At 36.8% G+C, this 144179-nt stretch overlaps 3 protein-coding genes across 6 annotated transcripts in view; 1 reads left to right on the plus strand and 2 right to left on the minus strand.

Moving 5' to 3' along the window:
- Positions 1-6809: 6809 nt before the first annotated feature.
- On the plus strand, positions 6810-98616 carry cpne5a (copine Va). 3 transcript variants are annotated; one of them, XM_067393778.1, is made up of 21 exons: positions 6810-6919; positions 22313-22353; positions 26097-26143; positions 32568-32671; positions 33741-33784; positions 35093-35109; positions 35574-35650; positions 53938-54001; positions 59972-60075; positions 60374-60478; positions 70228-70269; positions 70536-70611; positions 73831-73884; positions 75191-75252; positions 87025-87071; positions 88499-88680; positions 89600-89727; positions 90746-90848; positions 96727-96784; positions 97358-97431; positions 98022-98616. In XM_067393778.1, the coding sequence occupies exons 1-21, from the start codon at positions 6810-6812 to the stop codon at positions 98208-98210; spliced, it is 1728 nt and encodes a 575-aa protein (XP_067249879.1). In that variant the 3' UTR covers positions 98211-98616. The 3 variants fall into 3 exon arrangements, with proteins under 3 accessions (XP_067249879.1, XP_067249881.1, XP_067249880.1); XM_067393780.1 differs by lacking the exon at positions 35093-35109 and adding an exon at positions 35408-35422 and having other exon boundaries at positions 33741-33780; XM_067393779.1 differs by lacking the exon at positions 35093-35109 and having other exon boundaries at positions 33741-33780.
- A 24820-nt stretch (positions 98617-123436) lies between these two features.
- On the minus strand, positions 123437-132529 carry dclre1b (DNA cross-link repair 1B). Of its 2 annotated transcripts, XM_067393782.1 has the most exons (5): positions 132325-132529; positions 131839-132074; positions 130688-130853; positions 128343-128525; positions 123437-124975 (listed from the first exon to the last, which is right to left on the minus strand). In XM_067393782.1, exons 2-5 carry the CDS (start codon positions 132028-132030, stop codon positions 123786-123788), a joined length of 1731 nt encoding a protein of 576 aa, XP_067249883.1. In that variant the 5' UTR covers positions 132031-132074; positions 132325-132529; the 3' UTR covers positions 123437-123785. The 2 variants fall into 2 exon arrangements, with proteins under 2 accessions (XP_067249883.1, XP_067249882.1); XM_067393781.1 differs by having other exon boundaries at positions 131839-132529.
- Positions 132530-139892: 7363 nt separating this feature from the next.
- The window catches only part of adora1b (adenosine A1 receptor b), a 7685-nt gene continuing 3398 nt past the window's right edge, over positions 139893-144179 (minus strand). The window contains exon 2 of the mRNA XM_067393783.1: positions 139893-141933. Coding sequence (XP_067249884.1) covers positions 141249-141933 — 685 coding nt within the window. The 3' untranslated portion in view covers positions 139893-141248. The remainder of the gene's footprint in view (positions 141934-144179) is intronic.

A 144179-nucleotide genomic window follows, 5' to 3' on the forward strand; every position in this document is an offset into this window, starting at 1 on the left:
TCACCTAACATTTCACTTTAGTGTTAATAAAAATGTGATTATTTTTTTAAATGTGACACATCTGTTCATATTGTAAATATTTTTGCATCTTTGATGTTTTCTTTATCAATAGTGTATTAAATTGTAGTTTATGGTGCTGTGGTTTCTTTGTCTTTCCTTGGTGTTTCCCAGGACCTTTTTCAATATTCTCTCTATCTCTCCAGGTATCTCCCTCCAATTAAACATATATGAAAAACATAGCTCTAGTACTATGTCATTGTCATACGCATACATCTCTTTATTTTGCACCAAACACTTAATGAGCTCTCAGTGCTCTTTGAGCCGGCTGGTATAATTAACGTCTCCTCTTTCGCGCATGCACATGGTTGGTCTCTGATTAGCGAGTTCATGAATATGTATATGTACTCTGAGAGAAGAGGTTGAAATTGGGTCACAATGGCATGATATTCTGTTCCGGTGCTACAAGTGAAGCATAGCTGTACTCTCTGACACCTTAAACCGTCTTAATACCTTAAACCTTTCTGACCACAGAACACTGTGTTCTTTAGAAGGCTTGTCGAAACTCCAGAATCCTTCAGACTTAAAAATGGCTACTGGAATCTTAATATCTCTGGACACAAGCTTTTTCCATATTTATGGTATACACCCTCTTGACTGACACATTTCTCCTCATTGGTTACTGCAATAACTGGATGTATCCCATCAACCTCAACTGTGTTAATGTATGTTACTTAGGACTGCATGACTATGTTATTAATACATTAGTAATTGTAATGTTATGATGATATAATCTTTATTTTTAAATTATTTATTAGCTTATTTATTTGTTTGTTTCTGTTCCTTACACATTTATGCACACATATTTTGATTTAAGTGTTTATTTATTTGTATGTTTATTCACTCACTTAAGTTTAGCACACACTACTTGATTTGCACTCTTGTGAAAACTCTCATTACAATCACTGAAGATGTGTACTCTGTGCAATATATCTCTTCATTACATTGAAGAGTTTGGTTCCAAAACGCTATAAATCCATTTTGATTAATTTGAGTAAAAATGTGTTTTCTTTACCAAGAAAGCGGCAAGATGAAAACCAATATTTTCTGTTTCAAACTTTCACATAGCATCTTTTGGTTATGAAAACATTTTTCAAATCTAGATTTTGATTTTCAAAGGTTTATTATAAAAATTGATTATTTTCCCCCCAAAATGCTATAAATCCATGACACTTTTTTTTTTTCCTTCAAAATGCTATTAATCCATCAATATAAAAAAAATGCTTTTAAAATCTGTCCATGATTCAGTTTTGGGGACCGTGACAGAAGTTTGATGCTGTCGTAGAACAAGCAACAGCTGGCATTTTTCTTAAAGGTGCTAAAGAGGATCTTTTCGTTGACAGGGAAACCAAAGACTGTTACTGAGTTTTTGAAATGAGCGCATGCATACGAACAACCCCCCCTCCTTTGAAGGAACGCCTCCCAAAACTCGTAAACACTCGTATTGGAACACGAGTGTTTAACACCGGCATTCGCTGTGTGGTGTTAGTGGATTCATTATGTCAGATTCACCGCAGGTAACTCATAATCTGCAGTTGTTACTCCTGTCTCCTGACAAAAACATTGCATGCGGCGCCTGTGGAGTGTGGAATGTTACTGGAGCGCGCAGCCGCGCTCGTCTCTCACAAGGAATGTCACGGCAGTGTTTGACAAGCTAGAGGGCTTGATGATCGCGTAAACGATTAGCTGATGTTTTTAAGGCCCTACCTCGTGCACAGATGATGTATATTAATATTATTCCTTTCAGTGCACCTAATAAATAGTCTTTTATCAGTTAGTAAAGACAGTTTCAAGTAATATTGCAAAAATGTCTAAAACAAAACATCCTCTTTAGCACCTTTAATCTCCTCAAGTAAATGATTACATTTCGATGACTTACGTTTCTTCCCTACCGCAGAACCCACCACAGGTTCATCAATGCCGTCAAATATTGATTTTTCTGTTTTTGTTGATCACAAAGTACAAAGCAGATAAGGAAAACTAGGATGCCGGGTGTATTCAGAGCGCCGCCATTACTGTTTACAGTGGGTGGAATGGTGCGCTGTGATTGGTTGAGCGGATATATCGCGTTCTGCAGAGAAAGAAGACTGGCGTTTGTCGAGTTTTGGAAAGAAAGGGAGAAAACATGACAAATAACACAACGGATATCGCATTTTGAGCAAAATTAATAAATGACTTTTCAATACCGACCAGATGCATACAATACTGATTTTGGCGGAAACTCTTTTTTTTTTTTTTTATGGCGTTTTCTCGCGAATTGGAACCAAACTCTTCATATTTTTCTTGTTTGTTATAACGAGTGCTGAACTAAGTCAGTGAACGCAAACTAAACATGTTTTGAGTGGTAATGAGTGGAATTTCAAGAAACTGATTACAGAACAAGTGTTACTCGGCTTCTTACCTTAATGTTTGCTTTGGTTTTTCAAGTACAAAGGGCAATCCTCTCTGAGCGCAAATATTATTTTGACAGCCCTTTCTCTTTCATTTTCACTATCAAAGGTCATTTTCAAAGGTTTTCTTATAGAGAACTGTTCAAGAGATATTGCTCTTGCAAATATTAGCAACAACTTCAGGTAGGGAGGTGCAAGGTAAAGTTCAAGATCCTCTTTTCTGTGTATGATGTGTTTTTGTTTATCTCACAGATTGAGGGGCCATTTACACTGTTTTCAACTAAAATCTGAAAACTTTTTATGTGTTTTGGCCGTTCATTTTTTTTTTTTTTGTGGTGGCCTGAAAACACAAGCTTTTCAAAACGTGTTTTAAAGTGCAAGTTTTTGAAAACTATACCGTTATCATCTCCATGTAAACAACAAAAAAACAAATTTGTGAAAACGGTGACGTAATTTGCATGCGTATTATGTGTTCAGTCTAATAGGTGCATCGTTTTTCTTTACAAAGTGACATCGCCAACTACTGGCCTGGCATGCATAACACAATGTAGTTTTCGCAGATCATGTAAATAACGATCATTTTGATAACGTTGTCATCTGTATGCGTAAAAAGCAAAGGAAAAACTTTTCAGTTTTTAGTATCATTGTTGTTGTGTAAACATTCTCTTAATTTGAAGAAATAATTCACCTAAAAAAATTACAGTTGTACTCATTTACACATTTTATGTTTTGCATTTAAATGCCAGAAGGCACAGAAGGTGAACATTTCCACCACCTGGACGAATGAGTACTGCTTAAATATTGGCTTGTTTCTCCTAAACTGGTCAGCGCACTTGGAAAATGATCATCAAGCAACATGTAAGTTTTGCTGACATGCTTGGGTACTTTATGTGCTAAAGCACAATTTTCTGTCACTGTATTGAATTCAACCAATTTATTAAATTATTTCTGTTTGTGTCCCACAGAAGAGTCTCGTATACAGGTTTGAAATGACATGAGGGGTGAGTAAATGATGACAGAATTGTCATTTTAGGGTGAACTCTGTAAGTGAGCTTCAGATTTATTTTGTCTGGAAGTGAACATAACTGTGGAAAAATGACTTTACATAATGTAAAAGTTGACAGCCCTGCTGTCACAAAACAAATAATCTGACCCCAAACCTACTTGTTACTATGGCATGTGTCACCATCTCTGTCATCTGTGATAGAACTAGCTCTCTCTCTTTTATATTGAACTATTTTAGATTCCTACACAGGGTGACAGCCGGACAATAAATGATCTTTACAAAGCTATAACTTTGCCATCTAAAAGCTTTCATAGACCGTTCTTTACCTTAAGTTTCAAACATAAGTTACATTGCAGTTTGAAGGTTTCTAGGTCAAAAACAAGTTCTCAAACAAGTTGTCTGCCATTGTGTTGTTGCTGAAACACTGAATGTATTACGTCTTCATATGTGTATCTCTCTCAAATAGGAAAATGACATTTGTCAAAAGCTTTAGAGAAGATATAACTTTTAAACAGACTCCTACCTAAGGAAGGGCCAAAGGAAGTTCCATTTAACTACCAACAAATAACCTGTTGTGTATCCATTAAGCCAGCAGTGACAAATTGCACCTCACTGAACTGAATCAACATGTGTCCAAACCCAGAAGAATTCCAGAGAGGGAATCATCTGTGCAGGGGAGATAGACTGCATTCTTACAGCTGCTTTCATCAGCTTGTGGCAAAATAACAGACAGATGAACTGCTAAAAACAAAACTCTTTAGAAGTTCGGAATATAGTTGAAATCAGTTGAAATCACAATTTTTACTTCGGTCAGTTTAATTAAAATGTCATAACTGGACCTTTGGTTGAAAATGACAGAATCTTTGGTGATGTATGCTGGACTTCTTGCCAAATGCCATTTTTTAGTGATTTCCCCAACATCTTAAAATACACTTGGATGTATTTGATTGAAACTACTCGAAAGAAAGATGTCACTATACTTCCAATGCATAACATAAATGTAGCCTTGTCACTGTAACACTGTATAATTAATAACTAAAAACACCCGCCTTACGCTGAATTTCATGACCCAAGGTTGAAGATAAAGAATATGTGGCCAGGATTTCTTAAGGAAGTGATGGATGAAATATGTATCGGGTTGCATAGATGGTCTGTGAGCAGATATGGCAGGGATGACCTGCTATGGTCGTGATTGGATAGTCTGCTATCTAGACCGATACTACAAGAGTTTTCAGCTTGAGAAAGCACCGAATCTCTGACACACTCTCCCATCACTTTGTGTCCAGATGGGCTGGCCTGGATAAATGTTGTCACGTTCATTGAAGCCACTTGACTTACAGTTTCCACCATGCATGAAGCCATGGAATTACGTAGCGATGGCTGGTTCAGCTGTAGCGCCTTGTTTTCCATTTGGTTTCTGATTTATTTTGGTGAGTGATTTTTGAAGACGGAAATTTAATGGAGGCTGTGAAAAAAAAGAGGCATCTGTGTCTGATCCACCAGTGTGTGTGACTAAAAGGCAGGGCTGGATGTCAATCTGTGAAGTCCTCTGTGGAATTGGATTCAAACCAAGGGGAAAGACTCTGAATGAAGTGTCTCTCCATTTTCAGGAGGAACAATAACAGAAGCATTTGATAGGAAATACACATTCTGAGCAGCAGAGTAATTCAAGAGTTTGAGAGGGTTCTCGTTCTGTCTTATATTCACTCCGTTCTCTCTTTATAGTGTTTCTATTTTCACTTTCACACACATTCCATCAAAGCCTCGATGAACAAAACCAGTGCAGCATCATTGTGTCAGTCAGCCCCCGCTGAAGCCTGCACTCTGTGACAGTGCAGACTTTATAGTGTTCCAGCATGCTGTCCTGTCAGAATGCAGGCCACATGCTGTCATCTACAACCCTCCACTAGTAACACCCATAATTACCCACTGGGTGGCTTGGAGGAAGTAAGGGGTGTGGGGAAAAGCCCTGAAATGGGTCACCGCCATTGGGCCAGGTGACCCAGCAGGTGTAATTAAATCTGACAAGTGATTATCAATGACTCCAAGCACCTATGGTGTGAAATATGTCTTTACAAGCCATTTTGTTATGTTGTTGTAGCAGTTCATTTATTTATTTATTTTTGCAGTGGGGAAAGACATTGTGGAGCTGTCCAATGATGTGGTGCTGAAATGCAGTTGCAGAATGAAGAACTCTAGGTGGGCAGTCTCAAGCTGTGCTTTTTATCAGCTCGAACTCAGATTCCTGTCTCTCACTAGACTTAAATGGGTTTTTATGTGATAATTATCCTAGTTCTTTGGACATATTTGCTGATTACAAACCACTTATTTTCAGAATCAATAATAAGTTTGAAATGTTGAAAAAAGTAGAGATGCCATAGGAAAATAAAAAAACAACTTTGTTAAATTTTCAGTAATTATTACTTGCAACATTCAGTATTTTATTGTAGTTATTGTGGGATTATATGAAGGATTGCAATATAGAATTTTGTCTGTGTATTTCACAGTATAGGCCTATGTCAAGTCAATAAACATATTTGCCATTATATTTATTTGGCCTATTAGTGTTAAAAATTAAAATTAACTCTAAAGAAATGTGATCATTCATGCGGGCAATATTGGCAAGCATCATATCTCTATACATTGTATTACAAGGTAATGTTTAGGCTACTTTACTGTTAAAGTATACATAGCTCCTTCTCTGAGTTATAAGGTAATTTACAATATTTTATAGTAAAATTACATCTTATTAGAAGGAATATGACCTATACATTTCACCGTGGCCTATTAAGGTTTCTTACAGTTAACCATCTAACGGGTTTTTAATGTAGCATGTTTGCATTAATTTCCCCTCGTTGCTTTTTTACAGAATGGTTTGAGGGTTGTATTTCAGAAGTTAACCGCCGTGAGAAATAGCTCAGACAGTAATGAGCCGTAGCTGTGGATCAATACAGTGATGCTGCGCCGAGCGAGCCACAATATGTGAAAGAATGCGCGAGGGGTGGAGTTCTACTCCTTTACTTTCCACTCCACACAGTAGGGACGAGAGATCTCGCCACTGTCAGAAGAGGCGCGCACTTGCACTCTTCTTTGAGTTTTTCATTTAGCGAACCAAACCCGTTGTCTGGTCGTTTTTTTTCTTGTAACACTGCTGATATATTATTATAAAGCGCATCACAGGACATCCGCGCTCTCCAGCGCGCGACCAGCACAGACGCTGATTTTCTGTCACCCTGCCTGCTGCGGTCCTGCGCGCTCCCGCGCCTCGCTGGTGCTGTGAGATTTTAGGAAGCACCGCAGCACCACTAACTGATAAACTGTTTGAAGTAGAGAGCGTTCCGTTGTCCCGCGCGCCCATGGAAGGGGACGTTATGGATAAACTAGAGGACATGGCCTCAGTGAGCGAGTTCGACCCTATCACGGGGAATATTCCCGCCACCAAAGTGGAGATCACCGTCTCGTGCAGGTATGAGATAGAATCAATTCACATTCGCACACTCAAGTTGAAATCACTTTAATTGCTTGGTCTTTGTGGTTCACATCGACCTTTCAGGTGTTTGACTAGATAAAAGTTATCCAAAGGTTTTTTTTTTATAGGTTTAACAAAGAATCCCTTTTTGTATATATATAAAAACAAGTTAAGTTTGAATTAGTGGTCTTGACGGGTTGGTTCTTTAGAGAAAAAGTTCTTGATTTTTCTTTATATTGGTTCTGTTAACTGAGAAAAACGAAGCTTTTAATGTTCTTTGAAGCACCAGCCTATGTAGATGGTTTTATAAAGAAGCATAGCAATGTTCTCCTTTGGCATCAGGCTGTTCAACCCTGTTTTTTTTTTTGTTTTTTTTAAGCCGCCATGAATTATGTATATGAAAAATAGTTTTGATAGCAGCTCACATGCAACAATAATGACACGAGACTTTCTGGCTTTACAATATTGACGTGAGTGTAAATATCTAGGCTAATATCTCCATTGAGTTGCGTGTATATACTTGCCTAAAGCACTCAACGTTGCTGCTCAATTGTCTCCATACAGAGATGCCATAAGTTGTCAGATGCTCTGAATATCAAGTCCCCACGGGTACCCCTATAGCCTAGATAATCTTCGCTTTCCATCTATAATAAGTGTCACATGTTTGTGCATTTAGTGGAGAACTGCTTGTTAAAGGCTTGTTAAATCTTCAGTTATTCTTTGTTGGATTTGGAAATGTGTAAAGTCGTCAAATCATAGCCCTGTAATTTTGAAGCAAACAGGGAATATTCATGAGAAGGAGCATAAAAACCCCACCCAGTGTCCTCATGTCAGTGGATACAGCATTCACTATAGTGTGAAACAGAGAGGGTTTGTATGTTGCATGTAACGTAATTTCTTTTGGTGAACGTTTTTCTTTTCTTTTCTGATGCTTATAACATCATCTTTACTTTTAGAGCAGACTAGGTTGGTCTTGATAAGAATGCATCACTGCTACTGGAAAAACAGGTTCTGAGATGTGGTGAAAATGAATTTCAGCCTGGACCACAGCCGGCTCTTTGCTCAGAGTGATAGGTGGGCTATTGGTTTGGGTTTTCAATCATCTTGAGGAGTAATGGATACGGCTGGTGTACTCAACATCTGCTATGCCTTTAATAGTCGCTTATAGTCAATTATACACGCTCCAGTCCAATTTAGACAAAATGATTTTACTGAATTTCCCAACTTGACAGTCAAACCATCTATTTAATGAGTGCAATTTCCTGTGCAAGTAGCTAATAACCATAAGCTCGCCAACTTCTCAGCTGCAAGTTAATATTGCCTGCTGTCTGCAATGAGAAAGAAAGAATACTGATTATGGGTGTAATTTGGTCTGATTGTTAGCTGAATAAATTTCTCTGTTAAAGACCAAGACTTCATCACATTAGCTAAATGTGATCTCAACTGTTTTCAATGAACCAGATATAAATAGGTTTTTAGATTGAAATTTATTTTCAACTTCTACATCCACTAAAAGCTAAATGATTATATCAAAATACAAGAAATACATACTGTACTGTAAATTACACAAAAATTCTGACTTTAGTGATTAATTGCATTTTAATTTGAACTTGACATGTATTTGACAAGGGTCTTAAGTGTCACGTGCATGCATGTAAGAGCATATTGAATTTTTCTACCTGTCTCTTCATACTTTCTCTATTCTACTAAAAAAAGGGAAAAAGAAAATCATAAAGGAATACTAATGCATGCATTATCAATTATAAGGGGATTTCTATCACATGTCGAATCCTTATGGGTTAAAATAAGATTCTAATGAATAAGAAATACTGAAGATTAAACTTAAAATAGGAATTTCATTTTGTACAGTATGATCTCAATTGGTTCTAAGAGAATTTTTAGAGGATCCTCGTTTGATCTGATTAGGATTGGTTCCCATTTCTAATTATGAAATACTACTAACATTCCTTTATAGGATTTTTTTTTTTTTTTTTACACTTGCTTCTACAACTGAAATAATTCAAACATAAAAAAAACTCATTAGTGTTATCAAATATGTGATCAAGTTATTGATTTTTACATTATTGTTATTATTTTAATTGAATTAGGTTTTTTGCCGCCTCCTCGCTCCTGAGATTGAATCAATGAATAAATAAATCTATTGGCTCTAACCCATTTTGGCCCTCTGTGTCAGTGCAGAACATTCTCTCCAGGTCTGTGATGAGACTCTGCAAGGCGGCGGTGGAAATCATCACCTGCGTTTGTTCTCTGTAATTGATTTAGTTTGGGCTGATTATCAGGGGATTGTGGCAGACATGGAATTGAATCGCTTCACTTCCCCCTCCAGATCCCTCATAACCTGCTGATGTTATTGGAGTGCAGAAAGTTTGGCCTGACAAACCAGAGACTCTGTGATAACCCTTATCACAAACAAAAGCTGTCCTGTGGCTGTGAGATATGCAATTGATCCAGTTGTCTGGCACTAATTGGGTTTTGGGTTCTGATTGGCTTGTGTTGTGTCAAGTTGCAAGAAAAGTTTTTGGATATACTTATTGGGTCTTGAGCATTAGAACTACTACAAATATGAAATATTCAAGAATCAAAGAACGCAGTTTCCACAAAATATTAAGCAGCACAACTGTTTTCAACATTGATAATAATAAGAAATATTAATTATTAGTATTCAGCATATTAGAATGATTTCTGAAGGATCATGTGACACTGAAGATTGGTGTAATGTCTGCTGAAAATTTAATATTTAGGTGATACTTTGCTAGAACTAGTCTAGATTTAAGTACACTGCATTGTTGTTTAATTTTCTTTCAAATGAATGAACCAAAATTCACTCTGGACTGGCACTAAGCTGCATTAGCTTGTCTTTTCAGTTAACAAGAGAAACTCACATAACAATACTGCAAAGACAAAACACAGTAACTACAGCAACACTGGATCCAAGTAAATGCTTTTCAGATATTTTGGATTGAATTTTGTTTGATTTTAAGTCAATTTCACACTCCATTTTCTATTAATCTTATCACAGTTGTTCATCACCAAACACAACTGTCAGGACAGATCATAGTCAAACTCTAAGAGAGCCAAACTTTATTCCTAACTCAAATTTGATAAAATGTTCATTTTACTTTTTTACGTTTTTATGGGGGAATGGATTTCACAACCCCCTGAAACTAGAGGGGTAGTGATGAATATGACCACATACATTTGGGAAAACAACATTGTAACTTATAGCCTCAGTGTAATGTTTGTGTCTTGTTTTTCTTTACCCTTTCTCTCTACACAGCAAAATCTCCAGAGTTAAATCAACTCTGCTCAGAGTACATATGGTCCCTCTCTAAATAGTGTTAAAATAACACTAAAGGAGAGTTAAAGTTAATGAGATAATTAAGCAATTAAGTGATGATTGTGCATTAGTGATGAACGCCTGCTATTAACAAGCAGAATCACTGAAGAAAAGAGAAACACAAGAACTACAACTGACTTCAGTCACAGCCTTATTAATTGCTTAATTATCTCATTAACTTTAACTCTGCTTCAGTGTTATTTTAACACTATATAGAGAGGGATCATATGTACTCTGAGCAGAGTTGATTTAACTCTGGGGATTTTACTGTGTAGTCTTAGCTTTGTGGAATGCTGATCAGCTTTGTGCAATGCTGATAATGATTTAAATAACAAACATGCAATTTAACTAATAAGAAAAAATATTGTTGTAGAGTGCAAAAAATGCCTTGGGTGCTCCTGAAGTGGTGGAAAATGCAAACAATTATAAGTGGATCACTTTAACAGACTGCAAGATAACTTCATGTTCTCTATTGTTTGGGTGCCTGATGAAGGCCAATTCATGTTGGTGGTTTTTAATAAGTAAATAAAGGCTTTTTTAATATTAAAATCTATGCAAGTGCCTGGACTTGGAACTGTGTCTCTTTCATGAGGAAGGACGCACTTATAATTGTTTGCATTATGTAGTTTAGCTAACTAGAACTTTCTGGATACCTCTGCATTATGCTACTAAAGTTACAGGAAATGGCTCTTTAAAAGCACAGAAGTTTCTTTGCCATTTATCTAAACATTGAATTCTGAATTTAATTCTTGCTGCTGGGAAATGAATGTCCTTGCCAAAAACCATGTGTCCCTGTTGTTACTATCCTCCATGAGTAGCTTTCTGTATTGAAAAAGTGGAAGAATAAAGTTGCAGTTGTTGGCAAGCTTCAGTTTCACTGCAGATCCACGTCCTCCTCTTAGTTGACCTTGCAGGTGAGGAACCAGATCATGGTATACATCTACATTCACAAAGCACCGCTCTGCTGCTAGACTCTCCAGGCTCTACACTGCTGAGAAGGGCTCTGTCTGGTGGGTATTTGCAAACCTGGAGATGATTTACGGATGGAGTTCAGCTCCCTTCTCACCATGTGACTTGATTCCAAATGGAGCCGTGGTGTATTGTAAGCTGTTATTGTTCTTTTGCTATCCGTTCAGCTTCAGTGCCTTTTATTGCTGGATTTCCTCATCTGATTATACATGCTAAAATAGCAGAATACCTTTAGTCCCAGAGCTGTGAATATTAGAGCAGACATTCACGTCGTCCTGTGTATCCTGCTTCCAACATGTCTTCCTTCATAGATTTAAATACTCTGTTACCAAAATGAAAAACAGTCAGGTTTGATTTTGCAGATGCTACTTGGACCTGAAGTAACTCTTAAGTGACACTGAGAGAAAGAGAAATGTAGAAAGATAGATGAATGGATGACAAATATATCATAATATAAGGATTCTACATGACGGCACATCTGTCACATTGCTCAGAGTCCGAGCCTTTCACTGTGGAAATGTAAACGGGTCAAACAAGGATGCATCGTCACACCCGCCCTATTTGCCATCTTCATTGCTGCCATACTCCACCTCATTGGTGAAAAGCTACCACAGGGTATTCCAATTGTGTACAGAACTGATGGTTGACCCATCAATCTTAACAGGTTCAAGGCCAAGAACAAAGTCAACTACACCACCATCACAGAGCCTTAGTACGTGGATGATAACATCATCGCAGCACACTCCGCAGAAGACCTCCAGGGCACCTTGAATGCCTTTGCCAATGCGTACAGAGCCCTGGGCCTAACTTTAAACATCAAGAAGACCCAGGTCCTATATCAAAGCTGACATTGACTCTGAGGTCAACCATCGCCTGAGTTGTGCCAGTGGAGCCTACGCTAGACTCAGGAAAAGAGTCTTTGAAGTCAGAGACCTAACAACCCAAACAAAACTCCTGGTCTACAGAGCTATTGTCCTCCTCACCCTTTTGTATGGAGCCTGAGTCATGGACCACCTGCAACAGGCACCTGAGAGCCCTGGAACAATCCACCAAAGATCCTCATGAAAGATCCTGAGGATCTGCTGGGAGGACAGATGCACCAACATCAGTGTTTTGGAGGAAGCCAACATGACCAGCATCACCACTATAATAATGCAGTACCAACTTTGATGGACAGGCCATGCCATCCGTTTTTCCAATACATGTCTCCCTAAACAGCGAATTGCGAATTGGCCTCTACAGCCATCTGAAGATCCACAAGTAGATGACCCAATGGAGAGGACAGTCATACTCACCCCGAGTGACAGCCGATGATGATGTTGGGATGGATGGATAGATAGTGAGGCTTGTGATAAAGAGGCAGAATCAATGACAAATGATGTGTGAGGCTGAGAGATTCACAGTCATTATGTATTCACACTGTAATCTACTGCAGAAGTGATTGTGTGTGTCCTAGTTTATGTGTTGTTTTCATCCAATCTCTATTCTTTTTGCCCTGTTTTTTTAGTGATTTTTGTCTGTAGGATTGATTGGCATAATTGATATCTAGTGGAACCAGCCGATATTACAGTGAGGCAGTAATTTTGAACCTTTAAGAATAAACAAGCCCTGCGACATGACCAATATGTGATTAAAATAAAATCATAGGTTGGTAGATAACAGTTTTTAGGAGGAGGGACTGAGTGTCTGACCTCTGCATGTCACAGAGGGAAGTGCTTAATATGGTGAATAGTCTAACAGATGGTTGAGAGAGAAAAAAACAGCTGCTGAACGGATGGATGGGCTGGATGAGAGCTTGGCCAGTTGTTAATTGAGCTGGCTGATTTAGTATGCGTAGAAATGTGTTAGTAGGAGAGCGAGTGTGGGTATGCCTGCATTTTGACAGAGTATGGTGTCAAATCAAAGGGCTCAAAACGGCTGTCTCACAAACTCAGAATTCTCTTGTGAGGTGTTTGTGATCATCGTGTGATGTGACAAAGATACTAGGAATGACAAAAGGCTTGTCTACACTTGCTATTCAACTCTGATCTTGGTTACACTTTATTTTGATGGTCTACTTTAGACATTCTACTAACTACAAGTAACTTTGTAGCTACAGGTCAACTAAGTCTCATGAAAGTATTAGTAGTAGATTAGTAGTATTAGGTTAGGGTTAGGTGTTAGGGTTTGGGTTAGTAGACTAAGTTGACTTGCAGTTGGGGGACTATCAAAATAAAGTGTTAGCAGATATTAAGCAGACAGTCTACTAATACTCTGAGAGTTAGTTGACATGCAAAGTTACTTATATAATGTCTAAAGTGGACTATCAAAATAAAGTGTTACTCTGATTTTTATTGGGCTTATTCAGTTGAGTGCTGCTGCCCCCTTATTGAAATGAAAACACATTGATTGGCATCACAGTTTTGTACTCCAAAACAAAAACTGACCCAGTGAGATGTACTAAATATCAGCATTGATATTTTCACATTGCTTCTATTAGTTTTTTTTTTTTTTTTTTTTTTTACACCGGATTGTGGGAGTCAACATTTGCTGACCCTATTTGCTTTCTTGTTTTCTTTAATTAAGATATAATTGCTTGCTCCAAAACTACTTGATTTAAATGACTTTTCATTTTTGCTGACATCTACATGATGGCACTGACAGGTGGACCACCACTGCAAACATTATCTAGCAAACAGAGCTGGCATAGAGGTGAGATTTTGGCTTTGGGCATCACTTATTTTAATTCTCCTTTTTTGACCTGCTTTAATGGGTTTACTCTGATTCATTTTAAACAGTTTTTCAGTGTTATCTAATATCAACAATTTCTCTGGTAATTGTAATCTGCATTCCTCTACCCCTTTGTGAAAAAAAAAAATCAAATCAAATATCAAAATTGGAATACATAACACAATTAATTCTATATTAGGCAATAATTACTCTCATATGGTGCAACACAAGTGTTTAGGGAGGCACACTATATTGGGACCATATTGTTAATCAACTGGTATTAATTAAATTAATAATTAAAGTTTTTATTTATTGATTGACTGAAATCAGGCAATATTGGGTATTTACAGGCTTATGTTGACATTTTTATGTTGATGCCTTTAACTGATTTTAAGGAAATGTGTTAAAGATTTAGCTGACTGTTCATAATTTTCTCATCAATAGTTCATCTTCCATTGAGTACTTATCCATAATTCAATATAATTTTGTGATGCCTAAATTGACTTAAAATCTCAACATGAACATAAACATTTTAGTGTTTAAGTTTATAGACAAACTTTTGTAGAATTTTAATATTGGCCAGTTATTGGAAAACAATTAGGCTATAGAATTGGGCAAAATTTTAATATTAGTTTCATTTTTGTTTATATACTCTATATATACTGTTCAAAAGTTTGTGATTAAGATTTTGAAAGAAGTTTCTTACCAAGGCTGCATTTATTGCATTCATTTACACAAATACAGTACAAATGGCAATATTGTGAAATGTTATTAACTTTTAAAAATTTTAAATGATTTTTCTATTTTATATATTTATATTTTTTTATATAAACTTATTGAATCCAGATGTCTGAACGGTAGTGCATAAATATGCATAAATATCTACAAATATCTACCATAATTTGCAGGTTTGTTAATCAGTGTTGCAGTCTGTTAAACTGAGTAGTATAGTCCTTACAAGTGGTGTAGACTGATGCCTAATGTTTTACCACTCCAATTACTTAATCACACAGTTACCATCACCAGCAATTTTTAATTACTTTTTTAAAGCATTTTTCCTTTTTATTGTGCAATATGACACTTCATTAATATCTGTTCTGCTGAACTCAAGTTTTATTGTTATTGTACTGTCCTCTGTAATCAAATAAACAACATGTTTATCCTATAAAGAGGTAATTCAACTTAAATGAGCACCATAGATCAGGATGTGCTGTGTTACAGTGATTAAGTGTTGCATTTACAAGCTATTGAGCAAGAGACATGCAAAACGAGATCATTGGCCCTGCTGACTTCTGACTTCACCAGAGGTTTTTGTGTAGATTTATGCCTGGTTTATAAACAGCGCTTGCCAGGATTTAATTATGCCGTTTCATTCTTGTTGTTGATGAGCTGGAAAAATGCTGACACTCCTGTTCTTCTGTAATTACTTCTTGAGGAGAAGACAGCGGGATTGTATATCATATTACATTTAATAAAACACTATAACAGGAATTCCTAGGTCTTAGAAGTGGCACAGGACCTGTGAGAGACATTCTAATAATGTACTGGTTGATTGCCAGTGCCCTGTGCTGTTAAGTGGCAGTTAGACGGAGCCCTAGGTCATTAAATTATGCCCTGCTGTAGCCATCTTTTGTTTTGACTCATGGGAAATGTTTCTCCTAGTGTTGTTTGCACTCAGTCCTGCTCTGGGCTTTGTTCAGAGTTCATCAAATAGCCATGATGATAAGCACTCTCCATTGACCTGAGAGTCTGTCATGGTGGTAATACCCCTGCCAGGATGGCCAGACTACAAGAGTTTTCATTCCAGATGACATGATGAGCGACATGATCCTTTCCTCTCCTGCACCTCCAGGTCTGTGGCTTTTGGCTGAGATGCACTCTGAAATTTCTCTTTGCTCCCCTTAACCAGATAGCAACTTGAATTACTTTTTTTCTGCTTCTTTGAACCAATGAGGATTCATTGGCTGAGGAGTTTAGAATCTATTTTGATCCCCTCTGGCTGAAATAGCTTCTCCCGCATGAGGGTGCCAATTACAGTGCCACTGGGTTCTGGGAGAGCGGGGTGAGATGGAGATTGGATCACAAGTCCAATAGTGTCAGACCACTTCTTTGGCAAAGAGAAAGAACTGATCTGTGTGCTGTAACACATCTCACTTTGAAAGGTGATATTAGCACCACAGATCAGTTCTTTCAGTGCTTTCAGTCAAAACATCAACACAGAACACTACACTACAATTACAAGTCTCTTCAGCCAGATCTAAACATATGTTCTGAGTTCAGAAACTTGGCAGAAACATTTAATGCAAATGAGCTGCTGCTCCCTGCCTGCTTTTTAAAAGAGGGCGGAGCTTTAACAGCTTGCGCTTCGGTTGCTCAACAACAACAAACCTGGAGAATCTCACGCAGCCAAAATGAGGATTGCCAGAGTCGGACACTGATGGAGAGACTCAGGAAAAACTTTTAGAATGCATCTGGACATTTCTGAATGTTTAGTGCAGTGTTTCTCAAACTGGGGTATGTGAGGTGACAAAAGGGGGTACACGAACAAAATGCGGAGTAGTTACTTTAACGTTACCATACCTTAAAATAATATTAAAACCGAGCATGTATTTCTAACTGGCAAAATGCCGTAAATCCATTACATTTAATGAAATTATCTCATGTTTTGCAGTCTAAAATGACTGTATCCACACAAGCAGCATGCATATGATAGATTCTGTGCCGAATCTGCTGCCTTAAATCGTGCTAAATTACTGCCGTTCTTGACAATGCACTTTTGTAAAAGTGGGGATTTAGTGCTTGCATGAAGAACAAAAATAGACACAGATAGAGGATATATATCAATTTAAGACTCAAACTTTCTTCGATATAAAAACATACCTTGTGTGAGTTCTTGTATTTAATGTTGATAACGAGGAAGAATGCAATTGTACCCAAATATCCACATGACTGCAAACGTGACATTATTATACAACATGTCAAAAAACAAAACGTACATTTTAAACACAGTGCTGTCAGTATTTACTCTATTTTGCAACGAAAAAAATATTTCTAAAGAAAACCAGAGCAGAACTAAAACACACGAATGCGGCTTTGAACGAATCGTGAGAGTCAATGATTCCATGATTCATTCGCAGCCACTTGCTTTGTTACTGAATGAATGACTCACTCATAAAAACAGTGACTTGCTGCCACCTACTGGCAGTTTTAGTTTAATATTTAAAAGTATCACTTCATTTTACCATCATTGCATATTTCTCTGTTAAACATTTTTTATTTAAAACATTATTTATTTTATAAAGTTATTCATAAACATAAAAATATACAATGGAAAATCAATTTAGGGGGCAAATATTGTCCCTTAATGGAAAAGGTGTAACTGCAGTCGAAGTGGAAGAGAGGGGGTACACAGAAGGATGGGAATCCCTTCAGGGGGTACTCCATGCTAAAAAGTTTGAGAACCACTGGTTTAGTGGATAAATTTATATAGCTGATGTGGAGTTGTTAACAAAATATCGCTTGGACAGAAACACTCCTTTTTTAGCAATCGAGCTCGCCAGGGTCAACTTGCAGTCTATCAAAGCTAAGGCCATTTCCAGCAGCTAGTGTACTTTTCCAATTGCTTTCAATGGGAGTGCTGTGTTTTTTAAGAGCCAGGAGCATAACAAGGCACTTTCGTGTCGTTTTCATGCTGAGCGCTAGCCGTTTTTTACCAGTTGCCTTGTTGAAGAATGTTCAACTTTAAGTAAAACGCTGCGCTCATGACTGTCACTTTTTAGCCAGCCGTCCGATCAGAGTGGATGAGGGGCGGGACAAATGCAAAACTGACCCACTGTCACAACATTCTTGCTGTTTTCAGCTGGCTAAAAACGCTTTGGCAGCCTAACCAGACTCTAAACAGTGTTCTGTGCTTGTCTGTGCAGCCAACGACAGAACAGTTAGCATGCTTTGCTCGAACTTTTGCCATGGCTTTAGGACTGGTACACCGTTTTTGCAAGGTAAAAAAAATAAATATATATATGGCGCTATGGGTGGAAACGTGCAGATTAAGGGGTGGTAATATTATAATAAGATCCCCTTCTCAAGGGGAACGAAATCTGAGTGACTTGTTTTTTCACATGCTTGCACAGAAAGTCTTGCCAAAACAAAGTTACTGAGTTGTCCTTTTTTCACCTTTTCTGGGTTGGTAGATGCTCCGGGGACCCGATTATAGCACTTAAACATGGAAAAGATCAGATTTTCATGATATGTCCCCTTTAAGACATGATTTTAGTCTCTTTAGTAGCTTCACTGACGTTTATATGTGAAAAAAATAACATGACAAGCAAAGCATTAATGACTGATTTATGTGTAAATGTATGATTAATGTCTTGTCTTTTATGGCTAAATGTAAACCTTTCTCACAAACCTCAGATATATAAACTACTGTTTTAGGATTCCTCTTAGGACGCAGTCTTGCCTCAAAGCCCAAAGGAGTTAATTTGAACTTATAGTCTGTGTTTGAACATCACAGATCTGTCAGAGCTTCTATATGTTTAGACAGTTAAGCCCATTTCAGCAGACTATAATGGCTTTCCAGAAGCCTTTATTTCAACAGTGTTTTAACGGTTATTATAGAATATTCTCTCTTAGTACTGCAGATTTTCAGCTTTTCAGACTTTTTGAAATCTGTATAATTTAATATAATTTAATACTGACTCTTTAAAATACAGAGAAAGAACAGAAGAATAATAAAATAATTCACATGACTTTAAGTTCAATTGATTTTTTTTTAATGACTTTATCCTGTTTTTCTAAAACACTGCTTGGGTGCAGTTAAATTATTGGTTTTCGCATTAATTGGCGCCTGACTCTCCATATAAATTAACTCTTTTGTTTTGGCGTTCTCAAGGCTCTATATTCCACTGGTGAAGAATTGAGAGACTCATTTAAAAGGTTTTATTTGCAGGAGAAGTGACAATGTTTTTCTTCTCTGTTTCTGTCTGTTAGAGGTTTGATACGACAGCACGCATTAACAACATGTAGCTGACACTCATCTCACTTTCATTTTCAAACAGCCATTATACAGTCCAGAGCCACACAGAATTTAATTAAAAACCAGTTTCTCTGACAATGATATTGTGACAGAAATTAGATATTTTTCAAGCCTGTCAAATTTAAACCAGTGGTTTTTTGATTGTTTTCGTTAAGCCGCTCTCAATTTCTAAATGCGTATAATCACGCAAGCGATCTATTATAGTGATTTAAGACTCTCCAAAACTGTATTGAACCTGTGTGCCAGAATCACTCTCTGATTCAATCAGCTCTGATTCATAGATCCAGTTTGAGAATTAGATCAGATGCCAAGAGCTGAATGGGATGCACAGTTGTTACATTCTGCAAAAGATTCAATTTTTGAACATACTTGTGCCTTATTTCTGTGCTATCGTGTAACAAATTTAAAGATAATGCCTTTCTGTTTTTAATCACAACTTGTTAATTACTCATTTAGCAGACTGTTTAATTCAGTAGCTGCCAAAGATTGCCTCCAGTGGACAGCTAAGTGAAATCACAGCAGCACACTGAGAATCTGTCATTTCAGACAAAAAGTATAGAACCCAAGAGGCGACACTTCGATACTTTTTGGGTAACAGCCACTAGATGGCGCTCCGGTAGCACGGCCGCCATTATGGGGTGAAAATACTACCTGGACCACAGAATCCTTCACATCTTACGCACCCAAAATCGCAGAATTTCACTGCCAAATCAGAAGCACAATAGAACAGTTTTTTAAATTTGCCCTAGAATTAAATATTGAATTTATATTGGCATCGTTGAATAACAAGAGTTCAGTACATGGAAAAGACATACACTGAGTTTCAAACTCCATTGTTTCCTCCTTCTTATATAAATCTCATTTGTTTAAAAGACCTCTGAAGAACAGGCGAATCTCAACATAACACAGACTGTTACGTAACAGTCGGGATCATTAATATGTATGACCCCAATATTTGCATATGCCAACCCATGATCGAGGCATTACACAAAGGCATCCAGTATTAACGTCTGGATGTGCACAGCTGAATCATCAGACTAGGTAAGCAAGCAAGAACAATAGCGAAAAATGGCAGATGGAGCAATAATAACTGACATGATCCATGATAACATTACATTTTTAGTGATATTTGTGAATTGTCTTTCTAAATGTTTTGTTAGCATGTTGCTAATGTACTGTTAAATGTGGTTAAAGTTACCATCATTTCTTACTGTATTCACGGAGACAAGAGAGCCTTCGCTATTTTCATTTTTAAACACTTGCAGTCTGTATAATTCATAAGCACAACTTCATTCTTTATAAATCTCTTCAACAGTGTGTAATGTTAGCTTTAGCCACAGAGCATAGCCTCAAACTCATTCAGAATCAAATGTAATCCAAATAAATACTATTCTTACATGATCCGATGTATGCAAGCAGCATGCATGACGAACATCTTGTAAAGATCCATTTTGAGGGTTATATTAGCTGTGTAAACTGTGTTTATGCTGTTCAAGGCAAGCGCGAGCTCCGGGGGAGGGGGAGCACGAGAATTAAAGGGGCCGCAACCTATATATCAGTGCATAGTTAATGATGCCCAAAAATAGGCAGTTAAAAAAATGAATTAAAAAAAAACTATGGGGTATTTTGAGCTGAACTTCACAGACACATTCAGGGGACACCTTAGAATAATATTACATCTTTTAAAAAGAAGTTCTAGGGCACCTTTAAATTAAGTCACCAGTAAATTGTATGGCTCCTACAGTAAATGTTGTATTGTCTTATATATGTTTTATTTTACCAGTTGTGGAATCCAACCATTCATCCATCTGAGGTTACGTAGTTAGCCTACTGTACTTTATTGAGTATTTCCATTTTATGCAACTTTACACATTTATTAATAGTAAATTAATAATGAATAAATTTAAGATCATCATGTTTGCAGCGAACAATATATTTCAGACCTAGTGGAGTAATAGTAACAATATCTATGTCTGAATTGAAATAGGCTATATTGTATGTTTTAATGAATCACGCTAAAACATAATGATCTTAAAATACATGATGTTTTTTCTGATGCATGTCCTTAATTTATGTTGGTATTAATTCAGTGTTTATAATGCTAATACTTGAACTTCAAAGAATTTTAACCCAAACTGACTGGGTTTCTAGAGAGCAAAGGTTTTATGAAAAAAGTGGAAGACTTAAACACAAAGTCTGCAAAATAAACTGTTAAAAGGATTTGATGATCACCAGTGATAGAATTTTATTCTGTGTTGTCAACATTCAAGTTGGATTTCAGCTTTAATGTACTTTTTTTTTTTTTTTAACAAAGCAGCTGATATTGCCATAGAAACTAGTGGGCTGCCGACTCGCTTTCACCCCAAAATGACAGAAACGCAGGGCGGCTGCTGGGCGCCGGTGTTGCAATGGAACGTTCTATTGACTGTCGCTTCTTGTTAGTGTGTATTCTTTGTTTCAGCTCACATTTTAACCAGGGTGCATTGATCAAGGATACATCGGAGATGATCACTAACTTCCTAGTTCATTGCACCTTTTATATTATTCCTATTATACCTAGAAAGGTACAACCACAAAATTACTATGAAAACCAAATCCACATCATTAACTCTTACAGCTTAAAGCTTTTCATGTGAATCATGCTTTTGTACATGCACAGAACCCAATTAAAAATCAGCATGCCACAGCAATATAAGAGAGATATGAATGTGAAGTATGAGATATGAAATGACAGAAGATTAAAATGTAAAAAATATTATTTATAGATAATTTGTATATTTATATTGCAGATAAGACTGTTTAATTGCTGGTAAAATATCTGCACAAAAGGTTGTTTTATTACATGATGAATATATTCGCAATTATAAAATTAAAACACATTTCAAATGTTGTTTGTGCTTATTGAGTTAAAATTGAGGTACGTTTTTTTTTTTGCCACCCAAAAAGTGTAAATGTATGTGTTTTATGAAGTATTGACAGTAGAGATCCTTCCGTTTTGTGTTAGTGCTCTGCTAATGCTGGCCAAATGTAGAATTTTTGGCATGACTGGAAATCAATGTGCATGTATAAAAAAGTTAAATGCCATATATGGGCATGATGGAAGTGTAACTTCAAAACACACAGTGACATAGACAAAATCTCATGTCAAGAGATATGCTGCTAATGGAAGGGAATGAATGGATTCTGAAATAACATGTAAATGAGAGCTCCATCTGGTTTATTTGTGAGGCCTTTATTCATTTTATGGCTGAACTGTTTGACCAAAGTGACCTAGTTTTTCAGTCCTTAATTTACTTTTTTTTCCCTCCTGTTTCCCCAGAAACCTGTTAGATCGAGATACGTTCTCCAAGTCTGATCCTTGTAAGTATTTCTCTTTTTTTCATGGCTGAAGTACTTGTTTTTAACCTAAAATCTCTTTTTACACAATCTCGGTCCCCAGGCTTCGTACCTCACTGACATGTTTTCCGGTTTGGTCTCTTCCACACACCTCTCTGACTTTTCTCCACTCTCCACACTTTGCTTACAATTTGTCTACTCTGCTATTTCTCCAAGCTGCCTAAAACACATGCATAGAATTTGCATCACAATGTGACAGCTTTTCTTCACTATCAACAAAAATGCAGAAGTGCTTAATATATGCCGAGCATGAAGTCACCCCCCGAATACAAATGCTGCATGAGTCATGGGGAATTGTGTACAGTAAATCTCTCGCTGAAGACATGAGATTATGAAATAGAGAGCAATGGGTCAAATAGTCTGGCCACCTTTGCAATTCTAATCGTTGCAAGTAGAACTTGTCTTTCTTAGAGGTTGCTTTTTCATCAGTGAAACTCGATGTTGAACATTTTTTTGTTGTTAAACAAATTATTAGAATTCTCGGTTATGTTTCATTTAACCTTCATGTTCCACAGTGCTGTGTGAAACTAATACTTTTGAAATCTACCTATATTTTTCCTTCAAAATTTTTGTATGTCCTTGACTCTATAAAAACCCAGTAGGTAGTTGTTGACTACTATCACGATATAAATATGAGACAAAAAAACTCATACAGGGGCATTTTTGCTCTGATATCTTGAATTTTAGTCTCGTTCTAAGTTTCTAGAATATGGCTTATGTAATGTTTTTATACAATTGTTTTCAAATTGATACTCTGTACAATGTAATCTTGTCAACAATTGTCCCATGTGGTTCTACTACTAGTATTAAGACAAAGTTTTAGACAGAATATTGTCTGCTTTTGCTCAAATTTGCAATTGAGAGAGATGGCTCTGGGCTGCGTTTCCCAAAAGCATTGTAAGTTGATTGTATAGCCACCAGCAGGCTCTAATTTTCGAGGGCCGAAAACACTAGAGTAGTGTAAACAACAGACATAACGGTATCAAATATTATGCGTTTTAAAATGAAAACACACTAGTGTAAACAGGGCCTAATCAGTACTGTCATACGTTTACTTCCAGTACACTGTAGAGAATTCTATATAAAAATAGGGTCCAAAGTACTGTTTATATACATTTTTATTTATTTTTTACCAGTGTTTACCCATATTTTGAATTAGGCATTTCATTGTGAATTTATGTTGTATTTTAGAAGTGAAGAAAATTAACATGTTCTGGCAGAAAATTAAATGTATATTTTTTCATTTTCAAATTTTTTCCCCCAACAGTGTACGGTTTAGGTATTTAATCAATCTTATTAAAACTTTACAAACTGTAATTCATTAGAAGGATTTAGGACACTTCGATATTTGACTGTTTATGATAAAAGCAGTTGCAGTGACAGTAATTAAAATTACTTAAGTAACTTAATTAACAGTGCAGTGTTATTATAGCATTAAAAAAATATAAATAATGGTCCTCAACCTTTACTTTTGGCTATGTGTTACAGGTGCAAAAATGAAATCCAGTATCATTAAAGTATTTGCTAACATAAACAGAGATAGTGAGTGATTATGACAGTAAAGGTGGCAAGTTTAGCTTCTGAATAAAATATATTTCATACTTTCACCCTTGATATAACATTTTTTGGAGACATTAAATGAAAACTAAAAATATGAAAACAAAATTTGGTGCATTTTTATTCCAGTTAGTTTTAAAGGCAAGAATTCGAGTTTTCATTATCTAACATTCATAGGTTATGTTATTTTATTTGAGCTAATTAAATGTTTTTAACTATAGTTTCTGTTAACAACTGTAACGAAACGGGACTGAGGCAGAGATCCATTTGCAGCTTTATTTAAAGTGAGCGTAGTCATACAGGCAGGGTCAATCAGGAGCAAACAGGAACAGCGAGGGACAGGCAGAATCGTGGTCAAGATACAGGCAGAAGATCAGGGCTGGCAGATATCATTCACAGAACAGGATGGCAAGGCAAGGGTCAAAGGCAGGAACAGGAACAGACAGGGAAACAGGATAATCACAGGGAAACGCTTAGAATTGACACACAGAGTAATCAAGACTTCGCAAACTGGTGGTGTGAGTGTGAGTCCTTTATAGTCCTGGTAATGAGTATCAGCTGGGTGTGGTGATTAGTGTGGAGTGTGCATGGCTGTATGTGGCAACAGGTGATTGGTGGAGTGAGTGCATGTGACTGACAGGGAGGATTATGGGAAATGGAGTCCGGAGTGAACAGGAACAGACTGTGATCGTGACAACAACACTGAATCAAACAGGTTTATTTTATTTTGAATCAAATAAAGACACACACATACATATTCATGCCTCCATATTTGTGACATTTGAAGAAATATATTTATATATTCCCACGTTTACTTTATAATTCTTTAGAAAGATTGGTCATTTCTAGGGATGTGCATCTCCTTAACTGAGGTCAATGTGATACCGATCTCGATACAATACATTAAAGATTCATATGAAGCAGCTACCGATGTGGTGCGATCTGATTCAACCCATTACGAAGCAGTGCGATTTAATTTCGATTTGATTCAACACAATGCAATTCAATGCAATAAGATGCAATGGAAAAAAATATGATGCTATGCAATTCAATATGTAGGGCTCTAAACTTTTTTTATTTTTTCTCAAATTCTGTTTTATTTTTTCCAAATTAGTGTTAACATTAAAACATGGATGAAAAATTGTGTGATTTATTCCTTCAAAAATCTTAATAATTATTGTATTATTATTAATATTAGTAGTAGTAGTATTACTTTAAGACATACATTATACCATACAAGTAGTACATAGTACTACAATAGTAATAGGGCTATATTTCTGTTACAAGTTAAACCAAACTTTTCTTTTGACGGTTTCTGTATGTATATATGATATGACAATAGTTTTTTTCTCAAATTAAATGGTAAAATGCTCATGAAGTGACTCTCAGAGCAGCTCTGGATATGAAGTTTATGTATTTATGTTGTTATATAGTCAGATGGCAGACGCTGGAAAAATCGTCACGCGTGCTTCAGTATGTGTATTAAACATATTCGCGCAGAACATGCAGGAATCATATTCAAATAGACTTTTTACAATTGAATATTCACAGACACTAGTCCATATCGCAATTTGATTTAAGTGTAGCCACCTACCTTTGATATATTCATCCAAAATTTGACAAAATACGTGATATTTTGTGTTATAATCTATATTCTATGTGACTCACAGGACGCGCCTCATTCTCCATAGTGTTGTGATACGTCATATTCATGTAGCAGCAATGGTGATGAGAGAACGCGCTTGAGAAACAGTTTACAGAAGAGAAATCAATCTACATATAAAATATTTGTCACAAATTATTGTTCACTTTCTGTAAATAATAAAAGTATAGCTCATCTACTAACAATGTATATAAATATTTAGTTTTTTACCAATGTAAATATGTTAGAAACGATACATCGCGATACAAAAACTTGTATCCATCCGATGCACACTTTTTAAATCGATGCATCGCATCAGTAATTTTTATGCCGATCCCTAGTCATTTCTATTAATTTTCAACAGCCGTGGAAATCATGAACTAAGCTTCTATAGTTGTTAAGCTGTTCTTCAGAGATGCATCCACAGTAACTGTAACTTAAAAACTTTTTCTTAAAAATGAAATAGATGCTGATTTCTCTCTTTGTTCCCTCTTTCTCATCTTCTCAGTGTGTGTTCTGTACACTCAGGGAGTGGAGTCTAAGCAGTGGCGTGAGGTAAGTGTCCACGTTCGGGAACAAACCTACAATCACCTCTGACAGAGACTCCCTCATTTCCCCTAATCAGCTCTGCATATCCTCTCTGTCTCTCCGCCCCCTTCACTCTCTTCACAGCCCTCTGGTGCCCATCACTGCCCATTGATTCTCCTGTTGAATATTCATGAATCTGTCCCCATGGCCCTGAGTGATTGGCTGTTAAGATGATTGTACACTTTCTGTTAGTGATTAGCATTAAAGTCGATCTGGCTCTAAAGTTACAGGCCAAAGCATTTGTAATGCTTCCCAGCTCACTGAACGTGATTTTTCACACTTAAATTGTGTTGAGCTAGAGAACCCGGCCCTCGGATTTGGCAGGTCATTACAATCAGCTGAAAATCGGACATCCTTGGGCTATCATATCCATCACTGAGCTAGCAAAAAAGAGCTTGTGTATGAAAAATCGCATTGCGGAGCTCTTTTGCAAGTCTTGGTTTGTGTTACAGAGACCGTTATAATTAAATCCCTTCTTAGCAGGTGACAGTTGTTCTAGCAGGTGTTGTCAAGGCCGATGTGAATGCGTCAAAGCGGTCGTAAATGTCAGGATGTGCGCACGAGGAGCTGTAACAACTTTTTGACCCAAAATAAAACAGTACTGGTGTCGATCCTCCTTCTTTACAGCGGGTTTTGATGGAACACTTTTCTCCTATGATGAAAGACGACAGCTTACATAACACTGAGCAGGTTGCTAACTCCGATTAGCTGTGTAGACTCTTTCTCCATGCCTCTGCCCATGTAAGATGCCTCTTGTTTGGGTATAATACCAACCGCTGTGGAAAAGAGGCAGTCAAGCTGTAAGGGATTGATAAGGATGGAGTTTTCTTTGTGTGTTTCTCTGTCTCAGCAGGAGATTTGGGAATATGTGTGTCTCTCTCTTTGTTACTAACACAGCATAAGCGCCTTACTTTGACTGAGTGATTGTGTCCACAGTTTGACTAGTGTACCCCACTTTCTTTTAACTTTTTTTTATATTTAATTCTTCACACATTAATACGCAATGAACCACTCAGTTATATGCATTACAGTGATATTACCATGGATAAGAGAGTTGTTATGTGAAAAATATTAACTAAAAAATATTTAGTTTGATAAAAGACACCAATGTTCAATAAATGATTCTGTAATGGTTCTGTTAGTGATTTCATCCTCTCTGGAGTTTCATACTCACTGAATTACACACACTCCCTTTTTTAAAATCAAAATAGCGTTCTCACACCCCAAACTGACAACTACTGACGAAGCTGAACGTGGCATTAAACATGAATGATATGCTTCAACTACCACACTCTCAGTTTCCTGCTTCCCATATATGAGCTGCTCATGATCGCACGGAATGATTGACAAGCGGAAAGTGCATCAATGTCTTTTGCTTGACTAAACAAAAAATCCAACTAATAAGTGTATTTTCTGAGTGGTATTCTAATAAAAAAATCGTGTACAACACCTTTAAGAAAGTTTAACATGATTTGCATTTGTAAATATTATAAAAAAGCCCTATTCACAAGAGATAACCATAATGTTAATTATATTAATGTCCACACCATTGGACGATAACAATGTTATTATAAGCATTGTGTTGTCTGCTGCATTAAATGCTCAAGCTCTTTTAAGATTCTGATTGGCTGTCAACGTTTTTAGCGTTCATCAGCTGGAAGAAAATTGCTCTGAAAGTTATTTCAATGATATCGCTCCTCTGAGTCGTTATTGTTATAGCTGTGGTGCAGACTTCCAGAATGAAAACGTCTAGAAATCCCAAATATCTCACTTTCTAAAGTCACAGATTTTTGTCACATCGCATAGAGCTTGAACTGTTTTTCATCGCTGTAAATTTAAAGTCATTGATTTGATTATCCTCCTTTGGATAAGATTGTTTTTATCTTCTGTGCATAATTAGCTTAAACTTTATTTTTGCACCTGTTATGATTTCATTCTCTTGTGATTTCTGTTGTGATGTCATCTTCTTTTCTCATCACTGCTATTGTGATGTACAAAATTTACAAATGTTAACTGCCCCATGTCAGACAACATTGTGTTTTATCCATAACTTCTGAATGTGACCTTGAGCTAATTCCCCTGTTTTGCACAGTAGTAGGTCTGAACAACATGTTATACCCCCTTTTCACTGCCTTGGCTTTGTTTTGAACACTCAGTGGGAGGTAAAGCTTTTCCAAAAACAGTTTGGTGATTTAAGTGAGATGTTTTTCTGTGCATCTCCTTTCTCCGATGGGATTTCGGTTTTGAAAAAATGTTGAAAATGTTGGAAACCAGTGCAATACTTGCAAAATAATGCACCATATGACAAACATAAAAGGCTTTATGGCTTTATGTATAGCAGAAGGTCAACAGAATGATTTATACAGTAGCAGCTGGTGAAATGATAAAGTCAGACTGTGAGGTCGTATTAGCAGTACATAAAGCATTATGCTGTGAATGCTAATGAATCTGTCCTCTGCTATAACAGAGCCTTGCTTGAGAATGTTCAGTCATTATGTTTATGGACATGAAATATAAATTCAACCTATAATTTTTACAGATTTAGGAGTGTTATTTGTGGTTCAGGCTAAGTGATTTTGAATTTTTTGAAACATGAGTTTATGCATATCAAAACTACAGCAGAGAATATCAGACAGACATGCCTCATGTACTAACCATATATTGCACTCCATGTTTGTAAGAAATTCAGACTGTTGTGATACAGTGTTTTTCAGGGTGGTCTTTACTGGATGTTTAAATCACTTTAAATCACCTACAGTATGTTTAAATCACCTTATCATTCCCTTATCCCTCATAAACTGTCTCCTTCATTTCTGCAGGGCCAGGGTGTTGTAACACCCTTCTGGTGATTCATTTATTTATGCATTTCTCATCTGCCTCATCTTGTTTAATTATTCATGGAAAACACAATTAGCTGAGGGAACGACTGCAGAGCAGCCTTCAAGAATACAGTGCAAAGACGACAGGCTTCTGTAGTCCTCTTCTCTTCTCTTCTCTTCTCTTCTCTTCTCTTCTCTTCTCTTCTCTTCTCTTCTCTTCTCTTCTCTTCTCTTCTCTTCTCTTCTCCTTCTCCTTCTCCTTCTCCTTCTCCTTCTCCTTCTCCTTCTCCTTCTCCTTCTCCTTCACTTCACTTCATCTTCTCTTCACCTAAATTCAATTGCTTTTTATTATTTTTAGATAAAATAATGAACACTCAAATAACAAACTGTATGCAAACATGTAAGCTACACCTAAGGTAGTTTTTGCTTTAACTTCTAAATATTTTTACTCCAGTTTGTGGTTGAAATGTAATCATTTCTACACAGTGGTTGTCATTTTCATGACAGATTTATATAAACATACATTAATCAAGACATCACTAACAGATTAAGTAAAATATAATGAATATATAGGCTAATACAGTGCATATATTAAGCGAAAGAGTTCATTTCTCTAGCGAACTAACAAGCTGTGGACACTGGCTTTTCTGAGGTAAATGCTACATGACATATTGTTTACAAGCTTTCATTGATGTCTTTCTGCCCTTGAAACACTGATTGAGCGATTACAAGAGTATTGACTGTTTCAGTAAGTTGTTCTGTATCTTTCAACATACCTTCAGATGTTCATTCATGTTTATTCTGTAACTAGTATTAAAGAGGAAGAGATGATCCCGTTCACTTGCGCTCCGTACTTCATCACAGCAACTGTTAGTGTTAGCAAGTGAACATTTTGTCTTCAAGCTGATGTGTTAAAATGGTAAGCGTAAGGATTTGAACGAGTCTGACAAATTGTGATGTCTAGATGACTGGGTCAGAGCATCTCCAAAACTGCAGCTCTTGTGGGGTGTTCCCGGTTTGCAGTGGTCAGTATCTATCAAAAGTGGTCCAAGGAAGGAGCAGTGGTGAACTGGCGACAGGGTCATGGGCGGCCAAGGCTCATTGATGCATGTGGGGAAGGCTGGCCAATGTGGTCCTATCCAGAACAGATGAGCTATTGTAGCTCAAATTGCTTAAGAATTAATACTTGTTCTGATAGAACGATGTCAGAATACACAGTGCATTGCAGTGTGTTGCGTATGGGATGGCATAGCCGCAGACCAGCCAGGGTGCCCATGCTGACCCCTTTCCACTGCCGAAAGCGCCAACACTGGGCACGTGAGCATTAGAACTGGACCACGGAGCAATGGGAGAAGGTGGCCTGGTCTGATGAATCATGTTTTCTTTTACATCATGTGGTTGGCTGGGTGCGTGTGCGTCGCTTACCTGGGGAACACATGGCAGGACACATGGCACAACAATGAGTTTGAGGTGTTGACTTGTCCTCCAAATTCTCCAGATCTCAATCCAATCGAACATCTGTGGGATGTGCTGAACAAACAAGTCCGAACCATGAACACCCCACCTCGCAACTTACAGGACTTAAAAGGATCTGCTGCTAACATCTTGGTGCCAGATACCACAACACACCTCCAGGGGTCTAGTGGAGTCCATGCCTTGAAAAACAAGTGGGACCAACACAATATTAGGAAGGTGGTCATAATGTTATGCCTGATCGGTGTATATACTTGTATATATTTTATATATTTTAGTTTAGTCATTTCGTTTAGTTTTTTTCTTAAATGCTTTACTTTCATTTCCTCCCTTCCTTCTTGTTTCCTTTTCACTCCTCCTTTTCCTTTCCACTGCCATTAGATTCTGAAACGTTCACTCACCCTCTCTAATTCCAAACTCTGATTTACGTTTCTTATGTAAAACTAACAATGGACACATCCTTACAGAGACAATAGAAGATGAAGAGGAGCTTTTATCATAGTGATTCGAAGGCCTGCTGCTTTTTAAGAGGATGTTACACAAGGAATGTTTTGAAATGGGAATGTTTATGGTTGCACAGTAATTCAAATATAACACAGAGAGCTGGAGCCAAACTGGTACATTAACATAGAAATCACAGTTTGCAGTAATGCATATGTTCAGGTGGATGAATGACTGTCATTAAAGTGACATCCCAGGAATGAGCTCAGAGCCTTGAACTCATGAATATGAATATTCCTGAATATTTATTACCTGTGTAGTCTTCATTTGCACTTACACACACACATATACACATACATATACATAGTAGCATAGATACCAGTGTTGGGGAGTAGTTAACTACATGTAGCGGCGATACTAGTTTAACTACATTTTTCAGTAGCTTGTATGTAGTTCAGCTACTTTTAAAACAGTGTAGCTTTTCCAGTAGTTAACTACATTTTCAAGCAAGTATCGGTGTAGCGCGACCAAAAGCTACAAGCTACATTCCGTTTTGTGTTGCGTTCTGACGAGCCTAATTCATAAAGCAGCACAACGTCTTCAGATCACAAACTAAAATCGTGCATTACTGCCATCTATTGTTATGTAACGCATCTTGCGGCTTTATAAGTTCATCAGCAGTTACATAAGATTACTAACGCGGTGTTTTGAGTCATTGCATTGGCAAAGTATCCGTCAACTGAACAGAAAACAACAACATAGCTCAGTGCGCTGATCTAATAAAATCGGTTGCTCGGGTATAAGAATATTCACGCGAGAAGCATATGATTCGCGTAGTGAGACATTTAAGATGTTGTCATTTTACAAATAATTGGAATAGAATTTCAAAAATATTTATACAAAAATTCTAATATTTTTCTAGTCTGCATTTATGCTTATTTTTATTATTGCATATTTTTGTCCCGTGTTATGGTTATGGCAGCGATTTTGAGCATGAATTCTGCATTTCTATGTAGGCTAGAAATTACTTCTGAAACTGTGCAACTGGTCGTCGGTCCTCTCGCATGAAAAACAAAACTTATAATACATTCAGAATTTTAATATATATAAAGCGTGCAAAGAGAGTCAGTGTGAGATATAGGAATATTGACATTTGAGTAGCCTATATATATTTGAGTATTGTATTTTTTTATATAGTTTACAAAATAAAACACTATGCTTTGAAGTCATAATTGTAGTGCATTGCTTTGTTTAAACCCCAAACATCTTACTTAAACATTCTTCATTAACAGTTATCCAGTTATTTGTAATATGCTTGTCATTAAAAAAAAAATAAAAAAATTAAAGTAGTTTCAATGTAGCTAGCTACTTTTTGATAGTAACTTGTAGTGTAGCTAACTACTTTTTCAAAAGGGTAGCTTGACTGTAGTTTAACTACTTTAATTCATGAGCAGCTTGTAGCTTGTCAAACTACAGTTTCTGAGTAGCTTCCCCAACACTGATAGATACTTAGCCTCTCAAAATATCACCTCTTCTAGTTTTTCCTTTGGCTGCAGAGTCACAAGAATGGTGAAGTTAATGGATGTAGACTTGTCTGTGGCTGCACTGTGACAACTTTTTCATTCCCATGTAGCTGTTCTCTCTCTCTTTTTGTGTAGTTTGGGAGAACTGAAGTCATCGATAACACCCTGAACCCAGACTTTGTGAGAAAGTACATCCTGGACTATTTCTTTGAGGAGAAACAGAATCTTCGGTTTGACATGTAAGTTATTCCCTTTGATGCTGACACACAGGAATCTGCCCGACTCTCCGATGTGCTGTCCCACTCCGGGCTTTCTGCTCTCACTCTATCTGTTTGTCTCTCCCTCTCCCAGTGTGTCTTTCTCTGTAATTATTGATGCTGCCTCTTCTCTTGACTGTCATGTGTAAGGGGCTGGATCAGTGAAAGGGTGATAAATATTTCAGATGAGTTTTATCCTCAATCTTTACGCAGCGGTTCTAAAGCAAATGTGTGGCACGGGATCCGAGATGATTTACAATGTGTTCCTCCCTTCCCTGCACCCGACTGTCCATCTTGCTATCATTCACCACCTTAAATGGGGTTTGCTGAGTTGAAAAGAGGCCCCTGCAGTGCAGGCTGGACTTAATTGGAGAGTTCAGTGTGCCGTCAGCGAGAAACCTTTCACGTTTGTGCCAACTCTCGCTTATACCAATGCAAATATTCTCTGAGCCAACCAGCTGTGCCTCAGAACAAGAATTTAAATGCAGTCTAACGGTGATCTGATTTAGGGTGAAATGTATAATTTCTTCACCAGTAGTGAAATGTAATTACAAAAATAATTAATCACAATAAAAAAATTATCATGGCAATCAGATGCAAATTCAAGTTTTGATTTGTTAAAGTCACGATGCAACGGAACTAGCGACAAATATTTTCTTCCATATAGTTATGTACAGCCGAGTGTGACAAATTATTCTAAAATAAAAAACTAGGATGGGCACTTGATACTATGCATTGATTATTGATTGAATTTTGAGGTGTGGGGCATTACACTTAAGCAACGGCAGATGAACATGAGCTTGCAGAGGCGGACAAAATGATTGGATAAGTCTGGCATACGTCATCAGAGAGAAGTATGTCATTTTTCACTGGAAGGTGTCCAGTTATGACATTCTCTACAAGAAATCAAAATATTATCATTATCATTAGTCCATTCCAAAACAAATAATGTTAGGATGGTTGATCATTCTTCTTCATAACACATAACAAGAGAAAATGGGCCAGGCTATCATCTAACAATACTGACTGAAGCTGTTCTCTTGGATTTCAGATATGACATTGACTCCAAAAGTCCTGATCTGGCCAAACATGTGAGTATATTTTAACACTTTGTATGTGCTTTTTTGTGTCTGTATATATGTATGTGCATGTGTATTTGCTTGGATGTATATGAAAGTTCCTTGTGTTCATTGGCAATTGCACTCATATTTTTTACATGCATGCTTCTTCATTCTGCGGTTGGTTTTATGCAATCTAAAATTATTGAAAATTGTGTCATATTTTGTATCATTATCAAAGCTGTGCAAAACTGAAGAAGTAAAGTTCTCTTTCTGGCTCTCTAATAAAACTCTCCCTTTGGCTCAAAGTAGCACACTGTATTCTGCAGTGTGCTTAAATTTTGGAAACACACAAATACAGGAATACAGACTATTAAACTGATTAAAGTCAAGCTAAAATATACACTACCCAGCCAAAAATGAATGAATGGATCATTATTACAGTGATTATTATTTTTCTAGCATGTTATATGTTTGGCAACGGTTCTTTTAACCCTAAAAGACGGAGTGTGTAGCTTTTCATTTCTTAAACAACTATGTATTAAGATGTATTATGACCATATTCCAGGATGACAATGTCAAGATTGTGAAAGAATGGTTGGGAAGAATAATTTCCACACATTGGCACTGACCTTAACCTCAGTGTAAGTTTTTGGGATGTGCTGGAGGAGACTTTACAGAGTGCTCACCTCTTGCATTGTCAATACAAGATCTTGACCAAAAAATGATGCACTGCTCTATGGAAATAAATGTTGTGATGTTATTTCCATCAAGAGGTACATCAATATTTGGTCAAGATCTTGTATTGACAATGCAAGAGGTGAGCACTCTGTAAAGTCTATTCCAGCACATCCCAAAAACGTTCAATGAAATTAAGGACTGGACAAATTTATTCTTCATGCACCCTTCCAACAATTCTTTCACAATTTGAGCCTGATGAATCTTCACATTGTCATCCTGGAATATGGCCAGGATACATGTTAATCCATGGTTGTTTAAGAATTGAAAAGCTATACATTCCATCTTTTAGGGTTAAAAGAACCGTTGCCAAACATATAACATGCTAGAAAAATAATAATCACTGTAATAATGATCCGTCCATAGACTCTTAAGTATTTGCCTATTAAAATCCAAACAGCGACTTTTTTTTTTGGCCGGGCAGTGTATAATGAATTGAGGGATCAATTCACAAAACACTTGCACCACTTTTCATTCACAGTCATTGTGATTCTTTTTAGCAGAAACAAGCTTTCTTTCTTGAGTTGCATAATTATTAAAAACTGTACCAAAACTATGCAGACAATAAACAAGTGGGGGCAGTTTATGGAAGTATGGTTTTGCATAGAACCAACTGAATGTTTTGTATGGGTTTGTGTGTCTGTACATTTTCATTTTAAGTGAAATTCAGATTCATGATTCGGTTCTTACTCGTTTTTTTTTCTTTTGTTTTGTAAACCATGGTCATCATGGGTGTTTTCCCCTTTCTCTCTTCTCCAAGATCCTTTCTCACTATTCTCTAACTCTCTTTTTTTCTCTCCTATCCTCTTCGACCTGACTTCTTCAATTCGTTTGTTTTTTTGTTTGTTTTTTTTGTCTTTTCTGTTACATGATATGCTCTGTTGTTATTGATATATATGCGGCCTCACCTCCCTCCTGGAAGCCCTCCGATTTCAACGTACGTCTCTGCCTTGCACTCCTAGAATTTTCTCTTTACCGGTACAACTCATTTATACACAGTACCACCCTGACTCACTTTGCTCTCTCTTCTTTATTTCCTGCATCCTGCCTCTTCTGGTCTGTCTTTTGTTCGGGCCGCACTTCTGTAGGATTTCCTAGGTCAGACCTTCTGCACTCTGGGTGAGATAGTGGGTTCACCAGGCAGTCATCTGGAAAAGCCTCTGGGGTAAGAAGTTAATGCACTGTTCTATAATATAAGCCATACTTACCTCCTCAATCAGAATGGGATGTATTCAAAGTTAAAGAAACTGTATGGGCTCAACATTTGTGCCTGAAACCATCTCAGACAGATTACTAGCCACAGGAAACAAAGAAATAACTTTCCGTGGAGATGTTCTTAAGTGTATCACCTTCATTCCTATTTGCTGCTTATCGATCTACACTGTAAAAAGGGGAATTACATTGGTGTTTTTGAGCCACATATACTAAGAAATTACTTACACATACAGTACTGTGCAAAAGTCTTAGGCATGTTAGTATTTTCATGCAAAAAAATTGTTTTAAGCTACTTATTTATATCTTTTGCTGTAGTGTCAGTGAGAAGTATCAGTTTACATTTCCAAACATTCCTTTTGCCATTAATTGTATTAATTCAGTGAGATTTTTGTATGCATAAGCAGTCTGACAACAGCCAGTATGCTCCACACAGAGGTCTGATCTCACCATTATCGAGTCCATCTGTGATTACATAAAGAAACAGAAAAAACTGAGACAGACTAAATCCAGAAGAACTGCAGCAATGTCTCCAATATGCTTGAAGAAACCTTACCTGAAAAAAAAAAAAAAAAAAGAGCAAGAATCAGATTTAGGGTGAAACGTATCATTCCTTCACCAGTAGCGAAATGTAACTGCACATACGATTTAGGATACCTTGATGAATAGAATTATTAAAAAATATCTTTCACTATCACTTTTCATCAATTTAACCCTCAGGGGTCTGAGGCTGATTTGGGGCCTGGAGAAGTTTTGACATGCCCTGACATTTGTGCTTTTTTCAGTTGTTCATAAACATATTAATGGAAAAAGTGTCATTACACTGTATTCAGCACAAACTAGGCTACAGTAATATGTAAGGAACATGTATGTACATGTTTGTATTTTTGAAGGAATAACGTTTATGCGTGGTTATTGAAAAAACAAAAAACTTAAGTCACTGAAATAAAGCCAAAAAATATCTATTAAATCTGTGTTCACAAGACTTCTTGATATTGGAGGTTGTAGACTAGAGTTTTTGCTTCAAAATTATGTAAAAATTATCATTCCTACTCCTTCATATAAAACAATAGAGATATTAAAATTTTCTAAAACATCTTTGGTCAAGAAACACAGTATGCGTGGAGGCGTGAATAATCATGAATAATGGGTGATTCTCACCTGAGAAGACAAAAGTATCACATAAAGAGCTCTAATGACCTGCATAAATAATGAGGCCTTTTAGTCAGATAGGTTGTGAAAAAACCCTCTGTTGATCATGTCTCAAGCTCATCATAATGTAAATCAAACATACAGAAAAAACAGCAATACTGTGAAATATTATTACAATTTAAAATAATGGTATTCTATTATTAAAATATAATGCATTTCTATGATACAAAGTGTCTGAACAGTTATGTTACCTCTATGGCATTTCATATAGGCTTTAAGCTTAAAAGCATGCACATTTGGAGAAATATTGATGGATTCTCATGTTTATGTCAATTTTCTATACAGAGGACTATTTATTCATTATTTATTGTCATCACTGTGAACGCTGGATACTGTTTTCAATTCATACTTGCAGCCGGAGGGCGCTCTGTGCACTTTTAGTCCACAAATGCCAATGCTAAAGAAGAATAGGCAATCCAGGAAATAACTGAACTAACAGAGGCCAGAGATCGCTAACTATGGCTATTCAAAACACTTTTCAAGACAATAAATACACGATTGAGACGATGTATGCATGTATTGACTGAACTTGCCTCTGAATAGCGCTCCCTCCATGGGCGTGGCCGCATTAGCGGATAATGAGCTGAATCAAGGACTTCTGACATGGCTCTCTTTTCATACAGATTACATAAACACAGAATGTTTGTTTTCGATTGGACTTACACGATTTAAAACCTGACATTTCAACGTTTCTTTAGACACAAGTCTAATTTTTTTGTGATTAGTATTCACTAAGTTACAGTTCATTTTCTGAGAACTATCAGATTGGACTTCGTTCAGAGGGAGACGAGAGATCACGCATCATGTTAGTTTTCTTTATTTTACAAAAAGCACAACATTTTGTTTTTACTCTGAGTGTACACAAATAAAAGAAGATATTCCACAGATTAAAATGGTGTATAGCTCTTAATTGTATGTGCAACATTGACAGAGTATTTTGAGTCTCTTTCACACTGGTTAGAAAAAAAACACGGTGATCACGCCAGCGTGACCGCCGACCCGAGGGAGTTAATGTTAAAAAAAAAAAAAAAGTTCTTACTGACCCCAGACTAAATGGTACTGTAGATATTATTCCAAATGTTGCCTTTGTACACTTTTTTTTTTTTTTTTTGGTTCAATTAGTTTCAATTAGTTATTTTGTTCTGTGGTGTTGTTGAAAGCTTAATTCGTCATTTAATGATGTTTGTCTATTCATTGAGGTCCCTTTGTGTCTATATATAAATTTTGTGCGCATTATCTCTGTTATGCAAGATGTTGTCTTCTTCAGAGGCAGATTGCAGAGTTACTTCATATTAGCTGTTTAAAATCCTGATAAACTGCTTGTGATAATTTGTTGAACAAAAAATCTAGTTTTTGCTTTGACAATAATTTGAGGAAGACATTTTGATTGATGGAAAAATACATTAAATGAATACATTCAAATTAGCCAGACAAAGTAGTATTACTGGCAACAATTATTACTCTTTTTTTTTTACAGTTTTAGTGCATCTGCTCCATATTTCATTTCACAACTGAGTTATCATAGATTATTTGGTGCTAAACTATAGTATGTGTGCAAGTGCCAAAGCTTGTTTGACCAGTGAATGACCAGAATGACTCCATATTTTGCTACTTAGGCCATAAACAAATGATACATTTCTTCTTAATTAACTTTATATTTGTATGAAGCACACAGGCCTTGTATATTTTGACTTTGACCAAGCAGCTATCATGCACTCCAGTTGTTCAGATCTTGCTGAAATGGGCCATAGCCTGGTGTTCTGGTGTAGTTTAATGCGTTATAGCTGTGGAATGATGATGGATACTCCCATCTATCCCTCATCATTTATGTCTCATGTCAGTGTAGCAGATTAGGTTTGTCGGTGCAGATTGCAAATGCTAATGGAACACAACTAGACTTCCATGCTGCATTTACTCCTAAAGACTTCGACATGCAACCCTAGAGGTGGAGGTTTCTTCAACTACTGGCATTGATATTGTAGAAGAAAAAAAACACACTTTTGACATTTTAATTATTTGTGGGACAAATGTCTTTTGTTTTGTTAAGGCTGCTTTTATGGCTAGCATTTTATGTTCCCTAAAATACAATTCAATTACACTTTCAAACTTTTTACATAGTTTGAAAATCACAGATATATATATATATAAAAAACTGATTTTTTTATCTTGATTTTACTTCAAGCAAGTCATTTGTTAAGTAAACTAAAGATCATTTGATAATTTTTGTACATATTGTTGGTGGTGATGGAAATGATGAAGAGGACAGTTGTAATTGGTGTAAAAATGGCAAAAAATAATTTTGATTATTTCATGTTTTTGTGTAGCTTATCATAGTTTTAATAATTCATATCGTTTACTGTAACTATGTGGGCGTCATTCAGACAAAATCTAATATTAGTAGTGGCGTGCAGTGGTGTTCTGAAATGAGTAGGCGAAGTCCTCAAAGTTTTTTAAATGTTTATGTAAATTCATGTCCTATTTACACTTAATGTTGTCATATTTCTGGTTAAATATTACATCAAAAAAAGAAAAAAAACATACAATTCTATTTTGTATTTTTACATTAATATTCTGTTTATTAAAACCAAGTATAAATATAATCAATTTAGTTTCTTTAAGGATTTTTACATCTATTCCAAAATAATAACTAAAGGCACTAACAATTTATATAATAGACTATATTTTATTTGTGAACTGATGTTCAGATGTACTTTTTAAAGGGTTAGTTCACCCAAAAATGAAATTAATGTCATTTATTACTCACCCTCATGTCATTCCACACCCGTAAGACCTTTGTTCATCTACCGAACACAAATTAATATATTGTTAATGAAATCTGATGGTTCAGTGAGGCCTCTATTGCCAGCAATGTTATTGTACCTCTCAAGATCCATAAAGGTACTAATAACAGCAGTGTTTTGAAATCGGCCCATATACAGGTGCTGGTCATATAATTAGAATATCATCAAAAAGTTGATTTATTTCACTAATTCCATTCAAAAAGTGAAACTTGTATATTATATTCATTCATTACACACAGACTGATATTTCAAATGTTTATTTCTTTTAATTTTGATGATTATAACTGACAACTAAGGAAAATCCCAAATTCAGTATCTCAGAAAATTAGAATATTGTGAAAAGGTTCAATATTGAAGACACCTGGTGCCACACTCTAATCAGCTAATTAACTCAAAACGCCTGCAAAGGCCTTTAAATGGTCTCTCAGTCTAGTTCTGTAGGCTACACAATCATGGGGAAGACTGCTGACTTTACAGTTGTCCAAAAGACGACCATTGACACCTTGCACAAGGAGGGCAACACAAAAGGTCATTGCAAAAGAAGCTGGCTGTTCACAGAGCTCTGTGTCCAAGCACATTAATAGAGAGGTGAAGGGAAGGAAAAGATGTGGTAGAAAAAAGTGTACAAGCAATAGGGATAACCGCACCCTGGAGAGGATTGTGAAACAAAACCCATTCAGAAATGTGGGGGAGATTCACAAAGAGTGAACTGCAGCTGGAGTCAGTGCTTCAAGAACCACTACGCACAGACGTATGCAAGACATGGGATTTTCCTTAGTTGTCAGTTATAATTATCAAAATTAAAAGAAATAAACATTTGAAATATATCAGTTTGTGTGTAATGAATGAATATAATATAAAAGTTTCACTTTTTGAATGGAATTAGTGAAATAAATCAACTTTTTGATGATAATCTAATTATATGACCAGCACCTATACTGTAGATATTGTTGAAAATTCATTATTTTGTTTTTTTTTTGGCACACATAAAGTATTCTTATCGCTTTATAATATTAATATAGAACCACTGAAGTTACATGAATGTATTCAAATATGTTTTTAGTATCTTTATGGATCTTGAGAGGTGCAGTAAAATTGCTGGCAATGGAGGCCTCACTGAGCCAATGGATTTAATAAAAAATATCTTAATTTGTGTTCCGAAGATTAATGAAGGTCTTATGGGTGTAGAACGACATGAGGGTGACTAATGAATTACATTATTTTCATTTTTGGGTGAACTAACCCTTTAATAGTCAACTAAACTTAATTTCGGATCATCAGTCATCAAGCTTAGTAAATACAGACACGAAGATGTACCTTTAATTTCACCAAGCTGATTGCTCTCTAAAACTCCCCCACAGTCATCATATTTTCAGGCCATTTCAAGTTTGAATTTGACGTGACATAAAGCGGTGATATCTAAATGGCTGAGTTGTTTACTTCATTTTTAATTAGTCTTCCCATTACTGCCATAATGTTGTTCATTCAGACCGATTTGCAAACGCGCACAAAAACAAGAGACGGGATTTATCACACGAACTAATCATATCTAATCATAACCAATCACATCCAATCATAGTGTGATGGAGGCACTGCCTCCTCAGATAGATTGAGGATCCAATGGAGCCACAAGGTTTAGTCACAAGCTCTTTTTAATACTTGTCATTGGTTAAATATTTGCAAACCACACAGACAGCCATAATGGGTGACCAATACTAATGAAACATAACAATGTAAATTAAACACAAATGTATATATAAAAATATTAGAAAATAATAATTCATATTATTATGATAATTGTCACTTAACAACAATAAATTCAATTTTAAACGTCAAAGAAAAATAAAATCTATACAAAAAATGTAAATGTTTTTGAAATAAGTGACAGTATAATTTGATCTTTATAGAACAAAAAGAAAAACTGTGTTAGTTTTAATAAGTCCCTGGGACTTAAAAGTGCAGACACATCTTCCCCCCTCCATAAGCTGGAACTGTTTTAAATCTGTGCTGGCTGAGAAAAGATAACACAAGAGAATACAATAGAGCTGAAGTTAAGGAGGTAGATGTAATGATTGCATGGTTTAGTTAGCCTTTATATACAGTACACAACTGAATGCTGTGGGTCGAGCAGACCATTATTGATCAACCTGAAACACCCACTCAATCTCATGCTGGACTGAAGCGTGTGAATTGCTTTAATTTATGGGCATTATCTGTGCAGAAAGGAGGGTACAACTTGAGATATTTGGATGTGGGGAAGAGATTTCCCAGTGATGATGAGCTGTTCTGCTCAAAGTCTGTGGGAGTTTAAGAGCTTTAGCGGGGAATTTGAGTCCCTGATCTCTGTACAGTTTTCCCAGACTCTGTTGAACTAGATGGAGACAGACATGGAAGGGTAAGGGCTGTAACAGAGAGAGACTGCATTCACACAGCAGCGGAAAACACTTGTCAGTCCTGTTTTAGAGAGCTAAATAAGATTGTGTTCGTACAGAATTCTGTTGGTTGTCAGAAGAGCAACTGGTTTCCACACTGAAGTGACTGTCTTAAATTTTCAGGACACGCAGACAAAATCTGACAGCAGGTATATTTAATATAATGAAAGGCACTGTAGCCAACAACTGCTGTCTGCATAGTCACTGACATACAATACTGTGCAAAAGTCTATATGTTTCACAAAAATATTTGTCTTGAGATAGTTATTTTTATTTTCTGCTTTAGTGTGTCAGTAGAAAATATTAATTTTAGTTTTTGTTTAAGTTTATTTTTAGTTAGCAAAATCCAGTGAAAAGCAATTGATTTGACAATTGATTTGATTAATTAAGTAATTTATAAATGAAAAGCTATTGATGCCAATGGACATATGACACTGTACATTGGCACACACGTATTGCTTTTAATCTGAAGATGTTAAAATTCCCTGATAATTTACTCACCCCCATTTCATCCAAGATGTTTGTCTTTCTTTCTTCAGTCGAAAAGAAATTAAGGTTTTTGAGGAAAACATTCCAGGATTTTTCTCCATATAGTGGACTTCAAAAGAGTTCAATGGGTTGAAGGTCCAAATTCGGTCTTTTATATGCATTATTATGCAAAAATATGGGGAAAGTTCTCTGCTTGAAAGACCCATAACTGGCAGATCAACATGCTACTACTTTTCTCTCCAATACAATAAGAATAGTTGACTAGTGTCAAGTTAATTAAATGAACTGAAATAGGTAGTAGTAGGTGAATTGAGACGTAGCAATTGACGTTGACAAACTTTTTTTTAATAGATAATTGAAGGAAAGAGAAACTGAAGAAAAATAACTTTGTACTCTATGTGAGTGTGTGCAATTGAATCAAAAAACTAAAATTGTGGAAAAATGTCTGAGCACAGGATGGCCTGCTTTTGAACAGCCTGTCTTCTTTATTACACATAGGCAAACTCACTAATATGGTTCTCTTTCCTCACTTCAGTAATTCTCCATAGAAATAGAGCTGTCTTTGTATATCTATTGCAGGAAACAGACTGTAACGTTCACTCTATCTATACTGTGCAGCTGATATAGATGCAATCATCTCTTGAAATGTATCCATCTGTTGTGTTGAAATAAATACATCAGAGATTACAGACTTAGCAGGTGAATGCAGAGAATTGTTTGGCAATAAACAGAGTGCAAGGAAAATTTAGCCGCGGGTTGAACTGCGTTAAGACAAACTGCAAAACTAGTCTGATTAGATTTGAATTTCAGCAATGTTAATTCATCATCTCCCCTCTGCTGGCTGTGTGCTCAAAGAACACAAAACATAGCCCAGCTTTAGATTCAATTAGAGCTGTCTACACTTCAGATTGTGTTCATATATATATATGCAAAATATATAGTACATAGTACTATGCAAAAGTCTTAGGCACGTCAGTATTTTCACCCCCCAAAAAAGGTTTTAAGCCAGTTATTTATATCTTTTGCTGTAGTGTGTCGATAGGAAAAATCTTTTCACATTTCCAAACATTCATTTTGCCATTAATTATAATAATCCAGTGAGATTTTTGAATACACAAGGAGTCTGACAACAGCCGGTGCTCCACACAGTGATCTGATCTCACCATCATCGAATCCGTCTGTGACCAATAATTTCACCAGTACTGTGTATATATATATATATATATATATATATATATATATATACCATCATCAAAGTGAAATATAAACCATTCTGGAGGATTAATAAAAATTGAAAAACTAGAATTAGAGGGTTGGAAAAGTCATCATTGTCATGATTTAATAATCTTCGTAGAGCCCCCTTTTGCTTTAATTACAGCCATTAATCTTTTTGGATATGTCTGTACTAGCTTTGCACACCTAGATTGGGGGATATTTTACCCATTCTTCCTTGCAGAATTGCTCAAGTTCAGTCAAATTTACATGGTGAGCCGCAATGGACTACTCTCTTTAAGTCCATCCACAGATTTTCTGTCGGATTTAAGGGTGTACTCACTTCGTTTAGCCAGACCTGGCCCGCTTGGAAGAGGTGGGCCAGAGCATGGTTCAGTAGGGCTTGAGCGCGGTTCTCATGCAGTGTGAGCGCTAACCCTGCCTGAGCACGGAATGGCTACTACTTTTGTGTGCACTACTGTCATCATTATGACGGCAAACATCTTTATTACTACTTTGATACTACACTTTTCAATTCATGTAATCAATTAGAGTGTATTTGGATTCATAACGGGTCTGGTTCTCACCTTATTGATGAACAGGAATTGTAAGTTTGCGAGTAAAGCTGCAAATTCTGCCATTAATGTCAGCTGCCTTCGTAGTTCGTAATAATCTTCTGATTCGTGCAAGTGAAAATTGCTGCGCGGCATAAATAATAAATCTGTTAGGTAGTATCTTAGCAAAAGTGCATTTCTTCCTGTTTTCTTCCATACAAAAAGTTCTATTTCAAGTAAGCGTGCTCCAGCTTGGAACGTTAAGTGCAGAACGTCAAGGCAACCGTGCCTAGTGTGAGTACACCCTTATCAGGGCTCTGACTTGGCCACTCAGGAACATTCACCTTCATATCCTTAAGTAATTGCATTCTTTTAGCGGTATGTTTAGGATCATTGTCGTGTTGGAAGGTGAATGGAAGGGATGGCAGCAGGGATTCAATCCTGACCAATTGGAATATTGAGCGGAACGTCACACCACACAGTGATAACGGCTAGAGTGAGAGTGAAACCTGAGCGCTAAACACTGAGGGACGGGTCGGCATATATTTCTGGCTCATATTTTCGCCCGTTTTTTTCTCTTTCGGCCAAAAAAACGAAAATGCCATTTACTGAAATTTTGATGCATCCCTAAAATATATATATATATATATATATATATATATATATATATATATATATATATATATATATATATATATATATATATATATATGAGCAATATCACACTGTGATGGCTGTGGTGACTGATATACAGCCATATCGCACGGCTAAGAGTGTGATGTTGTGTTTATACAGCAGTTCGATGGCACGAGTGTGTAAACAAATAAAAACCACGACGGAGTGTCTTTAAAATCCTCTTTCGTGCAGCACTACTTCCTTCCGCCACGGATTCAAATCTCAAGTTGACAGTTGGACCAAGCCTCCATTACTAATTCTAAAATGTCACTAGAACTAGTAACAAAGGAATGTTCAGTCGCTTCATTGAAACTCATTGAATTTTGTACAGTATGAGAGAGTGAGAGAGAGAGAGAGAGAGAGAGAGAGAGAGCGAGCGAGAGAGAGAGAGAGAGAGAGAGAGAGAGAGAGCGAGCGAGAGAGAGAGAGAGATCGCCTGAGAGAGTATTACCTGATATATTGCATTACATTCATTCTTCAAGTCGATCTCCATAATATTATATCCATTATAAAAGTCTGTTTGAATGTCTGCTGAGGAAAGCGATCTTGTATTTGTCCTTTTTTTTACAGCTATCGGAATTTTCCATAACATCCATAACACCACAGAGCTAAAACAACTTCCTTTGCAAAAGTTCCTTTCAATTTAAAAGTCTCTTGTGACTCACTGACTCATTCTCCTGTAAAGTGTTGCCACCATCTAATGGCGTATTAATGTAACTTTCACTCAATCCATATTACGCACTAATGGACATATTTATATAAAATAATATTTATTGAACAACAAATAAACACAATTATACAGTTCAGTCAAGCGTAAAGCACTAGTTATTAAAAAAAATATATATAGGTCACCCTTTACGCTTGTTTGTGGGTTTTTACAATTATTTAACAAATGAAAAGGATTTTAAAGAGCTTGTACAAAACCTTGTAACTCCATTTGATCCTCAAACTGTCAGTCAAAGCTCATAAATCTGCCTCACCTCGTGAATGAAGTGCGCACGCAGTTTGGTCATCTTGTCTATCCAATGCAAAGGTAAATAAAGATCTGTTTGAAAAAAAAAAAAAGTAAAGCGTTTTCTTTACTCAAAAAACACTGTCTATAAAGTTTAATGTTTTACGTATTTGAAGAGCGGAGAAGAGTCTTCGTCTGATATTTCCCATCTAGTTGTAGCCAATATGCTATATAAAGGATGTAAGGTAACATTAATTATTATCAAATTTAACATAGCGCAATTCGATTTGCTCTGGAACAAATAATAGATTAATAAGACCAAAGATTGCCCGTTTTGTGTACTCAAATTGAATTATGTCTCATGTTTAGCCACTATATATGCCAGCGGTAAATCCCCAAAGCACTGGCTGAGATGAAGCAGTTCTCTGCGGTTACAGAAGCACTGATGGCTGTTGACGGCCTGGAGCTCACATCTCCGAAAACGTCAAAACAAATTGTAAAATAGGCGCTAAATATGAGTCACATATCAGGTCTAAACAACTACATTCTCGTCTAAAAAACTATTAAAACTACAGTTCGTGGTACAAGTAGTATTCTCAAAAATTACGGTGGATTTGCTCGTTTGCCATGACGGCCACTTCAAGCGGAGTGATACAAACGGTGAAAAGGTAGGGGTGCTGTTATCACTGAAATATTGCATGGCTATCAGCCAATCAGATTCGAGAACCTATATATCTCGAATCTAATATATATATATATATATATATAATAGGATTTTTTTGAGGGAGCATCAGTACCAGTTATAGCTTACTTGATGCCTTTTATTTTCTTATTTCTGCTTATTTTGCATTTTTATTGTATAGAAAAGGGCAGCTTTGACATTTGGTTTTTTGTGCTCCATTCAGTTTAAATGGGGATGATGCTTCTGGCCCATGGCATTGGGTTATTATGTCATGCTGATGGATTGGGCCTGTGCTTTATATCAGCGTTAAACAGGACTTGCATGCTTTGATTCTGGAAATGCATTATGCTGAGCTGCACTGACAAATAGAGAGGGAGGGGGCAGAAAAAGAGAGAAAGAGAGAGGGGGGGATATGGGCCAGTGAGTCTTATCTAGGCCTCAGATTCAGTACTCTGGTGGGACAACACAACCATGAGTTTCTGACTGCAGGCTGTTTGAGCTTTTTACTGAAGAAAAAAGTCTTTCAAATTTAAATGGTAACCAGACAAAATGTACAACAAACTGTGAGCTGTAGAGTGCAACAGCAGACAGGGCAGAGAAATCTTTTGGAGGAAGCTTTTGCCCTCAATGATGAGCACATTCCCAAAAATCCCTCCAAGTAAAACAAACTGCAAAAATGTGCTGTGATATTGCTCTGATCAATTTCATTGGAGAAGGGTCGGTTTAATCATAAATAATAAACTGGTTTTGTTCAAGTAATTTTTACTTAAATATAATTTTTTATTGCTTTTAAAACACAATATGTAAGAACCACAGAACATGAAGTGGTAACAGCAGGTCTGCAAAACTGCAAAAATTATATACGAGAGAATATTCAAATACCTGTCCCATCTAAATTGTAAGTGTTGATCCATCACCTTGGATGAATTAAATTGGAGTTCACACATTCAGCACAGGAATTCGTGATGGTCTAAGCCGCTCCATTTTATGCAAATACACAAACATTTACACTGTAGGATGGTGCTTTTCAGCGCCTTTTTTATAGGTCCCATCACAAAATGAAATTTTAAGCCATTCTGTCACATTCAGAGAGCTCAGTACAGGAAATGCATTTTCCATCCCATCTAGAGCAGCACTCTAGGCTAGGGTCATTTATGAAAGGGAATTGTTATCATAATGTATACAATGATCTCAGCTGAGTATTTAAATCGCAGACAGACCATGTAAAATGCCACTAGTGCCAGAAACACATTTTACCTCATGGGTATTACCTTTTGTCATTTTGACAATAGCTGTTTTGTTCACTTAGTGGTCAATGTCTCCTGAGTGCACAAGGCACACTGCCATCTCGGTGACCTCTAGAAGGTTACTCTTTTCTTTTTACTACAGTAGGAGACCTCTGACATGCTTACTGTGGCATATTTTTAAACAGATTCCACTATAGGCAGCAACCTATAGCCATAAGGACAAAAGCAAACAGAATTATAGATATGAATGCTATCAATCCCTATGCACAGTCAGATAGCAGTGGTAGGAAGAAGAAAATGCATCAGCTATGACACAAAAATGACTCTCTGAAGAATATCTCATTCAAGGAAAGTCAGATACCCAGAGTAAGCACAATTTCAGGTCTGTAACAAACATCCTCTTCTCTGCTAGATGAATGGCTTCTGTTTAGCTGAGGTAGATCCGGTACTCCATTATGTTGAATCGATTGTTGTTTTAAGAATAACATTGAATTGTAGGTATGCATGCATTCTCACACAATAAAAAATAATTATTCATTTGAAGCTTGTTTAACTGTGATGCGTCTTAAGTAGCTCTGGATGCTGAAAATGAGTCTTCATTATGATAAAGCAGTGGTCGGTTAGCCAGGAGGTTTCCTATTAATTATGGATTATGCAGCCACTTGCAAATCATGTGCGGAGCTTTGATTTTTCTTTGGTTTTGTTAAAGCCATTTTGCAGGATTCTTCGGCTGTCAGAATATTCACTGTTGCTGTGTTTAGGCTTTTGAGGCCGTTGAAAGACTAAACTCCACAAGTGGTGGAGAACGGTGCACCAATCTTAATTCAAATCCGGGTGTATTTAAGGATTACGGATGTCTTTCTAAGTATGAAAAGCAATTGGATTTAATCTCATTCCAACCCCTTGTGGAGTTCTGGAGCTTTATGTAATGCAGCCTGACTGCGACTCGCTCTGCGCAGTGAATCAGCGATCCGTCATATTTCACCCTCCGCTCTGTTTGTCTTAGTTTCACATGAAATGAGTCTGGATAAACTTATTCACTTAATCTCTTTGTTAGACAGATGAATGTAAATGTTCCTAACAGCCCAATGGTCTGTGAATGCACAGCTTATCGCTCTCAAACAGGGCTGTTTATTTCAGGTACTCTAATTACACACGTGCTCGCTTACTCTGAAACACATGAATATTTAATCTGTCTTTCTCTGTTTTCTTCTTTTTTTTTCTCATGTTCAATACTTATTCTCTTAGAATTATGCTCAGTGCTGAAAATTTTAAGGCATAGGATACCATTTTTATAGGGGACCAATCACATTTAGTATTTAGCAGGCTGTATCAATAATATTCTTTCTATGATTGTTATACTGTACAAACTGTATATTCTATCCCCTAACTCTAAACCTACCCCTAAATACAACTTTCTGCATTTTTACATTTTCAAAAAACATAATTTTAAGGATGATTTATACTAAAGAGACCAAAAAAATGTCATTGTCTGGTATTACAATGCTTGTTGGGACATTTGTTCCTCATAACATGGGGTTTACCAGGACCACACATTTTGGACACATTTGGATGAATACAGTTCAAAATAGAGCATATTTTACACCATTTTTAGTAATATACAATATTACCTGCATTTAAACCCGTAAACACGTGCATTTAATTCATGTATAATGAACTATTCTCTGTTATCACTTTTTTCCACCAAAATGGTGCTGGTTCTCATGCCGGTGCCGAAATCTGAGCCGGTGATGCACTGCTGTTTGGTGGGGGAACTGTGAACCTCAGATCACCATCTCGCATTGCTGATAGCCGAAAGATGTCATGACGGACACCTTATAACCTGCACATAGACTTATGCGTATCAAAATATTTTGATCCCTAACTAAAATTAAAAAGGAAACCATAATAATATTAAATTTGCTTAATGTGTTATTTTTTTTACATTATTTTATTATTTCATTTCATTTTATTTTTTATTATTTTCACATTTGTTTGAACGATTTTAAATAATTATTTAAGTTTTTTTTCCTCATCTAAAATTTTTAAATATTAAAGACTTCCTAGCGCCCTTTGCACACCCGTGGGATCCCCAGACCCAAGTTTGAAAACACCTGCCATAGAGGACCTTATTGGCCTCTCATCACAGAGCCTGGGACAGCGTTCCTTACGACGGCCCTGATTGTTCATTTATTTTTCCCCCTCTCTCACCTGTCAACCTGCTGTCTACTTAAATACCAACATAATCCTTCATCCTAATGATGAAATGTGCAAACATCTCCACAAATCTCACTTCTTGCTGTATGGAATGACAATTCTGGCTAGCGTTAAATCCTATGCATCTTCTTTAGTCATGTGAGATGACATTTAAGCATTTTCGATTACCCAGAGGGCTTTTGGCAGGTTTAAGACATCATGGGACACCACGTTTAATTACAATGCAGTTTATCTTATTTTTCGGTACAGTATACAATTTTCTGTGACTCATTAGAGGATGAGTATAAAGAGAAATCTTCCCTTATTGTAAACCTTGGAGTCTTTGTCAACAATTTGATGAATAGCTTCTGATATAGTATGTAGAATTATCTCACAAGCCGCAAGTACCGAGAAATTTGTTAGGCTGACGAGTAGCTCCATAAATCACCTGCTCTTCTCACATGAATTGATCAAATCAGGCCTGTCCGTGTGAAATGAGATGCTGAGCAGCCACAGATGCCATGATGAAGAAAAGGCTGCACCAAGTGCAACAAAGACTGAAAATATTCAACATAATACCAACTAACTCCTCTTTCAGCTAACATTCTTTCATCTGTGATCAGTATGTAAAAATATTCCCCCTGTTCCTTAAGGACAAGACTTAGTGCGCATACTTTGTTAAAGGACTGTTTGATCATACCGAACAGGTTGTGCTGTGTGATGTTGACTTATAAGTCATTTGGCTTTGAATGGCGGATTTGGGACAGTATCATTGATCCTCCGAATCTCCAATGGCCCCAGTTAAAGGTTAGAAAGCTGATATCAAGCTCTCAGCTATGTCCAAAAAGATGCCTTGATCTCCTCCCTCATGCTGGTGTCTGCTCTAGATCATTGTTATTGCTTATGTCAACATTATCGAGCTTTCCCTTGGAAGGTGCAATGCTGGGAATGCCAACAAAATCTGCCCATAGTCAAATCATGAGCTGCAGTTTGTGTAAGGTATGGAGTTTGTGTCTAATTTATACTACATTTTTGCATTATTGCAAATTATCTAGTGACAAAAGACATAAATTGGCAGCAACTACTTTATATTGTTACAAAAAGATTCCTATTTCCAAAAAAAAAAAAAAAAAATCTGTTAATCAAAGAAATTTAAAAAATATATCACAGTTTTCACACAAATATTAAGCATTATAGCAACTGTTTTTAACATTGATAAAAATAAGAAATGTAGGATCATGTGACACTGAAGACTGTAATGACTGTTCAGAATTCACCTTTGCTATCACAGGAATGAATTACATTTGAAAATATAAAGAAACCATATTTAGAAAATAGATATTTTAAATTGTAATAATGTTTTTCAATGTTACTGCAGAGTGAAAACCTTCCGAGATCTTACCGATCCCAAATTTTTTAATCTTAGTGAGAAAAGTGGACTGACAGTATATATATTCTTAGATTCAACATAGAGTTTACTGGCTGAGAAATTTTCTAAATCTTATTTTCTGCTGATGTGGATTATCTGGTTTGGTTCCAGGTCATGATATTGCTTCAGTGGCAATACTGTATGCAAAATTTTTAATAGCTTTTTCAATTTAAGAAAGGAAAATTAAACTCTGGTGAGTTTTCATTAAGAATAAAATAGCATGCTGCGTTCACTGTCAGGCTGAAGGCACAGAGGGGTTCAGATGTTTGATCAGACGCTAATCAATTGGGAATGCAGCAGGGAGTGGCGTGAGCGCCATTGATTTTGCTCTTCTGCAGAGCACAGCTAACACACAGTGTTAAAAGCCACTTTCCAAATAAACAAATGGCCATACCAGTGAGGTTTGTGATAGGAAACAATGCCATATTTCAATCAGTTTCATCATTTTTACTCTCCTGTCGCATTGAATTACAGTACATACAGCAGCTTGTGAATGAATATGGTTATAAAAAATGGCTACACTTGTTACAGTTGTCAGTTTGTTCACGTATCTTGCAGTTACAGTGCAACATGTTTAATATTGCTGTCAGTTGTAAGCTTTCATCTATTTGGCATTTTGGAAGCTTGTTTCTGAGAGCATTAATCAGGGTATGACCTTAGAAAATGAGCTGAACTCCATGAGTTAACCCTGTTTATTTGTTTCTGGTTTATGTTCAAGAATTGAATCAAAGAATCTGTTTGGCTGTATGACTTACTGTACCACTCTGTCAACGATTCAAAGAGAATTGGTTTAGATACTACAGAAAAGACAAGATTTTTTTTTTTGTTATTTAGCAAAGAAATTGTTTTTAACAAATTGAACACAATATGTTTCATTTAACAAGTCATCTCTAATACCTGAGGGGAAAACATGAGCAACAGCGAACACTGACCTTTCCAACCTACATGTGGAGGTGAGACTGGGGCAGTTCAAAACAATTTTGGTGATTCTGCAACTTCAGAAGGTTAATGTGGAAACTCCAAAAATCCATTGTGTATTTGAATCATTCAGTGTATTTTTTACAAAATAAATGAACGGCCTCAACTTTTGATTGTGAATTTGTTTTCCACCAGCCATTTGAACTTCAAGCTAATTAACAAAAATATGCATTCGTTGAAAAATGACTGTCCCTACTCTAAAATATTATGTAATTATATTATATACACTACTGTTAAAAAATTTGTGGTCAGCAAGATTATTTGGAATAAATTAATATTTTTTTTCAGCAAGGATACATTAAAGGGTGACATTTTTCTCTTTCAAATAAATGCTGTTTACTTTCTATTAATCAAAGAATCCTAAAAAAAAAAAAAAAAAAGTTGTTATAATAAGAAATGTTTCTTGAGCACCAAATCAGCATATCAGAATGATTTCTGAAGGATCATGTGACACAAAAGACTAGAGTAATGATGCTGAAAATTCAGCTTTGGAATCACAGGAATAAATTACATTTTAAAATATATTACAATAGAAAACACTTATTTTAAATTGCAAATATAATTCACAATATTACTGTTTTGCTGTATTTTTAATCAAATAAATACAGTCTTGGTGAGCATAAGAGACTTATGCAAAACATAAAAAAACTTACCGACCCTAAACATTTGCACGTACGGTCATGTGAGAATGTTGAACTGTGGTTTAAATAATTAATTACTATTACAACCTACACATAGTTTACAACAGTTTCACACAGTTTACATGGTAATGCAAAGCATGAAGGAGATTTGCAAATGAACCGAGAGTCATTTCTGCACCTGAGCACTTTAATGCATTGTTTATTTGTTCATCTTTAGTCTGCAGTGACCCTAAAGGCAGAAGTAGACATGAGAGGATGCATTTTCTTTGCACACATAGCAGGGTCAGCATAAAATCATTTGGCACCGGTTGACATCTAAATTAGAATCTTCGGTGATTGACAGAAATAAACTGGTGCAAATCAGCCAACGATTTAAGCTTTATAACATCTAAAACACATCCTGAGGCAGAGATTTATTTTAACAGCTGATGGTTGCTGTTTGTTGACTGTGCAGGATGCATTCAGGGCAAAACAATGATCTGAACTGAAATATCAAGTTTTTGTGAGCACACAACACAACTGTGATCTTCAGCTCCCCAGTATATCATTTTAGCTCTGATATCACTTATCCTGCTGCTGTTTTTACATGTGGCCATCTGCAGTCTGAAATTTCTTTAACTGTAATTATATGTGAATCAGGTCATTATTATCAGTATTTCTTTTACAGTATTCCTGCCCTATACTATTCCCAGTAACACAAAACTGTTTGCAATAATGCACTGTATGTGTTATTCTTACAGTGGCATCCCTGGGAAGAACTGCGGTACCATTATTCTCACTGCAGAGGAACTTGGAAACTGTCGGGTAAGTCAGCAGTTTTACTTTATCCTCCACTGAATAGTTTTACTCTGAATAATTGTTTTTTCAACCGCCTTTCTCTTCGAAATATATGTAACTTTTCAGCAGTGAAAACCTTAACTGAAATGATTCACTTTGATAAGACAGCTGACTGTTTTACTCTTGAGATCAGACCATTCACTGCCTGGCAGCCAAATACATTATTCCAGAGAAATGAACTGCAATATGTTATCTCCACAGACAAAAGGGAAACAACTTCAAAAAACCAATTGAGCACCAAAGACATATTTTAATGCTTTTATTTGCATTTTACTGACAAAATGCTTTAAAATCATGCATAATGGAAAAACAGAAGCCATGGTATTTGTAGTTACAGGTTTGCATCATTATTTAATATTTTGAACATGAATTATTAACCTTTGGCCATTTACTTTATCTCTTGCATTTACTAAGTAAAACCAGAACATGAGCTGATGGAGCAACAGTTGAAAAATTACAGCACATTCAGTAGTGAAGATCATTGCAGCATTGCCCATTGGGTACTGTTAGAGTGTTTGATCTACAGTAGTACACAGTGAAGGCTTTGTTTGTTTCCCTTGTTCTCCTGAATGCTTTCAACTAGTATTTTAAGAACAGCTCTTATTGAACCAAAGGATCATGGAGTTGGCATCAAGGTTTTCAAGGAAGAATAAACACAGAATGGAATGTTGCAGCAACTCTAGTCACAGCTTGAGTGTAAATAATCTGGGTTTGCTTAAAAAAATCAAAGTGAGATATGGATTTTGTGACCTCTTTGAACCAATTCAAGGGCGACGATGTCTCTAAAGTTTCCTTCTAAGACTTGAATGCTTATAAAGATATATATGAATCCTTGAATTGCTCTTTGAAGCACTTTGGACATTTTCTACATGTCTTTTTTCAACCTGCAGTAATTGTCTGGGCCTAACGAACTGAAGAGGTTCATCCATAAAATCTAATATTCTGCTTATGCATTCTAAATTTGTTCCGACATCAAGTCTTGATTGCTGTTGGATACTGAAGGGTTCGAGATGGTATTAGTGAATAGCACTAGATGTATATGATAAGAGACTGTGGGAGTGATGGCTTGGAAAAATGATAAGCAATAAAATGCTAATTAAGAGGCGTTTGATGAAATTGGTTCTGTAGACATACATATAGACTGATGAATAAGGTGTGGTGGGTAATCGGACCATGAAGTGTTTTCTGCAGAATAGTATTTGATTTTAATATACAATACTATATAAAAATTATTTATACCATTTTATCATTTTTTCATATTTATTATTTTTAATAAATTTTGTAATAATAAAATATTATTTTGATATAATTTTTAAATATGTAATCTATCATTTGTTTTAATTTAATGTAATACATGTTAAAAATAGCTTATTACAAAAAATCAAATGTGATCTTTTGATATGCATTGTCATATGAAACAATCGCTCAGCCAGTAATTATACTAATTTAATTTTAATGAAAATTTAGAATTTTTGCTTTATTTAAAATAAGACAGATGTTAAAGGGATAGTTCACCCAAAAAATTAAAATTCTGTCATCATTTACTCCCCTTCAAGTTGTTCCAAACCTGTATACATTTCATTTATTACGCCCACTAGGGTAAGACGCAATAAAAGAAAAGAAAAGACCGAACAAGACCAAAAGAAAAGAAGAACCATGGAAACACATTAAATTATAAGGGATATTTAGTCACACACGAAAAAAAACAACATCCACAAATTGGTAGAAATCATTAAGGGACCCACGGTCCAAACAAAATTACAATAAAGCCATATTGATTTGGTAAAAACAAAAGAATGATGACATGAAACTAATAATGTGGTATTTCTGGTCAGAGAGACCCAAGGCCAAAATAATAAACAAAACCAAGCTAATAAAATAAAACAACAATGTAAATAACCTATCACAAAGAAAAAAAAAAGAAAATAAATACCATCACCCTAACCTAACTACTCTACACTCTAAAAAATGCTGGGTTGTTTCAACCCAAATTTGGGTCAAAAATGGACAAACCCAACCATTGGGTTAAACTTTTAAAAGCATTTTTTTAACCCAATGGTTGGGTTTGTCCATATTTGACCCAAATTTGGGTTGAAACAACCCAGCATTTTTTAGAGTGTACTTAAAAAACATAATTAGATTCAAACAAAAGGGCAGGTCTCTCCTACATTTTCCCACATTCTAAAGAAAACAAACGATCAAAAGAACCCCCCCCCCCAAAACAAAAAAAAAACTAAGAACACAATTTGGTCTGGAGCTTGGAACAGTGTGACTGGCCTAAAGTCGCACCGCACACATCTGAATAGCAGAAGTGGCATTTTAACAGAACCGCCCGCTGATCAACTCATTACCGCTGGTAGGCGTCAGCACTTCCTGACGAATCAGCGGCGATCTACAACTCAAAAGAAAACATTCAACAAAATACAAATATAATGAAAACATAAATAAACATCATAATGTAACACTTTGTTCTGCTGAACACAAGGAAGATATTTAGAAGAATGTTTGTAACCAAGCAGATCTCGCCCCCCATTGACTACCATAGTAGGAAAAAAAATACCGGTAGTCAATGGGTGGCAACATCTGCTTGGTTACAAACATTCTTCCAAATATCTTTCTTTTGTGTACAGCAGAACAAAGAAATTTATAGAGGTTTGGAATCTGTTTTTTCTGATGGATTCAAGGTTTATTCACAGTAAAGGAGTTTGTGGAATTCATTAAAAGAATTGACTCATTTGTTTTGACTACAATTGTTGTTGTTTTTCAGTGCAGCCAGCAAAGATAATGTAATAGAAAAAATGGTGAATTGATATTATTTTGCAGTCCACAGTTGTTTTATTTCATTGCATTCTCTTCAGACTACAAGGTAAAATATAACAATGCCATGGCTCTGTAGATTGAGGAGGTCAGTGATCCAGGAAAAGACAAAAAGTTCTCCATCCCTCCCATCTCTTTATCATGTCTTCTCACTGGAATATTCCTGTTTCGTTCCTCTGTCTAGTAAAGTTTACTCTGTCACTGGAGATTGTACTCATTAAATAGCTGAAATAGCAGCAGAGAGTAAATTACAGCTTTTCCGGGTTGTAAATGGCTATGTTGCGTTGACTGCAGGCTCAAACACACACAAAGGACTGCTCATTTGAGCGATCTATTGCACGCACTCGCAGCCTCACTCAAGCTCATTTGAAATGCTCAAAAAGCTTTTCCCCTCTGTGAGAGTAATAGATTGGTACATCTGCTTGATCTATATATATATTTCACATGGTAGATCAAAAGATTTTACAGGATGTTATGAAAGGCCGGGTTTTGATCAGGTACATGCAAAGAACATCTATGAAGAAATGCACCATGTGGAGAGGAAACCTCTGCTTAATAGCGAGAATGAGGTTTGCAAATATCTTCAGAAGTCTGTCTCTTTCCAAGAAGTTACATAGCGGAATCACATTCAAAGACCAGATAAAACCTACAAACCCAAAATAATGACTGAAATGTTTCGTCTACGAAGTACAATGTGGCCAAACACAGGTAGCTTTAGATGTGATGTGAAGGGCTTTGAATGTCTGTCATTTATTTGACTAAATATACTGTCGATTAAATTGTTTACTGTTGCTGAAGAAAGCATTTCAAAGAAAACTGCCACTCATGCTTGATTGCTCAATTCAGAGACTGGATTCAAAGCTAGCATAGGTTGATATTTTGCTTTTCTCTGCTCAGATTGTTTTCAGCTTGAATTGATCTTGCTAAGTTACTATTTATGGGATCATAATCATTTTCAAAGCTTGGTTTTAATGGACCAATGCATAGGCCGGCGAATGAAATGTAGTGCTCTTTTGGCCATCAAATATGAGGTGAATTGTCCCTCTAGAGCATGAAAATTCTCCTTGCTATTCAGTGATCAGTACACGAACTATTAGTTTTAGTGACTTTGTATCATTTAGACCACACACCAATGATGGTGTCTCCACCGCCCGAGAAGCCCCTAGCAAGCAGGTTTACGATGATGTCAGTCGTTACTGGAATGTAATTTACCAACTACTCACTGGACAAAATGTCATGTGATTGAGTCCTCTGGAAATGTTCAGTTCTTCTTCAATCTTTTCTCTCACTCACTCTTCTTCTCTCCTCACTGACTCCAGCCTACAATTTCATCATTCTCTGAATGGCACTCTCAAAGCAAGATAGTGTTTAGCGGCTAATTGGTTCAAATGGAATTGATGCTTGCCTATGGCAGGCACAGATTTACCATTTGGGGCACAAAATAGCCATTCAGGGCTTTTCTTTTTTTTATCCCAAGAAATTGTATGTATTACTGTAAAATTATGTCACAATAATAATAATTGACCCTTCGCAAAGACCCGCCCCCCTTAGTTACTGTTCCTTTGTCCAACAAGCCGTGGCGCTATCCCGCCACACGCAGTGAAAAATACATCACGGAGCAAAGAGGAAACTGACAACACGTCGACAGATGAGACAGAGCAGGTTACTTATGATATTAAACAAACTGTGTCATTTTTTAAGAAATTCAAACAATAAAAACCGTTTTGTGGCTCTGTAATGTGTTGTGAGAGATTGCTGTAGTGCCTCAGCTCAAGAGGCTCGTGAACCGATCATCTCTTCCTACTAGTTCATTTATAGCATCAAATAAACATGAATGAAGAAGGAATGAGAATGAGAAGGAATGTTGTTATATTTAATAATATTTTGAATTAGCTTTTATTTTTAAATATTCTATTTTTTTATTTAAGTTTTGATAATTTTCTTATAAAAAATGTCAAAAGATCAAAAAGATCAAGACGTTTTTATTTGTAAATATTTCTCTATATATTTCTAATGTTTTTTTGCTTTTGTTTTTTTAGTAGTTTTAGTACTTCAGCTTACTTTCAGTTACTTGCCCAGGCAAATTTCAAATTTTTGTTTAAGATTAAAATTTTATATTTACATTTTATTTCATATCAGCTTTATTTCAATTAACAATTTTTAATAGTTTTAGTTTTAGATAACAATAACAACACTGGTTATGTGTTTAGATGCACCGATATTAAAATATTCTGACCGAAATTATAAATTATTATATAATTAATTTTTAATATTATAGCTGATAATCTTTATAATGTTTATAATGTTTTTGTTTTTTTGCACAGATTCCTATGGGGTTTATAATGTGTTTTTTCAATTTATCAGTAATATAAAGCCTGTGGTAAACATAATGATACTTTGGCGTTTTGTTCAACAACATAAACTGCACACACTCACACCACAAACTAGTTATCTACTCATTTATTAAAAACATATGTTTTCAAAAATGAACACAACTGCTTCAAAATTTATGTTTTTGGTATGGGTGAGTGTAATTTACGTCATAGAACAAAACGTCAAAGCATCATCAAGTTATGTTTACCACAGGCTTTATTTGACTTATAAATTGGAAAACCCCATTATAAAACCCATAGGAAAATTCAATCGTTCGTTAGGGATGTTAGTATTGACACGGTGTGAAATATTCTGATTAAACAATGGTCAGACATGTTTCTTGAGAGCTAAATATTGAGCCTCAGTCAGGGTCAGTGGTACATGTGAGAGGAATTGTTCATTAGTTATTTATTCCAGAGTCTCTTAAAGAATAGGAAAAAAAGTTGTTTTACCTTTTAAACTTTTCCTACCAAAAATCATAAGGTGCATGAAGGATAGACGCAGGTGTCTGGAGCACATGACTTCATCAAATGTGCATGCACACATACTGCTGAACTATAGAGATGTGGTGGGGGTGAATTGTGCCTGAGGGTCCAGAGAACCTCGTCATTCATCTAAGCTGCACAAGAAAAAGCAATGTGCCTCTGGTTTTACTAGATGTAGCTGCTCTCTGCAGTCTTTCAATCTTTTACCTTCCATTTTTCCTTCTTTTGACCCCCATGTTCTTTCTTTCTCTCTTTCCCACAGGACTGTGCAACAATGCAGTTCTGTGCCAATAAGCTGGATAAGAAAGATTTCTTTGGCCGCTCTGACCCGTTCATGGTGTTCTACAGAAGTAATGAGGATGGAACGTGAGTTAGCTGTCTCTCTTTCTCTCTTTGATTCGCAGCACTCTCTCATAAAGGGAAGCGTATATGAGGATTGCGCATGTCTTCTTTTCCTGAAGTCATGTCTAAGAAGAGCTGAAGAAAATCGTTTAGGGTCTTAGGAATGTCTACGAAAATTGGTCTAGCCAATAATATTCACCTATTACTTTTATCAATATTCAGACTTCTAACTACCTATATGCAATGAAATTGCATGAATGAAATATAATCATACAATGCATACTGCTTTGTTTGAATTTCACATTTGTGTTTTGTTGCTTAGGTTCACTATTTGCCATAAAACTGAAGTGGTAAAGAATACGCTGAACCCTGTCTGGCAGCCATTCACCATCCCTGTCAGAGCGCTTTGCAATGGAGATTATGACAGGTGCACTCACACATACACAACCCGACATGCATGTCAATATGCACGTATGCTTGTGAGCCTGTCGCCAGTGTTAACAGGTCTCATTCAAAACCAGTATGCAAAAAGCTTTCACACAGTAATTATGATATGACAACACATTTTTCAAAATTTAGGATATTTTTTAGGATACAGACATAAATCACAGAAAGGTAAATTATTATATTATATTATATTATATTATATTATATTATATTATATTATATTATATTATATTATATTATATTATATTATATTATATTATATTATATTATATTATATTATATTATATTATATTATATTATATTATATTATATTATATTATATTATATTATGGGATTTTAATTTGTCCATTTTATTTATTAAATTAAAATATTTTAAGTAGGGCTGTCAATCGATTAAACATTTTTCCTGGGTCAAAAATGGTCTTCGGTGGTGACGGACATGGTCATCCACACAAACAGTAAAAAGTGCCCTACCCACGTGATCTGCGAGCCCGATACTGACAATAAAGTACCCGTCACTCTCACTGTAATTTTTTCTTGCCCTCTTTGCAAAAAAAAAATAAAAATGTATAGCTTTGTAAGAGAAGATTCTTTTTTGCTAAACCTGAAAAGTATTAAAAAGTAGCATTTAGAAGTTATATTAACTAATAATATAATTTTCTACCATATCCAATTGAATGCACCTAGCTAACAACAACTTGCTTTGTTCTGGTTTCACCTCACTCCAGTCTGAACTAACTGATTTTATAGATAGGCCTAATTTACTACACATTGACATTTAAATAACCTGAAAATATTGTGGATTATTAAGGCTAATTTTACTAAACACTCTTGCTAAATGGGGTAAGCACACTTATGTTCTCATTTCAGAGTTGATTGAGTAAATGATTCATTATAGATTGTGTGGAACGATCAGTTGTTGTCATGATTCATTAAAATGAATTTGTTAAAATGAGTCATTAGGTCGCGAATTGGACATTAGTGGACGTTGACGCGTTGCGTGCAAATCGCGACTGTTATTAGGACATCGCAAAAGATTTGTCAACACAGAAAACACTTCACCACTGGATAGGATTATCTTTTAGTTTACTGAAAGTGTGGTTTATGTCAGCTGCACGTGCAGGGCGCCTGTCAGAGAAGATGAGGTGACGTTCTTTTGAGCACTATTCACACCCAGCGGTTATTCAGGAAAAACATTCTCCGAATGCCCCTCGTGAAACATGGATTCGGTCCAGGGGCGGATCTAGAAAATTATTTATAGGGTTGCAGAGGGGTGGCATGAGGTCTATGAGGGGTGGCAACACCAAAGCAAGCACCCATGCATAGTTTTTGGAGATTTATGACCTGACATACACAATTGTGTTCACAAACATTGCATTACCAAAATAAATAACAAGATTTCAATATCCATCATGGCACCAAGTAAAGGCACTATGTGAAAAACATCAACAGATTTAAAATGAGTCTGAGCTTGTATCACTAAAGGAGATGAGCAGTTTTATTAATATTACACAGGTTACTTCGATGGCATAAATAACATGTTTTAGTGCAAGTTAAAGAACAACAAAAACTTGTTTTTTGCAAACAATTTTTGAGTTTCTGTTATTAACAGAGGTGGGAATGTCTGTGTGTGTTCACCCAGAACAGCCTATCAACTACATACTCTAGCAACACCCCAGCAATTGCAGCAAGAGCCTAGCAACCACCCAGAATATCCTAGCAACCACCTAGCAACACTTTAGCAATCACCCAGAACATCTATATTCTGGCCTAACTGACCAAACTTTTTATGTTTTTTAAACAAGACTTTAAGTTGGCTTTATGACAAGCCAGCATAAATTTGTCTTTCAAACTTTTTAATCTAGTTCAAATGAAACAATTCAACATTTTCTTACAACTATAAACACAATCTCAGAACTATGCACCAACTTGTACAAACCTCAAACTTCCAGGTCAAAATAAAATGTTTTAGTTTAACTTATTCTTGTCTGACAAAATCAAACTTTGGCCTCAGATGACACACAAAACTTAACAAATACACATACTACTGAATTTCCCAGTAAACACTAGTGAGATCAATTCGTATAACACTGTAACAAAAATACCGCTTACTGGGATTCAGGAATTATTTTGCAGCTCACTGTCTACTACACTATACAAAAATAAATTTACAGATACAGTAAAATACAGCAATTTTGTTTTCTTTTTTTTTTCATTTTACTATTGTAAATTGATCTGGCAGTAGATATGTATGAACTTGGTATGCACCACAATACAGTATACTGTCAATTACAGTAAAACTAAATTCAGCATCTTCTGCACATTTAGCCAAATTTTATTACTGTATATAAGGTACTATAGCAGTGTATTGGTCTTCTGACACAAGACAGTCATTTCTCAGTTCTGTAAAATACAGTATAACAAATGGCTACAGAGACAGTTGACAATCACAAGTTTGAGGGTGTACAGCGTGCTACAGTTTACTGTACATAGTGGAAATTTCCCTCATCTAAAGTACTGGTACTGTGTAAGTTTAAAACCCCTGTAAATTATTCATTCAGCTCTCTCTCAGATTTTGACTGGTGTGTTATCAGTTTTGCTACCATTGTTAAACGTTTTGAGAAATGTGTCTTTGTTTTGAGAACTGAGTGAATGGTTTGGGAAACTGGGCCAACTGAATCACTTATAATGTGTTAGCAATCGAGAAAAGCTGAAATACATTTAGATTCTTACCTAACTAGTTTCTTTGATCGGGATCTTTTTATTGATTTCATGTTACCGTTTTGTCGGATGGCAAAAAGACCTTTATCCATGATGAAAGTGGAGCGGGCGGTCGGTGAATCAGCTCGCAAAAAATCACGAAAATTCGAGGACTTCTGAGTTAGCAGAGAAGCAGTAATTTTCCGATTCACGAACAAATGGAAAACAATTCGTAAGTGAACTTGGCTGCGCTGTGTTTTTGACTCCCAAAGAACCGGTTCATAAGAGTCATTTGTTAATGAAGCGGACTACACTGGGCGCGCTGCGTGTAACCGTCATGCAGTTTATTGAAAGACGTGTTTTCTTGCCATTATTTTGCAATACGCTGTCTTTTTTATGTCATCACATTGAAGCGCCGCTGCTGAAAAGCAGTAGTACTTGAAACACAGCTAACATTTATATTTTATACTCTGATAATTTTGGGGTGGCAGATGGGGTGGCAAAGCTTTTTCTTAGGGTGGCAGTTGCCACCCCGTGCCACCCCTTGCCACCCCGGTAGATCCGCCCCTGATTCGGTCTTACAAACTTTTAGCATTGTGTCAGTTGATTTAGATTATTGTGTGTGAGGTAGAGAGAGTGCGAAGACGGTGCTTACTTTGAAGAAGAAGAGAGCTTGCGCGCACGAGAACGGCTCCAGGTTCAAAGGTCAATACGGAATAGATTAATCTGCGTTAATTTTTCTAACGCGTTATTTTTTCTCAGATTAATTAATCGAAATTCACATGTTATTTTGACAGCCCTAATTTTAAGTAATAATAGTAACAATATAATATAATATTGTTCCTATTATTACTTGTAATATCACTTAATTTTTAAATATTTTAACTTGGAAAAAAGTAAAAAATAAAAATAAAAAAAAAAGTCAAATAAAATTCCAAAAATATTATTATATTATATTTTATTTTATTTTATTTTATTTTATTTTATTTTATTTTATTTTATTTTATTATATTATATTATATTATATTATATTATATTATATTATATTATATTATATTATATTATATTATATTATATTATATTATATTATATTATATTATATTATATTATTATGGGATTTTTATTTGTCCATTTTATTTATTAAATTAAAATATTTTAAGTAATAATAGTAACAATATAATATAATATTGTTCCTATTATTATTTGTAATATCACTTAATTTTTTAATATTTTAACTTGAAAAAAGTAAAAAAAAAAAGAAAAGTCAAATAAAATTCCAAAAAATTATATTATATTATATTATATTATATTATATTATATTATATTATATTATATTATATTATATTATATTATATTATATTATATTATATTATATTATATTATATTATATTATATTATATTATATTATGGGATTTTTATTTGTCCATTTTATTTATTAAATTAAAATATTTAAGTAATAATAGTAACAATATAATATAATATTGTCCCTATTATTACTTGTCATTAGGAGTGGGAATCGCAGGGTACCTCATGATATGATCACGATAACAATGATATCGCGATTCTGTGATAGTCGATATATTGCTAGACAATCCTCTAAAGATACATCACGATATCTGTCTAACTATGAAAACAAAATGCCAGTGAAAAGGTTAAGTGCAGCTTTTTCTCTCCGCAAAAAGGATCAATCCAATCTTCAGTTCCCACGCTATATGCAGATTTAATGGAGTTCACGTCTCCGAAAGCAACAAATATGAGGTGAATTTTATTAACCATCAGCTAATTTCAAAATCAAAGACTGCAATAGGAGAGAGTGGCAAAAGCACTGGTATGGTCTCATTACTTTTAATGAAGATAAATGTGTGTTACGCATCTGTGTTACGCAATTGTGATACTTACTTTCACTTTCATATGCGGCAGTTTGTGCATCAGTTTGCTGAAGAGATACTCAGCTGTTCATCTTGTGGCAATGCGTGATGCATCATCTGCATCATTTGACTCTCACACGTTTCAGTTTTAGTATTTTTGGGAGAAGTAAAATTTACATATGTGGTTTCAACAACCAGATGCATTTAGACTGATGCATAGACAGTTTTGATTGGAATGCATCCCAGACCATCTCCTGAAGTGGTTTGAGTGATCAGATTTAAATCCGTCTCAAATGCGTTTCGGAGGGCATTTAGACCTGGTCTTTTTACGATAGGATAGCTATCCGATCAGAGAAAATGCATGAAGTGACCAAACAGACCATTTGACGTTCTTCACGAGCACTTACACGGATATACATGGGAGCATTCGAAAGCAGGCGTCTATCAGCGGATCCCTCATATATGCTTTTCCCATGTATATCGTTCGATGAAGAACGTCAAAGATGTCTACTTTGTCATATCAATGGTATAAAAGTGCGTCAAGACTTTGAACTTAAACGTGGCTGGGGCATCTATTTTACTCACACTGCTGTATGACATCCTGTTAAAAACCTCTTTTTCTAAGGCTGCTTAACTTACTTTCAGTTTTCCCTCATTCATGAGCTGAGTGCCACCTTGAAGTAGCGATGCTTTGAGCAGAGAAACTTATTTATAACACTTTATTTTATTAATTAAAATATCAATATTCGGTGCAGCGATACGATTCTCATATCGCACAGAGAAGGATATCGATATTTTGTCCCACCCCTACTTCTCATATCATGTAATGTTTTTATTATTTTAACTTGAAAAAGTAAAAAAGTCAAATAAATTTCCATTATATTATATTATATTATATTATATTATATTATATTATATTATATTATATTATATTATATTATATTATATTATATTATATTATATTATATTATATTATATTATATTATATTATATTATATTATATTATATTATGATTGTAATATAATAACTAAGAATAAATAGTAGCTATACTGTATAACTATGCGTCTTTTTTCAGAGTAACAAAACTGTGTTATTGTTCATTCTGATATGCAGTCAATCACGTGTAGTCTAGGACTATGTAAAGGTGTTTAGTGTGTGGAATAGCCTTATTTAGAGATGTTTGGGTGTGTATTATGCTAATTAATCTGTGGGTATGCACTCTGTTATTTAAAAGCATTTTAGCAATGAGGGTTTAACATTAGAATGAGGATAAGAGCCCACTTGTGTGCATATGCTGTTGTGAATCCTGTGGAAATTTAGCATGAGAATGCTGTTGTTACTGAATAAGACCGCGTGTATGTGCGTGTCGAGAGGGATCGTGTCCCTGTGCTCTTTGATTCAGTCGCACATTGTGAACAGACTGCTGGTACTCATTGCATCAGCATTTTTTGATCACAGACAGCCCTGTTCACGGTGCTGCACTGTAGTGATTTATGTGCTCTACGAGGACACATTATTTTTGCTTTGTACTTTCTGTGTAGCAGATATTTGTGTGTGTGTTTGCACTACACTGTTTCTTTGTTGGTCTACATTGGCCTATATACTTTCAAGTGTGTGTCAAGCAGTTTGTTGTGTTCAGTGATATTTCGTAGGCAGCGTCGGTCCTGGAGTGTGGCTGTCCTGCAGAGCTTAGCTTCAATCCTGATCAAACACACCCGAACAAGCTAATCAATATCTTAAAGGGATAGTTCACCCAAAAATGAAAATTTGATGTTTATCTGCTTACCCCCAGCGCATCCAAGATGTAGGTGACTTTGTTTCTTCAGTAGAACACAAATGATGATTTTTAACTCCAACCGTTGCCGTCTGTCAGTCAAATAATGCTAGTGGATGGGATCTCCTAAGACACGAAACGATCGGTTTGTGCGATAAACCGAACAGTATTTATATAATTTTTTAACTCTAATACACCACTATGTCCAACCACGTGCAGCACTCGTTAGTAAGGTCTGATCGTGCTCTGACAGCGGCAGTGATGTCTCGCTCTCATTGAAGTATATGCACGAGACATCACTGCCACTGTCAGAGCGCGATCAGACCAAACAAATCGAGTGATGAATGCAGTTGGACATAGTGGTGTATTAGAGGTAAAAAATGATATAAATACTGTTCGGTTTATCGCACAAACCGATCGTTTTGTGTCTTAGGACATCAATGTGTCGTCACGAGCCGCAGGGTTCCATTTGGACTTTTCTATGCAAGTTTTATTTACTCTTATAGTATAAGTTCCCATCCACTAGCATTATTTGACTGACAGACGGCAACGGTTGGAGTTAAAAATCATCATTTGTGTTCTACTGAAGAAACAAAGTCACCTACATCTTGGATGCGCTGGGGGTAAGCAGATAAACATCAAATTTTAATTTTTGGGTGAACTATCCCTTTAAGGATAAGGCTACAGGCAGGTGAGTTTATTTTTATCTGGGTTGGAGCTAAACACTGCAGGACAGCGGCACTTCAGGACAGACGTTGCCCATCCCTGTCGTAGGCTGTGTGTGTGTGTGTGTGTGTTCATTTTCATGACCCAGGTGAGGCTTGCAGACGCATTGGCAGCTGTGTGTCGTCTGAGAGCTGTCATAGCCAATCAGAACACAGGGAACAAAACCACCTGCCACCCAGTCCCCACCTGGCCTCTGATACCTTGTGTGTGAGAGAGACAGAGCAAAAGAGAGAGGGAGAAACAAAGGGAAACTCCAGCTGTTGTGGTGCTGTGTTAATTATTACCTGCTGTAAGGTTGCCAGCTGAGAGGAGTATTTGTATTGCAGTTGGGATATTTTTTTTTTTTTTTTTTTCAACAGAAAAAGGTCCATAATAAGAGTTTTAGCTGTTATGCAGATCCTAATATATTGGTTCCAAATCAGAATAGCAAATAATAATGTCTTTCAGTAATGTGGCAGAAAGTATGTCATTATTTGATTCATTTAAAGATTATTTTTTTGCACATAAAGCTATGCAGTATCTGTCATGTTGATCATCAGTGTGCATCTTCTGGATGTATATCTTATTCTTTTCTCTGAGACAAATGCTTGTATTAAATCAGGTTAGCAAAGAAGGCGGGCCTCCTTCAGGGGTCTTAAACAAATAAGAGGAAATCCGGTTTGATTGACATGAGGGGAATCCATAATTTGCACATAGTGTCATAACTGATCTGCATCTGACTGTGATCTTGGGGAGAGACAGGAACAGCACTTAACCCTGTCAATCAGCCACGCTCCTGAGGGACACATCTCAGACTTTACAGAGGAAATTACCTCAGGGCTTCCTTATGTATCAGACACCTCTGGGTGATTGATAGAAAGTTGTGAAAGTTGTTTTCCAGTAGAAAGTCCTATACAATAGTTATGTTTGGCACTCAAGGTTTTAGTGTATAAATGTGCGCAGAAATTCTGATTAGTCTATACATTTTCTAATATTTTTGTAGTGTTTTCTGGTTTGAATTGAGAAGAAAAAAAAATACTTGCTATATTTATAATGTTTTTAAAAATGTAATTTATTCCTGTGATGTCAAAGCTGAATACAGTCCTCCAGTCTTTAGTGTCACATGATCCTTCAGAAATCATTCTAAAATCCTGATTTGCTGCTCAAGACTCATTGATGAATATTTTTTTTCAGAATTTTTTATTAATAGAAAGTTCAAAAGAACAGCATTTATTTGAAATATAATTTTTTGTAATAATGTAAAAGTGTTTACTGTCACTTTTTTTTTTCAATTTAATGCATCCTTGCTGAATATGTATTTCTTTCAAAAGAAAAAAAAACTGTACTGTATAAAATATAATTTTATATATTATATCATAATAATAGACTGGATTAGGGAACAACTGTGAATCTACTGTCTACAGGGAATCTTGAGTGCTGATAGACAGGAAGTGTGCCAAATGATCTCTGATGAATCGCCTACATCTGCTCTCTTACTCCAGAGCTATACCAGTCTGCTTTACCAACAGATGGAGAGTTTCCCCATGTACTCCATGGAAATACAATAGAGGCTCTTGAGTTTAGGTCCATTCTCTCATCCCAACTCAGATGCATTTATGCCACTGAGATTTCATTTTTACCTTTGTAAACAACAGCAAATAATTCTAATCAAGCAACCGTACAAAATCATGTTTTACATCCTACGACTATGGAAATTTCCTGATTTCCTAAGTACAAATCCACCTTTCATAGCATAATCATGTGAAAAAAGAGTCTGCTGAGTAGATCGGAATGAATTTCCATCAACCAGCATGGTATTTCTGGTGATGATTTTTGACTAAGGGAGGCTTTCTGGTTAAGCTAAGGGCAAGTTCACCCAAAAGTGAAAATCCTGTCATGTCAACAGTTAAGATGTCATTTTTTTGTAAGGACACAAACAGCTGAAATATTCTTCAAAATATCTTTTTTTGTGCATGTGTGTTCTAGAGAAGAAAGTAACTAATACATGTTTTACATGAGGGTGAGTAAATGATGACAACATTTTTATTTTTGGTTGAACTATCCCTTTAAGAAGAGAACACAGCATACATTATTGTATGCTGGTTATTTAACAGGGAAGAAGAATGATTGGCTGAATTGTGTGTGATCTTTACTGTTGTCTGTTTTTGTTCATTAATTTTCATCGCAACAGTAAATACAAGCACATCCCTGCATTTTGTGATAACAAGTGTGTGACATGCTTTGCCGCCAAATGCCGTTTAGAGCTATTACCCTCGAAAGCCATTTTTATTAACGAGGCTACAAATCTCCGCTGCCTCTGTGTAATTGATCGCGTTAACTTGCTTTGAACAGAATGAGTTTCTAATTATTCAAAACTTCAGATGTAATTAATGTTTAAATGAAACTCGCCTGCGTCCTATCAGGTGAAGTGACGCTCCAGGGCTGCTCCATGTCACAACCCGGGAGTTCATTCCCTGTCGACCGTTGTTTAATTCCAAGTGCACTGTCTGGATAATGGCCTGTAATTGGTTGGTTTTAGCATGGAGATGAAAAGACACTGAGACAGAGTCTCTCAGCCCCTTTTTAATCAGAAAGCATCCATCAATTCAGCTGCTGCTCTCTTTTCAGTGTCTGACAATTCGCCACACCATGTTTCTAAATGCTCTGTTTTAAATCTTTCAGGTCAATTAAAGTGGAGGTGTATGACTGGGACAGAGATGGCAGGTAGAAAAACACACATTTGTTTATTTACACTACACATTTATGTAATATGATCTCATATGTGTGCATTTGGTACACCCTGCACAAAGACACATTACTGACACATGATTTTTTTTTTCATTATGATTTTTCCTGCAGTATTCATATGACCCATGCTCTGAAATGGCTGCACTAACAAATACTGATCTCTCCCTCGTAAATAAGTTCAATTCCATCTATTTTCCTCATCACAGACAGTAAGAGTCTCTTTGTTGTTTCTTGTGCTTCAGTCATGATTTTATTGGGGAGTTCACCACCAGCTACAGAGAGCTCTCTCGCGGTCAGAGTCAGTTCAACGTGTATGAGGTGAGTTTAGTAAATCAGATACTGATACATTAATACACAGAGGATCCATTGTGTTCAAATAAAGGTGATTGTAGATTCATGAAGTGAAGATGGCAGAAAAAGAAATAAAAATGTTTGTATGGGAACTTATCTTGTAGAACTGTATCAGTTTAGATAACAACAGATTTAAAACCATGTCAATAGCATATATTATTTGTCAAGCACAGCCAGATTACAGATACTTAAACATGAAAATCAGGTTAAATGTTGCAATGAATGATCCACAATACAAACTGGATATACAGAAGAGGCTATTTAAAGGTGCCGTAGAACGTCTTTTTAAAAGATGTAATATAAGTCTAAGGTGTCCCCTGAATGTGTCTGTGAAGTTTCAGCTCAAAATACCCCATAGATTTTTTTTTAATTAATTTTTTTAACTGCCTATTTTGGGGCATCATTAAATATGAGCCGATTCAGGCTGCGGCCCCTTTAAATGCTCACGCTCCCCACCCACGGAGCTCGCACTTGCCTTAAACAAAGTTTACACAGCTAATATAACCCTCAAAATGGATCTTTACAAAGTGTTCATCATACAACATGTCTAATCGCGTAAGTATGGTATTTAGTTGGATGTTTACATTTGATTCTGAATGAGTTTGATGGTGCTCCGTGGCTAAAGCTGACATTACGCACTGTTGGAGAGATTTATAAAGAATGAAGTTGTGTTTATGCATTATACAGACTGCAAGTGTTTAAAAATTGAAATAGCGACGGCTCTTGTTTCCGTGAATACAGTAAGAAACGATGGTAACTTTAACCACATTTAACAGTACATTATCAACATGCTAACGAAACATTTAGAAAGACAATTTACAAATATCACAAAAAATATCATGTTATCATGATATGAGTTATTATTGCTCCATCTGCCATTTTTCGCTGTTGTCCTTGCTTGCTTACCTAGTCTGATGATTCAGCTGTGCACAGATCCAGACGTTAATACTGCCCTTGTGTAATGCCTCGATCGTGGGCTGGCATATGCAAATATTGGGGGCGTACATATTAATGATCCTGACAGTTGCGTCACAGTCAGTGTTATGTTGAGATTCGCCTGTTCTTCGGAAGTCTTTTAAACAAATGAGATTTACACTAGAAGGAGGAAACAATGGAGTTTAAAACTCACTGTATGTCATTTCCATGTACTGAACTCTTGTTATTCAACTATGCCGAGCTAAATTCAATTTTCAATTCGATGGCACTTTTAATGCTACTGATAATGGTGAAATATCAGCATTCTTCACTCTAAAAAAATGCTGGGTTAAAAACAACCCAAGTTGGGTTGAAAAAGGACAAATCCAGCAAATTGGGTTGTTTTAACCCAGCGGTTGGGTTAAATGTTTGCCCAATATGCTGGGCAGTTTTATTCCAACCCCAAAATAGGTTGGAATCAGACACACAATTACTAGAGGCAACAATAATAATCAAAAGGTGAACATTTATTAGTGAGCAATTTAATAAATGTTTATTGTTTAATTATTATTTAGGAAACATTAATACGTTTTTATTTATTAACCATATTAATAAATGTTAATTTCCAAGCAATACAGTAATTTTTAAACAAGAGTTGAGTTAAATAAAACTACCCAGCAGGTTGGGCAAACATTTAACCCAACCGCTGGGTTTTTCCATTTTCAACCCAATTTGGGTTGTTTTAAACCCAGCATTTATTAGAGTGTTGGAACACTTAGACCTGAGTACATGTTAGCTCAGGTCCATTGAATAATATTAAAATATACAACTTTTGATTTTAATAAAGCATTGGTACATGTTGAAATGAACATCAACTAAGATTAACAAATGCTAATGTTAACAAATGGATCCTTTTTCTAAATGTTACCAAACAATAATAAAGAACATTTTCAGTCAATATCTAGGGCATGGTTTAGTCCAGAATGTAAAAATCTTTAAATGTAAACAATTGTTTAAAAATAAATAGCCTATTAAGTCTTTAAGTAGCCTATTAGTATAAGTATTTGCTGCTGTGATGAACACAAAGCGAATACAAAAACCTGTGGAAACCAAAAACCTCGACCAACCACAAGTGCATGAATTAAACTGAGCTAATAATGAACACAATTTAGTTTTAACTAAGAATTTAAGCTTTAATTAGCACCCAGTTGGGTTATCTTAGTGTTTGTTTCATGAGAGATATTCAGCAAGCAATGAAAAGTGCACCAACCATCTCATGGCTCCCTTATTCATCCTGTGTCAAATTTTGTCTGACTGCAAATACAGCAGCAGCACCAAATGAGTTGAGATATTTATTTTTGAGTGTCTGTGAAAGAGAGCAAGACAAAATTTATGTAGCCTATTTGAGAAAGGAAGGGGAGGAGGGGGTTGGGTGTGTATAAATGTGCCGTGTGTGTGTGTATGTATTCACCCTAGCATTAGCCCTGTGGTGGGGTGAGGGGGTGGTGAGATGTTCTACAGGAGTGTGACAGTCCCAGCGGTGTGCTGAAAGGATCTGGGGTTTCCTGGGGATTGAGTCGGACAAACAACACTAGAAGCTGTGGTGTCGGTTCAGCTAAACCCCAATCCATACAAATCACATCATCTGTGTCCTGGTTTCCAAACTGTTAGCCAAGGTTGCGTATGTAACTGACCTGAACTGGATTTGTCAAAGTATCTAAACAATTAGATCAGTCGTGTCTTAGAATGTAAGTGGAACAAAAAAATGACTGGCAGCCTGGAAATGATCCAGTAGCAGTACTCTCAAAATTTTCTTTCTTACTTTTGGATAAAAAGGTTTAATTAGAACCACATTCATTTTCTTATTCTCTCTCTCTCTCTCTCTCTCTCTCTCTCTCTCTCTCTCTCTCTCTCTCTCTCTCTCTCTCTCTCTCAATTCATTTAAATTCAAATGAGCTTTATTGACTTGTACAGTATTGACAAAGCATTGGCCATTAAATGAGCAAAGAAATAATGATTATATAATACATATAATACTTAAAATAAAAATCAATCAATCAATAAGTATATAAATTCATGAATTCATTTTATAAACAAGAAATAGCAAGAAAAAGATTAAGACAATGTTAGGAAACAAAAAAAAACTTTGTACACTCTCTCTCTCTCTCTCTCTCTCTCTCACACACACACACACACACACACACACACACACACACACATACACTCTATCTTCCTGTAAATGATGTGTCATCTCTAAATGTTCTATTTCAGGTGGTGAATGCTAAAAAGAAACTCAAAAAGAGAAGATACATCAACTCTGGCACAGTGAGTAGTGAATTTGCTATCCCCTTTTTCTGTACAAAGGTTTTAACATGTTAAATTTACCTTAAAAATAATACTGCATAAGATAATAAGGTTTGTTTTAGTATACTATTACAGTGTTTCCCACAGGATTTTGTGAGACTGTGGGGGGGTGAACCTCAGTCTCTCTAGAACAGTCCGTGGGCATGCCCCACCGGAAGAAAATTTTGTACAAATTAAAGTTAAATTCATCAAACTGGTGCACTTTGAGAATTCAAAATTAAGAGGTACAACCCCATGATCAGTGTGCAAATTGAACAAAAGAAAACATATTATTATTATTCCTATGACAGTTATAGTCATGCATTGTTAATCAAATGCACTGTAAAATAAATGAAAATGAATATTTCCTAGGTATATTATTTTACATTACTCTACAGTAGGGAAATTACAGTGTTTTTTGTACTAATTTCTACACTTGCAAGAGCTAAACCTTTGAGCTTTTAATTTGACAGAAAACACGTTTTATGTTATAAGACATTTTATGTTATAGTGAGAAGTTTAAATATGTTTTCAGTTCATTATGAAACTGGCGGGACAAATTAGACCGCCGCCAGTCTAGTTAATGAATGGGAAGCACTGATTTTAGTATTTATTTATATTTTGACTAAAAGTAAAATTGTATTAAGGTTTATTTTTATATTTTATAACTAAAATTAAAATGAAAACTGCTTTTTATTAGTTTTGTTTTATATTTATATTATCTTTAATTTATTTTCATTTCAATTTCAGTATTTTTGTACTTAAACTTAATTTGTTTAATTTAGTTGCCAAGGCAGCATTTCAGTTTTTTGCACTGAATTCACTGCATTCTTACAACACTGAATTTATTTTTCCAGCTGTATTCCACAAGGACCCTGTATGTCTGGTATTATTCAGATAAATTACTGGACAATCTGATATCCAAGTCCCTTGACTGGATAGTGCGTTCTGTTTCATACTTTGATAAGAAGAGCAGTGAGGAAGTAATATTGGAGGTCCGGGTGGATAACAGTGATTGATGATCCACAAAGACTCTCAGCATTGACTGCCATGAATTGGCTTTGAGATTGTAATCAAAACTCAAATGAATAGTCCATCACCTGTCTTCCTCCCAACATGGAAAGATTCTGGTTGCCTAATGACAATACTAATGAAAAAGACTGTGTGGCACTGACAGCTGAGAGAAGAGAGTCTTTGCATAATGCGATGATGGATTGTTTCGTGGCAGATGTGGTTTGTGTGCATATGCTTTTGTAAAACGTCTGTTCTTTGTTGCTCAATTACCTAGGTGACACTGCTTTCATTCTCGGTGGAGGCCGAACATACGTTCCTGGACTACATCAAAGCAGGGTATGGGCAAAAATACACACATTCATCCTCATGTAAGCTTATGTACTGTATTTAGCCTGTTCTAAAATGCTTCTGAAATCTCTGCATCACAACATGTAATTTTTGTAAACATTCTCGGCGGATGTAAAGGTCAAAGTCTTGCTGAGGCCACGAGGATGTTATCATTGTAATGGCGTCAAACAGCTCATCAAACAGCTTTGGTAAAGAGTTCCGGTAAACAAGACCTGAATAACCCCTTAAATGCTAAACTAGAACAACAAACACAGTTATTGTTGCAGTTACTGTAATCAGTATTCAGGGGTTGCCAGGTCCTTTTCAGTTTGCTCTGATGAAAGGCTGGCCTTCTGCTCTGATGCCAGTTTTTCAGAAAACATCTCAGGGCCGTCGACCTTATACTGTGGTCTGATCCACTGATATCTCTGGCATTAGGAAGTATGACCTGCTTCCCCTCTCTGTCTGTTATCTCTGACATAAAGGCTGCATCATAAACTGGAAAAATGCTGCATTGACAGGCAGTATCTGGAGGGGAGGAAGGCATCAGGGCATGTCTAAATCCAAGGTTTGAATAATATCATGCTTATTAAGATCTCCATCTCATTGGCTTTTTAAAGGTAGCGCTGTATCCTGTCTGTTTGGTGTGGTGATGAATTGAATAAATTGGAGTTAAAAGAACTAAATTACTAAATTAGCACTAATATGGGTGGGCGATATACCGGTAGACACGATTAACCTGTAGAAATTTGTCAACTGGTAGAGATTTTGGGCCGTAAGTTATTCCTAAAATCAGAGGGAATTGATAGCTGACTAACACTGATGTAGAAGCACCTAACCCTGGTTGTGAGCTTAAACTTGACATAAACTGTAAACTTGTCCCTCAAATCTAATTGGTTGATTGGAATGATTGAATATGTTGCACATCTGGGAGGCACGTGCACATAAAGCCGCTGCTCATAGAGCGCATGAGTCTTGAACAGAGTTGTTTTTGCCAGCATATTGGGCTTGAATGGTCAAATACACACACTTATGTGTCAAGATACCCGTCTTTGTTTCATGTCTTAAATGAACATAAACCGAATGCGCATGTGAATCAGTATATTGGATCGGTGCATTTGGTCTTAAAGTGACAGCAGCCTAATAAACCTGCTGCTGCTTGTGTTTTCAATGTTAATCAAACAACAAAAGAGAAACTGCTCCTGACTGAATCACTTCTTTTAAGTTGTAATAATGTTTCACAACATTACTGTTTTTGCTGTATTTTTGATCAAATAAATGCAGCCTTGGTGAGCATAAGAGAACAACTCCAAACTTTGAATGATAGTGTATTTGTTTATTTATATTAAACTAATTAATATAATAAAATAATACATTTTATACTGAAAAAAAACACATTATATAGTTATTATCAGGTGTCTCTAAGGCTTTCTTATATATTTCTAGATCATGAGGTGAGACGTTGTTGTTTCTGTTGGGGGTATCTTCATGCAAATTTTATATACATTCATTGACTTATTAGGCAGCAGTAGTTGGTTTAAGAAAGAAAGATGTGGTTTGCAACCAGACTGTAGTGTTTAGTGAGTAACGCCTGGCTCTCTTGTTCTGGTTGATTCATTGATAAGGTTCAACAATCAACAAAGACTCTTCCTATAGTGACTTGACTTTGTTGTAGTCTTGGTGGATAGCACAATTACTATTACTGTCTTTTGATTTTTTTACACTTTTGAATAGTAGTGTATCTTAAGAATGTTTAGATATTTTTAATGGAAAACAAGGCAAAAGTAGTCATTAAAATCATTTTTCATAAGGAATGAGGGGAAATAAGATTTGGAATATGAAATATTTTTCTTTGTCTTCAAAAATAAATGGTGACAAAATCCCCACAAAAAAATAAATGAAAAAGAGAGCGGTTGAGTCAGAAAGAAAGTGAGTGTGTAAAGTGTCTATTATCTGTGACTATCCAAAAGACGTGGCTGACCTTTCACACTAGAGTAATCCATATCACTCTGACATCACCCTGTGTGCCACGTTCAGTTCACACCGAGTCAGATTACTCTATCCACACTCAAACTGCTTTCTGTCAGGTTTTCACCTTTGTTATTTTTTTCCATTAGACTCTGACCTTTAATATTGATGCTGAAAGCAGACCTTTGTATGGATTTCCAATTGCTAGATGTTTCATTCACTTTCCTCTTTATAAAGAGGGCTATATATAACCCTTTTGGTTCTTAAATCAACATTACCTGCTTCAGAGAGTGTGATGAATTCTCTTTTTACTTTTGTGCATGAGTGAAAGAATCATGTCTTGAGCGAGGTGATAATTTAGTGCAGGTCATAAAGGTAGCTCTCAGAATTAATGCAAAATTTAAAACCCTTTCCAAGGACCTTATTAAATGTTTAATCATGTTTTTGAAAAGAAATGGACTGCAGGAAGATTTTTTTTTTTCTAGACTAATTATAAATATTAAGTCAAGACACTACAGGTGAACAGGTTAAAACTTTCAACTAAAACATATCACCATACTTTCCCAGTTGAAAAATCATAGTTCATTAACACAGTAAAAAATTACTGTGATTTTAACAGTAAAAGACTGAAAAACTGCTACGGTAAAAAACAGTTAATTGGTTTACAGAAAGTTTCCGTACTATATATGGTAAATAAATGTAATAGATCTAACGGTACATTTAATGTAATTTTACGGTAAAATACCGTTAAATTTACAGTTTTGGGAAGTGAAAAATAACATCTTTGTGTAATTTACAGTGAATAAACGTAAATTGATATTCCCACAATTCAATGTGACACTTAACATTTGATGTATTTTCGTTGAAATACCTGTTTCCCTTTCGAAAGGGAACTCGCTCTGCGTTTGCAAAAACGCTATGGGGAACGTCACGTGACCCAGGTGTCTGAAAGCAACTATCCAAAAACTCCAAGTGGCTCAACGAGCGGTTCCTTTCTGTCCATTAATGCGGCGGCTTCCATGACTTTCCATTCCTTTTCTGATCTCCGCGTTTGAGATCGGGAGGGCATGAAAAACCCCTAGCCGTTCAGATTTGTATCTGAACTCAGACAGACGGGAGGAGGAAGAAGCGAGAGTAAGATGGGTGATCGATTGTAAACACCGTTGTGTTTTTAATAGATTTCCCAGCTACATAGGTGATTTATATCTATCCTCTCCTCTTCTTCTTCCACCTCCTGTATATATATACTTCTTCCTCCTCCCGTCTGTCTGGGTTCAGATACAAATATATATATAAACATCTATCATGCTCAGATGCTTCTTATAGTCAGACTGATGGCTGGGCCCATAATAATTATTTCTGTTGGCCCGCTATTTCTGTTTGATAGTAAGAGGATCTTTTAGGTTTAAAAGAACCTTAGATTCCATCCTTTCATGTAAAAAAAGGGAGCATTAGGAGTCTTCGGTCTTTGAGCCGCAGGACGGTCTATATTTTATATGTTTGAAATAAGGCCTTATTTTCCTGTATAGTTTTTTCTGAGCATGTAGTCAGAGAAATTAGGGTGTTTTTATGGGCAAACTGAAGTTGATAGACTGGCTAGAGTATATGTTGTGCAGGCCACAAAATGACCGCCTTTTAGCCATCTGTTTAGAGTAGCTTCTCATCTGCTGTTTTCTAGAGTAGTTTGAATTAGCACTCATCACTTCAGTTAATATGTATGTTTAGGTTGGCCCTAATCGGCCGCCTGACATTGTTTGCTTGTGAGCTTCACTTTCTTTCTCTTATCCATGAGATTTGGAGGTGAAACCCAGGTTTCACTAGGCTTGTGGCCCTGTAAGAAGGCCCATAGCTTAGCAGCTAGGCTAGAGCTAGGTTAGGTGTGTTATTTACTTATAACCCTATGTATACTATCCCTTGTCAGGCTGTATAGTTCCTAGTTCTGGCCTCTTCCCAAGGGATTTGTTAGGCCATATGCCCGTTATCCCCTTGCTATGTAGGTGCAATTGTTGAGTTTAACAGCTAGGTTGTAGACTGTTTTTTTAGACTCCCTGATGCTGTTATCTCAGGTGGTAGGCCCTTATCTTTGCGTAGATAAGGTCATGCTGTGTGTATTAGGCCCACTTTCTAGAACTTTTTGCTATGGAAAATGTGTTTTTTCCTTTAGCTACTTGTCTTTTTTTATCAAGTTTGAGTTGACGTTGCTAATGTTTAGCATTCGTCCTCTATGGCTCAGTACAGTTTTGAGAATCTGTTGGGGAAAATTATTTTCCTCTTTGGAAATAGCATATACATCAAAGCGTTGTGTTTACTTTGAAGTTCTAGACTTTTGCCCTACATTATATGTGAGCTTACTTATGCTGCCACAGGTTAGCACCTGTTCTCATAATAGCAGGCTTTTTCATGTAGCTGCTATTGGAGACATTGGTGACCTAATATTTCCCATTTGTAGGTTTATTGGTGTTACTGAGTGCATCAACTGTTGGATTGCATACTCAGGGTAGTATAGAACCACTTTTTGAGAAAAGATGGTTTCTATTAGCTCCCTTTCAGTGATCTTGTTAACAGCTATATTGCATATAACTTTGAGTGTAGGCTCTTATGGTTAATTAGCCTCCTTCTAGTTAGCAATTGTATTTCTAACAAGTGCTGTTAGCTGGTCATGGTTGCTCACGTAGTTTACATTATTTTACGAGCTGAAGCCGCGTGTCTTTGGAACGGTAGGCCCCTACAGGCCTCCTTTCTAGTTCACATGTTGGCACAGTCTGTGTTTTATTCTGCAAACAGGCTGAACGCCACTTGTTGCTGAGATTGTAGGCCCCACAGGGCCTCCTTTGTTAGCCGACCTGTTGGCAGGATACCTGGGAGTCCAATACCACCATCGGTGGTTATTATTATTAGTTATTACACAGACTGCATACCACATACCCAAATCAAACCAAATATATTTGTTTTTATATTAGCCTTTTTTATATTTACTGTTGCACTAAAGTGAAGTGAAGTGAACAATTTATGTGATTTATTACTTGATTGTTCCAGCTACCTCACAGAAGTGCTCTGTTTGTAATTAAATAAAAAATAAGGAACGTCCTGGATCTGTTTTTTTTTTTTTTTTGCTCTTCTTTATTCTTTTTTTGATGTATTAAAGAAGTATCGGATCGGGACTCGGTATCGGCAGATACTCAAAATCAAATGACTCGGACTCAGACTCAAGGGCAAAAAAACCTGATCGGGACATCCCTACCCTCAGGTATCCGGATGAGGTTATGCGCACTACGGAGGTCCAACTTGGTAAACACAGTGGCACCACGAGATATTCCAGGGCCACTGGGACGAGAGGAAGGGGGTACCTGAACAATACAAGGCCAAGGTCAATACAAGGCTGCAAGCCTCCGTCCTTTTTGGCAACAAAGAAGAAGCTCGAAGCGGCAGGGGATGTTGATGGATGGATGTAGCCTTGAGCCAGGGCCTCCTTGATGTACTCCTCCATGGCCTTCTCCTCCGGGATAGACGGGGTAGATCCTTTCCCTGGGCACTGACTCACCCAGAAGCAGATCGATGGCACAGTCCCATGGCCAGTGTGGAGGCAGCTTGGATGCTCTCTCTCTAACGGACTCTCAATGGTAGTGGCACAGACAGGAATAGACGTGGAGCTTGGAGACTTTGGAATGGGAAATTCAGAGAAACTGTTTTTGAAACAGGTGTCACCCCACTTCAGGACTTTGCCAGTTCTCCAGGAGAGGATGGGGTCATGCTGCTCCAACCACGGACACCCTAGAATCACGTCAGAGGTGGATTCCTCCAGAACCAGCAATGAGATCCTTTCCACGTGAAGAACTCCGATTTGAAGTAGCAGTGGGCTGACACTCCAACTGACTTGACAGCTTGCCTTCTCAGCTTGGAAGGCAGCAGGCGTGGCCGTGGTCTTGAGGTTGAGCTGACGGCAGAGGGCCCCAGATATGAAATTGCCTGCTGACCCAGAGTCGAGAAGTGCAGTAACTGGAATAGAAACATCAGCAGCAGTAAGCTTCACAATAGTGGTGAGTGGCTTCATCTTATGGAGAGAAGGGAAGATGGCACTCACCATGGGACAAGGAGGATGAATGAGGAATGCGGAGATTACATGCCCAAGAGAACCACAGTATAGGCACAGATTCTGGGTCAGCCTTCTCTGCCGTTCAGCGGGTGTCAGACGAGTAGAATCGGTTAGCATGGGCTCATGGGCTGGTTCTGGAGGGCTGACGGATTCTGGTCGGCAGAGGATGGAGTTGTGAAGTGGCTGGTGCTCTTCGAGACATGACTGCGAAGCGGATTGATTGTGGAGTGGCGGATGAACCGTTCTAAGCGATGGAATCCTCTTATGTAGCGAGATGCAACCGCACTTGAGGGTTCAGTCCTTGACGATATGTCGTTAGGAGCGCTTGTTCATTCCATCCGCTCTTGGCAGCGAGAGTTCTGAATTGCAGAGCATAATCATTAACAGACATATTTCCTTGCTTTAAATTGTAAAGTTTCTCACCAATGGCGGAGTCCTAGGAGGGTTTACCAAATACTTCCTTGAAGTGACTGACGAAACCGGAGCATGTGTGGATAGCTGGATGGTTTTGGGACCAGATGGAATCGGCCCACTGAAGAGCTTTGCCACTCAGCTGTGAGATGATGAAGGATACCTTGGATTGTTCGGTGGGGAACATGTGCAGCTGCATCTCCAGGACCAGCGAGCATTGGAAGAGAAATCCGTTGCATTCCTCCACCGAACCAGAGTAGGGCGCCGGTTTGGCCATGGGACTGGCATACAACAGTGGAGATGGAGTGACGGCGGTGTTTACGGAAGTGATCGCTGGAGGTGCTGGTGTGGGAGCCGGTTATGCAGTGAGTGTTCGTCGCAAGGCGTCCACCAGTTCTTGAAATGGATCCGGATGGCTCATACTTGTGTCAGATGGTGTTGGTTCGGTCTTCTGTTACAGGTCGGAGACAGAAGATCACAGTTATTGGTAGTTTATTGACACAAGTAGAGAATACATCGAACACAGATGAGTAATAAGTGCAATGAGTGCATGTGTGTTACCATGATGGTGTTTAGTGTTTGTGTGAATGACACTGTGAACCATATTTATCTCATCACATTTGTCCTTCTCAGCTTGTGGAAAAGCTGCTTGTGATGAGCTTTGATTCATCATGTGACTCTCATCACCACTGTGATTGGTGGTTGTCAGTGTATTACAAAAGTACAAAACAGATATTAGCACTTCAAAAGGTTGGTTAACAACATATCAGTTAATGAAATAAATTTTTTACTGTAAATTTAACAGAATTTTTTTTTTTACGTTTCTACCGTATTTTTTACGGTAAAGTTCTGGCAACCACAGCTGGCATTTTTTTTACCGTTGATTTTACGGGATTTAGCAGTGAAGATAGTTGTTTTGTATTACAAGTTTTCTGAAATGCTATGTTTAAATATGCAAATGATGCATAACTAATAATATGCACTAATTTGCATACATTTGCAAAATAGAAATCTGATTGGATAAAGCCAGGTTCAAAATTCTTGTTTCATTTAGTTGACATTAGATTTAACTATTGTCAGTGTATTACAAAAGTACAAAACAGATATTAGCACTTCAAAAGGTTGGTTAACAACATATCAGTTAGGGCTGGACGATATGGCCAAAATTTATATCACGATATAATTCTAAATTTCGGTCGATACGATATAATTCCGATATCGATATGAACTATATAATAGCCTCAGAAAAACTGCCAAGAACGGCCACAATGGATGTCTGTACCGCACCGAAACCGTGACCCTAAAAATAGGACTACTGTCAAATAAAAATAAAGAAAATAAGAACAAACAATCAAACTACAAGCAACATCACAAATAAGTACAATAATGCAAATATTCAAATAAAATAAACAGTGCTTTTCAGGTTTTTCAGGTATGTAACAGTAGTTTTCAGGTACAGAAAATGGATAAAGTAATCAAATAAAAAATCTTTACTGTATATAAGATGAATCATTATTGAAGTTACAAAAACTATTCAGTCAAGAGCAGTGAGTGATTTCTTTGTTATTTGATTTAACATCAAAAACAGGCAGCAGGAATAGTTTTTTTTCCCTTTAAGACAACCAGTACATATACTGTTACACATGCGCTGTCTTTCTCGACTGTTATACGTTCACTTAAGACATAACTGACTATGTTTGCTAGGATACTCGACAAGACGGGCATGTTGACATCATTTTTTGTATGAATGTGGCCGTCGAAGCGCAAGACTTGAAAGAGAACTCAGTATTTGCGCGCTGTCTGAAATAAGCGTGTGCGCGCTTCGGATGAGCGCACACAAATCTTCTCATAGCGCGTGCGAGTTCTCCCTCTTTCGCGACTTGTTATTGAAGGTTTAAATCAGCAAGGCTTAAATGAGTTTAGTTTAAACACAGACAGCAACGTGTGCTGTTCAGGTCTCACCTGTATCAACACCCGGGTGATGACGGCGTAAATGACTGGACATTAGAGCATACGGCACTAACGTTAGCTGTTAACATTTTACAAAGAGTGACTGTTTTGTCCACGCTTTTTGATTATCGTTGTTGTAACGTTTTGCGCATCCATCGACTGAAACATACATTATCTGAACTCTGTCTGTTTTCCACGTTGCTATTTTAAACAAACCATATTAACCAATAGATACGCTGATGGCAGCGTGTCTCTGTGGTGTACGTCATCACGCAAATAGCCAATCTTGTTCTGCTCTTTCTAACCGCTGCGCCTCAAGTCAGTGAGAAATGCTGTAATGTATATCGAAATACCGGAAATGTGTTTAAAAATCATATCACCGTTATCGAAAAGAATTATATCGCGATATATATTGATATTGAATTATTGTCCAGCCCTAATATCAGTTAATGAAATAAATTTTTTACTGTAAATTTAACAGAATTTTTTTTTTTTTTACGTTGCTACCGTATTTTTTACGGTAAAGTTCTGGCAACCACAGCTGGCATTTTTTTACTGTTGATTTTACGGGATTTAGCAGTGAAGATAGTTGTTTTGTATTACACGTTTTCTGAAATGCTGTTTAAATATGCAAATGATGCATACCTAATAATATGCACTAATTTGCATACATTTGCAAAACAGAAATCTGATTGGATAAAGCCAGGTTCAAAATTCTTGTTTCATTTAGTTGACATTAGATTTAAAGGTTTTTACAGAGGGGATTTTGGATATCTGTTTTTATCACTCCATAGTTCAGGAAATACTGTCAGAAAGAAAGGGGCTTTTATGATACTTTTATTGATTATTTTGTTTAGTGAATCTGAGTGAAGTGCTTTTTTATAGGTGATTATGTGTTTAGAGGTCTCTTGAACTCATCAGATTCCACTTCATCCTGGTCCAGAGTGAGACATTGTGTCAAATGTCATTAAAGAACTCACAAGGGAAATACACCCTTAAAGACACAACAAACTATTCATAACTCAACCATACAGCGAGGAATTACAAAACTGCCGCATTGCAGATATGTGTGTTCTTGGATCAAATTGCACATTTGTGCATTAACAAGATATGTTCATATATCTTGTATGTGTGTGTACACACACACAAGATATATATAATTGTAGGTCTTTTTTGTATTTATTGGATTGAAATTGTCAAATCATCATGAATGTAAAATACATCTCTCTGCTCTGTTGCTAATATGACAGGCACAATCCCATCATTCTATATCATTCTTTTCTTGCTGTTTTTTTTTTTTTCACTCCTATAGATGACATTCAAAATTCTACCATTAAGATAAATGTTCTTCATATAAAAGCTCTGGTTCAAAAGCTCTCCAAGGTTTCTCCACCAAAGGAGCTGTTTGGGTTCCCGGTATAATGCAGATTAATGCACCAGCCCAGGCTTTGTGCCTGAAGACATCAGTGATAATAATAAAAAAAAAAAAACTTGAGATGGACGGAAAAAAGAAATGAAGATAAAGGAGCATAAACAGAGCTTGTTAATCACCATTGTGCTGCTCCCCCGCCTTCCTGTTTATATTGTGCTGAGTTAAATAATAAAAAAAAAGACAAGGGCTGATAAAAAGTAAGCAGATTTTGGTGCTTACCCAAGGTCTTTGCATAAGCACAATACCCTAGTGTTGACTATGAATGTGATTTGGCCAGAATCACTCATTAACAGATCATGCTTACAGATGTAAAGTGAATGTTTAAAATATATAATTACTCTCTGATGACCCATCACTGATGAATCAGCTCTTAGGAAAACATCTCACTGCAGGGATTGTGTATGAATGACAGCTATAGCCGCCGCTTGCTGACAATTTCGTTTTTGTGTTTTACACACTTGCATCAGAGGTTGCTTTCTTTGTATGTGTGGAAATTATTCATAAATATTCACTGACCTCATACTCCATGTTTCCCAACATTATATTCACGTCCAGAGCTCATTTCTCATTTGCACAAGAGAGCACAGCAGACTCATGAAGAGTTCATGCTGAAAGAGGAATCCCATTGAGATTCAGATATTAGATGTCATTATAATATTTTTCGGTGCTTCAAAGGTTGTCTGTGCAAGTTTTATACTCCCATCAGCAGCAGAAAAAGTAGTTTGCTACCATATAATCATTTCTGTTGTGCAGGTGTTCAGATTTGCCATTTGTTTTCTGTGGGCTCAGTGCTCTCTGTTAGTTTATAGAAGGAAAAAATGATCTAATGCGAGATAAACAAAAGCAAACTAGACAAAAAAAAATGCAAGTATTAGAATTTGTTCTGTAAAAGATTGTTCTTTTTATTTGTATAGCACTTTTCACAATATATATTGTATCACACAACTTTACAAAGAATAAATCTTTATGAGTGAGACCTATGTATGTATGCATTTTAATTTATGCTTATTTAAATTTTTGTATTTATTTTATTTTATTTTAATGGCTTTCATGCCATTTTGTCTGTATGATTTATAACAGTGAAAAACTGACTGGAAAATTCAGTTAGAACAGGACTGGGACATTTTTATGTTGGGAACAGCACTACCCTATGTCCAACCAAAATATATCTTAAGCCTGGAATAAACTAATACTCTGAAACTGAAAAATTAAAACAAATAATAATATTTAAAATAAATATATATTTCAATTCAAATTTTCACCCAGTTTTTTAATTGGAGCAACAGTGAAACTGGTCTCACAACAGCAGTCGACAAGCTTTCCACGTACAAAACTGCCAAAAAATCATGGATTCTTTCACAACTCTGTTTCTGTACTGAAATCAGTGGGAACTCCAGCTTAGTCCTGAATTACAAATGTTTGTCCTGCAGAGAGACTGGCAGCTAGAGGACAATGCAGATTTCAGTACAGAAACGGAGTTATGAGAGAATCAGTGATTTTGGCAGTTTTGTATGTGGAAAGCTGTTCTGAGACCATTTTCACTGTTGCTCTAATTAAAAAAAATGAGGAAAAAGAAGTGGGATTACACAGATGTTGGATCTGCCCACCAGGCAGAGATGATTGTGAGGAATGTCTGGCTGGTGAGCGGGAGGTTGGCTGTCTGCCTGTCAGGTGAGAGAGACGGCACAATGCAGGGCTGGAGATGGTAATTGCACCAACCCCTCGAACAGCAGGAGTGGAAACATTGGAGTGTTTTGAAGCTGGAAATGTTATCTGTGCCACGGTTTGGGGTGAATCAGGATCCATCACCTTTGTTGAGCTTCACCGTCAGGTTCTCACATCTGAAATGTGTGAAAAATGTTGGCTCAGATTTAAATGCTTTCATTTGATATTCTTACCGTTTTGCTTTCTCTCTCTCTCTCTCTAGCACTCAGATCCATTTCACAGTGGCCATTGATTTCACTGCCTCCAATGGTAAGAATTTTTTCAGTGTTGATCGTTTCCTGTTTTGAGTTTGTTCTCCATGCTGTTGGCTAACATATCTAAATCAGATTTTACCATAAAGGGTTAGTTCACCCAAAAATGAAAATAATGACATTAATTTCTCACCCTCATGTCGTTAAACACCCGTAAGGCCTCCGTTCATCTTTGGAACACAAATTAAAGGGTTAGTTCACCCAAAAATGAGAATTCTGTAATTTATTACTCACCCTCATGCCATTCCACACCCGTAAGACCTTCGTTAATCTTCGGAACACAAATTAAGATATTTTAGTTGAAGTCCGATGTCTCCGTGAGGCCTGCATAGGGAGCAATGACCTTTCCTCTCTCAAGATCCATTAATGTACTAAAAACATATTTAAATCGGTTCATGTGAGTACAGTGGTTCAATATTAATATTATAAAGCGATGAGAATATTTTGAATAAAATGAATAAAATGAAATTTAACGACTTATATAGTGATGGCCGATTTCAAAACACTGCTTCATTAAGCTTCGGAGAGTTATGAATCTTTTGCATTGAATTGTGATTCGGATTGTGTGCCAAACTAACAAATGGCTGAAATCACATGACCTTGGCGCACTGCAGATTCGATTCTCTGAATCTTCCTGAAGCAGTGTTTTGAAATCGGCCATTACTATATAAGTCGTTATTTTGTTTTTTTTGGCGCACCAAAAATATTCTCGTCGCTTTATAATATTAATATTGAACCACTGTACTAACATGAACTGATTTAAATGTGTTTTTAGTACCTTTATGGATCTTGAGAGAGGAAGTGTCATTGCTCCCTATGGAGGCCTCACAGAGCCATTGGATTTCAACAAAAATATCTTAATTTGTGTTCAGAAGATTAATGAAGGTCTTACGGGTGTAAAATGGCATGAGGGTGAGTAATAAATTACAGAATTTTAATTTTTTGGGTGAACTAACCCTTTAAGATATTTTTGATGAAATCCGATGATGTGAGGCCAAAGTCACGTGATTTCAGAAGTTTGGCATTTTGACACGCGATCCGAATCACTGATTCGAAACAAAAGATTCGAAGCAGTGTTTTGAAATCGGCCATCACTTGATATTGTTGAAAAGTCTTTATTTAGTTTTTTGGCGCACAAAAAGTATTCTCGTCACTTTATAAAATTAAGGTTGAACCACTGTAGTCACATGAACTGTTTACTATGTTTTGCGTACCTTTCTGGATATTGAGAAGTTCAGTGGCAATGCTGTCTATAGAGGCCGAGCCTCACTGAGCCATTGGATTTCATCAAAAATATCCTAATTTATGTTCTGAAGACGAACGAAGGTCTTACGGGTGTAGAAAGACATGAGGGTGACATTATTTTCATTTTTGGGTGAACTAACCCTTTAATTTATGATCCATCTCTCTCTCTTTAAACTCTAGGGAACCCTTCACAGTCTACCTCCCTGCACTACATGAACCCCTATCAGATGAACGCGTATGCCATGGCATTGAAGGCCGTGGGCGAGATCATTCAGGACTATGACAGTGATAAGATGTTTCCTGCATTGGGCTTTGGAGCCAAACTTCCTCCTGATGGCCGGGTTTCCCATGAATTTCCCCTGGTACCTGTTCCTAGATATGATAGATTATGTGGATTTCACAGCTAGCTGGCACATATCCAGAGTCATTTCTGCTTGAGTCCTAAATACGTGCCGTGTATACACTCAGTTTGTGAAATTTTATGTGTGAGGTAGTGTATGGTTGTTTCGAAGTATTTATTTAGTTGTTTGCACATATGTTGATGATATTGTAATTAGTAATGCTCGGTTACATCTATGTGTAATGCGTAAATAAGGCTCTCTTGACACTCCTGCTCATTAACGTTACCCAAGCATTCATGAAGTGCGTATGCCAAACCCTCATCTCGTTGAGCATTTTGAGTCTCTTAATTAGTTTTTGCTCACTCTTTCTCTTTTTTTCCCTTCATCAGCTACTAATCCTTCCCCTCTCTCTTTCCATGTGCTGTAACTTAGGATCATGACTATTCATTTTCATTCTTACTGCTTCACTCCTTGATTCTTCGAATATCACTGTCCTTAGAGCATGAATAATTATCTCATGATGAATCATAAAATACTGAACAGATTCTGAGATCCCTTAGGGTGATACACTAGAGAAAGTTTTGATGGTGCGTTTGATGAATATGAATGAGTAAAATGGGTTGTGAGGATACAGAAAGAACCGTGAAAGAACCAGTTTTTGGTTAAATGACACTTTTGCAAACCCTTGCGGTTTCCCTTTATGTCCTTGAGATGAACCATCACCATTGAAATCAATGGATTCGCAGTTGAAATCACTGGCAAATTCTAGTGTGGAGACACCCTAATAAACATCAAGTACTTTATACTCTAGAGTTTTATATTCAAATGAATAACTGCAAATATTTTGAGAAATGTAAGTGTTATGATAAATCTAATCTGCTGATTTGACCTTGACAGTAGAGACATAGTTATTGATTGATCTCTGATGCTCTCTTTGAAGAATGGTAATGTAGATAACCCATACTGCAACGGGATGGAGGGCATCCTTGAGGCTTACCACCAGAGCCTGAAGACTGTCCAGCTGTATGGCCCTACCAATTTTGCTCCTGTTATCAACCATGTAGCCAGGTAAGAAAAATGCACAGTCAAATGAGCGTGCTGGAACGGTCGAAAACTCATCCTGTGTAAACCAGTAGAAAAACACAGTAGTGAAACAGATTTCTGGATTGAAATGAATAGAAAATGGTTGTATTAATCGAAGTCTTTTCTCAAGCGAGCAAAACATTTATTGTGACAGACTCTGTTTTGACTGGAGGCTTCACAGTTTGGAAAAACAAATCAATTAGGACCCCTTCAAACAAACCAAATCTTTACAGACAGAAATGACGACATTTATATCAGAACAACAGGACCCCATAAAAGCTAACTGATTTTCAGGCTGTCCCAGGTACTGATGTATGAAAGCTAGTTTTCGCCTCGGTGTAAAAAAATTAAAAATAACTGTGAGATAAAGATTAAAATAAGAGCCATATTAACCATATTATGACATTAAGTCGCAATTGTGAGGAACAAAGTCTCAGTTGTGAGACATAATGTTGCAATTATGAGAAACAAAGTCGCAATTGTGAGATATAAAGTTGGAAATATGAAAAAGTTACAACTGTGAAGTAGCAATTACAATAAAAAAATCAGACTTGCCCTTTTTTTTTGTACTCAGAGGCAAACACAGGCTTCTACTGTAGCTGATGTGATTGTATAGTTATTGTCTAAATTAACATACCTAGATGATTTAACAAGCACCCTATGTTTGTTTCTTGTTGCTGTGACCAAGTGCGGACCTCCAAGAGGTGTTTTGCATCACAAAGAGCATTAAGGGATTTTGATGAAAGCAGAAGAGCTGTGTCAATAGCACAGGGACATCCCTGAGCAAATATATATATGCATGAGATTCAGCACTGAATACTAAGTGTTCAATGATTATGCTCATTCTTTCATTATTCATCTGCAATGTTAAAACACAGTCAATCAATTGAACCAGCATGAAGAGATTTTCATGTTTGGTTTATGGTTCATTTGGGTAATTTGGATCATATGTTCTGCTAATATGTTTGTTAATATGAAAAGATGACTGTGTGTGTGTGCACAGGTATGGCGCAGCGGTTCAAGATGGCTCGCAGTACTTTGTGCTTCTCATCATCACAGACGGTGTGATATCAGATATGGCTCAGACTAAAGAAGCCATCGTCAATGTGAGTTTTCTTTGACCTCACTCTCTTTCTTTCTGTCCTTAAAGGTGCCCTAGATTAAAAAATTGAATTTACCTCGGCATAGTTGAATAACAAGAGTTCAGTACATGGAAATGACATACAGTGAGTCTCAAACTCCATTGTTTCCTCCTTCTTATATATATCTCATTTGTTTAAAAGACCTCTGAAAACAGGCGAATCTCAACATAACACCGACTGTTACGTAACAGTCGGGGTGTACGCCCCCAATATTTGCATATGCCAGCCCATGTTCCCAACATTATGAAAGGCATTAGACAAGGGCAGCCAGTAACGTCTGGATCTGTGCACAGCTGAATCAACAGACTAGGTAAGCAAGCAAGAACAATATCAAAAAATGGCAGATGGAGCAATAATAACTGACATGATCCATGATAACATGATATTTTTAGTGATATTTGTAAATTGTCTTTCTAAATGTTTCGTTAGCATGTTGTTAATGTACTGTTAAATGTGGTTAAAGTTACCATCGTTTCTTACTGTATTCACGGAGACAAGAGCCGTCACTATTTTCATTTTTAAACACTTGCAGTCTGTATAATTCATAAACACAACTTCATTCTTTATAAATCTCTCCAACAGTGTAGCATTAGCCGTTAGCCACGCAGCATAGCCTCAAACTCATTCAGCATCAAATGTAAACATCAAAATAAACAGATTAGACATGCTGCATGACAAACACTTTGTAAAGATACATTTTGAGGGTTATATTAGCTGTTTAAACTTTTTTTATGTTGTTTAAGGCAAGCGCGAGCTCTTGGGGCGTGGAGCACCAGATTTAAAGGGCCACACACCCTGAATCGGCTCATTTCTAATGATGCCCCAAAATAGGCAGTTAAAAAAATGAATTTAAAAAAAAAATCTAAAATCTACTTCACAGACACATTCAGGGGACACCTTAGAATTATATTACATCTTTTTAAAAAAAAGTTCTAGGGCACCTTTAAAAACTGTTTATATCATCACACTCTGGTGCAACATTGCATCACAAAAGCCCCCCAGGCAAAGCCTAAGAAGAGTTAAGGTGCGTTTTGGGTCTTCTGGAGGTCCTCTTCCACACCTAATGGGATTCGTCTGTCACCGTTGCTATAGTTACCCAGCAGACTGGATTTAAAGGGAATTTGCGACTGTTTAGTCACATTATTAGAACAGCCACACCTTCCTTTTAAGATCTTGCCTGCTGCTCTATCTCTTCTTCACCCTCTACCCTTGATGCTTTGGATCTCGGTCTTCGGTCACACGGTAACATGCGCTCTGAATGACCGAACAATGCATGTGTTTTTTGTTATTCATTTCTATGCCTCAAGTGATTTTTTTTTTATTGAAGTCTGCTGTGAGAATTCCACTCTTGTGCTCTTTTCTTTTGGTCTTTTTGAAATGATTAGATAAAAATGAGCACTTTGAAGTATTTCTCATTTGCATCCTCTCACTCTGTGATTCTCTGCACTTACAGCAATTTGGCCTCTTATATATTCTGAGAGTAGCTGAAGCGAAATGTAGGTTAATTCAGAAAACTGAATGGTCACTTTATGTAACTAATTTAGATCATGGAAGTTTTTTGAACAAGAATAGACAAATATGCTTGCTTGTACTCTGTAAAAATTGTCTTATATTAGTATCTGTCTTGTTTTCAAGTAAAAATATCTAAACATATTTTAAATAAATACATTACTTAAGAAGCAAATATAAAATAAGTTAAAATATTGTTACATTTATTTTTCTCATCTCAATCAATCATCTCAGAAACTAAAATGATGTCGATTAATTTTTAAATGGTTGCTTTGATCAATGATTTAGATCATGGGAGTTTTTTTTTTTTTCTGCTATACTTAAAAATTATTTTGTTGATTTGTTGATTTCTGTCTTGTTTCCTGAAAATATATTTAAACATCCTTAAAATAATGAACAAATAAATAATAATAAAATAATTAAAAATTAATTATACATTCTTTTTACATTTATTTTTCTCATCCCAATTAGCAGTTTTTTAAGTTGAACTTAAACTTTGTTAAATTTGTGCTTGAGACAAGAAAAAAAACCTAAAAATTAAAATAAAGAACAAATAGAAAAATAAACGTGAAGAGATCAAGTACATGATCTTAGAAATTTTTCAGTATTTACTGAGAAACATAACAAAAATAATGATTATCAAGTGTGTAGTATATGTGTAAGAATTTCGTATTTAATATTTAATACATCTATTAAATGACTTTATCCTCGCTGATACTAGCAGATGTGAGCGTGTTCAAGCAGCCACTGAAAATCTAAGAATACACTGAAGAGGCAAGAGGGTTTGTGGCTCCGCAGACAAGAAAACACTGTAATTCACAGAGTTTATTATAGGCTATAGCTGTAAATGTGTCACATCACATAATTCACAGTAATCTGCACTTATATCAAGGCTGGGAGAGGTATTTGGTATAAAAAAAGTCAAGAAAACGGGGAGAAACAAGTGGGAGAGGTAAAATAAACAAGTGAACGATAGAGATTGTGAGTGAGGTGCTTGAAGGAAAGACTTACAGGAAATAGAGCAGTGAATTCATGAAGTGTGTGTGAAATGTGTTTGTTTAGACTCATCTTCCCAGCTCTATTTCTTTCAACACATGACCGCTTCTGTCCCCCGTGAGCATTTCTGGGAATGCTGACCTACTTCCAACCCCATAAATATGTTTTTATAATCCTTGCCCATTGGCACCAAGCACTCAGTGTGCTGTCTGCACAATGCATACAGACAGGGATGGACTGGTTGACGAAAAACAGCCTGGGACCAATACCATCCCAACACAAAGCGGATAAAATAATTATTGCCTGCTTTTTGTATGTATGTATGCATGTGTGTGCGTATGTATTTATGTATGTGTGTGCGTATGTATGTATGTATGTATGTATGTATACACTCACTGGTCACTTTATTAGGTATACCTTGCTAGTACTGGGTTGGACCCCATTTGCCTTTAGAACTGCCTTAATTCATAGTGAATTCATTGTCATGAGTTTTGTGACTTTGTGGAAGTAGCCATCAGAAGATGGGTACACAGTGGTCATAAAGGGATGGACATGGTCAGCAGCAATACTCAGGTAGGCTGAGGCCATTAAACAATGCTCAGTTGGTACCAAAGGGCCCAAAGTGTGCCAAGAAAATATCCCCTACACCACCAGCAGCCTGAACCTTTGATACAAGGCAGGGTGAATCCATGCTTTCATGTTGTTTACGCCAAATTCTGACACTACCATCTGCATGTCACTGCAGGAATTGAATTCATTAGACCAGGCAACGTTTTCCAATCTTCTGTTGTCAAATTTTGGTGAGCCCGTGTAAATTGTAGCTTCAGTTTCTTAGCTGACAGGAATAGTATCCAGTGTGTTCTTCTGCTGCTGTAGCCCATCTGCTTTAAGATTCAACATATTGTGCATTCAGAAATGGTCTTCTCCATATCTCGGTTATTTGGGTTGCCTCTCTATCAGCTCAAACCAGTCTGGCCATTCTCTTCTGACCTTTGGCATCAACAAGGCATTTTCACCCACAAAACTGCCTCTCACTGGATATTTTCTCTTATTGAGACCATTTTCTGTAAACCCTAGAGAGGGTTGTGCATGAAATCCCAGTAGATCAGCAGTTTCTGAAATACTCAGACCAGCCCATCTGGCACCAACAACCAGGCCACATTCAAAGTCACTTAAATCAACTTTCTTCTCCATTCTAATGCCCAGTTTGAACTTCAGCAGATTGTCTTGATCATATCTACATGTCTAAATGCATTGAGATGCCGTGTGATTGGCAGTTGAACAGTTGTACCTAATAAAGTGGCCAGTGAGTGTGTGTATGTGTGTTTATATATACAGTATGTGTATATATATATATATATATATATATATATATACATTCCCTGAACGTTAGTAAAGCAGAGCTGACTGTGCATTTCAGAAATAAAGAAACATACCATGACAATTAATATACATAAAATATACTTTATTTATATATATTGATTTCCTTTACATTTATGTCTGAAATTCTGAAATAAGCAATCAGCTGAATCTGTTTTAGTATTTGTTCATAATCTCACAATTTGTAGAGTCCATCTTTTGGTTTCCCACATAAAGCCCAGGGGTTACTGAAGAAATTGATCTCTGAATCGTAGTAATTAATGATCTAAATCACTTGTTGGTTTGATTAGCTCTCCAGGCCCCACAGTTTGGGGTTTGTTTGTACTCTGTGTGTGTGTGTGGCTCTTTTTCATCTTGTGTGATGTGTTTTAGTGTGTGGCCCCCGGTGAAATTCCAATTCTAACTCCATTACAGCCCACAAACTTATCAGTGTGACTGAGGGTGTGTGTCCAGCCAGCTTTATTCAACGAATTATTCATTCCTCTCAACAGGCTTTCACAGGCCCTCTGGGAAAGTACTTTCAAAATCCAAACCCTCAGGAGCCTTTAATATTTCTCTCATTATATATTTGATACTGTATATTATAGGTATATTTCATTATAAGCTCTTCAGATTACATTTAATAGAAATCATGTTTTCCCCCTTGTATGTATTTCCTTTGTTTCTGCTGGGATCATGTGTAATGCATTATATGCAATTACTTTTCATTTCAAACCACTGGGAAGTCGCTTTAGGGAGAAAGTGAGTTTTGTTTCTCTGAATGTCCTGTGGTTTTCTTGTTATCCGTTGTCACTCATAAGCTTCCTCTGAGCTTGCTCAATATAGACTCACTCTTTACTTCTCTGATAAAGGGGATTTGACCTGTCATTCAGGCATCATATCAGGAACAGGGAAAACTAGCACAGGAGAGAGAATGTTGATCCAGGAGGGCCTGAATAATGCATAGTTTTTCACGTCACTGTGTGAGGAAAAATCACGCTGGGTCAAAATATTGTTTTCAAACCATCACAGTCAAAGTCATAACGTCCTTTCAAACCTGACTGGTTCAACATGTTCTGAAAAAAATTATTTTGTTATCTCTATAACAAGCTGTGTGTTAAATGTATAAAAATGATTACATTTTATTGTCATCAAGCTAAAGCTTGTTATATGGTTAAAACCCTGTAAGGGTGAATCTTACAAAAAACATGTCCAGTTCACATTTGACCCCAAAACAGAAAAATAATAAGAAATTGTATTTTGCATAAAGCAAATTAATTGAGTTTTTGTTGTGTGTTTCACATTAGATTCTCATGACAGTAGAACGGCAAAATGATACAGTAAAATTACTGTAATTTAATGAAACCATGATGGATAAATACTTTTGTTTTGCTAGTTTCTGATTCTCAGAATAGTAAAAATAATAAACAAAAAATATTTTTTAAAATTAGAACGCTGTATTACAAACAATACCATGATGTATAAATACTTTACCATTTAAATATATCACAACATTACAATAATGAGATTTTTATTTCTTATTAAGGCATAAATGAGTGTTAAATTGACATGGAAGTAATCATGCAAGTAGACCTCTTTACACAGAACATATGTATAGAAGATATCATTTTATTCAGGTTTGATTTGATTGATTGATTGATTGATTGATTGATTGATTGATTGATTGATTGATTGATTGGTTGATTGATTGATTGATTGATTGATTGATTGATTGATTGATTGATTGATTGATTGATTGATTGATTGATTGATTGATTGATTGATTGCAACTCTTGACTATACAATCCTGTGTGTCTCCTGGACTCAAATAAAGCATAGTATAAACTAAAAGCAAATAAGTCAGTCAACCATTATAGTAAATCAGAGTAATTTTTCATACATGTTGTGTAGCATCATATCAGAGCATGTAAACTCTTTATCATGAGATAGAATGTGTTCTCTGTTTTCTTCCTCTCAGGCGGCAAAACTACCTATGTCCATCATTATTGTTGGAGTTGGCCAGGCTGAGTTTGATGGTAAGAAACTAAACTAATCTCACACTTTTGTAAAGATTTATTCTTAATCTTATTTAGTTTTATCTTTATATCTTCTTCTTATATTCCATTTTCTTTTCTGTTTGTTTATTTACTTTATTTACTATATTTGTATGTACTGCAAACATAAAAAGAAAAAGTACTGCATAACCCTTTATTGTTTGTTTGTATTGTACTCAGCATTTTCCTAAACATTTCCTGCTTATAACTATGAACTCCACTAAATGAAAGCTAATATTAGCATTCCCACATGGAGGTTTAAAACTTGAAGGCATGAATGCAACTTCAAATTTTGCATTTAAAGTAGAGTTTCTGGATGAAAACTCACCTAATTGGGAAGGTTTAGGGTTTCGGATTGATAAGCAGATGTCAACTCACAGATCTCACAGCTGTTCAATATAATTAGCCAGTCACACCATCTGCCATTAGTATTTGTGTTTGGCCTTTCATAATGTTCCAGCAAAGTGGTAAATGTTGGTGTCATGGTGGGGCGAAAGATTCAAGATTGAGTTTTACTGGCTGGAAGGCAAATAACATGATGTTCTCACTTTTTAGCCATGGTAGAACTGGATGGCGACGATGTAAGAATATCCTCCAGGGGAAAGCTGGCGGAAAGGGATATTGTACAGGTACAAATCTTCATGTATTTGTATATTTATGCATTTATGTTTGTATATAAATGTACATGTGTGTGCATATACACACACACACACACACACAAACTATTTTGTGGCAAATATTAGTGAGACATTTGAAACATTAATTCAGTTTCATTCAAAAACATTTATTCATTCAGGAACAAAACAGTGACTGAGCCACTAAATCATTCACTCAAGTGATTTGTTCAAAAACATTGATTCAATCAGGATCTGGATCACTACTGGATGGTATGTGGTGTGTATATATATATATATAGCCTAACCAGTGTCAAAGTAATACAATAACTATTTGAGTAAGTTTCTTAAGGAAAAACATTTGGTGACCTACATTTACAGGCATCTCAGATTGAGAGAACACTGCGACAGCACACATGAAAAAAATATCTCAAGATAACAAACAACCTATAAATAAAGAATAATTCCGGAGTATTTTTTTTTTTTTTTTTGTAAAACAACCAGGTTTTCGTTACATTGCTTACATGGAAATTTCAAACCATGTAAATGACTCCGGGAGTAAATAAACACCTGTAACTATTGTTTAATCTTGTCTGTGCCTGCAGTTCGTACCATTCAGAGACTATATGGACCGGACAGGAAACCATGTCTTGAGTATGGCCCGACTTGCCAAGGATGTCCTGGCTGAGATTCCAGAGCAGTTAATCTTATATATGAAGTCAAGGGGCATCAAGCCCAACCAGACGCCACCAGACTACAGCCCACCTGGGCTCAGCCCAACCCCCACCATATGAGTTTCCCCAGCCTGCCGAAAGAAAACAGCCATGCTTGTTATGTCACCTCCAATTTGGATCTCATTCAAAGCCAATACGACTGATTCAGTATAAGGAGGAATGGATGGTTTCAATTCTCCGTCTTTGGATCTCATACACTGGAGAAATTGAAAACTATATCGGTGTTCTGGCCTTTGAACTGAAAAGGATGGTTCTTACTGGTCTGTGAGTTTGTTTCCCCCATAATTTCTTCATGAATTAGTCAATGATTTATAGTTTGGATGTGACTGTGCCAGATCAATCTGCGAAAGCAATGCAATTTTCTGCTTATTTAACATCTCAACATCTACAAAAAACGCTTGTGTGTCAGCATGCAAGGACTGTGTGTTATATTAGGAAAATCTTCCTATATATTTTATATCCACTGGAAGAGGCAAACAAGAGCATCACTAGGAAGTGTGATTTTAATATATAGTGAAATTATAAGTGATTGTTTGAAATATTATACCCTGAATGGGTAATCTATGTAGTGGAATTGTTTGATTTGTTTGTAGAATTTGTAGATAGGTTCGTGTAATTGTGGTTTTATTTTTACACAGGGTTTTGGCAAAGTCTTTTTTAGCACAAAGTAATACTTCCCATTGCAGTATCCCATTTATAGCTTTTCAGAGCTATGATAAACAAGATTTTCTATTCTAAAGCATGAAATCCAGGTAAAAACAATTGTACATTGCATTAAGACACTGTATCAAATGTATTTACATACTTTAAATCAGAAAATTCCAGTGTAAAAGTCAGAGAAAGCACAAATATTTTCTTAATGCTGTAAAATTTGTAAATGTGAATCAGAGAGAAGTCAGATTCAGATTCATTACTCACACTTTGCTCAGACTGAAATTTCAGGCAAATTATCAGCTCTTAAAAACGCCAGATTTATTTTCCTTTTTAATTTGCCACTCCAGTTCCTTAATGCTCTGGAGCCGGTATATCTTGATATTGTACAGCAGTTCTTCAGACGCACACAACCCATCAGGGGGAAACATGAGAGATGCCTCGCCACTCGCTGCTAAAGATGATTGGAGATGAGGCAGCATCTGCTGTTTTTCTCATAGCACTGTCTGACTCGTATCCAGCCACGCTAAACCTTTGCCCTTTCATTTCTGGGATTCTCCCTGGAGTTTAAAACACTTTTCTATTTTCACCATGACAGGAATTATTTTAGTGGTTTCAAAAGATAAAAAAACAACATTGCATGCAGTTGAAGTTGCATTACTCGCTGAGCAAACACAATGCGATTTTGTTTACATGTTTGGATGATTTATAGCATTGGCATTATAATTACTGTAGATAAGCATCGAACACAGTTAAATTGATAAACTTGCCTTACAAAAACAGTAAGTTTACATTAATGGTTAATAAATTAGTAACAGTATTTTATATATTATTGCTAAGGAAGCTCATGTTGATTTTTTCAATTTTACTACCTTAAAAAGACTTAAAACATTTAGTTTTAGATTTACTCTTATATAGCATTAGAAACACTAAAAAACATAGTAACCTATACAGCCTCTTTTGTCAAAGGTCCATTCCTTATTATAGACAAATGTGTATGTATCTGTAAATATACATTTTTTTTTTTTTTTTTTTTTTTTGACAGCAGGGCTGTTTATACTTGTTCTTATTCATTGTTTTGATACATTTTCTTCTTGTCCAGTAATTCTTGATGTCTTTGCTTGTTTGTCCCAAGTTGTAACAATGTTTTGGTTTTAGAGCAAGCATCTGTTAATATACTTCTATTTTACACGCTGTAGATTATGAACTGTGAAGTTGAACTGCATTTTTTTTTTAAGCACAGATGTTTACAAAATGAGAATTCCTCCTTCTACCCCACTTTTACAACAGGAATGACTTCTTTTGCAGAGATTGTTAAATTTGGTAAATCTGTTCCCAGTTAATAAGACAATGTGTTTAAAAGCGCCTCTCTTTTACCGTGAGTTATTAGCACACTTTTAGCTACTGAGAATGAAGTGATCCATCAATCAGTTAGGAGGTGAAGATGAAGTCTGACAAAGGGAGCTTTGGGCGAAAGGGTTTGTTTAAGAGTGTTAACAGGTGTATTGATTTGAAAGACTTATTTACTCTTCACTGGATATTGTTTTCTTTCTTTTTTTTTGGGGGGTGTTTTTAAGTGTTTTTTTTTTCTTCTTCTTCTTTTCTTTCTACTAATTCTGCTTTGCAGATGTAAACCTGTAATTTCTACTAGTAAATGTAACCTTAAATCCTATTTAATATTCATGAACACATGGCTGCAGGAGGCTTGTAAATCCGAAAAACAAACTACAAGCTTCCTGAAACACATGTATATCACTATCCAGAGAATGTTAATGGGTTATTTTATAGCATGGTGTAAATTTAGCAAATACTATTTTTTTGTATCCCATTATAATAAAGCCAGTAAGTCATAGTGAAGTAGCTCACACAATTATTGCAAAGAGGTAATAGTATGAAAAAGTGTAAATTATGTACTAAAGATGTGGCCCTTGTCCAGTGCTAACATTCCCTCTGTGAGATATGCATGATTGTGCCAAAATGGCCAACAGGTTCAGTGACAAAGTGACCTGTTGCTTTTCGTTAAGCCTCCGCCGCTCATCTCATAACGGGAATACCGAGCATGAAGCATCTCATCCTCGCTGGATTCATTTTCCTTCTCCCTTTTTCTCTTCTTATTTACCTCTCTTTATCTCAGTGGATATGCATGGTGAGCTGTTCCAAACTGAACATAGAACATTGCTGTTGTCATTCCCGTGGTGTGTGAAATTTGTAATGGATTGCCTTAAAAATGACAAAGAATAAAACAATGACAACATTTTTCTTGAAGATCGGAGAGAATTTTTTTGTATGCATGAGTTTCTTCTTCATGAATAATCCATCAGTTATAAACTGTTACAGTCTATTACAAACCGAAGCAGCCTTTAATGGGAGAGCAGAGAAATTTTCTCATTAATTCATGTTAGATGCCACGGCTGGACCCTCCAGAGACAGGTGTGCATTTACATAAGTCTATTCGCTTTAGTTCCTCTGGGTTTGTCAGATTCATTATGAGTGATTAGTCACTATAGTCTCTCTGGTCACTGCATTTTGATGGTGTACATGAGTGAGTTCCTCTCCTAAAATGGTTTTGTTTGTTTCTACGCTAACACTGCAGAAGTTCCAGTCTATATGTTCATTATGTTTACTTGCTAAAAGATTGCTATTTAGTGTTTAGTCAATTCTGTTTAGCCTGAAATTGACTGACTTCAAAGGGCCATCCTGATGCAAATAGAAAAGTAAACTCTAAGTCAGGAGATGGGTAGAATTTTAACTAAGTGACAAGTATTGTTCAGACTTGTCCTTTAATCACAGTCTGTTTGTCATTGCCAAACAGCAGCAAAGAAGAGGACTCACCGTCCAATCAGTGGGCTCCCTGAGGCCGGCTGGTGTGTTTCCTTCCTCAAGAGCACCTGCAGCATTTAATAAAATTCACTTGTCACATCAGCTGCATCACCTGAATTGAAGGAAGGAAGGAGGAGATATATCACTGATACCGAGTTTATTTGTTTTCTCCCTCGAACAAAAATGCATTTGCTAAATAGCCATCCTGCTTCTTGAGGCTTTCAGCTGTTCTAATGAGTGGAACTCTTTGAAGTCAAAAGCTATTTTTCAGTGTTACCAGGAGAGATGGAGACTCACAATTCTGACAGGCTGATTGATGGTTCCTTCAAAGACCACCGTATCGGATTTGAGTGCTAATTCCACAAATTGCTCTGAAGAACCAGCAAAAGCAATGGCTTTCACTGACAACTGTTTCCCAACAGAGAAAAAACATCTCTGGAAGAACAGATTCAAAGTATATCCAAAACCATCTGGGAGAGAGACATTCTACACCAAAACAATCCACAGTGATGGACAGAGAAGGACTATAGTCATAGTGTGCAGTTTATGCTCATACAGTGTTCCCAAACTTTTTATTTTTCCTTAGTTTTGTTGCATAATCATTATGACAATACAGGTGCTGGTCATATAATTAGAATATCGTGAAAAAGTTCATTTTTTTATTGTAAATTATTTTAAAAAATGAATCTTTCATTTATACTAGATTCCCTACATGTAAAACATTTCAAACATTTTTTTTATTTTTTTTTTTATTTGCTGATTAGAGCGTACAGCTCACGAAAGTCCAAAATCCAGTATCTCAAAATATTAGAATATTTAAATTTGAGTTTCATTAAATGACCATCCCTACAGTATAAATTCCGGGTATCTCTTGTACTTTGAAACCACACTAATGGGGAAGACTGCTGACTTGGCAATGGTCCAGGAGACAATCATTGACACCCTCCACAAAGAGAGTAAGTCCCAGATAGCCACCACATTCAGTAATGACCGTTTATCAAAGCATATTAAATGTAAAGTTGACTAGAAGGAAGAAATTGGGTAGGCAAAGGTGCACAAGCAACAGTGATGACCACAAGCTTGAGAATACTGTCAAGTAAAGCCGATTCAGACACTTGGGAGAGCTTCACAATGAGTCAAATGAAGCCGGAGTCAGTGCATCAAGAGTTACCACACTCAGACATCTTCAGGAAAAGGACTACCAAGCCACTTCTGAAACAGAAACAATGTCAGAAGCATCTTACCTGGGCTAAGGAGAAAAAGAACTGGACAGTGAACAGTGGTCGAAAGTCCTCTTTTCAGATTAAAGTAAATTCTGCATTTCATGTTGAAATCATGGTCCCAGAGTCTGAAGGAAGACTTGAGAGGCACAGAATCCAAGCTGCTTGAAGTCTAGTGGGAGGTTTCTGAAGTTAGTAATGATTTGGGGGGCCGTGACATCTGCTGGTGTTGGTCCATTGTGTTTTATCAAGTGCAGGGGTCAATACAGCCATCTTCCAGGAGATTTTGGAGCACTTTATACTTCCATCTGCTGACAAGCTTTATAGAGATGCTGATTTCCTTTACCAGCTTTTTTAGTTTAGGCTTATGATGCTTTTGGGAAATGCTGGCCTGGTGGATTTGGTGACTTCATTCAGTGACAGACTCGTCTGTCACTGAATGATACAGTAACTTGAAGGGTTAATTCACCCAAAAATGAAATTTCTGTCATTACTTACCCTCATGTCGTTCCAAACCAATAAAGCTTTTGTTCATCTTCAGAACACAAATTAATATTTTTTTTATGAAATCTGAGAGGTTTTTTTATCCCCTATAGAAAGCAATGTAAGTACCACAGTGGACCAGAAAGGCAGTAAAGACACAATAGTCAACATGACTACAGTGGTTCAACATTAATGTTATGAAGCGACAAGAAACTAACCCTATAAGAGTTTGTGGGTGCTAATCAAATGGAAGGCTGCATCCTAGTGAGGCTGCGTCTTTCCTAGTCCAGTCCTTTGGAGATAGTCAAAGAGTATAGAGCCAATGAGGCGAAACTCTTACCCTTTTTGGGCAAAAGCCACTAGATGGCGCTCCGGTAGCGCGGCCGCCATTATGGGGTGAAAATGCCAACTGGACCACAGAATCCTTCACATCTTACGCACCCAAAATTGGTGAATTTCACTGCCAAATCAGAAGCACAATAGAACATTTTTTAAATTAAGTCACCAGTAAATTTTATGGCACATAAAGTAAATGTTGTATTGTCTTATATATGTTTTATTTTACTAGTTGTAGAATCCAAACATTCAACCTTCTGAGGTACCGTAGTTGAGTATTTCCATTTTATGCAACTTTACACATTTATTAATGTAAATGAATAATTAATAAGATCATCATGTTTGCAGCGAACAATAGATCAGAGCTAATGGAATAATAATAGTATCACTACACTAGGTCTGAATTGAAATAGGCTATTGTATGTTTTAATGGATCACGCTACAAACATAATGATATTAAAATACATGATGCATTGCTGTGTCCGTTATCACATAATTCCCACTTTTGGACACTTTAGCTTTAACGGACATTAGACAACACTGCAAAATCATGCTTTTATATTCGTATATTTATTGTCCAACATTCCTTATTTTTCTGATGCATGTCCTTAATTTAATTTCATGTGTTGGTATTAATTCAGCGTTTATAATGCTAATACTTGAACTTCAAAGAATTTTAACCCAAACTGACTGGGTTTCTAGAGAGCAAAGGTTTTGTGAAAAAAGTGGAAGACTTAGAAGTCTTTAAAATAAACTGATAAAAGGATTTGATGATCACTAGTTATAGTTTTTTATTCTGTGTTGTTGTCATCATTCAGGTGGGATTTCAGCTTTAATGTAATTTTTTTGTTTTAACAAAGCAGCTGATATTGCCATAGAAACTAGTGGACTGCAGACTCACTTTCACCCCAAAATGGCGGAAACGCAGGGCGGCTGCTGGGCGCCGGTGTTGCAATGGAACGTTCTATTGAGTGTCGCTTCTTGTTAGTGTGTATTCTTTGGCGCTGCTTCATTTTCTGATAATTCTTTTTTGTGAATAGGAATGTGTGCAAAGGATTGTGGGTGATTAGAGGACGCGAAGGATGCACTTGATGCATCCTTCAAAACAGGCCGAAAGAAGGATGCGAAATGAAGGCAGCCTTTAAAGGTCTCTTCAAATTGAGACCAACAATATACTGTAATTCTGCTATTAATACTGTGAAATTACTTTACAGCTATTTACTGTAAAAATACATGCAGTACATTTATGCGATTATTTATATAATACTCTGGTGGGTTAAAAACAACCCAGTTTGGGTCATTTTGGCAGCTCTACACGGCTCTGGGTCAAAAGGGGCACCCCAAAATAGGTTGGAAATGAAAATCACACAGGAAATTAGTAAAACACAGGCAATAGTAATAGGTTAATAAAAGTTTGCTAGCTAGAACACCTAAAACAGGAAAAATAAATGACAGAGATGCAACCTTACTACGCAGCCTTCTGATTGAGAGGCACCCTGTGCATTTTTTAAACGATTCATTAAAAGAACCGGCTCATAAAAGTCATGTTAGTGAATCTATAGCCCATAATTATTCAAGGCACGCTGCATTTGCGTGCAGTGCGCAGGGAGCGCCGCTGCTGATAAGCAATGCAGAAGACATGGCTGCGTCTGAACCTGAATACTCTCTTGAGTAGGTACTTTTGAATAAATAATTACTTAACGACAGCTAAAAAAGTATATTCTATATATTATGAATGTGTACAGTATGAAAGTAATCCGGGCGTGCATTCGCCATGTTGTCATTTTTATGTGACCGTTTCACTGCCATTCATAAATCCTCTCCCATCACAGAATAGTAAAGCACACTAGATAATGAGTACTGAGGACTCTTTGTCATATACTAAGTTTTTCGCCTACTATAGGGAAGAAGTTTCGGATGCAACCACTGTTATGGTCTGCGTCACACTGGAGGTGGTGTCATGACTCATGTGAGAAATATGGAAATATGTAAGTACAAGTTATGTCTACAAACACTAAAGATAGCTTAATAATAGATGCTGGTAAATTAAGTATTACCCGTTAAAGGGTGCTACTGATTGATGCGCTATTATAACATTTTTAATTTTGTTTGCTTGTTTCAGGCTTTTATCTGTTGTCTGTCTCCATTGCAGTAGAGATGTCAGTCCCCTTACAAGACACATGGCTGAAGGGAAGACAGGTCTGAGGTTATCAACGTGCTGGAAACACTAATGCTCTTTGTCAACCTGCCTTAAGCCAGCCTGCTTTAAAACACAGTCACTGAAAAGCACGAGCCTGAAATAGAGAAACCAGGGAACATTTTCACAAATGTCATCTGAAATCTGGGGCATCGGAAGTCTAGAAGAACTCCAGCCCTCAGACACATTTCATTGCATCTGTTTGGCTGCACATTTTTAAATAATTTTAGTGTTCATTGTGCACCTTTGACATTCATCTAGTTTCAACAACAAGACCTTCGGCAATGCTCAAAGAGATGATCAAAATAATTCCCCCGAACGACAGAAAGAGAATAAAACAGAATAAAATCTACATATTCACAATCAAAAATACATGAGCGAGGGATTTTTTGTAAATATCCAATTTGCGTGTTCATTTCAGGCATATTTTAGCCAACAACAGAATTCATTTGCAAGTGCAGCGAGCAGTTAAATGTGTTTTTCTGCTCAGAAAATTTGAGAGGTTTGCCACAACACATTCACTTTAGTCAGAGGAAAAACAGAATAACCTCATGCATCATCATAAGCCGACTCAATGGACTTGACTTGCATGGTTAAATAAAGGTTAATAACTGAAATTATGCCAAGCTAACCTAAAAAAAAATGAACAAAGTTGATATAACTGTCAACAGCTGGGACTTTCAATACACTTTGTTGTCCTTACAGTTTGACACCCAGGAATAACATAATTTGGACTTTTTCATAGCATGGTGGGATGACAAATAATTTGTTTTCTCAGTTTTACACATTGTATTTATTTTTTTATTTCATGAATCTTGTGAACTCACTTAAATTTCATCAGTACAGCAGATTCACCATCCTGCTGGTTCATCAGGAGTTCAGCCAGGAATCTTGGGGTAATCTTTGTAAATAAACTCAACTTGTTAAATTTCAAGAAAAAAGTTGAGATAAAATGTTGAGAATAAACTCGCTTAATTACGAGAAAAAAGTCGTTAGATTATGAGAACAAATTCGTTAAATTATGAGAAAAAAGTCATTCGATTATGAGAACAAATTCGTTAAATTATGAGAAAAAAGTTGTTAAATTTAGAGAAAAAAAAGTCGAGATAAAATGTTGCGAATAAAGTCATTAAATTACGAGAAAAAAGTCGTTAAATTATGAGAATGACTTTATTCTCAACCTCTTATCTCGACTTTTTTCTTGAAATTTAACGATTTTTTCTCGCAATTTAATGAGTTTATTCTCAACATTTTATCTCAACCTTTTTCTTGAAATTTAACAAGTTTTTTTCTCCTAATTTAACAAGTTTATTCTCAACATTTTATTTCAACTTTTTTCTTGAATTTAATGAGTTTTTTTCTCGTAATTTAACGAGTTTATTCTCAACATTTTATTTCGACTTTTTTCTTGAAATTGAACGAGTTTTTTCTCTTAATTTAACGAGTTTATTCTCGTAATTTAATGAGTTTATTCTCAACATTTTATTTCGACTTTTTTCTTGAAATTTAACGAGTTTTTTCTCGTAATTTAACGAGTTTATTCTCAACATTTTATTTCAACTTTTTTCTTGAAATTTAACGAGTTTTTTCTCGTAATTTAACGAGTTTATTCTCGTAATTTAATGATCTTATTCTCGTAATTTAATGAGTTTATTCTCAACATTTTATTTAGACTTTTTTCTTGAAATTTAACGAGTTTTTTCTTGTAATTTAATGATTTGATTCTCAACATTTTATTTCAACTTTTTTCTTGAAATTTAACAAGTTTTTTCTCTTAATTTAACGAGTTTATTCTCAACATTTTATTTCGACTTTTTTCTTGAAATTTAACGAGTTTTTTCTCGTAATTTAATGAGTTTATCTTGACCTTTTTCTTGAAATTTAACTAGTTTTTTTCTCGTAATTTAACGAGTTTATTCTCATTTTATTTCGACTTTTTTCTTGAAATTTAACAAGTTTTTTCTCGTAATTTAATGAGTTTATTAAGTTTATTCTCAACATTTTATTTTGACTTTTTTCTTGAAATTTAACAAGTTTTTTCTCTTAATTTAACGAGTTTATTCTCAACATTTTATTTCAACTTTTTTCTTGAAATTTAACAAGTTTTTTCTAGTAATTTAATGAGTTTATTCTCAACATTTTATTTCAACTTTTTTCTTGAAATTTAATGAGTTTTTTCTCGTAATTTAATGAGTTTATTCTCGTAATTTAATGAGTTTATTCTCAACATTTTATTTCGACTTTTTTCTTGAATTTAATGAGTTTTTTTCTCGTAATTTAACAAGTTTATTCTCAACATTTTATTTCAACTTTTTTCTTGAAATTTAACAAGTTTTTTCTCGTAATTTAACGAGTTTATTCTCAACATTTTTATTTCGACTTTTTTCTTGAAATTTAACAAGTTTTTTCTCGTAATTTAATGAGTTTATTCTCAACATTTTATTTTGACTTTTTTCTTGAAATTTAACAAGTTTTTTCTCGTAATTTAACGAGTTTATTCTCAACATTTTTATTTCAACTTTTTTCTTGAAATTTAACAAGTTTTTTCTCGTAATTTAACGAGTTTATTCTCAACATTTTATTTTGACTTTTTTCTCGAAATTTAACAACATTTTTCTCATAATTTAACGAATTTGTTCTCGTAATTTAATGACTTTTTTCTCGTAATTTAATGACTTTATTCTCAACATTTTATCTTGACCTTTTTCCTCGAAATTTAACGAGTTTTTTCTCGTAATTAAATGAGTTTATTCTCAACATTTTATTTCGACTTTTTTCTTGAAATTTAACAAGTTTTTTCTCGTAATTTAACGAGTTTATTCTCAACATTTTACATATAATCTCGAGATGGTTTTATTTTTTATTATTGCTTGGCCCTAATCCTCTTCCGTAGTTTTACAGTGCTCCTGTTCTGTCATCATTTTGTGCCAATGTTAGGTTTTGCTTAGTCTTATGTAACTTTATTACTTTGAGTTTGATGTGTCAGGGTTTTGCAGGAGTGAGGACCCAGGTGCAGAATGAGCAATAAGGGGATTTTATTAAAACACTAAAGACAAGGCACAACAGGGAGATTAAGGTGTGAAACAGTCAAACAGCAGGGCAGGGCAGACGACACGATGACAGGCAGGGAGGATGACCACTGAGATTCAGTCTAAGGTGACAGACTTGAGGACAGCTTGGGAAACAGCACCAGGTGGGAAGAACCAGTCAGGAATATGAGGAACTCGAGGCTTGACGCTGATCTCACAAGTAGTTCCAGTCTTGGCTGCCAGGCAGTCAAAAACAGTGGCCAGGAAAACTCAGGACACAGGAAGGCAGGAACAGACACAAGACTCAAACAATAGACAGGACACAAGACAAACAGGCAAGGCACAAGAGAGTTAATAAAATAAAACATGAGGCAACAAATACTGAAGCAGAGAACTAAGACTAGAAAAAAAGTAAATGACTGAAACTAGCAAACCCAAAATAAATCAAGAGAACACCCTTGCGGGAAACTAAAATAAATAAAGGATTAGTTAACCAAATCAAAAACAAGAGATAAATCAAAAATTAATTTTTTTTAGTTATGTTCCCAATTTTGAGTAAGCGGAACTATCAAGTTTTGAGTTTGTAGTACTTATGCATGTTAATTGCTCTTAACTTGAAGTACTGAGTTAGCTAACTCATACACTTTGATAGCAATTAACATACAATATTTAGTTAACTTTTTTTTATTTTGAGGTCTTCCAAATCAAATGATTTATTTACTTCACTGTAAACCCTAGAAAATTCTGAAAATTCCAACTTGCTAATTTGCTAACATGTTAACAATAGCATGGTATAACACTTATTGAATGGGTATAGCAACTTAAAGCATGTAACTTACCTGCAGGGGCGCTGTTAGGGGGGAGTATGCCAGGCATATGGGCCCAGGATGCTATAGGGGGCCCCAAATCAAGACTTTGGATTTTTTTTGTGAGTGTGTGTGTGTGATTTTCTTTTACATACACAAACACGTGAACTTATACTATTGAAGTAAAATATACATTAAATCTGCAAATTATAGAATGTAGGAAGTGATGGTGAGCACGCTCTTTCGTCACTTAAAAATACAGCGCATGTCCTGCATACCCCCTTAAAACTCTTTATTGTGCCACTGCTTACCTACTCTCAAACCAAGCAGTATGCGCCACTTGTCACAATGATGGTAACTCTCCAAAAACCCACATTAACAGAAACTCTTCTAAATTAGCATAACAAAACATTAATCACTACTAAATCTGTTACAACAGAGACACCGGAAGCAGAGATAAAAGCAGTTGGGTTGTTTATTGAGACAATCAGCAGAGCAAACAGGTAAGTGACTGGTGAATATGAGGGTCTTGGAGGTGAAAGAGAGGTAATACTGTCCTTATTCTTTGTATTGCAGGTGATGGTGGAAGGAGACGCTGGAGATGGGTGACTGGAACACTCACACACACAAGCAGGTAGGGACACGAGGAGTACTGGAGACAATGGAGACGAAGGAGATGATGTAGACAGGTAAGTATCGTTTTGAGAGTCCTTGAGGTAGGTGAACAACGAGGTGTATCACGAACGAGACCGGACAATGTGTGTGTGTGAGTGTGGGGTTCTTATAGTGAGGCTGATGACTGTGGTGATGAGCTGCAGGTGGCGGTGATTAGAATTCCGGTGATTGAGTGCGCGGGTAAGGGAGTGAGGTGGAACCTGACGTGTCTGTGACAGTACCCCCCCTCCCACGGCCCGCTCCTGAGGGCCGAGGACCCCGACGTCGTGGTGGTCGTCCTCGAGGTCGTGGGGCAGGTCTGTCCGGGTGGTTGGTGTGGAAAGTCTGTAACAGAGTAGGATCAAGGATATCATTCTTAGGGACCCATGAGCGTTCTTCAGGACCGTAGCCTTCCCAATCCACCAGATATTCTAACAGACCACCACGGCGCCGGGAGTCCAGGATCTCTCGAACCTCGTAGGCAGTTCCATCGTCCAGGATGAGTGGAAGGGGGGGCTCGACGGCTGCCACGTCAGGTTCTGTGGAAGGAAGAACAGAAGGGTGGTGAGGTTTTAGGAGTGACACATGGAAGGTTGGATGAATTCTTTTATATTGTGCAGGAAGTTGTAACCGGTAGGTGACGGGGTTGATCTGTCGGAGGATGGTGAATGGGCCAATGAAGCGGGGACTCAGCTTCTTGCAGGGCAGGCGCATCCTGATGTCTCTGGTGGACAGCCAGACCTTCTGCCCCGGTTGGTAGTTAGGAGCGTGGGAGCGCCGAAGGTCGGCTGTCATCCTGCGCCTGCGCAGGGCTCTCTGCAGCTGGTGATGAGCTGAGTCCCATACCCTCTCGCTCTCCCGGAACCAGTAGTCGACCGCTGGCACGTTGGAGGGTTCCCCGTCCCAGGGGAACAGTGGGGGCTGGAAGCCGAGCACGCATTGAAAAGGTGTTAATCCTGTTGTAGCTTGACGGAGGGAGTTCTGGGCGTACTCGGCCCAGCCCAGGTACTGGTTCCAGGAGTCCTGGTGGCCATGACAGAAGGTACGCAGGAAGCGCCCAATCTCCTGGATCTTCCGTTCCGTCTGCCCGTTCGACTGAGGATGGTATCCAGACGATAGGCTGACGGTCACACCCAGGAGGGAGAAGAACGCCTTCCAGACTCGAGAGATGAATTGGGGTCCTCTATCAGAGACTATGTCTTCGGGGATTCCATAATGACGGAAGACATGGTTGAACATTAATTCCGCTGTGGCCATGGCAGTGGGTAGACCTTCCAGGGGGATCAGACGGCAGGCTTTGGAGAAACGGTCTACGACTACTAGAATACAGGTGTGACCATCAAATTCTGGGAGGTCGGTAATGAAGTCTACTCCCAGGTGTGACCAGGGTCTCTCAGGAACGGGCAGAGGATTGAGCTTGCCGGTTGGAAGATGGCGTGGGCTCTTGGAGATGGCGCACTCCCTGCAGCCCTGCACGTACCTTCTGACGTCGCTGGCCATGTTTGGCCACCAGAAGCGCTGTTTGAGCAGCGAGAGGGTCTCATTGACCCCCGGGTGACCAGTGCCAAGTGAAGAGTGTACGGAGTGCAGGAGTGGAGTGCGTCGTGTCCTGGTGATGTAACGCAAGCCTGGGGGACAACCCGGCGGAGTGCGTGAGGAGGCATTGGTGGAGGGTAAGGTCTCTTCCGACCATTCGATGGGGCTCATGAAGAGAGACTCGGGCAGGATAGTTTCAGGGTCATCGTTCTTCTCCTCGGGGGCGTGGAGACGTGAGAGAGCATCGGCCTTGAGGTTCTTTGATCCAGGGCGGTATGAGATGGTGAAATTAAATCTTGAGAAGAACATTGCCCATCTGGCTTGACGTGGGTTGAGTCGTTTGGCAGCTTTCAGATACTCAAGGTATTTATGGTCAGTAAGAACTTGGAAAGGGTGGTTAGCTCCCTCCAACCAATGCCTCCACTACTCAAGGGCGAGCTTGACAGCCAGGAGTTCACGGTCCCCAATGTCGTAGTTTACCTCCGCCGGGTTGAGCTTGCGGGAGAAGAAGGCGCATGGATGGAGCCTACTTGGATTCCCCTGCTGCTGTGAGAGGACCGCTCCCACTCCGGTGGTGGAGGCGTCCACCTCCACGACGAATGGTAATTCTGGATTGGGGTGGACGAGGAGGGGAGCGGTGGTGAAGGCCTTCTTGAGGGTCTCAAAAGCTTCTGTGGCAAGTTGGGACCAGGACAGAGACTTGGGCTGTTTACGGAGCAGGTTGGTGAGTGGGCTGACGATGGTGCTGTAGTTCTTTATGAAGCGACGGTAGAAATTGGAGAAGCCGAGGAAACGTTGGAGTTCTTTAATGGTAGTGGGAGTTGGCCAGTTCTGGATGGCGGACACCTTCCCCTCGTCCATCCTGATGCCACTGTGGTCAATCACATATCCCAGGAAGTGGACAGAGGACTGATGGAAGGAACACTTCTCTGCTTTTAGAAAGAGTTGGAACTGCCGTAAGCGCTTGAGGACCTCCGCAACGTGGTGGCGATGTTCGGCCAAGCTCCGGGAGTAGATGAGGATGTCATCAATATACACCAGAACGAACTTGTGGAGGAACTCCCGGAGCACCTCATGGATGAAATCCTGGAATACGGAGGGCGTTGACCAGGCCATACGGCATCACAAGATATTCATAGTGGCCGGTGGGCGTGACGAAGGCGGTCTTCCACTCGTCCCCCTCGCGTATCCGGATGAGGTTATACGCGCTGCGGAGGTCCAGCTTGGTGAACACAGTGGCACCGCGGAGATGTTCCAGGGCCGCTGGGACGAGGGGAAGTGGATACCTGAACTTCACGGTAATCTTGTTTAATGAGCGATAATCGATACAGGGCCGCAAGCCTCCGTCCTTCTTGGCCACGAAGAAGAAGCTTGAAGCAGCAGGGGAAGTAGACGGGCGGATGTATCCTTGGTTAAGGGCCTCTTTAATATATTCCTCCATGGCCTTCTCCTCCGGTACTGATAGGGGGTAAATGCGTCCCCTAGGCACTGGCTCACCCGGTAACAGATCGATGGCGCAGTCCCATGGCCGGTGTGGAGGAAGCTTGGAGGCGCGTTGCGGGCAGAAGACGTCACTGAAGGGCGTAGTCGGGTGGAACATCGACGGAGCGTTTTTCCACAGGACTTTCGATGGAGGTAGCGTTCACGGAGATATTCTTGGAGAGAGGAGATCTTGGAACAGGAAGTTCTGGGAAACAGCTGGAGAAGCAGTGGTCGCCCCACTTCAGGACTTCGCCCGTGCGCCAGGAGATGGTGGGATTGTGGAGTTCCAACCACGGGCGCCCTAGAACCACGTCAGCGGTGGATTCCTCCAGAACCAGCAGATGGATGGTCTCAGAGTGGAAGATACCCACTTGCAGTAGAAGAGGACCAGTGACGCGACGAACCATCTTTCGGCTTAGGGGTTTGCCCGTGATGGAGTGGACCTGGTAGTTAACCGGAGAAGGCGAGGTCTTGAGCCCGAGGTGTCGACAGAGGGCGCCGGAGATGAAGTTTCCTGCTGACCCTGAATCGAGGAGCGCCACCACTGGAACGGAAGCATTAGCAGCAGTAAGGTTTACGATAGTAGTGAGTGGTTTCATCTTTTGGATTGAAGGAATGATAGCACTCACCACAGGTCGAGGAGGACGGGTTGGGCATGTGGAGATGACATGCCCAGGGGATCCACAGTACAAGCAAAGATTCAGGGTCAGCCTTCTCCGCCTTTCTGCTGGAGACAAACGTGAGTTATCCACTTGCATAGGTTCGGTGGCTGGTTCTGGAGAGCTGACGGGTTCGGACCGACGGAGGAGGGTGGTGGTCAGTGGTTGGCCCTGGTGCTCAAGGAGACACGACTGCATACGAGAACCCACACGGATGGCGAGTTGGATGAATTGTTCGAGTCCCATGGAGTCCTCGTATGTAGCGAGATGCAACCGCACATTAGGCTCCAAACCTTGTCGAAAGGTGGTGATGAGGGCTTGTTCATTCCAGCCGCTGGTTGCGGCGAGCGTTCTGAACTGCAAGGCATAATCGTTAACAGTCTGGTTTCCTTGTTTTAAATTGTACAGTTTCTCACCAGTAGAAGAGTCAGCCAAAGGTCTTCCGAAGACTTCTCTGAAGTGGGAGACGAACGCTGGATAGGATTTAACGACTGAGCCTTTTTGAGTCCAGAGGGAATCCGCCCATTGAAGGGCCTTACCTTGCAGTTGGGAGATTATGAACGCTATCTTCGCCGTTTCGGTGGGATAGAGGTGCGGCTGCATCTCCAGGACCAACTCGCACTGAAGAAGGAATCCGCTGCAATCCTCCCCCGATCCTGAGTAGGGCGCTGGTTTGGCCATGGGACTGGCGGTGTAAACAGGTGAAGCAGCGGTGACAGTGGATGCGGAAGTGGCAGCGGTGAGGGGTCCTGGCGACGGTGACTGTGGTTGAGGGGTGAGTGCTCGTCGCAAAGCGTCCACGAGCTCTTGAAATGGGTCAGGGTAGCTCATGCTGATGTATGGCTGTTATGGTCCGGTCTTCTGTTACAACAGAGACACCGGAAGCAGAGATAAAAGCAGTTGGGTTGTTTATTGAGACAATCAGCAGAGCAAACAGGTAAGTGACTGGTGAATATGAGGGTCTTGGAGGTGAAAGAGAGGTAATACTGTCCTTATTCTTTGTATTGCAGGTGATGGTGGAAGGAGACGCTGGAGATGGGTGACTGGAACACTCACACACACAAGCAGGTAGGGACACGAGGAGTACTGGAGACAATGGAGACGAAGGAGATGATGTAGACAGGTAAGTATCGTTTTGAGAGTCCTTGAGGTAGGTGAACAACGAGGTGTATCACGAACGAGACCGGACAATGTGTGTGTGTGAGTGTGGGGTTCTTATAGTGAGGCTGATGACTGTGGTGATGAGCTGCAGGTGGCGGTGATTAGAATTCCGGTGATTGAGTGCGCGGGTAAGGGAGTGAGGTGGAACCTGACGTGTCTGTGACAAAATCTCCCTTACCATTAATCTTGCATAACACTTAATTTTAGCATTTACTCTCCCTTTCGAGTGCCATGGGCAAAGCATGCTGGGAAATAGAAATACCAGCCTAGTTTCAGTTAAACTTAAGTTAGTCTAAATGAAAAGAAATGAGTTCATACAACTCAAAACAATAAAACAGTTCAGTTTACTTGAAATATGTCAGTGCTGTGAACTCAAAAGAAAAAGAAAGTTCTAAATACTCATAACAGTTAATTTAACTGAACTAATTTGTTAAATTTAAGTTTGTCCTACTCAAACCAATTAAGTATTTGAGCGTTAGGGTTTACAGTGGTTTTCAAAGAACCCAAAGTGAGCCCATTTCACACTGCTGTTTATTGCTCTGCATTGTCGGTTGCAGCTTGTATCAAGTTCAAGACATTGGAGCTTGCCTACAGGGTGGCAACAGGCTTTGCACCCTCCTCCCTCCGAATCTACATGTCTTCCAGGAGCCTGTGGTCGGTAAATGAGCAGAGGCTTGTTGTACCATCACAGAGAGGCACAAAATCACTCTCAAAAACATTTTTGTTCACTCTTCCTTGCTGGTGGAATGATCTTCCCAACCCCAAATCCCTGACAGTTTTTAAGAAACAGCTAAGCACTCAACTGCAGCCTGCTGAAAAAAAATAATTCCTTCGTCTGTGCTCTCATTACTCCTTAAAGGGTTAGTTCACCCCCAAATTAAAATTCTGTCATTAATTACATTAATCACCCTCATGTCATTCCCGACCCCTAAGACTTTCGTTCATCTTCAGAACACAAATGGAGATGAAATCTGAGAGATTTCTGTCCCTCCATAAACTGCCTTTGCAACTAGAACTCTAACGCTTCAAAAAGTTCATAAAGAGATTGGAAAACTAATCCATATGAATAGAGCGGTTTAATCCATATCTGAAGAGACTCGATCACTTTTTATGATGAACAAATTTAATTTAAGCCTAGAAATCTCTCCCATTTCATCAACAAGATCTTCATTTGTGTTCCGAAGATGAATGAAAATCTTATGGGTGTGGAACGACATGAGGGCGAGTAATTAATGACTCAATTAATGATGAATTTTTATTTTGAGGTGAATTAACCCTTTAATACCTCCCTAATCTTAATTATTGTGGGGTATTTTTACCTACATTGAATTGATTTTTTATTATAGAAATTTAATACTGGAAAACTATGAGTCAAGGCTGTATGATGAGAGTTTTTCCAGAGAGCTTAGAAACTTTCTAGTGCACTGGCCACCTGCTATCACATCATACTGGATGCAGATGAAGTGAACAGCTTGGAATACCAGAATGCCTCCAGAAACTTGAAGGAGATGACAAATGGTTTTAATTCTTGAAGTGTGCTTGATTTCCAGTCTGACAATAGAAATATCACAAATAACAACACTGGTGCAATATGTAAGCATATATGTAAACAGTAAAACAGTAGAAGTTAGGTAGTGCGTCTCTTCTAATTAATACTTGAATAAATTCTCTGCTTTGGCATTTAATGACATTTTCAATAACGACTTTATGTCATACATTATATTAAGTGTCTTTTAATACTATGTACTTACATCAAAAAATGTTGTCACTTTGAGGTGGGATAAGGTAGGTTAGGGACAGGGGTAAGGTTAGGGACAGGTTTAGTGGTTTAGGTAGGTTAAGGTGTAATGGAAGGCACAACAGTGTAATTTAGATGTAATTACAGAAAATAATTACAGCTGTAATTATTTTTAAAATATAAGTGCAATGTAAAAACATGTACAGAATAATTGTATCAAATGATTAATTTAAATATTAGTACATAAAGACATCTAATATAAAGACATCTAAAGTGGGACCAGATTTCTACTCTACAAACTCTCCCTCTTTTTCTTTCTCATTAAGCTGTCTTGGCTCTTGTTGTAAAGTGAGGGACACCCTGACTGGGGCACATCAAAGACTTTTTCAGTAGCGACAGGGGCTGATGAAATACTCCATGCCTAATTTAAACCTCCAGCAGCACCACCAGAACTTGGCTCAATCTTCCCAGTAAGTCACTGGATGGCCTACTTCAGGAAGCAGACTCAAATCACATGAGGCTCTGATTCTGACAATACCAAGCTTAGAAAGAGAAGAACTGCATTAAGCTTGGGGTGATGGTGCTGTATCCTGCACTGCAGATGCTGATCAGAGACCATAAGTAATTATGCGATCTGAGATCAAACTGAGAAGGAAAGTCTTCAGAAGAGTATCAAAATCAAATACATTTCATGCTACATTTAGCCCTTAATCTGCTATATCACAAACTTAAATATAGCTTCTAGGCTTTTCAACGTTTTTCCATGATGACTTTAAACACACAAAAAAGTATTTTTTTTATCATTTTAATTGTAAAGTCACACGAGGGCTGTTGTTCCGAATATAATTGAATTGTTCAGGCAACAAATTAGTTTGAAATGTTTCATTTAAGAGCAAAACACCACTGTATTTTTCTCAGAGATACACAGCAAATCACAAATGTGATTATTAGTGTGACTAATTTTATGCAACAGTTCAATAAGCAGTGCCGGATAGATTCTACTTACAAATTGTAGTTGGTTGCTGATTCCAAATTACATTAAAAATTGTAGTTAATGTAATACATTACATTACACATTTAAGGTAATAATTCTGACTACTTTTAGATTACTTTTGACCTAACTAGTTTATTACATTGATTTAAATAGGATAGTCTTGTACCATATGGATAAAAAATACAAAGAGAAAGAAAATATAATAAAACAATATATTCTATTGTTTGTTATCAACAAACCTGCACTCACATCATCAGCACCTCTGTATCTTTCCCACAGCATTTAAGCAGGCTCGGATAACTCCACTGCTAAAGAAACCAACTCTAAATCCACTCTATAAATAAGTACAATGTTTTTTTTTTCTTCTGCAATTTTTGCTCTGCCAAATAGTTCAGAATCAACATTTCTGCACCTCCAATAAACTTACAGTATAGTGGCATTTAATTCCTGAATGAACCAGCTTCGACCACTTTAGAATACTTATCCAAATAATTGGTCATTCTTTCTGAAGGATTTGGTAATACTTGGGTCATTACTAGTGGGTTACCATGAACTTCTAGCCTGGGTGCCAGCCCGAACCCCGCCCACAACATTTTTTATGACGGGAAGTTCGGTCTGGACCAAGCGGCAACCTCCCCCTTTCTCTCGTGAAGCCAATACGGAAGTAACTTAAACTACGATTCATCGATTGGCCGCTAGGGACAGGCTCCAAAAGAGAGCAGAATCTCATAGAGTCCCATGTTAAATTGGCCAAGTTTATAGCAGAAAAAAACATGTTTTCAAGTTGGTTCAAATTGTGGTTTTGGTTTATACTGCTATTTTTGCCCTTCATGACAACTCTGAGGGGGGTGAATTTTTTTATAACTTATCCGTTTAAATTATATTAAGCCTTAAAGTTCTGCATAATTATATAGTATATAGTAGTTCTTAGTAGTCCTCTGGGAGGTATGAAAAAAATAGTTATTGATTAGTTAATATTGAACTACCTAATTCAATTGACTACCTAATTCAATTACTTACTAATTTATTAATCAGAGTGTGTTGTTAGTTAATAGTAGTTACTAGAATGTTAATAGTGCGTTACTCATTTGTTTCTGTGTAGTTATTCATTCATGACGGAATAGTATTCTAAAGTGGTACCATGTAATCTAATCACTTTCCTCTCACCCCTTTGAAAAAATAAGTTTATTCATGTGTGCCATTAGTATACTTCTTTTACACTAAGAACAAGAAAGTATGCTTCTCAGAAATGTACATTATACTTCTGAGAAATATTCTTAAAATGAACCTTAAGTATACTTGACATACTGACAAAAAAGTCGATACTTCAATGTTTTGATTGAGATAGGCTACTTATTCTAAGTATGGTTTGTAGTTGTTTACTCTTTTGATTGAGAAGCCTATTAAATACTTTTCTCACATAGTTTTACATACTGCCTCATAAACTTACATTGTTTAACAATATTGATTTTTAAAGAAATCTAGTTGAGTATACTCAGAGTTTACTACTGTTACACTGCTATACTTAAAGGTGCTAAAGAGGATGTTTTGTTTTATACATTTTTGCAATATTACTTGAAACTGTCTTTACTAACTGATAAAAGACTATTTATTAGGTGCACTGAAAGGAATAATATTAATATACATCATCTGTGCACGAGGTAGGGCCTTAAAAACATCAGCCAATCATCGCGTAAACGATTGGCCCTCTGGCTTGTCAATCACTGCCGTGACGTTCCTTGTGAGAGACGAGCGCGGCTGCGCGCTTCAGTAACTTTCCACACTCCACAGGTGCCGCATGCAATGTTTTTGTCAGAAGACAGGAGTAACAACTGCAGATTATGAGTTACCTGCGGTGAGTCCGACATAATGAATCCACTAACACGACACAGCAAATGCCGGTGGTAAACACTCGTGTTCCAGCACTCGTGCACGAGTTTTCGGAGGCGTTCCCTCGAAAGGAGGGGGGTTGTTCTTACGCATGCTCTCATTTCAAAAACTCAGTAACAGTCTTTGGTTTCTCAGTCGACGAAAAGATCCTCTTTATCAACTTTAAAAGTATAATTTTATACACTAAAATGTCCCAAGTAGTATTAGAATATAGTACACTTATTACTAGTACATTGATATTATTATATACTTACTACATACTTAAAAATATATTTGAACTTAAATATACTTAATAAAATGAACTTGAAATATTCTTTATTTAATGAGAAAGGACGGGTGGGGTCAGTGACATTTTAACAAGATTTTTCCCCCCTTCAAGGCACTTGGTGTAAATGCCTTGCCCTGTCTGACTCTCCTAAATGGCAGTGTTCAGCAAGGACTAATGGGGTGTGCAAGGAAGCTATTAGATCTGTCCCGCTGCCCTTCTGTAGATCATGAGCAAATGCGTCGTTTATTTCTATTTGTCTTCTGCTTCTCCTATAGACAGAGAAGTCAGGTTTTCTTCGCCAAGGTTGATAGACTCGGGGTCAGGCGGCTGAGAAAACAGCGTTTTCAAAATTTAGGCAACATTTTGCCAGCAAAAAGGTCCATTGTCTACTGTCAATAGTGTAGTGATGTATGAAGCAGAGCTCACACACAGAAGTTACTTTCTAAAAAAGCAGATTTCTGTTTGCCAACATGGCACACAATGTAATATAAGCCTAATAGGCCTATATGGGTTAATATAATCATTTCTTAACTCCGCACTTTTTTGTGATCCTTGATTCAAAATAACATTAATTTACTAGTAATATGATAATCCCTATGGTCACGCAGGGTTGTTTACACATAATAACTTCACATTGTGTAAAGCAACAAAGCAGTGAACCGATCATGTCTGTACAAAATATTTTACTTGAAGCACAAAATAACATGATTTGATGTTGATAATGGTATTACTGTACTATCCAGTCTAATAATCATCTTTAATCATTCAGTGATAACTCAGAGGGGCCAAATGAATTACACATTTAGGCCGATAACTCTCTCACTGGCTGTGGTGAGTCTGTTTCCCTGTGGCAGTTGAGCCAGCGGATGGCCGTCATTCCAGGATGTTAGCTGATGTAAGGATGCCTGTGCTGGATCAGCCCAGTCTGGAGAGCGTTTTAATGTGGATTTAGCCTCATCTGGAATGCAAAGAGCCCCCCTGATACATCAAACCATTCATCCTTTATGAGCAGGGTGAGCGTGTGCAGAAACCGGAGGTGAATTAAACATCACTGCTAGGACAGCCTGGCTTTAGTTGTATATTTCCTAGCTGAGCAGCATGCAAGCCCATTCACTTACACACAATCCTTCAGTATGTGGATACAATGGTAAATAGAAGTGTTTGGGCTACCTAAATATGTATTACAGGCTTGATCTCAAGCTGGTGAATACTAAATCACAAACCTCTGACTTCCCTGGTACGAGAGAAATATATTAGACATTGATCCTCTCTTATTTTATTCATATCTTTCTGAATATGAGGCATTGGTATCAGTGACAAGGACAAATCCTTGCGGATAATCTGTTCATAGAGGAATTGTTTTTAGTAACTTTTGATGGTGCCCATTATTCGAACATATACAGTTATCAGAGGAAACAGAAATATCTGATAAAACTGCTATGAATCTGTCAGAGTTGAAAGTTAAATTGTAATGCATCTCTTTCCACAGGCATCAGTGGATTTTCGTGGTGTGTAACTGTTTTTTTTAGACTCATACCCATCTGTGAGGCAAGAGCATATGAGAAGATTGAGAAGAAGCGCTGCTTCTCTAATGTCTGCTAATCTAATCAGACTCTCAGTGGTGTAAATGTTCCCTCTACAACAAGGCCTTGGGAGGTTAAATTACTGCAAAGGCTTATTTCAGTTTAAACGGAATAGTAGCCTATTTTATGATTAAATTTTAAAATTAATGTCTAAAAATTAATAGAATTTTGCAGCGGTGCACATAATCAGTACTTTCATAAAAAAAGCATTCCTCAAACTTTTATTGGCAATTGTAAAATCAATAAGATTAATTTAGAATGTTTTCTTGCATTTATTGCATGTTACCATATATGTAGCTGAGTTTTAGAACATTGAACTACTCTGCCACCTTCTGGTTAAACCAAGAGCCTATTCAATTCACACAGCCTAAAGCAATGCTTCTCCCTTTTTTGGTCAAGAAAAAGTGATAGGTCACTTGAAAACAAAACATCTTCCAATCATTTACTCACCTTTATTTCATTCCATGTGACTCTTTTCCCCTTTGAACACATAACATAAAAGTAGTATATGCACTATTCATGTCAATTGAGGAACATTGTATTAGGAACACTGAAATTTAAAGGGCAAGTTCACCCAAAAATGAAAATTCTGTCATTTATTACTCGCCCTCATGTCATTCCACACCCGTAAGACCTTCGTTAATCTTTGGAACGCAAATTAAGATATTTTTGTTGAAATCCGATGGCTCCTTGAGGCCTGCATAGCCAGCAATGACATTTCCTTTTTCAAGGTCCATAAAGGTACTAAAAACATATTTAAATCGGTTCATGTGAGTACAGTGGTTCAATATTAATATTATAAAGCAACGAGAATATTTTTGGTGCGCAGAAAAACAAAATAATGACTTATTTAGTGATGACCGATTTCAAAACACTGCTTCAGGAAGCTTCGGAGCGTTATGAATCAGCGGTTCGGAGCACCAAAGTCACGTGATTTCAGCAGTCTGACACGCGATCCGAATCATGACTCGATATGCTGATTCATTTGTGCTCCAAAGCTTCCTGAAGCAGTGTTTTGAAATCGGCCATCACTATATAAGTCGTTATTTTGTTTTGTTTTTTTGGCGCACCAGAAATATTCTCGTTGCTTTATAATATTAATATTGAACCACTGTACTCACATGAACTGATTTAAATAGTACATTAATGGATCATGAGAGAGGAAATGTCATTGCTGGCTATGGATGACTTACTGAGCCATCGGATTTCAACAAAAATATCTTAAATAGCGTTCTGAAGATTAACGAAGGACTTGCGGAGGTGGAACGGCATGAGGGTGAGTAATAAATGACATTATTTTAATTTTTGGGTGAATTAACCCTTTATCTATCCTGCCACATTAATGAAATGCAGGGACATCTTTGTTTGCTTTCAGAGAATTCAGCATGCCCAAAAGCACATAAAAAAAGAGAATACACTGCACACAAGCTTCACTGTCTCCCCCACACTTTGAGAACCACAGCCCGCAAGAAAACATTCAGTAAGAAATTAAGTGAAAGATTAATCAAAGTATTACTCAAGGGCATTTTCCCAATTAATATTTAGTGCTTTGAGCAGCTAATACAGTCACAGGTGCTTTCCTTTATGATTCAAAGTATTCTCTTTATGCCAAAGAAGTTTATGCTAATTAAAACATACCACCGAGAATTAATAATCTTCAAATCCTTGATTTGTCACACACGTCACAACATGCACATTTTCTATCACGTACCAATCTGTTTGAGGCTGCCGAACATCTCTCACGTTAAATAAAAGTGAAATTTGGATGCTTCTTCAATATTCTACACAAGAAACTGAAATGTTTATAGTTGAAAAGGTCTAAAATCATATGCTTTAAGTAAGAGATTTATCATAAACAAAAGAGATGATCTGTAATCAAGCCAATTTTGACAAGGAACACTTTTAATAAGAACATTATTTTTTTTTCTTCATATAAAAACAACACAATAAGGTGCTTTGTAATGCTACATTTGAACACAAAGGTATGATGACGTATTTCAAACATTAGAACCTCAGTGTTCCTGTGGTGAAAATAATACCATCAAATTCATACATGTATACAAGAATTAGTTATTGGCACAGCAATGATACAAAATAATTAAACATTTACATAAACATAAATGTGATCTTAATCACAAACTGATTTAAATCTCTTTATAGCCGCTTCAAGAGGATCACCTGGTGGTTTAGGAAGATCAACTTGGTTAATGCGATACTTTTCATGAAGTCCACACAACACCTGGTCACTCTTGCATTCTTCAGCAGGTATGGTGAAGTTCTGAAGGAGCCACTGTTCGCGCTCTAATACGAGGGTCAAGGCAGAGGTCACTGATCTTGTTTCAGGGGGTGTGAGCGCAGCCGGAGTGGTAACACAGGTCTGATCATGGATACTGATGCTGTCCATTGAAGAGCACATCACTCTAGAGTTGGTGCTGCCCATTTGAGGACTCTTCTCCTTGGATGATTTTGTTGGACTTTCATGCTCACATTCGTACATGGAGCTGCGATCAGGTGATCCTACACCTTTAAGTGTACTAATGGATTCATTGTCATCAGGAGGAAGGCTGCTGCCAATGGTGACAACATCTTCCGAAGCAACTCGGACGAGTTTCAAACGCTTGCCGCATGGGCCGTGGTAAGAGTTGGTGCTCATGTCTAGAAGAACGCAGTCAGAATCTTGATCCATCTCAGAATTCCCGTCCATAGTATCACGATCTCCCTCTGCATCATCCGAATCCCTGTCGTTGTGATTAAGTCGGGTTATTTTTGGCTCTGGAGAGTCAAACACCACCCCTCGAGACTCTGAACATGAGGTTCTTTGAAGCACGCCTGTTATGCCGTTTGTGGAGGCCTGAATATTAGAATTGGTCATCATGTAGTGCTTGACCGACTCTGGAATCACCACCTCTTTAGACTTCTTGCGGGGGCTCAGAAGGGAAGAAAAATAAGGCAGGCAGTTGCCCACAATAGGCACTAGTGAGACAGGATGCAGGGCAGACACAAAGTCCTCTAGCTCCTGGTAGGAGGAATGATCCGAGTATGGCACCACATAGACATTACGGTGGCAGGAGACCATAGGGCGGCTGGTGGGCAATATAGCGATGGTAGGCTGCACTTTATTCCACGCCTGCAAGTTAGAGGCGTTGATCACAGACTGAGAGACCACACGAATACGGCCCGCACCAGAGTCAGTGGTGAAAACATCAGGGAGCTCCAGGACTCGCAAGGTTTCCAGACGCTCCCTATCCACCTCCACCCATGTTTTAAACTCCATAGCCAGCTCCACCAGCAGAGACTCTTTACCCAGAGAGTAAAGACCTAATAATAGATATAAGACTCATTTTTAATTATTGCGATAATATCAAACAAACTCAAAAGTGTGAGATGAATTTAGTCACTTTCACAGTATGTTTTCTGTCAATACAACTACATAACAATAATTAGTCAATGCATGAATATGCTCACTAAGTAAAGTAATCAAAGTAATTTATCGCTGTGATGGTAAAGCGGAATTTTCAGCAGCCAATACACAGTTTTCAGTGTCATATGATCCTTCAGAAATCATTCTAATATATTTGGTGCCCAAGAAACAATTCTTCTTATTATCAATGTTGTAAACAGTCATTTATTATTTTTTGGGGGGGAAATCGTGATAACTTTTTTTTTTTTTATCCAGGATTCTTTGAAGAATATAGTTTTTTTTATTAATTAGAAAGTTTATTTATTTGAGATCTTTTGAAATCTTTTGTGATAATATAACATTTTGTGATGTCACATTTGATTTTAATGCAATATAGAAGTATGTACAATGGGAGAGAGAGAGTCACCTAAAAATATTGAGGCTTTTTGTTGTCTGTGTCTTTAAATGCTCAAGCACTTTAAAGTTATGTGGATTCTGATTCTCAATGTTTTTATTGCTCATCTGGAATTTTTCCCCCCAACAATATCGTTCCTCTGTGTCGTTATAGTTATAATTTCTTTGAATCTGTTTTGTGTAGCTGTGGACTTCTCTATTCTCACAGAATTAGACAGGGTTCTCACTCTTTTATGAACACCAGATTCAAGGACTTTTTAAAGCACCATTTATTTTATATCAAGCACCTATCAAATTCACATCCCAGCATATGAAGCGTCATGAAAGACCTCTACAGTACTTAAAGGTGCCCAAGAATGCTTTTTCACAAGATGTAATATAAATCTAAGGTGTCTCCTGAATGTGTCTGTGAAGTTTCAGCTCAAAATACCCATAGATTTTTTTTTATTATTTTTTTTTTACCTAATTTTTTTGCCTATTTTGGGGCATCATTAATAATGCACTGATTTACACTCGGCGCCGCCCCCTTAAATCGCAAACTCCCTGCCACATGAGCTCTCGACTATATTACAGGGCATTTACAAAGTTCACACAGCTAATATAACCCTCAAATGGATCTTTACAAGATGTTCGTCATGCATGCTGCATGCCTGCTTCGAATTATGTGAGTAAAGTATTTATTTGGACGTTAAAGTTTTATTCTGAGTGAATTTGAGGCTGTCCTCCGTGGCTAACGGCTAATGCTACACTGTTGGAGAGATTTATAAAGAATGAAGTTGTGTTTATGAATTATACAGACTGCAAGTGTTTAAAAATGAAAATAGCGACGGCTCTTGTCTCCGTGAATACAGTTATAACCGATGGTAACAATAACCACATTTAACAGTACATTAGCAACAAATATCAGTAAAAATATCATGCTATCATGGATCATGTCAGTTATTATTGCTCAATCTGCCATTTTTCACTGTTGTTCTTGCTTACCTAGTCTGATGATTCGGCTGTGTGCTGCTCCAGACGTTAACTGGCTACCCTTGTCTAATGCCTTTCATAATGTTGGGAACATCATGGGCTGGCATATGCAAATATTGGGGCGTACACCCCGACTGTTACGTAACAGTCTGTGTTCTGTTGAGATTCGCCTGTTCTTTGGAGGTCGTTTAAAAAAATGAGATTTATATAAGAAGGAGGAAACAATGGACTTTGAGACTCAGTGTATGTCTTTTCCATGTACTGAACTCTTGTTATTTAACTATGCCAAGATAAATTCAATTTTTGAATCTAGGGCACCTTTAACATTTTAACACTCCCATTTAATTTGTATCCATTTTAACCCAGAAGAGGTACAGAAACATTTGTATTAATTTTGGAAATATATTAAAACCGTTTGCAGCTTCCTTATCTCTAATATTAACAACCTTTCCACACTAGTTTTGGTTTTCATTTTTTATGAATCATTACTTTAGTAAAAACATTATAATATAGAGAAAATTTTGTAAAAATAAATTTTGCAATTGAGTGAAAAAATTATATGGGTTATAAGAATTATATGGATTGTAATTGTGACTTATAAAGTCAGAATATATACAATATAATATAGATATAAGTTTGCAATTCTAAGAATGTGCTTCTAAGACACAATTGTGGCTTTATAATCATGCAGTTCTCACTTTTTAACTTGCAGTTGTGAATTTAGGGTACAGTGCAGAAAAACACCCCCTTGGTGGAAACTAAATCTACATAATATGCATAATAAAGGTGCCCTAGAACTTTTTTTAAAAGATGTAATATAAGTCTAAGGAGTCCCCTGAATGTGTCTGTGAAGTTTCAAATACCCCATAGATTTTTTTTTTATTCATTTTTTTAACTGCCTATTTTGGGGCATAATTAGAAATGAGCCGATTCAGGGTGTGTGGCCCTTTAAATCTGGTGCTCCACGCCCCAAGAGCTCACGCTTGCCTTAAACAACATAAAAAATTTTCACAGCTAATATAACCCTCAAAATGGATCTTTACAAAGTGTTTGTCATGCAGCATGTCTAATCGCGTAAGTACAGTGTTTATTTTGATGTTTACATTGATTCTGAATGAGTTTGAGGCTGTGCTCCATGGCTAACGGCTAATGCTACACTGTTGGAGAGATTTATAAAGAATGAAGTTATAAAATGAGAATTATAACTTTGTCCAGCAAATGCAGTGTTTGACAGGCTTTTAGAGTGTGTGTGCGCCGGGTGTATCCACTCAGAAAAGTATGTGTCAGACCATCATGCAGATAAAATGTTTAACTGGCAAGGCTATAAAACTCATGCAAATAATAAACTTTTGCGATCAAGAATAACTGCAGTGTTCCGTGAGTATAACTCTACCGCTGTGTTAACGTGATGTGAATGTATGTCGCTTTGTACTACACAGTATGTTGAGACAGAGGCCCCAGGACTGCAACTGACAGAAAGCGATATAGCACAATACAATAATATTTCTTCAAAAGCAGATCGTGGAGACCTTTTAATAATCCACAATCAAAATCACACACCCCAATAAGAATGTTCATTTCGGACACAGCAAGTGTCACAGCTCAAATGTCCAAACTCCATATAATAACAAGCAAGAAGAAGTACCGCAATGGAAAACACTCAGTAACTGATTGTAAAATAATATTCCAAAAACAAATATACTATGAATAAGGGAGAAAATGTATTTCAAATTTAATTCAAGCACTTTCAAGGACCAATATTTGTTTTCAAGTACCTTCCAGGTTTGCACCGTGACATCCCTATTATCATTACAGTTGACCTTTATTAACTATCAGACTAAAATGTGTTTTGTTTTTGTAGTCTGAACTGAAACACATGAAATTGGAATAGAGTCTTACCAATAACGACAGCGTATCCAGAATGAGCCCTAATGATTTCTTTAATTTGCTGAGTGGCTCGCTGACGAGAAGGTACAGCTCGAGTGGGGTCACAGTTTGTGTTGTCCAGATACAGCACATCAATGGTAGTGTTGTTCCTCAGACACTGCTCACGGAGCATGGATGGGGTATAACGGAAGTCACCTGAGATAAAACACAATAACTGTATCATTAAAATGTAATTTCATTATGTGACTTTCTTAAAGGGTTAGTTCACACAAAAATGAAAATTCTGTCATTTATTACTCAACCTCAAGCCGTTCCACACCCGTAAGACCTTCGTTAATCTTCGGAACAGAAATTAAGATATTTTAGTTGAAATCCGACAGCTCCGTGAGGCCACCATAGGGAGCAATGACATTTCCTCTCTTAAGATCCATAAATGTACTAAAAACATATTTAACACTAGAAGTCCCAGAGAGCAGCCATTTGGCTTTTCTACCTATAAAACCCGCAGGACAGCCGATGGGCTGGAAGGCTTTAGGCTAATATCCTTAATCAGCTGTGAACAGTTGCTTTTGTTATGTAAACAATGTGGGGCCATGCTGAGCCACTTCAAGGAAACTTGTGTTTCACTTTGCCATCTTAGGGAGAAATCAACACCCATGTTTTTTTTTTTCCTTTGTTGCTGAGATCTATTGATAAAAATAGTACAAAATAAAATAAAGAAACCAACCATTTGTACACATATTTACAAATAATATTAAAAAGTGAGTGAGTACATTCCAGCAATCACTCACAATCCTGGCACTGCCTGGTAATATATTATAAATACATTTTGTATATATTCATTATATATTAATCTTATATTTGAAATACATCATAAGTCCATTTTTAAAAGTGTTTGAAAGATGGGTTCAAGTGTACTATAAGTGGTAACTAAATACATTTTTCTATACAGAGATAGTATGTTAAAAGCACATTTTAGTTCAAATTCATGGTGTCTCAAAATAGCACAGTTGAGTACACTTAGATGTTCTTAAGATTATCTTAAGAAGTACTAAAGAAGAACTTTTAGTATATTAAGTACAAAATAAGTGCACGGAAATAGAGCACTGAACATTATGGAAGTGTAAAAGTGTACTAAAATAAAGTGTATTTTACTGCACTTTTTTTTCACCTGGGTAGACACTCCAACACTTTCCGTTTGCATTAAGATTATTTTTATTACCACACTGGCAGATATTGATCATTTTACTTAAGTAAAATGCACTTAATTTAGATCCCCCCCAGGAAACAAGACTAAATATCATATGTAATTTTCTCATATAGAAAATCCATCTTGATTTAAGATTTTTTTTTAAATTTACTTGAAATAGGATAAAAAAATACTTAGTATGAAAAGCATTTTTGCAGTGTGAATGAGTGAGTTAACTTTTTAAACATCACTTGCACTCCCTCATTTCAGGGTTAACATACTCAGAGTTTTCACTTAACCTCCTTTCTGAAACCGGCCCATGGTCAATCAAGTTCTCTGCTTTTAGCAGCCCTCCCTCCCCCACACATACAAACAAGCCACCAGCAACCATTCACACACACACCCTCAACCCCCCTGCAGATTGCTCAGGTAATGACCATATTTACACATGAATTGATGCTAATGATAGCCAAAAGACTAGCCAGTTAGCATCCACTTGGCTAAAGGAGGGTTACAAATCTCTGGGACTTCTAGTGTTAAATCGGTTCATGTGAGTACAGTGGTTCAATATTAATATTATAAACGGACGAGAATATTTTTGGTGAGCCAAAAAAAACAAAATAACAACTTATTTAGTGATGGACGATTTCAAAACACTGCTTCATGAAGCATTGGAGCATAAATGAATCAGTGTTTTGGATCATGAACTGCCAACAGCTGAAATCACGTGACTTTGGCGCTCCAAACAGCAGATTTGATACACTGATTCATTTGTGCTCCGATGCTTCCTGAAGCAGTGTTTTGAAATCGTCCATCACTAAATAAGTCGTTATTTTGGGGTTTTTTTTGGTGCACCAAAAATATTCTCGTCACTTTATAATATTAATATTGAACCAGTGTACTCACATGAACCGATTTAAATATGTTTTTAGTACCTTTATGGATCTTGAGAGAGGAAGTGCCACACGGAGCCATCGGATTTCAACTAAAATATCTTAATTTGTGTTCCGAAGATTAACGAAGGTCTTACGGGTGTGGAACGGCATGAGGGTGAGTAATAAATGACATTATTTTCATTTTTGGGTGAACTAACCCTTTAAGAAAAACTATTAGTTAAAAACTAATATTGCGCATTTTTATAATATTTATTTTCTCATCCCACACTCACCAGTGTAGAGTCTGGTGCCAAAGTATCCCTCGAAGAGAAACATAACTGCCCCAGGACAGTGATTGGCATCTATTAGAGTAACGGTCAGCCGCTCTTTTCCAAGATCATCTAGCATCAGCATGTGAGCTTCCCCAATCTCCAAGGGACGGATCCACTTCTCTTTGACCTGTAGATCACAACAAGAAGACACAATTTTTTAATTCCTGCCAGTTTCAGCCGTTTAGCTGACAAAAGTGTACATGGATAATTAGGTCTTTTCAATATTGGTTTATATCCATTTTGTTTTCTAGACCTCTGAGGTTTTCAAACTTTTATGCAAAGGACCCCTAAATATACTGTTCCCTTTGCAAAGGGACCCCTTCCTAAAATATAAAAACAGTTAGATATATTCATGTATAATGATCAAGTTATACTGAGTGAGAAAAAGCTTGATATTATTGAAAACATGTTGTTTGTAAAAATTAAATAAAACAGGCTTTTATATGGTGGTTACTGTACTAAAGCTAAGCACATGCTTAAAATTATTGACTTTACTATTAATGTTCTGTTTAAACCTGAAGAGAAACATTTTTAATTCAATTCAAATTTCTTTGTATGGCACGTTTTCATCATAAATATCACACCATATTTACAGATAACTTTGATATATAACTGTTGTTGTTATTGTTAACTAAAACTATTAAAAATTGCTTTCAATAACTGAAATAAAGCTGACATAAAATAGAAAATTCAATGAAAAACTGGAATAAATGAAACGTAATGAAGAAATGTAATAACTGCAATAAGTTGCAGTGCTACAATTACTAAAACTGAATGAAATAAATTAAAACTATAAAAGAAAGTGTAACAAAAGCACATTAAAAACTTGAAATAAAAACTCATATAAAAATAAAAAAAATAATACAGAATATCAATAAATACTATATATATAATATAATAATACTATATATATATATATATATATATATATATATATATATATATATATATAGTATATAAAAAGTATATAAAATACTATATAAATACTAATATATATATATATATATATATATAAAATGGTACTAAAATAGCACAGATAAATAATGATAATATATAACAATTCTTTTACATTTTCCTCAGAAGACTTGTGCAGACCCCAGTCATGATCTCACCTTCAGTTTGAGCTGGAGCAGTTTGGCAGTGAGAGGAGAGCAGTAGATGGGCCTATGACTCCAGGTGGATGAGAGGCCAGAGGTGTGATCCGCGTGCATGTGAGACAGAAAGAACAGACGGACGTGATGGCACTTACGGAGCTGCCAACAGTCTACGGCTATGGGAGTGTCCGGTAGGACTTTTCCGTTCATTTTGTGCTTCTGTGAGGTGCTCAGGCGGTACCTACAGCTTATTCCTAAAAGGGATTTTTTTTGTTGTTGACAAAAGCTGTATTCAGTTGCACTGATTTTGTTGGCGTTTAAAAAGCGTCACTTCTCTAGCAGTAAACAAACACAATATTCAATATGCATTGGCAAATGCAACGTAACAGTGTAACAAGCAGCGTTAGCTGTAAAGAAATAGCGGCATCGCATTTAAGTTTCGCTTTGCTTTTATGCTGGCACAAATTCAGAGAAAAAAAACAGTAAATGTAACTGCATGCTTGCCAGTCAGTGTTCATCCGTGTGTTTTAGTAGGCCGGTTAGCCGGGCAGGTGATGATATTGTCTGTTGTCTGTTTGTGCAGATGAGCGCCATGCTAAACCTCGCATTGGACTTTCGAGGGTCGCGATGTGTTTACCAATTCAAAAGATTTCAGCGCGCTTTAAGCACTCTGTGGCATTTGCAGATGGGTTGTCCGCCAAAAAATACGTTTATTGTCCACGCCTCCGTGTCGCTCACGAGCTCATGTGACGTCACTGACTTCCGTAATGTGCAGATTTCGGGTCTTTATTTTTATTTTTATTTTTTTATTAGACAACACATACAGGGAATACACAAATTTTAGATTTGAAACAAAACAGACAAATAGATATAAAAACAAGCAAGCAAAAAATAATAATAATAATAATAATAGTAAAAAAAATAACAAAAACAGTAAATAATTAAATATATATAGTTTTCAGGAAATATACACAGTAATGTTATGATTTCGGGTCTTTTTCTGCCTTGAGCTCAGACCAGAAATTGCCATAGAAACCGCTGCTTCCAGCAAATAACATTTTTTTTAAGAGTATTGATCAGTAGATGATATTATAAGGGCCACTCAAACTTCAAATAAGATGCAGCTTCAGTTCGTTTCTTTTTCTTTCTTTCTTTCTTTCTTTCTTTCTTTCTTTCTTTCTTTCTTTCTTTCTTTCTTTCTTTCTTTCTTTCTTTCTTTCTTTCTTTCTTTCTTTCTTTCTCTCTTTCTTTCTTTCTGTTTGTGCTTGACTTTGAGAAGCAGCAATAACATCACATAATAATACAGCTATATTTTCATTGGATTATGTAACCACTGGGCGGTGCTGTTCGCTTAACTTTCGCTTTACAGCTCAGGTTCAAGTTTATTTATAAAGCACGTTTAAAAACAACAAACGTTGAACTAAAGCGCTGCACAATTAGGAAAATAAACAGGGAAAAACCTGAATTAGATAAAATTAACAGTAAGATAGCAAGAGAAAAAAAGAACTCAAAATAAATTGTCAAATCAGTGAGTTATATTTGAGATATAGATTTATATATATATATATATATTTATATTAGTATCTTTATATGTTAATCATATTATATTCACTTAGAAAATGCAAAAATATGTATGTAAATCTGGCAAAATTGACCTAATAGGCTATTAAGGTGCAATATGTAAGAATTTTGCAGTAAAATATCCAAAAACCACTAGGCCAGTGTTATATATTTTTGTTCACTTGAGTACTTACAATATCCCAAATGTTTCCAACTATTTGTAAATCGTGAGAAAATTGCAATTTTAACCAAGGCTCCGGGACGTGTGAGGAGTCGCCTGTCAATTGCGTCATACCCGCGTTACCTTCGGTTTCCGGTTTTATTTTGTAGAAACCATGGAAACACCAATACGCTTTAATATATTAGATATTTTAATAGACATCTGGAACATCTGTTTTGACTCATTTATAGACAGAAAACTAATTGTTTTTATATAGCTCAACACAATTAGTCTTATTGTTTAAATCTAATTTTCTTGATTTTTTTGCGAGTACCATGCTTTACCTTGCCTCAGAGAAAAACACTATTTTGTCAAGTAGCTAACATAGTATAATCAGATGCAGCTTTATTTTTAGTAACAGTAATACATAATTTTCTCCATCATACAATATGTTTTAAAATTAATTGCATGCCATTTATCAACACAAGCCATCCAGCATTTAATATATTCTAAAATCGATCAGCTTACTGCAGTGTGTAACAGTGTCTCACAGCAGCCGCCGAGCGAACGCACAGAGTAACGTTATAACATCATTTAACACACTCAAATGTATCTAATATAATAAACAGAGCTGAGTTACCTCATACTCATGACCGGAAACGGCGCCGGCGACTGTGGCATAATAAAAGTCCCCTTGCTCGTGAGGCTTATGTTGCACAATCGCTCCAGCTCCTCGTTCAGCTCCCACAACACTCGGTCCTGCTCTGCTTCATACTACAGTAACGTTAATAATCGCATCCATGAACATGATTTCTTGCCGAGTCCTATCCCGATTTATTTCCACCGGTCGTTGAGGTGGAGACCACACGTTGCAAGATTCCACGCTCAAACTTGGCGTCATCAAGCTACGCCTTTGTTTTGAATAGGCGTCTAGCGGACAGAAAATTCTACATATTGCACCTTTAATGGCGTGCTTTATTTTATATTCAGCTCCCATTACCTCCACTAGAGGTCAATATAACACCGTGATACGGCGCAGAGTACTGAAGTCTGTTTTATCAGCACATCTCTTTAAGGAATTTTTAACAGAGACACTGTAAGAGAGAATATCAGCAACATACGTGACGAAGCATAGACTACGGACATCTTGAGTTAAACTATTGGGGAAACTTTGGCTGGTGGTTTCTGGTGAGTCTCCTGCGAGTTTACATTTCGCAATTCTGACATTTTTCTCAGAATTGCGAGTTCATATCTTGAAAGTCTCAGTTTATATCTCTTATGACTTGTGAGATATAAATTCAGAAATGCGAAAAAAAAAAGGCCAGAATTGTGAGGTTAAAAGTTGCAATTACCTTTTTATATTTTTATTCTGTGGTGTAAATAACATCCCATAGTTAGGAACTTTGAAAGCCTGTGATAAAAGATTGCATGGCTAAAATCATTGATTAAAATCATTTGTAATTTATTCCTTTTTATCGCTCATTCATACAAGCTATGATCATTTACCACATACATACAGATACATACACAAATAATAATAGTAATAGAACAGAATAATATGATAAAAAGGCAACTGGTGGCGCAAAAAATAACAACATCATAAATTAAACGTTTCATATTATCACATTTTTTATTTTTTTTGCTACCATCTCAAAGCTATTGATGTTTAACACATTTGTAACCACATGTAAATTAACATAACTTTAGTCTTGAATGAACAAAATTTAGTACATATTACAAGAGACACTGAATGTATAGCTCTTTAACTTAAGCTTTCATTTGAGCACAATTGTGTCAATATTTTTTTCCACTTGAGATATTCAACAAAGATAAAAACTGTGCCAAGCAACTCTGCCTCCCCTACCCACACATGTGGACCCCTGGGACCTGTGTTATTTCTACCAAGAAACGTCAGTTATTACTTGGTTGCTTTCTGCTCACGCATGTGGAATGATGGCATAGAGGTTTATTTGGAAATCTCAAGATATTGTTTAACACAGAGTAATTTCTAAATTATTATTTTTTGTCTTGCATTAGTATGAGGCAAGCAAAAGCTGATACCAACAGCTAGAGTATAAGGCAAATGTGCTGACAGTGATGAATGATGATGAACCACTTCCATTGATAGTAAACTGATATTTCCTGTTTTCAATCACATTGAGAACTGCGTGGGTTTCAGGGACAAGAAGCTCCCACCTCTCTGTTGCAGTGAAGTAATAACAAGAATTAATTAGCCCGTTGTTCCCATTTACTCAGAAATATTTCATGTACAAATGATTGTAATTCCACAACCGTTTAACAATTATGAACAAAATGTACTTGGACATGGTGCATAACATTGCTATGTACAGATTAAATACATGTTTAGTTTTGATGTCAGTATAGACCTGGTATTACATCCACATGAGATCAAAAACCCCACAGAAGTGTGACAAGTGACGTGTGTAATTTCTGTGCCACTGTGACCAAATGAAATTTCAAAAATAACTCCTAAACAAATTCCTAAACTCCCCCATGAGTAAATTCCGCCCAAACTCACGGTCAGGATGTTGGTGTCAGGTCTGGTCAGGATGCTCAAACAAACAGAGCAATGTTTTGATAGCGCCCCAGAGCCACGGTGTGGTTTTGAGGAAATCAGCCTAAAATGGCTTTACTTTTGGCTGGGATAGGAGAAAGCATTTTATCATCTCAAAAAAATACACAATTTAACCCTCTATGGGACATAAAACCAAACAACAACAAAATCATTAATATAATATAGAAAATTTAGCATTTTAGCATTTTCTCATTTGGCAACGAGGAAGTGAAGGAGACATTAGCATTATATTTTATATATATTTATTTATTAGGGGTGTAATGGTACACAAAACTCACGGTTCGGTACGTACCTCGGTTTTGAAGTTACGATTCGGTACAGGTTCAGTACAGCAGGTGGGGAGGAACTAGCATAAAACTAACTTTTATTATTATTATTAAACCGTGGTTTACTGAACAAATTGTGTTTTTGTCTTTAAATATATTAAAATATATTATAACTAAGTTTCTTAAGAATAAAAAAAGGATCTCTGCTAATGCTTTAACATTACGCCCTTACTTGAACATTATGCTACTATATTAAAGGTTAAAGGGTTAGTTCACCCAAAAATTAAAATTCTGTAATTTATTACTTACCCTCAAGCCGTTCCACACCCGTAAGGGCTGCTGCTGGGTGCCGGTGTTGCAGCGGAACGTTCTATTGAGTGTCGCTTCTTGTTAGTGTATATTCTTTGGTCAAACTGCCAACTGCTGAAATCACGTGACTTTGGCACTCCGAACAGCAGATTCGATACACTAATTCATTTGTGCTCCGATGCTTCATGAAGCAGTGTTTTGAAATCGGCCATCACTAAATAAGTCTTTTTTTTTTTTTTTGGTGCTCCAAAAAAATCACTTTATAATATTAATATTAAACCACTGTGCTCACATGAACCGATTTAAATATGTTTTAATACCTTTGCGAATCTTGATAGAGGAAATGTCATTGCTCCCTATGAAGGCCTCACGGAGCCATCGGATTTCAACTAAAATATCTTAATTTGTGTTCCGAAGATGAACGAAGGTCTTACGGGTGTGGAACGGCATGAGGGTGAGTAATAAATGACAGAATTTCCATTTTTGGGTGAACTAACCCTTTAACAACTGATCACAAACTGTTAGCCTAAATTAAATAAATTTTTATTTTTAGATATAATAAATAAACACTCAAATAACAAATTGTATGCAAACATGTAAGCTGCACATAAGGCAGTTTTTGCATTAACTTCAAAATCTAGTTATAAAATTATGTTTTACTCCAATTCGTTGTTGAAATATAGCCTAATCATGTCCATACAGTGGCTGTCATTTTCATGACAGATTTATATAAACAAACATTAAATAATAAAGACATCACTAACAGATTAAGTAAAATAATGAATATATGGGCTAATACAGTGCATATATTAAGTGAAAGAGTTAATTTGTCTGGTGAACTAACAAACTTTGGACATTGAATGGCTTTTCTGAGGTAAATGCTATATGACATTATTTATTGACATCTTTCCGCCGTTGAAACACTGATTGAGCGATGACAAGAGATGTGACCGTTTCAGTAAGTTGCACTGTATCTTAAAGGTGCTTTAAGTGAGGTCACACGTTTTTAGGCCAAAACATTTTTTGTCACATACAGCAAACATCTTCTCACTTTCTGCTAGCTGCCTGTCCCCCTGAACACACTGTAAAAAAACGCGGTCTCTGTAGTCGCCACAAGCTCCGAAAACGGCAATAAAAACTAACTGGTGCAGCCTGGACCATGAAACATAATAAACATGCTCCAGCCAATAACCGACAAGAATGATTTTAAATGCGCGTTCATGACTGTTTCAGGAAGCATGGAGGGGAGGGGGAGGAGGAGGAGGAGGAGGAGGAGGAGGAGGGAGGGTCTAGCTAGCCTCTGTTTTGTTTGACAATACTTTGAACGTCAACAGGAAGTTACTCCACTCAGAATCACTTAGAGCACCTTTAAGTAACAAAACGCAGAGCTTATTGCGACTATTTGTGGTTAATGGTGTTGCAATAAGCCCTGTGAAACGGTTACGAATACGTGTACAGTTACACCCATATACATTATAATATGTCTATGGTTACACCCCTAATAATTTATATTATATATATTTTAAATATCATTATACACCCAAATGTGCTTTCTAAAGTTCTTTGTCTTTTTTAATGCACGTTTTGCAAAAATAATAACTCAAAGTACAAAAGATCTGTGTGTCATTCACAGTCCTTTAAGGGGATACATATTTTCTGTGTAGCTGGCACTATTTTTCAGTACTGGCAGGCAGTATAATAGTCTTTTTGCCCGTTTTAGGTTGATGTTTGTAAATTTTATAGAACACAGAGAGGAAAAGCTGTAACCTTTCCAGAAAGTATTGATGATAGTGATGGCAGTGCAATCAGAAAATGAGATCATAGTAAGAAAGGAAGAAGTTGAGGATCAAGGAGGATAGAAGCAGTGAGGGTGAGGGTAGAGATGAAGAATATAAGTTATAGAATGTAATGGAAGTCAGGCATTTGGGTACATTATCCTATGCAAGCATCCATACTACATGATCAGATGCTATTGCCTATTGGCGTCACTAAACTGACAAGCAGCAATGCTCCAAATATGATGACTAAACGGTTCAAAATCGAGTTACGTGTGGATAGCGTGTGGTACACTGGAAAAGAAGAGTATTGTTGATTTTTACTTGTGCTACAATAGTTCACCCAAAAATTTAATTTCTGTAATCATTTACTCACCCTTGTGTTGTTCCAAACCTGGATGACTTTCTTCTGTTGAACTAAAAAGATGATATTTTTTAAGATTTTTTTTTTCCTACTATAGAAGTCAATAGCTGCCGTCTGGTTACCAACATTCTGCAAAAATATCTTTTGTAGCTCAACGGAAGAAAGAAACTCATACAGCGTTGGAGCAGTTGGGTCAGTTGTGGCCTAGAGAGTAAGACTTGTAACCTGAAGGGCGCATGTTCGAGTCTCAGTACTGGCAGGAAACGTAGGTGGGGGAAGTAAATGAACAGTGCTCTCTTCCTCTCATTACCCACAACTGAGGTGCCCTTGAAACAGCTGTGTGTGTGCACTTGGATGGGTAAAATGCAGAGCACAAATTCTGAGTATAAGATACCATACTTGGCCACATGTAACTTCACATTTTTTAAACAACATAAGGGTGAATAAATGATAAAAGTAAAAAAAAAAAATTTAAATTAACACTTTAAAGACTTTTTAAATGCTTTTTGAAACACTAAGACATTGTTTCTTTACTTTCCAGGCAGTGAAATTGCATTTGAATTTGTTGCAAATTTTTGCACTTTTTCCAAATGAAATAGTAGCATAAGATGAAATGTAATGTTAATGACAAAATGTTTTTTGAAACACTAAGACCGTTTCACTACTTTTCAAATAGCGAAAATGCATTTGAATGAGTGTGAAGTTTCAGACAATTTGCCGAAAATAATTTACCCTAATAGGACAAAGTCAGTAAATGACAGCAACACCCTAAAAAAGTCAAATTCAAATTTAGAATACTAATTTTGGAAAATGATTTTAGTCTTAAATAAATTTTAAATATAAAGTTTTTTTTTTTTTTTCTAGCTGTGATTTCATAATTAGCCCCATAGAGGGTTAAAGGAATAGTTCACTCAAAAATGAAAACTCTATAAAATAGTTTATCATTGTATTTTAGTTTATATAACATTTTCAGAGAAGTGTGAATATTCTGCTGAAAATCCCGCTCTGTGTTATACAGGAGAAAAAAATCATATGGGTTTGGAATTACAACGCTATCTCACGACCAATTCGTACTTACTCTACGAGGTGGCTATTTCGTATAAATTCATACGACCTCACTCGTGCGAATTCGTACGATTTGTCTAAACCCCAGTGACGGTTAGGTTTAGGGGCGGGGTTTGGGGTAGGTCATTCGTATGAATTCATACGAATTTGTCAACTCGTAAAATACATACGATTTAGCAAAAAACGTATGAATTAGTACGATTGAGGTCGTATGAATTCATACGATTTAGCTACCTCGTAAAATACGTACGAATTGCCGTGAGATCGGGTTGGGAATAACATAAATGTGCGTAAATGATGACAGATTTTTGTTTTGTTTTTGGGTGAACTATCCCTTTAAGACAAACCAAAATAGTTCAGTAGGTTTTCCTTGTAGTGTAACATTCTCATTCCAATCCTTTATGCGCCCTTTTGTTTTAAAAATTGATTACTATGATTTTGGAAAAAGTATAGCGAAATACTGAAAGGTAATACACTGTTGGATTTGATCATTTATTAACCCTGAATATTCAAATAGTTTAGATTTAGTCTTACTGACAGTTCAACTTTTGTTTTCCGGTCATAGCAAAAAAGAATAAATAGGACTTCAGTGCATCTTAATTTCCTCAAACAATTCCAGTTTTGTTATGACATGCGCACAATCATACACATACACGCACAAATTTGCCAAAAGGCAAGATAACCTCACCGCAACTGTTAGTAAAATGCAGTATCAGCTGCCTGCAATACATACTTTTGTCCTTCAAAATTAAAGACCAGTTCTTAGATGCTCCGTAATAGGACAAGTAAAACCTGTGTCCATCACTATGTCACTGTTTCTGACATCCTCTTCCTGTCATTGTGCACAAAGGTTCAGAATACAAGCAGAATATCCAAGAACCTGAGAGTGTATGGTGCTCTGATGTCGGTTCTGCATACATTCATATAGAACCATTAACTGGTGATTAGATGTTTCCATATTAACTATATTAATGACAGAACTGCACAAAAAACAATTGTGTGCAATCTTTGATTCATTATTTGAGCAAATATTTCAGAATTTTTCTCATTTAACTGAATGATATGCACTCTCAAACTCATTGTAGATAAAAACATCCTTCAGGGCTTCTTCATAAAGCAAGATTTCCTGTGGGGAATTTTCTCATTAAAATTATTTGACTGAATTGGTGCTTTTTGAGCAATGCTGTCTCATTCCAATAAATGGACATTTCAGCCAGAATAGTCTGTAGTGAGCTCTGATTTACATTCAAAAGGGACAAACCAAGGTTTGACAGCTTTGGCCGTCCATCCAGCAGAAGGTGTTGGACCTCCTTAGAGGATGCTGGGATGTCAGTCAGATGTTCTGTTCCAAAGCAGGTTCTGGAGGTACAGCAGCCGCAGCGATATAGTGATTGTTATCCAGTCTCTCGCTCTGCTGGCTCTCAGGGGCAGGAGCCTCCTTGCAGCACAAGTACTGCTTCCAGATCCTCTGGAACGCAGTACGAAATTTCTTGATGCGGAAAGCATAAACGATGGGGTTGACGGCAGAGTTGCCATGGGTGAGCAGAATGGCAATATAAATGAGGAACATGGGCTTCTCATACCTCGGACAGAAGAGCGTGATGCAGTTCATAATGTGGAGAGGAAGCCAGCTAACAGCGAATAGGAAAAGGACTAGTGCCAGTGACTTCGCCAGCTTCAGTTCTTTGTCGTAATACTTGTTCGGTTCAGAGTGGCTGGACACCTTCTTATTCAGCTGTTTGTGGATCATGTAGAAGATTTCAGAGTAAATGATGAGCATGAAAAGAAGCGGGGGAAGCACCCAACCAAAGAAGTTGAAGTAGACCATATACTCCATGCTGATGACGTTCTCAAACTGGCAGGTGACGATGAGGTCAGGGCCGATTGAGGCGTTGTTACGTTGCAGGTTGTGTAAATTGTTCCAGCCCAGCATGGGAGTCAAGCCGACTATGAAGGCCACCGTCCAACACATGAATACTGCAATTCCAGCTCGTTTGGGAGTGACCACTCGTTTATAACTACAAAACAAGAACACAATTTAGCAAACAATTTTAATAAAAATTTTAATTAGTTATGCACTAATATTAATGCAATTTCAGCAATATTATTGCAAAATGTGCAGTAAAGAAAACAAGTCACCTTTATTTATATTGCGCTTTTTACAATGCAGGTTGTTTCAAAGCAGCTTTACAGTGATATTACAAGAAATATATGGCTAAATTCTGTATAATTAATCCTGGTACAGATTTTTGGTCACTTTGCAAATCACTTGAAATCAGGTGTATAGTCTTTGAATGACCAAGGCCAGCTTTCTTTTACCTGCTGTCTAACTTTAATTAAGAGCCAAATTGTGACAAAGTACCACCACTAGAAGGCACGATTCAATTGAACCCACTCCCTCTCGTCCTCAATTTTGTTGTTAACACATTAAAAGTAATGCGAGTTATGCAATCGGATTACTTTTTTCAAGTAACTAACTAGTAAAGTAATGCATCACTTTTAAATTTACAACAAAATATCTGGGTTATATTTTCAAAAAAGTAACGCAAGATGTTTTCCATTTTCCATTCCATGTTGAGAGAAATTGGAAATGCAGAGGCTTTGTGTACACTGTGTAAAAATGATGGTTATTCTAGACTAAATGTGAGCATCCATTTGCTCATTTGCTTCTCCTGCATCCTCTTCTCCTGTATTCAAGAATGGCAGCACAGCTGAAAGGCTTGTTTGTTTGAACTGCTTTGCCGTTTGTTTGCCCTTTACTGTACAGGCGTTAATTTGCATTCCTTCAGCCTAAGGCCATTACATTTGCCAAAATAGAACGTTTTGTTGTTATATAGACAAACAAACAAACAAACAGCCCGGCTCAGATGACAAAAAGTAACGCAAAAGTAATGAAATGCATTACTTTCCATAAAAAGTAATGCAATAAGTTACTTTTTTTAGGGAGTAACACAATATTGTAATGCATTACTTTTCTGCTCGTCCTTCAATATATCTTCTCCAAGATACCATCTTTTATCTGAGATTCTAGGTCTCTCTCCAAACTGCTTGTCTTTTGTGTGAATGATTTCACAACAAAGGTACCTGTGATGTAATTGCAGACTTTCAAGTCTCTGCAGCTGTCTGAATTCCACACAAAGGTGCACTTAGTCAATAGACTCTGTTTGTCACGATTAAGTAGATGTTTTTTGTTGTTGAAATCATTGCTTGAATGTGCTTTTATTAAAGGGTTAGTTCACCAAAAAATTTAAATTCTGTCATTTATTACTTACCCTCATGCCATTCCACACCTGTAAGACCTTCGTTAATCTTCGGAACACAAATTAAGATATTTTAGTTGAAATCCGATGGCTCTGTGAGGCCTGCATAGGGAGCAATGACATTTCCTCGCTCAAGATCCATAAAGGTACTAAAACATATTTAAATCAGTTCATGTGAGTACAGTGGTTCAATATTAATATTATAAAGCAACGAGAATATTTTTGGTATATTAAATATTTTTAATATTATTTAGTGATGGCCGATTTCAAAACACTGCTTCAGGAAGATTCGGAGCACAAATGAATCAGTGTATCGAATCTGCTGTTTGGAGCGCCAAAGTCACGTGATTTAAGCCGTTGGCAGTTTGACACGTGATCTGAATCATGATTCGATACACTGATTCATTAATGCTCCGATGCTTCATGAAGCAGTGTTTTGAAATCGTCCATCACTAAATAAGTCATTATTTTGTTTTTTTGCCGCACCAAAAATATTCTCGTCCGTTTATAATATTAATATTGAACCACTGTACTCACATGAACTGATTTAAATATGTTTTTAGTACCTTTATGGATCTTGAGAGAAGAAATGTCATTGCTCCCTATGGAGGCCTCACGGAGCCATCGTATTTCAACCAAAATATCTTAATTTGAGTTTCGAAGATTAACAAAGGTCTTACGGGTGTGGAATGACATGAGGGTGAGTAATAAATGACAGAATTTTCATTTTTGGGTGAACTAACCCTTTAATGATGAATTGTTTCATCTCAATATTCATACTCTTTTACATGATGTCTGTATAGCCTATTACTGTTTTCACTCATTCATACTGTAGGTCCAAGAGAAGCACTGTTTCTTCTGTTCTTAAGTTGCTATGAACAAATTAACAGTTTTCTGATTGTACAAAAATAGATGGTTCCGTTTGGAAAGCTGTGATGCATGACTACACTTTATACAGAATAAGAACCATATGCACTATTGAAGAGTGGAACAAATAAATAAAA

The sequence above is a fragment of the Chanodichthys erythropterus genome, chromosome 9, assembly GCF_024489055.1.
Source record: "Chanodichthys erythropterus isolate Z2021 chromosome 9, ASM2448905v1, whole genome shotgun sequence".
Classification (NCBI taxonomy): Eukaryota; Metazoa; Chordata; class Actinopteri; order Cypriniformes; family Xenocyprididae; genus Chanodichthys; species Chanodichthys erythropterus.

Bases quoted from the DNA above. Each gene is read 5' to 3' on its own strand.
- dclre1b (XM_067393782.1), bottom strand. From the start codon at position 132,030: ATGAACGGAAAAGTCCTACCGGACACTCCCATAGCCGTAGACTGTTGG. The intron at 128,526-130,687 runs GTGAGTGTGGGA...GTTTTATCTCAG, and splicing joins TGGCACCAGACTCTACACTG to GTGACTTCCGTTATACCCCA. The intron at 124,976-128,342 runs GTAAGACTCTAT...ATCTATTATTAG, and splicing joins TGGATACGCTGTCGTTATTG to GTCTTTACTCTCTGGGTAAA.
- cpne5a (XM_067393778.1), top strand. From the start codon at position 6,810: ATGGAAGGGGACGTTATGGATAAACTAGAGGACATGGCCTCAGTGAGC. The intron at 32,672-33,740 runs GTAAGTTATTCC...CTTGGATTTCAG, and splicing joins CAGAATCTTCGGTTTGACAT to ATATGACATTGACTCCAAAA. The intron at 60,076-60,373 runs GTGAGTTAGCTG...TTTGTTGCTTAG, and splicing joins AGAAGTAATGAGGATGGAAC to GTTCACTATTTGCCATAAAA.